This window comes from Cyprinodon tularosa, unplaced genomic scaffold (genome assembly GCF_016077235.1).
Source record: "Cyprinodon tularosa strain WSP-4 unplaced genomic scaffold, ASM1607723v1 ctg232, whole genome shotgun sequence".
Lineage (NCBI taxonomy): Eukaryota > Metazoa > Chordata > Actinopteri > Cyprinodontiformes > Cyprinodontidae > Cyprinodon > Cyprinodon tularosa.
The window spans coordinates 676,643-800,025 of NW_024038870.1; the positions used below are offsets into that span (position 1 = coordinate 676,643).

A 123,383-nucleotide genomic window follows, 5' to 3' on the forward strand; every position below is an offset into this window, starting at 1 on the left:
CAGGGATGTTATGAATGGCAGTTTGGGAAGAGTCGTGTATCGTCGCGTCTATCATGTAAACATGGCTTCATTCCCATCCAGACAGACATTTTTATGGAAAGCCAATAGAAGTTTGGGGCTTGCAGGGAACAGACACGTCATACGTTGAGCGCATTGCTAGAAGATGTGTGGTTAATACATCCTCTGTGCATTTAAGTAAGACCGAAGAAAAGGTGATGGTAGTCATGCCACTATGCATAGTAGTTGAGCTCTAGGAGACTGTGATCTCTGCAGACCCCTCATTCTGATTCTAATGTTTGCATGGAATGCACATTTTACCTTGCTGATTCTGATTCACATTTTACCAACTGATTCTGATTAAAACTAATTTTTGAAATAAATTATTTTGTGTATTTTTTTACATAACATTTGCCATTGCTAATGGCATACACAGTAATCTAGCGTACTTTAATTAAATAAATCAATTCAAGCTAAAATGTAAGAGTCTATAATTAGGCCATACTGAGCCTGATCTATTTGTACCATGTATTTGGGGGATATTTATTGCCACACTTTGGGCCACTTAATACCAATTTAGCATCAAATAAATGAGGCTGCCTACCTCAGCAATGTTGCTGACCTTATGTCCTTATGACCACAGTGTACCAATCTTCTGATGGCTACTTCCAGCAGGATAATGCGCCATGTTATAAAGTGAATCATCTCAGACTCATTTCTTGAAACTTTTCCACTTAAGTAATAGTGAATTGAGCATATTGACAGACAACATTTTATTTTTTATCTTAAATGCACTTTTTTTTTTTTTATAATCACTGCTCTAAATGTATTGCTCTGTCAGCTAAAGATCTGTTTTGGTCTCTATACTTTAATTAAATAAATCAATTCAAGCTAAAATGTAAGAGGCTATACTGAGCCTGATCTATTGCTCCCAATCGGTAGAGTTATTAGACAGCATGGGATTAATTTTCACTCTTATGCTAATGATACCCAGCTATATCTGTCTATAAATCCAGATGAAGCTAACCCATTACATAGATTACAGGCATGTCTTGAAGACATAACAACCTGGATGACTCTTAAAGGAGAATTCCGGTTTTTAACACTTTTAGCCCATTTTCTGTAGTGTCCAGGATGAAATCGAATGATCGACACCAAAATTTTGACAATTGGTCCTGTCTCTGCTTTTTGGCTAATGCAGAATCCCCCCCTGGCTGCTTCAGAATGGCTTCCATTGTGCATGTCCGATAATGTCCTTAAAACAACCTTAAACGTTCTTTTTTTTAAATATGCTACTCACCGGGTCGTCAGCGCTGTTCAATGACGTTCCAAAAAAAGTTTCGTAAAGAAAAAACGTTCCTGTAGTGTTTTATTTAGCATTTTGTAAATCCCATTGAGTTCTGTTGGAATAGTCAATATCCCTCCGCCACCGGAAACGGAAATGGGGCCTGTTTACACATAGTTGTAGTCTTTTCGCAAAGGCCCAAGTGTTTTTGCTTCACTCTGTGTACTCCGACGTCGAGGTGCTAACGTCTCTGTTAAAAACTTAAAAAAACTCTGAAAATGGAATACGAAAGGTGGATTCTTGAGGAGGACATATTGGACTTTGAGTTTGACGGTAGAGGATACCGTCGCCAACTAGTGGTCTGGAGTGTGCAACGCTTCAGATTCGAACGGGAAGCGGAAGTTTATAAGCGGTTGTGATGTATCGGAAAAAATAGTTCTGGGATTTACAAAATGCTAAATAAAACAAGACAGGAACGGTTTTTCTTCACAAAACTTTTTTTGGAACGTCATTGAACAGCGCTGACGACCCGGTGAGTAGCATATTTAAAAAAAAGAACGTTTAAGGTTGTTTTAAGGACATTATCGGATATGCACAATGGAAGCCATTCTGAAGCAGCCGGGGGGGGGATTCTGCATGAGCCAAATAGCAGAGACAGGACCAATTGTCAAAATTTTGGTGTCGATCATTCGATTTCATCCTGGACACTAAAGAAAATGGGCTAAAAGTGTTAAAAACCGGAATTCTCCTTTAACTGTTGGGATCCTCAGGCTTGCCCTCCAGAGGGCGCCGAGGATCCTCTTCTGCTCTGTGTTTTTCCCTTAGGGTTGGAGTTACTGTGGGATCTGGAGACTACCCTCTGTCTCCAGCAGAGTGCGCTGTGGGTCTTCTGGAGCTGGAACCTTCCTGCACACCTGTTGCTAATCCTCTCATCAGAAGACCTCTCCTTTATAAGCTCCTGCCTGACCTTGCTTCCACGCCGCAGTGTTGATCTTAGTTGGTTAGCTTCCTGAGCCTCTGTTACTGAAGAATCTATGTTATCTCTAGTGTGAGATCAGATTCTAACTCTTCCTTGTCTCTGCCTCACAGGAATCCTGTCTCTGGTGAAAGCTCTGGACGAGCTTAACCTCCTGTCTCTTCGTGAAGCTCTGCATGAGCTTTACCTCCAGTCTCCTAGTGAAGCTCTGGATGAGCTTAACCTCCTGTCTCCACGTGAAGCTCTGGATGAGTTTAACCTCCTGCCTCTTCGTGAAGCTCTGGAAGAGCTGTCTCTCTGGCAACCTGTCTCTGGCCTGCAGCTCTGGGAGAGTTGCATCACAGGAAACCAGTCCCAAGCCTGAAGCTCTAGGAAAGCTAACCTGCTAATGTGCCCTGGTGAGCCAACCCAAGATTCCTACATGGTTGAAACCTGAAGACAGGGCCGGCGATTGCTATAGGCGAGCTAGGCAATTGCCTAGGGCGACAAATGTGTTGGGGGCGCCCTCTATACTTAGCGTCGCCCTTAGGCTTACTTCCCATCAGGGCCGGCGATTGCTATAGGCGAGCTAGGCAATTGCCTAGGGCGACAAATGTGTTGGGGGCGCCCTCTATACTTAGCGTCGCCCTTAGGCTTACTTCCCATTAATCATAGAATTAGAAAAAAAAGCGAATTAAACCGGTTATGAAGCGTCCGTCAGTTTGACTTAAGCTTACGTATATATAAATAGCAAAATGTGAACAAATAAATATACCACCGTTTTTTTATTTATTTTTTCACATTTAAGAGAAAATCGGAAAAGATTCTGATCTCTTTTCAAGCGCCCTCCAACCCGGAAGTCGTGACGTCAATCACTGCAGCATGTCCACCAATATTTTGGAATGAAATTGTAAGCAAACAGATATTAAAAGTAAAACAAGTGAATTCTGACACTTAACTTTGCTCGCGACTCGAGGATGGCTGAACGGAAAAGACTCCCCTCTCCTCCTCCAGCTGCTGCCGCAGTCGGCCCGTCTTAATCATCCACTCAGAGTACCACTGGTAAGCGCACACAGACTTTGTAGCTTGTCCGGTCAGTTAAAAATATTAATTGTGAAATCCGTCTTGTAATCGGAAGCATACAAGCTAGTTAGCTTGAAAAGTAAATAAAGTTTCAGACGTGCTGCGTGATGATGTGTTCAGATTGGCTCAGTAAAATGACAATTAGGTTATCATGATGCGTTCAAGTGTAACGTAAAGAAAACGGGAAATTTTGTTTTTGGCGAAAAACATGAGTAATACAGTTGTATATGCTCTATATATAATTAAACTACTGATGCCAACATTTATTAAAAATTACATTTAATTTAAAATACAATTATTTATTTGTTAAATATTTTCCTAATCACTAAAAACATGATGAAAAGTGACAGTAGACAATACATTAACCAACAATTGTGAAAATATATTCTAGTTAGTTTTATGTCATTTCCAAGTGGCCTATTACTATGGAAGCCCGTTTCAGCCACTCTGTAAAAAAAAAAAATAAATAAATAAATATAATGAGATAGTATCTCATTATAATGAGATAGTATCTCAATATAATGAGATAGTATCTCATTATAATGAGATAGTAACTCAATATAATGAGATACTATCTCATTATAATGAGATAGTAACTCAATATAATGAGATAGTATCTCATTATATTGAGATAGTTTTTTTTTTATTTTTTAAGTTAAAATTGAGTATTTTTGGTCAATAGCTCCCAGGTCATGTGACCTATTGATGCAAAATCAGTGTGAAATTGTTCTACTAGTCTCTGTAGATGGTGCACACTCATTTGTTTTTCATTTTAACTCTTTTTTTATTTTTTAGCAATTTTTTAAGTTAAAATTGAGTATTTTTCGTCAATAGCTCCCAGATCATGTGACCTATTGACCCAAAATCAGTGTGTAATTGTTCTACTAGTCTCTGTAGATGGGGCACACTCATTTATTTTTCATTTTAACTCTTTTTTTTATTTTTTACCAATTTTTTAAGTTAAAATTGAGTATTTTTCGTCAATAGCTCCCAGGTCATGTGACCTATTGACCCAAAATCAGTGTGGAATTGTTCTACTAGTCTCTGTAGATGGGGCACACTTATTTGTTTTTCATTTTAACTCTTTTTATTTTTTAGCAATTTTTTAAGTAAAAATTGAGTATTTTTGGTCAATAGCTCCCAGGTCATGTGACCTATTGACGCAAAATCACTTGGAAATTGTTCTACTAGTCTCTGTAGATGGGGCACACTCACTTGATTTTCATTTTAACTCTTTTTTTATTTTTTACCAATTTTTAAGTTAAAATTGAGTATTTTTCTTCATTAGCTCCCAGGTCATGTGACCTATTGACCCAAAATCAGTGTGAAATTGTTCTACTAGTCTCTGTAGATGGGGCACACTTATTTGTTTTTCATGTTAACTCTTTTTTTTTTTTTAGCAATTTTTTAAGTTAAAATTGAGTATTTTTGGTCAATAGCTCCCAGGTCATGTGACCTATTGACACAAAATCACTTGGAAATTGTTCTACTAGTCTCTGTAGATGGGGCACACTCATTTGTTTTGCATTTTAACTCTTTTTTTATTTTTTACCACATATGGACACCCTTATGCTTGAACATGGTGTTCGTTATGGACAATCCATGACGAGCACAGAGGTCCAACAACAGAACACCACTCGAGTTCAGATCGGGGCGACCATTCCTCCCAACCATGCCCCTCCAGGTCTCACTGTCATTGCCCACGTGAGCGTTGAAGTCTCCCAGCAGAACAAGGGAGTCCCCAGGAGGGGCACCCTCCAGTTCTCCCTCTAAGGACTCCAAGAAGGGTGGGTAATCTGAACTGTTGTTTGGCCCGTTAGCACAGACAACAGTCAGAACCAATCCCCCCACCCTTAGACGGAGCCCTCTCGTTCACCGGGATGAACCCCAACGTACAGGCCCGAGATGGGGGGCAACAAGTATGCCGACTCCTGCCCAGCGCCTCTCACTGTGGGCAACTCCAGAGTGGAAGTATGTCCAGCCCCTCTCAAGGAGACTGGTTCCAGAACCAGAACCATACGTCGAGGTGAGACAGACTATTTCTAGCCGGAACCTCTCAGCCTCACACACTAGCTCCGGTCCCTTCCCACCAGCGAGGTGACATTCCACATCCCAAGAGCCAGCTTCTGCAGCCGAAGATCGGACCACCAGGGTCCCCTCCCCCGGCCAGCACACATTGCATACGACCCTTATGGCCCCTGTCACGGGTGGTGGGCCCATGTAACGGGGGACCCAACAATTCACACTGATTTTGGGTCAATAGGTCACATGACCTGGGAGCTATTGACGAAAAATACTAAATTTTAACTAAATAAATTGGTAAAAAAAAAAAAAAAAGAGTTAAAATGAAAATCAAATGATTATGCCCCATCTACAGAGACTAGTAGAACAATTTCCAAGTGATTTTGCGTCAATAGGTCACATGACCTGGGAGCTATTGACCATAAATACTCAATTTTAACTTAAAAAATTGCTAAAAAAAGGACTTCCGGTGGCGCCATGGTGTGAAAAGCAGGAGAAAAGGCTGCTCTGAAGAACACGATTAAAACTAGCGTTAAAATAAGGTAAAAACTGTAGAACATAGAGAAAACTCACTCTTAAAGTGACATAGATCACCCATGGAAAATATGGTCAAGAAAGGAAAGAGTATGGAAGAGAAAGGCGGAAAAGAAAAGAGTGCCAGAACCGCGAAAGTACAGAGCCATGCAGGGGAGCACTCGGAGCCGCCGAAAGGGGACCGTGACTCGGCCATACTTATCGAGCTACGAGAGCTACGAAAAGAGCATGCGGAAGCGGTAGGAGATAATAAGCAAGCAATGGCTAGAGTGGAAGCGAGTATTGGGGAGCTCATGGTCAGAACAACATCCCTGGAGCAGAGAGTAGCTCACATGGAGGAAAGATTGGGAAATAATGAAGATAAGATTGCGCGGGAGGAACGGGTGGCGACATTCCTGCTCCGAGAGGTGAGCAAAATATCAGAGAAATGCAACGACCTTGAGTCGAGGATGAGGCGCAACAACATACGAATCCATGGCATCCCCGAAGGTGCAGAAAAAAATGACACCATAAGCTTCATAGCACAATTTATTAAATCCCAGATTAAAACTACAGACGGGGTGGACCTGCGTATAGAAAGAGCACACCGGTCACTGGTGAATAAGCCAAAGGATAGCACAGCGCCTCCGAGGGCGATCATTGTGCGCTTTTTGGATTATAGGGTGAAGGAACAGGTGATAAAAGAGGCCTGGAAACAGAAGATCTACTATGAAGGACAGACTGTTTATTTCAACCAAGATTACACAACAGAGGTCCAAAAGAAAAGGAAGCAGGTGAGAGACGTCATCAAACAGCTGAAGGAGAGGAACGTGAAGGCGCAGTCCCCCTATCCGGCCCAACTCAAAATATTTCTGGACACTGGAACAAAGATATTCAGCACAGTGGAAGAAGCGGCGCCTTTGCTGAAAGAAATGGGCATCAAGGTGAAGGAAGACAGGCTAGAGAGAATTAAGCATGTGATGGCGCAGACGGCAAAGGGGACCAGTCACAGGGGTAAGCAGTCGCGGCCCGAAATCACGGAGGCGGACCTGAGAGCACTCCTGGAGTGATGACGTCAGCCGAGGTGGCATCGTAATAAAGATTACCATATGTATGTATACATATATGTATGCCGTTAAAGAGAAACTAATTGCCATGACCTGCAAAAAAGGGAAAGGACAAGGAAAAAAAAAAAAAAGGAAAAGAGGACAAAAAAAAAAAATGATATTCGTTTTGTTCATAAAAAAAAAAAAAAATAAAATAAAATAAAAAAAAAACGCTAGTTGTGAAATAATTTGATAGATTACAAGAAAATCGTGTTCATTAAAGAGTAATATTGAGGAGTTTGAGTCTTTAGGGCTTTAGACAACTATTAAGAAGTTGTCAATGCACGCAGTGCTTGTTCATCAGAGAGAAGGTCACAGCTCTCTGATGTTAGGACTCTTGGAAGTTCATTGTTCATGTTCCAGACAATGTTATGGGGTTTATATCCCAATAAGTGTGTTTATATTTTGTTCTCGTTTCTTCTTCTCAGTTGAGTTTATGTTTTGTGCAATTTACTTTTCTTTTCAAAGAGGTGTCAGGTACAGCGCAGCTCCAGATATGATAGCAATATGAATGGGCTAAATATAGTATCTTACAATGTACATGGCCTAAACCATCCTATTAAACGTAAGAAGATTTTGACTCAACTAAAAAACCTGCAATGTTCCATAGCTTTATTACAGGAGACACATCTAACAGAGAGCGAACACAGAAAACTAAAAAGGGAGTGGGTCAGTCAAGCATATTATGCTTCATTTGGTAAAAGGAGGGGGGTAGCAATCTTAATCAAAAAAGGGATATTGTTTGAAGTTGAAAAGGAGGTAAAGGATAAAGAGGGAAGATATGTAATGATTGTAGGACGAATAGGAGATATGACAATATCAATATTAAATATATATTACCCAAATGAGGAGAAGGACACTTTCTTGAAAGAAATAGTCAAAATAATAACAAATGATGCAAAAGGAATGATACTGATGGGAGGAGATTTTAATACAGTACAAAATAATATTTTAGATAGATACCCTTCTGACTTGGGACCACAGACAATAAAGTCTAGAATGCTAAATAATGTTACCAAAGAACTTGGTCTTATTGATGTTTGGAGAAGTATCAATCCTAAGAAGAGAGACTACACATTCTACTCAAATCCACACAAAAGCTACTCTCGAATAGACTATTTATATATATCTCAACAACATATACATAAAGTATTAAAATGTAACATAGAAAATATAACTATAAGTGATCATGCACCTATTCTGCTAACTTTAAGTACAAGTGAAGAATCTTGCTTTAGATACTGGAGAATGAATGTATCGATCATCTCCAATGAAAATATCGTCAAAGAAATCAAAGAGTCAATTAAGGAATACTTTGAAATAAATGATAATGGGGAAGTTTCACCAACAATATTATGGGAGGGAGGAAAAGCAGTGATAAGAGGGAAAATTATAGAAATAACATCTAGAATGAAAAAAGCCAGAATGAAAGAACAAAATGAGGTGGAAAATAAGATCAAAGAATTGGAAAGGGAACACAAACTAGGGGATACAAATATAATGGGAGAACTTAAAAAGGCAAAGCATAAATTAGAAGAGATATTAACTGTCAAAGCAGAAGGTTCTCTACGCTTTACAAATCAAAGATACTACGAAATGGGTAATAGGGCGAGTCGTCTTTTGGCATTTCAACTTAGGAAAGCCCAAGTAAATAGGCACATCTCCAAAATAAAACACCCCTTGAATATGCAGATTAAAACACAACCGAAAGAAATAGCGGAAGCGTTCGCAGAATATTATAAAAACCTGTATGATGATTCGGACAGAAATAATCGGGAGGATGAAACCTCTGCTTTTCTCAAAAGAATTAATCTCCCAACCTTATCAGAAGAAGAATCGCTGGAAATGACGCGACCTATAACTCCACAGGAAATTCTGAAAGTTATTAAAACCCTCAAAAACAACAAATCCCCGGGGACAGACGGACTGCCAGGGGAGTTCTACAAAACATTTAGGGAAGAACTAACGCCAGTATTATGTAAGGTATTTAACTATGCACTAACGATGGGAGACCCCCCTAAAACATGGTCTGAAGCCATTATATCTGTGATATATAAAGAGGGTAAAGACTCAACCTTATGTGAGGGTTATAGACCTGTGAGTTTACTATGTAACGACTTAAAAATACTAACTAGTATATTGGCAGAAAGAATACAAAAATATATAAAAAAAATAATTAAACCAGATCAAACAGGATTTATCCCAGGCAGGCAGGGAGCAAACAACATTAGAAGGACACTAAATGTAATATCATGTGCAAAACTTAAACCACAATCTTCCCTCCTGATTAGTTTGGATGCCCAAAAGGCTTTTGACAGGGTAAACCTGAGTTTTCTATACCAGACATTACTAGGATTTGGGTTTTCAAAGCAACTTGTTGAATGGGTGAAAATAATTTATAAAAATCCAAAATCCCGAGTTCGAATTAATGGATATTGCTCAGAATTTTTTGATCTCAAGAGAGGAGTTAGACAGGGGGACTGTTTAAGTCCACTACTATTCGCGGTTAATATAGAACCATTAGCAGAAGCAATAAGACAGAATAAATAAATTCTTGGAATAAGAGATGAGGGAGGGGTAGAACATAAAATATCATTGTTTGCAGATGACTTACTAGTAATGTTAACAGAGCCACTAAGGTCAGTACCAGCTCTATTAGAAAGCCTTAAAGAATATGGGAATATTTCTGGATATATGACTAATGAAAGCAAATCGGTAGCAATGATGTTATCAGGTGAATGTCCAGCACAACTAAAAGAGAAAGTAAAGTTCAAATGGACCAATAAAGGATTTAGATACTTGGGTATAATCATTACACCCCAAACTACACAGCTATTTGAAACAAATTACGAGAAGCTAAGGAAGGAAATTATAAAAGACCTAGAAAGATGGGAGATTCTACCTCTCACCCTCGGGGGGAGAGTAGAGACAGTCAGAATGAATGTCTTACCGAGACTACTGTTTATATTCCAATCACTACCAATCTCCATCCCCAACTCGTTCTTTAAAGAAATGGATAAAAGAATATCAAAGTTTGTATGGCAAAATAAAAAAGCAAGAATTAAACTTAAAATACTCCAGTCCCCAAAGAGTAATGGAGGGCTAGGTTTACCTGAACTAAAGAACTATTATTGGGCTGCTCAATTGAGAGCCATAGCCCTGTGGTTAGCAAAGGATCAAGAGACAATATGGGTAAATATGGAGCAAAGGGCCTGCCCAAATCTGTCCCTAGATACACTGCCCTTCACAACAAAGCGGGTTCAAAAGAATCTCAAGATTCAAAATTACTGGATTAAGGAAACAATTAATATTTGGTCAAGAATAAAGAAAAAATTTAACTTTCCGGACTCTATATCAAGAATAGTAAAAATCACCAAGATTCCAGACTTTATCCCTGCTACTATGGACACAGGGTTTGAGAAATGGACGAAAGGGGGACTGGTATTTATAGAACAGCTTTTTAAAGGGTCAACAATGAAATCTTTTGAACAAATTCAACGGGAATTTAACTTACAAAAAAATGATTTTTACAGATATCTGCAGCTCAGACATTACCTTCAGAATCATAGTGAATGGCAGAAAATTTCAACAGACATGACCAAGACGGAAAAAATTCTATTATCAATAGCAAAAGGTGAATCAAAAAAAGCCATGATCTCAAAACTATACAAAAGCCTACAATATGAATCCAATATCAATAACAAGGGGATTAAGGAGAAATGGGAATTAGAGGCTAATATAATAATAGCAGATGAAGACTGGGAAGAAACATTCAGCTTTGGACACAAATTAACCAACAGCCCAACATGGAGGGAATTTGACTGGAAAGTCAAGATGCGTTACTTTAGGTCTCCAATTATTACATCTAAATATGGGGGGACATCTTGGCTATGCTGGAGAAACTGTGGAAAGGTGGGGGATTTTACTCATATATTTTGGGATTGTCCAAAGGTGGTAAAGTTTTGGAAAAATGTGCAAACAGATATAAAAAATATTTTAGACATTTATTTAGATCTGGATATATCTGTATATATTTTAGGAATAATTCCCATGGACTTGACCAATAAAGACAATAAATACTTGATCGGGGTCATGCTCCTGATTGCGAAGAAGTGTATAACATCTGCATGGTTAAGGCCACAACCTCCGAGTATCACAGAGTGGAGAGATAGAATCAGAAAAGTCTACATCATGGAAAAAACAACATCAAGACTACAATTTAAGCTGGAGACCTTTGAAACTAAGTGGAAACCTATAGCTAAATTCATATTGGGACCTTGACACCTCTTTGTTTTTGTTTTTTTTTTTTTTTTTTTTTTTTTTTGTGATTGTGTCTTGACTTTATCTTGTATTGTGTGCTTTTATTACTTTAATTTGTTTTCCCAATGTGCCTACTGTTGTACATTTCACCTTAATCATAGTGACTTATACATCCATGAATGTTATTAATGAATATGGGTTTCTCTTAATTGGGCTAGTGTTTATTTGAAGGAAATGCACCTCTATTTGTCATTCTTGGAGGTTCTTTTTGTTATTTTCTCCTTCAATAGCACCTGGATAACTGTTAACGGAGCTGGAATAGACAGCCTATATGTCTGATGTAAATGAAAGGTCTAAAATGATCTAAGAAGATATTAAGATGTGAATTGTGAGATGTGACATGGAAGGACATATGTATGTGTTGATATAAAAATTGTTATTGAAAATAAAAAGTTAAAAAAAAAAAAAAAAATTGCTAAAAAAATAAAAAAAGAGTTATAATGAAAAACAAATGAGTGTGCCCCATCTACAGAGACTAGTAGAACAATTTCACACTGATTTTGCATCAATAGGTCACATGACCTGGGAGCGATTGACCAAAAATACTCAATTTTAACTTAAAAAATTGGTAAAAAATAAAAAAAAACTATCTCATTATATTGAGATACTATCTCATTATATTGAGTTACTATCTCATTATAATGAGATACTATCTCATTATAATGAGATACTATCTCATTATAATGAGATACTATCTCATTATATTGAGTTACTATCTCATTATAATGAGATACTATCTCATTATAATGAGATACTATCTCATTATAATGAGATACTATCTCATTATAATGAGATACTATCTCATTATATTGAGTTACTATCTCATTATATTGAGATACTATCTCATTATATTGAGATACTATCTCATTATAATGAGATACTATCTCATTATATTGAGTTACTATCTCATTATATTGAGATACTATCTCATTATATTGAGATACTATCTCATTATATTGAGATACTATCTCATTATATTGAGTTACTATCTCATTATATTGAGATAGTTTTTTTTTTTTTTTTACAGAGTGGCGGAAACGGGCTTCCATATATTACATTAGCCATGTTTATTGAAGGCTAGAAACGTTTTTGTTATGCTCACTTGTTAAGCAATAGAAGCAATACCAGTTCTGTTAATAAAATTTTGTTGCATCGTCTTTCCACCAAATAACAGAAAAGTATCGATAGTGGTATCGATAAAGACTCGGATCGATAAGGAGTATCGATAAAGGTATCGATATCAATAAATATTAACGATCCCCATCCCTAATGTTGACATTTTTTTCTCAGAATTATGTGCTATACTATTAGCTTGAGAATGGGTAGAAGATACTAATATAAATAAAATATTTTGTAGTGATTATCTGCATTGAGTATTCAAAAGGGATGTACAAATAATCATCAAAATATATGAAGTTATGGCTGTTCATCATAGAATATGTGAACAAAAAAAAAACAACAACTTCAAACTTTTAATTTTGTAATGGTATTCATAAAAGCACTTTTGTTTTTAGAGGGTTAATCCTTTCTTTAATCACTAATCAATGTCAGAAATCAGGGTAAATATACCTGATATATTTTATTTAGAGGAAAATTTTGTTTATCTCATTTCTATTTATGTTCAAATGATTTAATTGAACTGGAAAAGAAAATTTAATTTAATGTTTATCAATTACTTTTTTATGTAGTCCTTGGTTGAAGAATTTCTTAAATTTATTATTTTTTATTGTTATTTGGTAATTTCTGAAATTGATTTATTTAATATTTGTTTAATGTGTGTTAAATTTGTTAATTGTCTGAAATAAATTCATTCAATGATTCAATCCAGTTTTTTAGTTATACTTTACCTAAGTGTCCTTACAGATGGTTAAAAGTGTTTTTGCACAGTCCTAACTTTAAGTGTGTAATAAATTATTTAAAATAAGAGGTACTGAAACCTATTCTGGTATTTGTCTATGCATCACTCCATGCTAAGTTACAGTTTTTTCTGAATGCTTAAACACAACCTTGATTCTTATAGCACAATTTCTAAAACTATTAATACTTATAGCAAATCCACTCACTGAGTTCACAAAACTATAAGAACAAACACTGCTTTGCACTCAATTTGCAATTTTGTAACACACATTTTGCACAACTGTAGGCACAATTCACCGCACAGCACTCTTTGTGGAACTGTAAACACAACTCAATGAAGCACTAAACAGATGCTGAAAACAGTATTCGTATTTCGCACGGCAAAAGTGAGCGGGGGGGGGGGGGGGGGGTGTGCAAAACTCAATCTCGCCTAGGGCAACCAAAGGGCTAGAACCGGCCCTGCCTGAAGACTTCTGTGTGGAGTTTCCCTAGAGGTTCCCATGTGGATTTTCCCCTGTTGTTCTCTGCAGTGAGCTGGAAGCTCAAAACTAGGACTGCCACGCTAAGCCTGAAGCTAGAGGCTTAGCCTCTCATGAACTCTGCTAATCAACAGTCTTCAGGCCCAGTACAATCGCCAGTGAACCTGCTCCCCAGTCTTTACCAGTTCCAGTCTCAGTATTCATGTGCTTGTGTTAAAATAAACTCTTTTGAACTTTTACCCAGTTCCCCGTGTGTGTTCTGCATTTTGGGCTTACTCCCAGAACCCATCATGACAGAACACTGCGGCCATACACAAAGCCCAGCAGATCATCTCCGTCGTTGGACTGAGAAACGGGACGCTCAGATTCCTTAACACACACAAACCCTCCGTGAGTTAAAATCCCAGTTTGACTTAAAGAAAACACACGTTTCAAGATCCCACAGGCTTCGTGGGAATCACAAGATGGCGCCAGTTCAACTTCCGGTTCCGGTTTCGTCACTTCCGGAGTTCCGTCCGTCACTTCCCAGTCAAGATGATAATCCTCCTTTCTGGTCAGAACTCAACCCGTCGTTTTCGTCACCCGGTCCTTCTCTACCTGAGAGATTTTCCGGCAGCCCAAGTAAGCTCAAGGGATTTCTTTTTCAGTGCCGATTATTTTTTGGTTTCTATGCTCCTAATTTTCTTAATAATAAGGATAGGATAGCCTTTGTGGTTTCTTTTCGGTCTGGTAAAGCCCTTGAATGGGCGGAGACCAGATTTCCGCCTGAAACTAGAGAAAACTGTTCTTTTGAGAATTTCATCCAGGAGTTTGAAAAGACCTTTAATCAGGTCGCTAAGTTCTCAGTTTCTGGCAACCTTCTGAATATGAAACAGGGTAACAGGTCCGTCGCCGAGTTTTCCTCCGAGTTCCAGGGTAGAGCAGCCGTTTCCGGGTGGAACGAGTCGGCGCTTAAGTCCGCTTATCTCATAGCTCTAAATAGTTCTATCAGAAACAAGCTTTCATTTTACATCGAGCCAGCTAACCTTGAGGGCCTCATAGAATTAGCCATTGGGTTAGACACAGCATCTCAAACCAGTTCCAGTTCCTCTCCGCGTCAGGTTAGCCTTAGTTCACATATTCTAGACGTTCATCTAGCCCCATCCGTTAAAGGACTCAGAATTGGTCCACCCATTACACTTCAAACAGTTAAAGTTCCCCGCCAGCCTGATCAGACACATGCACCCGTCACCGTTTTAACTAGACCTGTTCTCTTGCCTGATAATCGAGCTCCCCACATCCATGAGACTGATCTATGGAACTTTTTCTATGGAGATAGAGAGGATATCTTCCCGTTCGAGCCACCACATTCAGTTCCTCGCCAGCCAGATCCAGATCCTGAACCAGTTAATAGTCCGGTTAGTTTAAAACCTAATCCCATGCCTGACTATTTAGCCTCAGATCCTGTAATTCATTCTGGTATTCATATTTTTCAACCGGTTAATTTATCGCCAGATTCAATCAATAAACCGGTTAGCCTGGCTCCAAAAACCCCTCGGCGTAAGAAAAGGCGTCGCCTTAAGTCAGCTCTGTGCCATCTAGAGACCCCTGCGTCAGCTCTGTGCAGTCCAGAGACCCCTGAGCCTGCCCTGTGCCGTCCAGAGACCCCTGAGCTGAAACTAAGGAGGGCTTCAGAATGTGGAGTTGGTGAAGAAATTCCTCCAAGAGCCCTTCAACAGAGACCACAAACCGCCAAGAGCCCTCTACAGACGCCTCAAGCCACCTCAGAGACTGAACTTGAGCCTCCATGGGTGTTTCCTCCAGTTCCTGAGGTGGAACCACAGTCGTTGGTTTCTCCAGTTCCTGAGTTGGAGCCACAGTCGGTGGTCTCCCCTGTTCCAGATGTGGAGCCGCAGTCGGCGGGCTCCTCAGTTCCTGTCCAGGAGCCGCAGGTGGCGGTCTCCTGTGGTCCTGCTCCTGGGACGCGGTCGGTGTTCCTCCCTGTTCCTGATCGGGAGCCGCAATCGGCGGGCTCCCCTGTTCCTGATCGGGAGCCGCAATCGGCGGGCTCCCCTGTTCCTGATCGGGAGCCGCAATCGGCGGGCTCCCCTGTTCCTGACCGGGAGCCGCAATCGGCGGGCTCCCCTGTTCCTGACCGGGAGCCACAATCGGCGGGCTCCCCTGCTCCAGAGCCACAATCGGCGGGCTCCCCTGCTCCAGAGCCACAATGGGCGGGCTCCCCTGCTCCAGAGCCGCAATCGGCGGGCTCCCCTGCTCCAGAGCCGCAATCGGCGGGCTCCCCTGCTCCAGAGCCGCAATTGGCGGGCTCCCCAGTTCCTGACCCGGAGCCGCAATCGGTGGGCTCCCCTGCTCCTGAGCCGCAATCGGCGGGCTCCCCGGTTCCAGACCCTGTTCCAGAGCCGCAGTCGGCGGTTTCTTCAGAGCCTCCTCCAGAGCCGCAGTCGGCGGTCTCCTCAGAGCCTCCTCCAGAGCCGCCATCGGCGGTCACTACTGAGCCTGTTCCTGAGCTGCCGAAGAGGGGACGGGGTACCCCGTGGGGGTACCTGCTAAAGCTTGGGCATCATCCTCCTGAGAAGCTGCTTCGCCTCCGGCCCCGCGGCAGACCCCCGGAGCGTCATCTTCACCGCCGACCCCGTGGCAGACTCTCAGAGCGTCAGCTTCGCCTCCGATCCCGCAGTCGACCACCTAAGACTCTACTCCGTCACCGGATCCTAGGCCGGCCTCCAGAACCTCAGCCATGCCTCCTGCCCAGCAGTGGTCCTCCCAAGACGCTGCTTCGTCTCCAGCCCTGCGGACGGCCTCCTGAGCATCCGCCTCGCCTCCGTCTCAACGGTCGACCTCCTGAGCAATTACTACGCCTCGGCCGCCGGCCCCACGGTAGGCCACCTGAGACTGTGTCCTGCTGCCGGCCCCACGGCAGGCCACCTGAGACTGTGTCCTGCAGCCGGTCCCTCGGCCGGCCATCTGAGACTCTGCCCCGCTGCCTGTCCCACGGCAGGCCACCTGAGACTCTGTCCCGCTGCCGGTCCCTCGGCCGGCCACCAGAGACGTTGCCCAAGAAATTTTTTGGGTTTTCTTTTGTTTTCGTCCACCATAAGTGGATCGTTTTTTGTTCTGGACTCTGGTTTTGTTGTCTGCCCTCCTGGCCTGTTTCCCCCTTCTCCCACCCTGGGTGGGTTGTTTTTTGGACCTTTTTTTTCTGTTGGTTCTGGCCCTCCTCGCCCTAGTGCCCCCTCCGCCCGCCCTGGGTGGGTTGTTTTTTGTTTTCTGGAATCTGTTTTTTGCTCCTGGCCCTCCTTGCCTTGGTGCCCCCTCCGCCCACCCTGGGTGGGTTGTTTTTTGTTTATTTATTTATTTATTTTTTTTGGACTTTTTCAGAGAGCGTCTGGAATCCGCCCTTGAGGGGGGGGTACTGTTGGGATCCTCAGGCTTGCCCTCCAGAGGGCGCCGAGGATCCTCTTCTGCTCTGTGTTTTTCCCTTAGGGTTGGAGTTACTGTGGGATCTGGAGACTACCCTTTGTCTCCAGCAGAGTGCGCTGTGGGTCTTCTGGAGCTGGAACCTTCCTGCACACCTGTTGCTAATCCTCTCATCAGAAGACCTCTCCTTTATAAGCTCCTGCCTGACCTTGCTTCCACGCCGCAGTGTTGATCTTAGTTGGTTAGCTTCCTGAGCCTCTGTTACTAAAGAGTGTTTGTTATCTCTAGTGTGAGATCAGATTCTAACTCTTCCTTGTCTCTGCCTCACAGGAATCCTGTCTCTGGTGAAAGCTCTGGACGAGCTTAACCTCCTGTCTCTTCGTGAAGCTCTGCATGAGCTTAACCTCCAGTCTCCTCGTGAAGCTCTGGATGAGCTTAACCTCCTGTCTCCACGTGAAGCTCTGGATGAGCTTAACCTCCTGTCTCCACGTGAAGCTCTGGATGAGCTTAACCTCCTGCCTCTTCGTGAAGCTCTGGAAGAGCTGTCTCTCTGGCAACCTGTCTCTGGCCTGCAGCTCTGGGAGAGTTGCATCACAGGAAACCAGTCCCAAGCCTGAAGCTCTAGGAAAGCTAACCTGCTAATGTGCCCTGGTGAGCCAACCCAAGATTCCTACATGGTTGAAACCTGAAGACTTCTGTGTGGAGTTTCCCTAGAGGTTCCCATGTGGATTTTCCCCTGTTGTTCTCTGCAGTGAGCTGGAAGCTCAAAACTAGGACTGCCACGCTAAGCCTGAAGCTAGAGGCTTAGCCTCTCATGAACTCTGCTAATCAACAGTCTTCAGGCCCAGTACAATCGCCAGTGAACCTGCTTCCCCAGTCTGTACCAGTTCCAGTCTCAGTATTCATGTGCTTGTGTTAAAATAAACTCTTTTGAACTTTTACCCAGTTCCACGTGTGTGTTCTGCATTTTGGGCTTACTCCCAGAACCCATCATGACATTAACTTTCTCCTTCTGAATGCAGACAAAACAGAAGTTATAGTCTTTGGACCAGAGTCTTTGAAAAAAAAGCTGATTAGCCAGTCACTTCATTTGGATGGGATTAAACTGATTTCATAGCCTGGGTGCCAGTCCGAACTTAGTCCCGCCCACAAGGTTTGAGTTCGGGGAAGTTCGGTCTGGCTCTGCTCCATAGTAGCGCGAGTATTAAAGCCCACTGTCAGGCGATCCAATCAAATTGTCAGGGCGGGCTTTATACGATGATGGACAGATGATCAAGAGTAACGTTATCAACCACGTGACCAATGCGCGCTTGGGTGACAACAATAATGGCTGCCGCTGGAGAGTTTGGGTGAGTAGATTCTGCTATTAGGTCTATTCTAGAAGATATCGACAGCAAATTAATTTTAAAAGAGGAACAGAGAAACGCGATCAAGTCTCATCTTCTTATTCTAGGCGTGAAACTGCACGCTTTGATTTTTGTGGACAACAACTATGCCTCGCTTAAGATACGTCACGCACTCCGTTGCTCTTATTGGTTGTAGGTCTATCCAATTGAGTGCAAAGGCATTTTTTTTCCTGGTTCGTTCAAAACACGCCCCATAATCACAGCTCTATGGAGCAGTATCAGACTCATATTCTGACTAGAATTGAGTCGGACTACGTCAGGCTACTGATTTCAGATTATAAAGTAGAAAATCTTGGTGTTGTTTTTGATCAGGACCTGTCATTTAAAACCCAAATCAAAGAGGTTTCTAGAATTTCCTTCTTTCATCTGAGGAATATTGCAAAAATAAGAAACATCCTGTCCAGGATTGATGCTGAGAAACTAGTCAATGCATTTGTTACTTCAAGGCTGGACTATTGTAATTCTTTACTATCAGGAAGTCCACAAACTGTAGTTAAAAGCCTTCAGCTGATCCAAAATGCTCCAGCGGGAGTTCTGATGAAAATTAAAAAGAGATCATATCTCTCCTATCCTGGCTTTTCTTCATTGGCTTCCTGTTAAATCCAGAATAGAATTTAAGATCCTCCTTCTTACATATAACACCTTAAATGGCCAAGCTCCATCTTATATCAGAGATCTGATTGTTCCTTATGTTCCTAACAGAGCACTGTGCTCTCAATCTGCAGGTTTACTAGTGGTTCCTAGAATTTCTAGAAGTAGAATGGGAGGCAAATCTTTTAGTTATCAGGCTCCTCTCCTGTGGAACCAACTACCAGTTTTGGTCCGTGAGGCAGACACCCTGTCTACTTGTAAGACTAGGATTAAAACTTTCCTTTCTGATAAAGCTTATAGTTAGAGCGGCTCAGGTTATCCTGAGCTATCTCTATAGTTATGCTGCTATAGGGTTAGACTTCTGGAGGACATAGGGACCCCCATTTCATCATTCTGCTTCATTCTCTCTCTATTCTCCTACACTGTAGAATCTGTTAGTTCATCTCTAACGTTATGCTCTCTCTGCTTTTTCTCATAGTAGCTTTGCCTCGTCTCTTCCTGTTTGGCTGTGACGCCATCCTGGAGAGAAATATCAGCTGTGTTGCTTTCATCAACACCCTTGTTTATAGATGCTGGAGATCGGCCTGTTTTCCAGTGTAGTCCTGTTTCTCTGACCGTGACTGGCTGGATGTGCTCTCTTCATCCTCTGACAAGGGAGCTGGCTCGGAGCTCGTCTGCCTGGCTGTGTGTTTCCTGGATGGGGCCACCTTCTACAGTTGCTTTTTGTATCTCTACTTCTGTCTCCTTGAACCCCAGTCGGTCTCGGCAGATGGCCGCTCACACTGAGCCTGGTTGTGCTGGAGGTTTCTTCCTGTTAAAAGGGAGTTTTTCCCTCTCCACTGTTGCTACAAGCATGCTTAGTGTTAGCGATTGTATTTGAGTCAATGAGTCGATGCAATCAACTGATTTTCCTTAGATAGAAAACTTTGAATCAATTTGACTGTATGATCTGGTTGAACTGTAAAGTGCCTTGAGGTGACTTGTGTTGTGAATTGGGGCTATAGAAATAAACTGAATTGAATTGACCTAGATGACTTGGTCAGTCATAGAGCTATATCTTTTCTTCCTTAATTATCTAAAATTCTTGAGAAATAGTTGCTAAATAACATGTATACTCCCTGTGACTGAGGGGCTACAAGACAAATATTCCAATTTACGTTGCATTATGCTATTATTTAAACTATGTAACATTAAATTATGCACTAAAACATCAATAAAATTGAATTACTTGATAACTAATGTGTTCAGTGGTTTGCAGGCAAAGTTTAAAATCTTACCTTTCCCACTTTACTGATGTCCTTCCAAATTTCGAACTTTGAACCCCTTTTACTGAAAAAGCTGCCAATTCTTGTACATTTAGCACCTTCTGTTTCCAGAGCTTTCCTCTTTTTAATTCAGTCTTTCTCCACCCCACCCTTCTCTTTTATTCTCCATCTTTTAGACACTGTTGACAAACTTAATGCGTTGATGTGTTGCGTCAGGGTGTGCGGAGGAAATAGAAGTGCCAATGTAGGCAAAAGCAACCACGGAATTAAGGTAGCGGCACAAGAGATCAACTCATGGCTAAACACTGGCATAAAAAAAAAAAAAAAACACCGGCCTCTGCAGCCCAAAAATTTGACTGTCCCACCTTGAGTTTTCCAGGTCTTTCCAGTTAGCCACTTCGGCATGTCTCAGCCAAACATTTTTAAAAAGGAAAATAAATAACCATTTGTATACATTTTCAAACCTACAGTTTTGTACATTACCAATTTACATTACTTCTTAGTTGTTTGCCTCGTTTTAGTCTGATTCAGTCTTGCATTTTCTTAACCCTGTCCATACCTACTACCCTCAATTGAACTTTTTTTGTCCGTTTTTGTCTTTTTTTTTTTTTTTTTGCTGTAAAGGTTTTTCATTTTTCTAATTTTCCATGCACTCGGAAACCATACAGACAAGTATAGTCAGGGTTGCCCCAGTTGCTCTTCACCTGTAAGGTTATGTAACGGAAGGAACCAGCTACATAATCAGGGAGCTTGAAGATCTGTAGTTGGTCTCCATCTTCATCATAGAGGAAAGTTCCCAAAAGACTTTCCTCACTTTCTAGATCCTTCCTTCCATAGACGGAAAAATCTTTTGGAGCAAAGGAGATTGTGCCATGAATGGATATCCGTTTTGGAATGTGACTCAGGGAAACATGGCTGATCAAGACGTTGTTAGGAAGAGAAATTGAAGTTCGTCCCTTTGAACCTTCAAAGGGCCAGCACCTTCCTGGAAGGGGATGAGATCTTCCTTGAATAACAATATCTGGGGAAATAGCTGGCTGTTTTACCAAAAATCCAAAGAAAGAGAATGCATCTTTAGATTGATATGTGTCTGAAGTCATCAAATGTACAATTTTTGCCCCTAAAGACTTCAGAGCAAAGTTGAGCAACAAATCTGCTGGTGGTAGAAGGTAGCCAATATTTTTCTCCAATATTAACAGCTTTTCCTGTAACTCATTAAAACGATGTTCCTGATCCGGACATTCTGCAGTTAAAACTGTTTCTGTAGTTGTCAGTGTAACACGCAAATCTAAAAGTTGTGCATACCAGGCAGTAGCACAGCATGAACATCCAAAAAACAGGCAGAGGATAGAGGCTAGCAAACAAACTGGTTTAAGTATTATCTTTCTCTGGTAGCCAGTGCTGCTGTGGTCAAAGCATTCTTCGTACGGGTTGTACGAAGAATGCGGGTCATACGGCATTTCTGGGTCTAATGGACACTTATTTTTTATGCGTCTTCTTTTTGCCCTGACTCTGGTCTCTTTGTATGAAATAGTCGGTAACCCATCAGGTCCGTAGTATCAATTCAATAGAAGACGAAGGCTTCTTCTTCTGGTTGAGGTTATGATAGACATAATTTCCTCTAGTTCGTGGTCCTAAGGTTAAATAAAGTTAATCTCCTTTCAGTTTGTCTGTGCTCTTGGGCTAGAGTTAGAATTGTGAGATTCTAATGGAGAGCTGTCCCTTTATAGTTTCAAAGGTCTGTGATGTCACAGCACTGTCTGACATCAGTGTTCTGATCCGCCCACACACTTTAACTACTGGACTTTGTGAGTTTATTTAAAAAAAAAAAAAAATATCAATATGGGCAAAAGTTAACTAGGAGTCAGGTACTGCATAAGCACACTTTCCTGGAGTGTGCTTCTGTGGTTTAGTGCACCATTCATAACCTTCATGTTGACGCACATTTCTAAAATGATTTAAAAAAAGGATTCAATTTGAAATGTAAATGCTGAATCTGGTTCAAAAGTCAATCTCTCTTCAATTAGGCTCAATAAAAATTCTATTTCTTAATATTTTCTCAATATCAATACATATTTATAATTTAGAAATTTTTCATATTTTTGACTTAATTTAAGAAAAATCTTATCAATTCATCTGTAAAAATTAGAGCATTTTTTTTCTATTTGTTGTGAAAAAAAACTTTTAGCAGATGAAAACTGGGATCGTATCTTAATATCTATCTCCTTGTTGTTTTTGAATAATTAGTAAAACAGAATTTGTAAAGAAAAAGAATGAAATAGATCCAAAGGACCTATCAGTAACCATGTCTGTTCCAGTGCATAACATTATTAGAATTTCTTTTAAGTAATATGTCTACAGTACAGGGCCATAACAGGGGCCAGAACAAGATCTACAGGGGCACTGGCCCCCGTTTGCCCCTGTCTAGAACCGAACATGGTGAGGAGTGATGACACTGTGGCGAGATGCATTGTATGTGGAAGTCCCATGAAAAACAGAAAGCACAACTGATGTTCAAGGCTACAAGATTGAAAGTATTAAAAATAAAAGACCAATACTGTTCTGTTTTGTGTTTAAGAAATTACTGTTAGTTGATAAACAGTTGTTGAAAAGTTGCTTGCCTTAAGTGTGTATGTATGGGGCACGGTGCTGGTCCGTTGTCCCCAGGGTGTTTGTGTGTGTGTGTGTGTGTGTGTGTGTGTGTGTGTGTGTGTGTGTGTGTGTGTGTGTGTGTGTGTGTGTGTGTGTGTGTGTGTGTGTGTGTGTGTGTGTGTGTGTGTGTGTGTGTGTGTGTGTGGGTGTGCTTCGGGGTGGGGGGGTTGGTATGATAAGCATCTCCCTGAAATGAGTTTTTGGAACTTGGGATGTCTGATATATATATATATATATATATATATATATATATATATATATATATACACTATATTGCCAAAAGTATTTGCTCACCCATCCAAATTATTGGAATCAGGTGTTCCAATCACTTCCATGGCCACAGGTGTATAAATTCAAGCACCTAGGCATGCAGACTGTTTTTACAAACATTTGTGAAAGAATGGGTCGCTCTCAGGAGCTCAGTGAATTCCAGCGTGGAACTGTGATAGGATGCCACCTGTGCAACAAATCCAGTCGTGAAATTTCCTCGCTCCTAAATATTCCACAGTCAACTGTCAGCTGTATTATAAGAAAATGGAAGTGTTTGGGAACGACAGCAACTCAGCCACGAAGAGGTAGGCCACGTAAACTGACGGAGCGGGGTCAGCGGATGCTGACGCGCATAGTGCGAAGAGGTCGCCAACTTTCTGCAGAGTCAATCACTACAGACCTCCAAACTTCATGTGGCCTTCAGATTAGCTCAAGAACAGTGCGCAGAGAGCTTCATGGGATGGGTTTCCATGGTCGAGCAGCTGCATCCAAGCCATACATCACCAAGTGCAATGCAAAGCGTCGGATGCGGTGGTGTAAAGCACGCCGCCACTGGACTCTAGAGCAGTGGAGACGCATTCTCTGGAGTGACGAATCGCGCTTCTCCATCTGGCAATCTGATGGACGGGTCTGGGTTTGGCGGTTGCCAGGAGAACGGTACTTGTCTGACTGCATTGTGCCAAGTGTAAAGTTTGGTGGAGGGGGGATTATGGTGTGAGGTTGTTTTTCAGGAGCTGGGCTTGGCCCCTTAGTTCCAGTGAAAGGAACTCTGAATGCTTCAGCATACCAAGACATTTTGGACAATTCCATGCTCCCAACTTTGTGGGAACAGTTTGGAGCTGGCCCCTTCCTCTTCCAACATGACTGTGCACCAGTGCACAAAGCAAGGTCCATAAAGACATGGATGACAGAGTCTGGTGTGGATGAACTTGACTGGCCTGCACAGAGTCCTGACCTCAACCCGATAGAACACCTTTGGGATGAATTAGAGCGGAGACTGAGAGCCAGGCCTTCTCGTCCAACATCAGTGTGCGACCTCACAAATGCGCTTCTGGAAGAATGGTCAAAAATTCCCATAAACACACTCCTAAACCTTGTGGACAGCCTTCCCAGAAGAGTTGAAGCTGTTCTAGCTGCAAAGGGTGGACCGACGTCATATTGAACCCTATGGATTAGGAACGGGATGTCACTTAAGCTCATATGTGAGTCAAGGCAGGTGAGCAAATACTTTTGGCAATATAGTGTATATATATATATATATATATATATATATATATGTGTGTGTGTGTGTAGGAGTGTGACTTGGATCAGGAAGAATATTATTTTAGCGATTTACAAATGGAACTACAGAGAGGAGTGCTTTAAAAATTTAAAAACGGCCTGCCATTCATATACCATTCATATGCCTTCATATAAACTTACGCATTAACTCAAGCAGAAATCTTTTCCTTCACCACCTTCCTCTCCTTTGTAGTCGTAGCGCTGTTCCTCTGTCTTTTAAACACATTCTCCTTTTTTGCTTTTCTGCATTAAAATCTGTAGTTCCAGTGGAGTGAAATAGGCACTTCCTGTTGCCTTTTATCATGCTGACTCATGACATCGGTGCTTCACTCATAATGGCTTTTCATACTTGTTGCACAAGCACTTAACTCTGAGTGGACCTAGTTAAAATTGATTGAACTAATTGATAGCAACCATTGTGAAACCGAACACTCAGAGTTCCCGATTTTAGGCTAGATCAGTTAAGAGTAACGGATTTTAATCTGAAATTGTTAAACGTGCTTCTTGAAACAGAGCCTTGTCAACAAAAAATATTTGATTGTATATAATGGTACTTGCAGTTTTTAACCACAAACCTTAAAAACCCTTTATATTGACTTCCAACTTATAAACACCAGCGGGCAATCCCCCCACAGGCTGGCTGCTGCAGAGAGCTTTCAGCGGGGATTCCCAGCTCTGCCGCCTACCAGTATGCTAGAAGTCTGGCTCTCTGAACAAGAACTGCATACAGTATCTTAGAAGGATCATAATCCTGAGGAGCTGACTACACAGATGCTGTTTTGAGATGTACTTTCTTACTTAAGAACGTGTTAAATCTTTTCTTCCAAATCATCAAAAATAAATACAGCCAAGCTTCTGTCAAGCACAGCACAAAGCAGATAAACAACCAGAGTGCAAAGCATATAGAGCATTTAAGCATCAAAGATTCTTGACCAGCGTATGACCCAGCATCAAGCCTGGTTAAAAGCCCCAGAATGAAACAACAGGTTTTCTTCCTTTTATGGTATGCTCATGAATATTTAGATGAGCTGTGCGCTGAATGGTTGGTTTACAATGAGCGAAGCTGCTGAGCAAAGAGGCATCATAGCAATAAGCACTCACTCACTGAAACATCGAAATTGTTGATATGGTAGGGTGACCAGACGTCCTCCTTTTCCCGGATATGTCCTACTTTTCATACGTAAAAAAATGTCCTGGGGAAATTTCAAAATCATCCGGGATTTTGGTCGACTAATTTACTGCATGTAGTCGAAACACACCGGGCACTTGAGCCTGTGGGGGGCGGAGCAACAAAACCCGATCCGGTGACAGTAGCCTGCACGGTGGCCACGGTGGCTCCGTGCTTCCCACCTCTTGCCTTACCGGCCCCAAGCCCCCCTCCTCCAGCTGAGGACGGCTGGCTCAAAGCTCTCTGCTGTGGTCCGGTCCAGTCAGCGACCCAGCAGTCGACACTTCATACCACACCCACACGCCACCCCACCCCCGCCCCCCTAGCATTGCTATCAACAGCTTAGCGACAAAATAAAACTATCAGCTTGAGGTGATAGCCTTACAGTCGGTACAGCCCCTCGTTTCAGTAAAAGAAGTTTAGCAAATCCTGCTTTGAACTGTCCAAGATTTTGAAAGCTGTCTTCGGAAAAATGCTAAGAGCAAATGAACAGCTGAACATCAAACTTTGCAGGGATCCTCTCATAGACAAAATACAATCCATGTCTGTTGAATCTGAAAAATGTCCCCTATCTCCATGCAGCCTGGAACACTGCATTTAGGCCCATGGCCCTGGCTCATTTTCAGTACTGCTCTGTAATTCTTGTAGAAGTAAACCCAACTGTAGGCTAAACAGCTGAACTAGTGTCTTACATCTTCGCGACCTATGTTCATGTTCTTGGGCCAGTGAACTAGTGGGCTGGTCTGTATGTAAATTTCGTCGCATTTGGTTTGAAAGCCCCATCACAGATCAAATGAGAAGCTCAGTCATCTGGGAGAGGCTTGGAGTAGAGCCACTTCTCCTCCACATTAAGAGGAGTGAGCTGAGGGGGCTCGGATGTCTTTGTTGGATGCTCCAAGGATGTCTTAGTTGGTTGGTGTTCCAGGCACGTCCCTCCAGGGGATGACACAGGACACGCCTGGAGAACACCTCAGTCTTCCTCAGCAGGAAGATCCAGAACTCTGGGTGTCTCAGCTGAGACTGCTGCCCCCTCAAACCGGTCAGGATACAGGGAAGACGTAGAGTATGAATACAAGAAGTTACGCTGTATAATTCTTTTGTTGAATCTATTGTCACTATATACATGTATAGAATTCTTTGTTAGTACTTTCTGTTTATTTATTTTGAGGCTTGCAACGTTTTGATATTATCTGTGTTCCACAGCAGCTTAGCTTCTTTACTTTGCTTTTAAGTTAAACTTTCTCTCATGATAAAAACTCAAAAACAAAGTAACAGTTAAAATAGAATATCAGAGTAACCAGAAAATAAATACACACAGGTCCTTCTAAATGAATATTAATTCCATCCAAACAGTAATTTATTTTCCTACTTTTAATACATAACTATGCAAAGGAAATGTAAATAGCGGATGCCATTGAAGCCTTCCTAAAGATATCTACAAAAAATGCAGATTTTGTAGTAAATGAAACCAGAAAGTAGGACCTAGTATTCAGGTGAGATAGACAGTGGGAAAGTTTCAAAATTCTTACTAACAAAACACATAATGGAACAGTAGCGGGCTGCTGTGAATCTGCAGATATGCAGGCTGCGGGGGGAGGCGGGACACAACCCATCACAGGCATGTGACCACGTGGCAAGTCACTCCAGAGTGTCCCCGATGCAGCAAACCCAGTGAGCAGGCAGGAGTCCGAGCCAGGCCAGGGAACCAGTTCAGGGACAGTTATGAGATCCAGTAGTCCGTAGCCCAACCAGGGATTCCGATCTAAAAAGGAACAGCCACATCCAGGGTTCCAGGAATCCACAGAGAGCTCCATGAAACCAGCAGCAAGCCAAATGAGCAGACATTCTCATTTGGAGACAGGCAGGCTCAGTGGTTGAGAGGAACAGAGACAAGGCATGGTACCAGGAAAACTGTGAAACTTTAAACTGGCTCCAACCAAGAGCCAGGCCTATGCAACTTAAAACTCACAGCTTAGATCTGCTATCAGGGCAAATCATGACACAAACAGCTGAAACTCTCAATTAAAAAACCCAATACATATGACGGTGTGAAAGTGCAGGTGTTGCACTCAGCACACATGAAAGAATAATGTCTCTATAAAATATCAGGTCGTCTGTGCTTATACATCATGTCACGAAAAGGATTGTGGGATTCCTTATAGTTGCTTAGTGCCATCAAGCGGCCTTGATGGCAGGAACTTCAGACAGCAATTGTTATGGAACGCTGAGACACATCGACTTTGGCTAAAGTGTTCTTACCAGTTAGACCATTTGAAATGCCTCCCCAGCATCTTGACGTCCAGTGGGCATTTTCACTGTCAGTGAAGTTTTAGATGGTATTGTCATATACTGGATTTGGTCTACTGTGTTTCATCTAGTTTGAAGTTGGTACAGCCACCATCAAGGACATTTAAAGTAGACAGTTTAAAGGGCTGGTTATACTCCTGCAGCAGTGTGTTGCAGTGAGCTTGTTGCAGTGCAGGTATGACGCAGACATTTTTGATTTATGCTCAATATTCAAGCGTGGTCTGCGCTATGTTAATTCCATGCCACAACGCAAAAGAGGAAAATCACAAACTAGCTGTGGCTCTATATATGGCCAAGACGGCGAGGACGTGGTGGTAAGTTTGTCCGACAACGGAGGAACATGAGGGCAAAAAATCCACCTACAATTTGGGAGAGGCACAGCAGAGTCTCTGCGTTTACTGCGACACCTACGCAGATGACCTAGTTTCAAAGTATAAATCAGCCTTAAGCCTTCCTCTGCTTATAAGAGTAACAAAGAAGGAGATCAAGATTAAGATCACAATGAAAAATGCAAACATGGACCTGAGTGAAGATTCTAAAATCTAATTAAGTTGTAGTCATTCGATTTGAATGAGTGTTCATGCAGCAACATTTTATGTTTGTGCTGCTTTTGTTTGAAAGTTATTAAACAAAAGTCAAAAGATTGACAACTGTACTGTTGTAAAATTAGGCTGTCTTCTAGGTATTTTGGAATCTGAAGCTGACTACTGTCATGATTTTGTCACGGCTTGTCTGGAACCACATCTGCCCCCTCCCAAACTGTTTAAGGGTGATTCAGAGCATTGTCAGGCCTTCTTGACTCAGTGTGAAATTCACTTCAAACTTGTGCCCTCCATGTTTCCTTCTGATAGAGCTAAAGTGGCTTATTTAATCACTCTTTTAGCGGGCAAGGCTAAGTTGTGGGGAACATCAGGGTGACGAAACAATCCTCACCTATGTACTTAATACGATGACTGTTCTTGGGAACAAATCTGATTATTTTGCCCTGTTCTTCATAGTAGAGAAGCTTTGAGGGGTGTTTTTTCTTTGTTTGCCACACTTAACATACACGAGTAAAGGCCTAAGCGGTGATACGTATCCCTGTGTCATTTTGTCATCATTTTTCCCGTCTATAAGGGGTAACATAGACAGAGGTAAATAGAGAGAGCTTAGGGGAAATGAAAGGGCACTAGGGAGCAACATAGAATAACAAGTGGAAACAACATGATCTAAAGGAAACTAGAAAGAACTTACATTAGACTAGAGGAGAGAACAGACTAACGACTAAAACATAAGGAATGACCAAGGGGAAAAACACTACAAGATAAGATGAGAACTTGCCCTAAAGATAAATAACTAACAGAACCTAGACCAGGCAACAAACAAAACCAATTACCGGTATGTAGAAAAGTGTTTTCCAGGAAGAGCAAAACTAAGAGTACAAAAATGAATCAGGATAACACAGAACAAAACAAAGCATACTCGAGAATCCAAAAAAATTTAAAAATAAACAGAAAAAAAAGGTCCATAAATTAAATGTTGCAGTAACTCATAGGTTATTTGTTATCCAGTCGTTGTAGTTGTTGTATCAAAAAATGTATCACCTGCTTTCCACAAAAGTTTAATTTTTCTATAAATTCAATTTAATGACAAAAACTAAATATTTTCATTTTATGTACAATGTTTTTCATTAAATTAAATTCTCATCTGAGGATCTGTGATTAAAATAGATCTTAGGACAACACTAGATTCAAAAACTACAATGATGCTCTTCCTCATAATAGCAGAAAAGAACTGAAAATGTTTTACACACTAAAAGGAACAATAAAACCGAAATCTTCCATACACGTCGGTAATCCCCCATGATGACAACGATTTGTTGTTAGTTCCTCTTAATATGAGTATAAATATGAGAGCAGATCCTCGCTAAACAGCAGAAACAACAAACTGACCTAAGCTTACATAAAATAGCCTACCGCTGCCTAAAAGACAAACTTCAGGATGGCTCGTCTGGTTCTGTCTGCGATTGTGCTGATGATGGCTGTCATCGCTTTCACTGAAGGTAAGGTGAAGCTTAAAAATAAGAATACAGTAATTTAGATACACAAATTTGATGCATGGATTACCTTTTATCTAACATGTCAAAAACCTGTTTGGAAAATATCAAATGTCTTAACTGGTAATGATTAATGATAATTTTAAAAGGAAACTAAGAAAGGTAACTAAAGTCGACCATTATGTTGAACATGTTTCTGTTTGCAGGTCTGCGTGGAGTTGGACCAAGGAAGTGCTGCTTCCAGTTCAATGAAAACCCGATTTCAAAACATAGAGTGGTGGACTACACCAGAACCAGTCAGCGCTGCCCTAACCCTGCCTTTGTGTGAGTATTCACTGTTACAGAAGTGCACCAATGATACTTTATCTGGTCCTGGATCTCCTGACGGTCTCCTCTTCCTTTTTCATTTCCAGGCTGAAAACAGTCGCAGGCCGTCAGCTGTGTGTCAGACCTTCAGCACCCTGGGTGAAGGAGCTCATCCGCCAACTGGATGCCGAAGAAGGTTCTGGTTTAAACATCAACCTGTAAAAGTGATGATCTACTCACAAGCCAGCCTGCATGGTTATGTAGGTTGGATGTGATGCTACAGTTTCTTCCAGAAAATAGCAGCTCTCTTCTATATTTACCAAAAATTCTAATATTTTATGGCAGACTACTGGGATGAAATGAAGGGAATCAAATATTCTTCATGTAAATGAAGTATTTTTTTTTTTGTGGTTGTCATACAGAACAGCAGAAGTATTTTTGTAAAATACGACATTTAAAGTTCAACCATTAACTCTGTGAGCTTTACCTCTATTGTACTTTGAACTGACCTTAGCAAAGCAACTATTGTAAAAGACAAATGTCTTCCAAAACCACAGAGTAATCTTTATCATATAAGCTACGAATATTGCACTTGCTCATGTAACACCTTAATCCTGATTTTATTTAAAGTCTTATTATACTTCATTAGTGACAGCAGTATTGTAATCCTTTCAGTATTTTAATCCTTTAAGTATTGAAACTTATTTAGGAGTTTGTAATCATTTTCTGTATGCTTGAACCAATGGGATTTTTACAGAATAAAAATTACTTTTCAAACCAACTTTTGTGTGTGAAATTTTAAGTAATTTGATTTCAGTTCAGTTTATTAATACATTTAAACATATATCATCTTAAAATCAGTTGATTCAAATCATACATAAAGACAATAGCAACACAAGGTCTAACCAACGATAAGAAATCTAATTTGTATTCATATTACTTACATATTACATATTACAGACTGACAAACCTTGTTTTTTAATAGTAGTGTTTATTTTCTTAAATCAGCATACACAGATAAACCCACAGGAGACTAGTAAAAGTTAGTGTTTATTGCACAGAGGAGGGACAAGACAACACTGAAATCCTGGGGGAGGACCAGAGAGCCAAGAACCAGGAAACTGCGTGGAAAAGATGACAGGTACATTTGTTTTAATCTTGCAGTTTGCTAAGAATTGTTGTGCAACTTTACCCGAAGATTATCAATATATTGAATAACTAGAACTGGAAGTTATAGCTAATTAATAGGTAATTCAAATAAAGGGAAAACTAATTATTTTGAGTTGAATGATTATAACTAATTTGCTTCCTCACCAAGATTCTTAGTCTCTTATATAAAAGGATGGACTCCTGGACGGGATGCCTAAATCCAGTTGCCTTCACCAATTTAGTAATTTAGACTATGGCTATTAGCAGAGTTATTCATCACCAACTAAATAAATCTGTCTCTGTTCATTTGTTACTGAAAGAAGAGTGAATCTGTTCTGAGTAATAAATCGTTCACTGGGTAAAATAAACACAAAAGACAACAGGTTAAAGAGCAATAATATCTTTATTAGCTAATAATAACACAGTATTATTATATCTAATAACTACAAAGACACTAAACACTAATGAAAATAAAAACAAGTAAATAAACAAATGAAAGGGGGTTTAGGGGTCCGTTTAAGAGTCTCTGTTTTAAGTTTTAAGGCTTAATGCATTAAAAGTGTCCTTTAAAATAGTAGCAGATGAATCTGAAAAAAACCCTGATGCAGATATATTAAATGTAGTCCAAGCAGTGCAGTTTAATTCTGTTTTATAGTTAAAAATGAAAAATGACTCAGGAATGCATTAAACTGTGATGACGCTGAAAGATAATGAGTTAGCTTAGCTGGCTCCAGGAGGTCTGGTCTGGCCGGGTCCAGCTGATGCAAAGGAAAGGTTATAGAGCTCACAACATGGCCTCTACAATGTGGCTGGCATGAGGAAGTTGGGAGCTAACGATCCTAACCAGTCAATTTAGTAGTCCCTTCAGACCCACGTTGGTTGTTTCCTTCAGCTCAGTGACCATTAGCAATCAGTTCAGAACTATTACAACCATCAACAGTTGAAATCAGAAAGTTTATTTCAAATAAAATGCAAACACATGCACAACAATCTGTTTTACTAAGTTCGTCCAAGCAGAGCACTTATTAATCAGATGGAAAGAGGCAAGTATGGATGTTACTGTTTTGGCTTGGTGTGGCGAAAGGGACTTTCTGGCCCAGTTAGGTCAGCTCAAACCTCTTCTTCGCTCCAGTCCATTACTCCAGCAGCAGCTCTCAAACATATTTTGATTAATCCGATGCAAAATATAGAGGCAACTTTGCATGGGTTAATTTTACAACTCACAGTAGCCCGGGACATTTCCCTTTAGCTATGGCAGTTAGGTGGTTGCTTTGCCTCAAGTAGTGAAGGCTGAAGGCAGGCGACTCCCTTCATGCCACACTGCATGAAAAGTGGGATTTTCGTCAATATGCGGCACTGTAGATTGTCGTGGAACTTCAGGTTAGCGGCAGTTTACGACAATTTGCAGGCTTCGCCGAAAACTCCCGTAAATTGTCAGAAATTGACGTGGACTCTCTTAGGCAGTGTTCCCCCCATGCCTCCCCCCCATGGAATTCTAGGGGAGGCTTTAACATGTAAATGAACATGCTGTGAGCTATACAAATGCAAACCAGGGTTGCAGGGGGGGTTTTACCCCAAGTGACATCTTTCTGGGTAAGAAATTCTCTGATACAAAGAGATCAGGCTTAGTATAGCCTCTCACATTTTAGCTTGAATTGATTTATTTAATTAAAGTATAGAGACCAAAACAGATCTTTAGCTGACAGAGCAATACATTTAGAGCAGTAATTATAAAAAAAAAAATTGCATTTAAGATAAAAAATAAAATGTTGTCTGTCAATATGCTCAATTCACAATTACTTAAGTGGAAAAGTTTCAAGAAATGAGTCTGAGATGATTTACTTTATAACATGGCGCATTATCCTGTTGGAAGTAGCCATGAGAAGATTGGTACACTGTGGTCATAAGGTCCGGCCAGGTCAAGATCCGCAAATGCAATCGCACCAAACAGGAAAAAGAACATCGACAAATTCCGGTTCGTCAAATTAAAATATAGCAGCAACAGATCGGTGACTAGAAATTATAGCACAATTCTTATATATATATATAAAAAAAAAAAAAACTAACACCGTTTATTTAAATGATTGGATCCAAACTATTGGTTATTCACCAACGAGGAAGCAGATTTCTCATCTCCATCAAAATATTTATTTTATACCGAGGGACTTAAACTTTAATCAAATCCATTCAAAAGAAACTTCTTATTACAGGAATGAAAAGAGATGCTCAGTTTGGAAGTAGTGAACAAGTTCATTAAAAAAAAAGCAGTTTTGAATTATCCTTATCCCCGTTACAAAAATCTACAAAAATATATATATATATTTGGGCAGAAACTGAACATATGCTGGATGATGGTGGGATTTTTTTAATATGTCATATTAAATTAAGCGCTCACAGGGTTCATACAGGAATGAGTGACTCTAATTTAATGCTATTTTAATGCTATTTGAAATGATTTTAATGCCATCAACAAGAACCATGTAGCTGCAAGCAGAGTTCCATGACTCCTGTATGTATATAAACACATACACACACACACACATATATACGTATATATATATATCCTCTAGCTTTTTCTCCGCCTGGAGCGATATAATATATCTGACGAAATTGTTTTTATAAGCATTTTTTATTAAAGAATTATAAATACTTCGATAAACATATTTAAATAATTTTAGTGCCAATTAAGGCCTTGATTAAAAAAAAAAAAAGAATGATTTTTTAATTATTTTTATTGATCCGCGGACACCCTGGTTCATCTCGCGCATGCTCTGTACGATCTCCAAGAAACTCAGAGCGGAGAGGTCTGGATGTATGCTTTGCTTTGTGCAGCGGTCTGGAGCTTCTGGATTTCGGGGTAAAACTCCTCTTGGACGCGATGGCGACTCTGCATCGAACAAGACGAACTCAAAGAAGAGATGCTAGCGGTAAATATATGTTCGATTACTGCCTGCTAAGCTAAAAGCGGCCTAGCCTGAGCTACGGCTAATAGCAGCCTAGCCTAAAGCTACTGCTAATAGCGGCTAATAGTAGCCTTGCAAGAACAAGCTTTATTAAAGTGTATTTTTTGTGATTCACAGAAAGCAGTAGGCCGTCTTAACAACTCGGAGACTAATTGCAGGCGCTATGAACCGGAGCAAGGGTAAGATTTAAAGAATATGCTTTCATTCTGCTGTAAAAGGCGATGGATACGGATAGATACCGATCATAGCTTTACATTTTGTTTTCACAGACCTCCCATCTCGGCAAGTCCAGATTTGCACGATGTTGATAAAGACCACATTGTGTGTAAGTGACTTGTTTTAATGTTTTCTCCTTCCTTGTTACTGTGACTTGCGTTTGATTTTTTATTTATACCACTCTCATTTAATTGTTTTCCAGCTGCCTGTAAGACGTATTTTCAGACGGTACGCAGGAGCTTCAGATATACGCAGCCAGCCAACACGCTGCGTGCGGAGGCTATCTGCTCGGAGTCGGGCCAGAAGAAAGAGGGTAAGACTTTATTTGGTGACTATTTTTCAGGTGCATTAATAGATGTGTTGTGTCCATACGCAGTGCGCTGATTCATTTTTTTTTTTTTTTTTCAGCTGCTGAAAGCGAGGCAGAGTGTGCTAGCAGATGAGGAAGTGGAACTCTGGAAGTCCGCCTTCCTCGGCGGTGTCTCTGGATGGATTGTACGGTCGCCGCCATTTCGTAGGCCGGATCTCACTGAACTCTGTGTTAAGCTGCAGTCCCGGTTAGAAGCGATGCCGAAGTACAGGGCCACGCACAGTAGGCGTCTGCACATCGGACCTGCCTCGGAGGGAATGCTGCCCGTTACCTCCAACCCCGAGGAAGCAAACGGACCGTTCACGGAGTTGTAATTTTTAGAAACGCATGTGTTTGGATACGCGTTGTATATAGTTGTGTGTTTTAATAGAGCTCTTTCTTTGCATAAACAGCTTCCCGGCAAATCTCCATTTCCTGTATAAATTCATTCATGTCCTTGATGGTAGCATAATAATTGTGTAGTAGTGTAGGATAACATAAATACACACCATATGAATGAATAAATATATGAATGAATAAATATATGAATGAATAAATATATATATATATATATATATATATGAATAAATATATATATGTAAATATATATATATATGCCAACCAATCACGAGCAACTTTACTTGTTTAAAAAGAAGTGGTTCCGTCCAATACTCAGTAAGAAAATTAAAGCCTGGCGTGGCCACGTGTGGTTTTGCTGCCAATCACGAGCGATTTTACTTGTTTGAGAATAGTGGTTTCAGCCAATACTGAGTAGGTTATTCAAGCCAGACCTGGCCAGCCGCGCGGGTTTGCTGCATTCATATGCTAATTAGGGCCATTAGTACAGCTGATTGCTCTCCACATACGTCAGAGTCCGTTTTCGACAATTTGTGGCACGACAAACGCGGACAAGCACGGGTTGCAAATTGTCGGAAACTGACGAAAATCAGGCAGATCTGCGGGAGTTTACGGGGACGAAAATCTCACTTTTCATGCAGTGCCATCTGTGGCATCTTAGGCAGTGGCGGCATTGTCTCAGGAAGTGACAGGACCAGTATGGCCAGCGGCTTCCAACAGCTTTTGGTAAACAGCAACTGGGCACAGCTGTTTACCTTCAGAGGTCATAGGTATGTAAACCGGAGCTGGATAGCTCTCTTCTCCGCTTCAGCAGGTGGGTTCACGAAGAGAGTCGTTCCTGTTACATACCAGACATTTAATCTCAACAGAATTATTGAACTGCTGACTTTAATAGTGGATGAAACAAAGTCAAGGAGAGTTAAGCAGTAGATGGTTGATGGGTCTGAGGTTGGAAATTAGCAGCTTAATCTGTATGAGTTGGAATGTGGGAGTACCAATAAAAAGAGCCAATGCACAATGTTTTTTCTCCCACACTTTTTACATTTGATCACTGCTTCACTTTTAGAAATGGAAATGTCATGAAAGCTATACAAAATGAAATTTCGTTTTGTATACACTCTGTGTATACAAAATGACAATTAAAGTTGTCTAAGTCAATAAATCTAGGGAAAACTTTCTTCGATGTGGATTTCAAAAGGATTTCCCAGGGAAAGAGCCAAGCATTCTGATCTAGCTTGTACTGAGGTGCTGGGGTTCTCTTGTTTTCTGCATAACTGTGATTCTGATCACAAGGGCAGTGATGGTGTTGGTTTAATTCAATTCAGTTTAGTTAATTATCTCCAGTTCACAACACAGGTCATCTCATTAAGTTGCAAGACATGCTTCTCTTGGATGAGCTTGCAGCACCGATTTTTGCCTGCACTTTCTTGTTGTCTCTTCAGCCAACCCGAGTATGAATTCAATGACAGTAGAGGGTAAAAACTCCCTTTTAACAAAAGCTACAACCAGGCTCTGTGTGAGCGGCCTTCTGACAACGCCGACTGGGTTTAAAGGAGATAGAAGTAGACATACAAATATATATATATATATATATATATATATATATATATATATATATATATATATATATATACAGAGGTAACTGTTAACCAGCTCCACAGGCTAGTTAACAGTCCAGGAAATAATTAGCCAGGCACACAGGCTCCAAGCCAGTAGTCATGTCAAAGGATGAAAGAGAGCACACATATTTTGTCACAGAAAACAGGAACAAACTGAAATTCCATCATGTTTACAGTTACCTGAGCAGACCAGGTGAAGCTACTATGAAGTAGTGATTTTATGTTCAACTCCCATCCAGGTAGGATGTCACATTAATGTTGGGATTTTATATTCTATTATATTCCCAGCCAGGTGGGAATTTATATTTCTGAAACTTTAAGATGTCAATTGATGTCAATTGCCAACTGGTAAAATATATTATTTAATCTTCTATTATTTTGGCTGTTAGATATTGTTTATGAACCCACGCACTACTAACTGTGTGTTAGAACAATAAATGAAAGAGTGATTCGACCTCTAATCATGGTCAAACTGTTAATTCTCCACATACATGGAATAAATTCACCGCAACTTCTGTTCAAAATATAGGACATTATTACCAAAAATCATTCAGCTCCAGGTCAAACATATTTCAGTTTAACACTCTCAACTAAGACTAGTGAAACTCAAATAAACGAAACTAATCTCACCGGAGATGGACCCAAGCTTCATGGGCAAGGGAGAGGAAGAAAAGAGAAAGAGAATCGTGTGTGCTCTGCGATTTTGTCTGTCGTCACACAGAGAGGGATGGTTGATCAGACCTGTGGGAGTTCCTGTGACTTGCCTGTGACTGCTTTGGCTGAAAGGGGGGGGGGGGGGCACAGAGTTCCCCCAGCTGTTATTCACCAAAGCTGCGTCCTCTTCTCTTGTCATCATGTCAAGATGAAATATGAACACTGGTTCCCAATGTCCAAAAACCGTTATCATGGCCTATGGCACAACACTGACAAGGTAAATCAGAGAGAATATAAAAAGTCAAGAGTGGAACTGAAAATACTTCAAAATGGGAGAATAATGATACAATAAAGCTGAATGATTGAAAGTGGTCCTTATGTCATCCAGATGTATAAACATTCAGCAGTATAAATATAGAAAATAGCTCAGGATAACCTAACTATTTTGGTTGAGGTATGAGAAAGATAGATCCAAGGAAAAAAATTATCTGGCTGTTATTCCAGATATTCTTGCAGTTATGATGTACCTAGCTAACCTTGATGTCCTGTTCAGATGGAAACAGTGGTGACTGGTAACCTAAGTAGACTTGAGATGAAAAGAGACCAGTTGCAGAGGAGACATGAGAGTCTGCATACTCTATTCGTGGGAGGAACTGACGCCAGTCAATGGGATTGAGGAAGTGAGAAGACTGAAGCTGGATTCTAGATTCCGATTCGTACATTCTGTTTGAACATTGGACTGAAGATGGAAACCGGAAGAGAGACGTGACATTGACTGCTTTGCAGAACTGTTTGAAGACTTCCGAAAAAAAATAGTAGACCCTGATCAGATAAGATGTCTTGGGGAGTTAGTGGATATTTGTTCTTTCTGTAATCTAACTGAGACCTTCGTAATCATAACAAGGATGGAGGGGACTGTATTTCTTCCACACCAAAAAGAAGTCCACCACCAGCGCGAAGGAAGAGTGATGGATGATGCCTGCATTCATGGAATCATTTATGTCCTTCATGTTCTCACACTCCAGACAACATTGGTTAAACACATTGCTGGAAGGCAAATGGGCACCATGGTGGATATTAACATGGCATTCATGGACGATGGGGGATAGATAGATAGAGAGCCTTAGACTTACTGAACACCTGTTTAGAGTCAAGGTATTCAGCTGGTATGTTAATAAGATCAGTGGGTTTACTATTGCCCTGGGTGATGGGAACAAGACTGGGATGAACGGCAGACTGTAAACAGGCAGAGAGACAGTAATAGCCCTTTCCTGCTGGGCTAAAAACCTGTTAAAACCGCAAAGAAGCAGCTTTTAGTGGCAGTGGGAACAGCTCACTGATCCACATTGACCTGTGTCAAATAACTCAGCAAACGAACTGGGTTTAAATTGCCTTCAAACTGCTCAGCTCTAATTGGCTAAAGTAAGAACATCATTGGACATCGACCCACTGAATTACGTGATACACTTAATGGCATCCCCGTCATAAAATAATCTTAAAAATCATCCCCCTTCTTAAATGACCATCCCCCCATAGTACCCCCTGTAACATTTTACTACTGAATGTGTAAAATGTCTACTATATGCTAACAGTAATGGCAAAAATATTGCCCTTTCAACAATTAGCGGGCTGTGGGCTTACAAGTAGCCTGAGCAAAATAAATAAAATCAAGAAGTGGCTTACCATGACTATAAAAATTATCCCAGTGGGAAATTATTTTAGGACAGAGAAACAAAGACCAGGCTAATTAGCAGGGGTGAACAGAGGCAAGAACGGAGCTAGGGAAAAGGAGACTGGCCCAAGAGGAAAACCAGGAAATATCTAAGAATTCAAAAACAATGAAAAAAATTTAACATTAAAAAAATTTTTTTTCCCCCCCGGGGCCCGGGAAAAATTTTTTTAAAAAAAAATTTTTCCTTTTTTTAAAATTAACCCTTAAAAAAATTTTTAAAAGGGAAAAAAAAAAAAGGGGCCAAAAAAAAGGGGGGGGAAAAAAAACCGGGAAGGGAAAAAAATTTTTAAAAAATTTTAAAAAACCCCCAAAAAAAAAAAAAAAAAAACCCCCCAAAAAAAAACCCCGGGGGGTTTTTTTTAAAAAAAAAAAAAAATTTTAAAGGGAAAAATTAGGAAACCTTTTTTTTTTTTTTTTTTTTTTTTTTTTACCCCCCGGGAAAGGAAAAAGGGGTTTTTTAAAAATTTTAAAAAAACCAAAAAAAAAAAAAAATTTTTTTTAAAAAAAAAGGGTTTTTTGGGGCCCCCTTAAAAAAATTTTTTTTTTAAAAAATTTTTTTTTTTTTAAAAAAACCCCCCCCGGGGGTAAAAAAAAGGGGGGGGGGGGAAAAAAGGGGGGGGGCCCCCCCGGGGGGGTTTTTTCCCCCCCGGGGGGGGCCCCCCTTTCCCTTTTTTTTGGGGGGGGGGGGGGGTTTTTTCCCCCCTTTAAAATTTTTTTTTTAAAACCCAAAAAATTTTTAAAAAAAAAAGGGGGGCCCCCCCAAAAAAACCCAAAAAAATTTTTTTTTTTTGGGGTTTTTTGGGGGTTTCCCGGGTTAAAAAGGTTCCCAAAAAAAGGTTTTTAAATTAAAAAAAAAAAAACCCACGGGAAAAAAAAAAAAGGAAAAAAAAACCCCCCTTAAAAAAAAAAAACCCAAAAATTTTTTTTTTTCCCCCCCCCCCCCTTTTTTTTTTTTTAAATTTGGGCCTAATTTTTTTTTCCCAAAAAAAAAAAGGAAAAAAAATTGGGGCCCCCAAAATTTTTAAAAAACCCAAAGGGCAAAAAAAATTTTTTTAAAAAAATAAAAAAAAATTCCCCCTTTCCGATTTAAAAAATTTTTTTAAAAAAAATTTTTTAAAAAAAATTTTTTTAAAAAGCCCCAAAAAAAACCAAAATTTTGAAATTGGGGAAAAAGGGTTTCCCCCGGGGGGGGGCCCTTTTTCCCAAAAAAAAATTTTTTCCCCCCTTTTTCCCCCCAAACCCCCCCCTTTAAAAAGGAAAAGGAAAAAACCCCAAAAGGGGGCCCCCCGGGCCCCCCCCGGAAAAAAAAAAAATTTCCCCCAAAAAAAATTTTTTTTTTGGGTTTTCCCGGGGGGGGTTTTTTTTTTTAAAATTTTTTTGGGGGGGAAAAGGGGGGAAAAAAAAAATTTTTAAACCGGGGGGCCCGGGGGGGGGGAAAAAGGGGAAAAAAATTTTTTTGGGGGAAAAAAGGTTTTTAAAAAACTGGGAAAAGGGGCCACAAAAAACCCCTTTTTTTGGGGGTTTTTTAAAAAAAAAAAAAAACCCCCAAAAAAAAAACCTTTCCCCCCTGAGATAAAATAACCTGCGCTGGAAAAAAACAAACTTCAGATGGCTCGCTGGTTTTGTTTTGCGATTTTGCTGGGTATGGCTTTTCATCGCTTTCAAATGAAGGTAAGGTGAAGCTTTAAAAAAAAATTCATGTTACATTTTGATGAACAATTTCCTTTTATCTAATGCAAAACTAACTTAAAATATAGAAACAAAATTATTTTTTTATTTTCAAAATTTATTAAAAAAAAAACAAAATTACTTTTATCAACCCCAGAATTTAAAGCCGCATTTTTAAAACAAAAATGTGTTTACGAAATATAGAACATCCCTTTAAACCCTTAAATTTATTAAAAACCAAGGGAAAATTTTAACTTAAACCCAACGGGTTTTTTAAAAAGCTTTTTAAAAAGTCCTTGGCCCATTGTTTTTCTCCAATTTATTTCCTCCCAAAAAAAGGGCCTTTTTTGATGGTCAATTTCTTAAAAGGGTGATGGGGGGGGGGGGGTTTTTTAAATGTCATGTCTTCCCCTAGAATTTAAAATTTACACAAACAAAGTTTTTTTCCCTTTAAAAACCCACAAAGTTGTTTTTTTAATTTTTTAAAATAATGGAAAACAAATTTCCAAAAGCATTTCATCTACACAACAATGGGAAACCCTTTTCCCTTTTGAAAAAAACCCGCCAAATTTTTATTTCCCTATTCAGAATGGGAAGATCTGAGTCAGACGAACAAGGAAGAAACTGTACAAAACTCTTAAAATAGAAGAAAATGCATCAATGGGACCCTTTTTTTTTCACAGGGAAAAAAAAAAAAGGGGAAATAAAAGGGGTGGAAGATCGATAAACATGTTTCTTTTTTCTGTTTTCAAGGGCGCGAGGAGTTGGACCAAAGAATCTGCTTTCCCGTTCAATGACAAGAAGGTACCAAAAATTTTGGGGGGTGGGGTACAAAACCAAAAAACCCGTCACGCTGCCCCCCCCCCCTGCCTCTTTTAAATATTTTCGCTTTTCAGAAGTGAAAACCCGTGATACCTTTTTTAAACTGGGGCCGGAATTTTCCCGACACTAAACCTCTTCCTTTTTTTTTTTCCCGGCTAAAACAGTTTTCAGGCCGTCCCGCTGTGTGTCCCGAAACCCCAGCACCCCGGGTTTAAAAGGGGCTCATCAGCCAGCTGGAGGCCAAAAAGGTTTCTGGTTCAAACTCCAACCTGTAAACGTGCAAATAATCTACCCATAAGCCAGCCTGCATGATTATGTAGGTTGGATGTGATGCTACAGTTTCTTACAGAAAACTAATTTTCTTCATGTAAATGAAGCATTTTTATTGTGGTTGTCATATGGAACAACACGTATGTTTTTTTTAAATACAACACTTAAGTTCAACCATCAACTTTTTGTCTATTGTAGTTTGAACTGACCTTAGAAAGTAACTAATGTAAAAGACAAATGTCTTCCAAATCCACAAGTGTCATCTTTATCTTATAAGCTATGATTGTTGCACTTGCTCCTGTAATACCTTAACTGTTGTTTTCTGATTATATTTAAAGTCTTATTTTACCCAGAAGTATTTTAATCCATTCAGAAGTTTCTTGTCCATTTGTGTGTATGCTTGAACCAGTGTATTGCTTACAAAATAAAGCTCATTACTTCTAAAATTCCCATCAGTCTAATTTTCTTACCCTCGTGTTTTCTTATTGTTGGTGAACCTTTGATTGCAGATAATATAATTCACTTTTGTATCTCAACTCTCTTTCTGTCTTTTTGTCAGGGTCAATGACTCTAAACCAAAGAAATCTGGCCTATTTAGGTTCTATTAGCATCTTTAGTATCTGAAGCTGGAGAAGATTACACACACACACGCACACACACAAACATTTTTATATATATATATATATAAATATATATATATATATATATATATATATTCCGTTTTTGTATTATAAGAGAATAACACATTTTAGATCTGAATGAATGTAATATTTTTCTGTACAAAGTTGGCTGACAACAAAGTCGAAAAAAAATAATTAATGGAAAGTAAGTGTATTAACAAATGGAGGCCTGGATTTGGAGTCCTTAAAGCAGGGCAAAATGATGCTCAATATTGTATGTGGCCTCCACCTGCCTGTATGACCTCCATACAACGCCTGGGCATGCTACTCATGAGTTGGTGGATGGTCTAAGGAATCTCCTCACAGACATGGACTAAAGCATCCACCAACACCTGGATAGTCTGTGCTGCAAATTGATGTTGGTGGATGGATCGAGAGATGATGTCCATGATGTGCTCAATCGGATTCAGGTCTGAGGAAACCGGCGGACCAGTCCATAGCTTCAATGCCTTCATCCTGCAGAAATGTCTGACACCCTCCAGCCACATGAGATCTAGCATTGTCCTGCATTAGGAGGAACCCAGGGCCAACCACACCAGCATGTGGTCTCACAAGGGGTCTGAGGATCTCAACATTGTACCTAATGGCAGACATGCTACCTCTTGTGAGCACACAGAGGTCTCTGCAGCCCTTCAAAGAAATGCCACCCCTCACCATTACTGACCAACTTCCAAACCGGTCATGCTGAAGGATGTTGCAGGGAGCAGATCGCTCTCAACAGTGTCTTCAGCTTCTGTCACATCTCTAACATTTTTTCAATATAACGTTCTTGATCCCAGGCTGTCTTTTCTTCTCTTCATTTAAGGCACGCAGATGTCACAGTAAGCTAATGTTTGAACAAACTGTGAGGTCATCCAAACTCACCATATCTTTCCCCAATATGCAACAATTTGTACAATAGAACCATTTATAGAATACAACATTTTTGTATCTGAACATATCAGTAATCTGATTTCCGTTCACTTAATCTATAGTCATACATAATTCCCTCTGCGCAACATGTCATCTCAAATCAATTTAAAGGGCCTTTGATAATTATATCATACAGATAGTAACAATACATGTAAACTTGAGCAGTTATTATCAAATCTGTTTCTATCTACATAATAAGCTGGGGGGAAAAAACCCTGTGTAATATTCAATTGACTTATTTTCAACACTAGAGGGAGCAACTCCACCAGTTTATACTGGAATAGTTTAATAGTTTGATGTGTGCAGAATTTTTGCTGCAATTGGCACTACAAACAGCTCACTACCGAGACACCTGTACTTTCAAAGCATTGATATATATCTTACATTGCTTGGTATATTTTAAAATCTGTTAAATGTACCCAACCATAGAATATGACTTATTGTCCCACTGCAGGCAAATTCAGATGGAAAAACTATTAACAGTAGGAATCTAAACAACTCTGAGGTTTTAGGGAGCAGTATTTGTTATTGGCTGCTATTAACACTACTAGCGCTTGTGAAGAATGGAGGGCTTTGCTCTGGGAACTCCCCTGGAACGTCTGGAGATTGTTTTTTACAAAAGGATATTTCATAAAGCACGGAACGTCTTGGACAATCTTAGAGGATCCTCTTTAGAAGACTATTGAACAACAGTAGAGTATTGTCAGTCAAAGGCTTCTCTAGATCTGCAGCAGGAGTTCCTTCCTTCATACAACAATTAACATCAACAACTTGTTAAAAACCATTGGACTGGCAACAGCATTTAATTTACCCCCTTTTTCCACTTTTTTCCCCTTGTTTTTAAAATAAAATATTGTTTTAACTTGGTTGAGATGAATCAGAGCCAGTAATACTTGGTTGTCCCGCCCCGTCCACACGAAGACGAACCCTGGCCTAAACGCACAAATTTTTCACCAAACCAGCCTCTCATCCACACGAAGCCGGCGTTTCGGGGGTCTGTAAACGATCTTTTTTTTATTCAGCCTTCAGAGTGGGAAGATTTCGAAACGCCGTTTTCGCGTTTCCATCTTTACGCTCTAACCGCATATTTTATTTTACACGCATGCGTCATAGCGTCGCCTCTAAACACGCATGCGCCACACATCACAACAACAATGGCACCGTTGCTGCTAATGCTACTCACCCTGCTGTCGGGCTTACAACAGAATCTTCTTCTTCTGGAATATCTCCAGGAAGAACAGAGCAATATCGACGACATAGTTCACCACCTGAATTTGACTTAACCACGAAAATGGACCCGCAGGGCAACCATGTATAAATATTAGTACGCATGCCCAACATTTCGTGGCTTATTTTTGCTTTGGCACCACAGCGCCACTTACAGGCCTTGCATACATTTTGCAGCGTTTTCATGCATTCGTGTGGACGCTCACATTTATTTTACGTCTCCGTCTTTACGGCAAACGTTTTGGAAAATATCAGCGTTTCGTGTTCGTTTTGACTTCGTGTGGACGGGGCCTAAGTAAGCTGGTGCCTCTGAACAGAGGAGGACCACATGCTGATTGCTTCACACCATCAAACACTGATGCAATTCACAGCAATTCATACAAAAGAAAAGTCAACCAAGTTCTTAGTTCATATTTAAAACACTATATTACTGTTTAGCTGGCCCTAATATTAAATTTTTCACAGCAATCTTCAGCCTGATCATACACATAGATTCAAGTTAATTACACTATGTGCAGAATTATTAGTTAAATGAGTATTTCAACCACATCATCCTTTTCATACATGGTGTTCTACTCCAAGCTGTATAGGCTTGAAAGCCAACTACCAATTAAGTAAATCAGGTTGTGTGCATCTCTGCATTGAGAAGGGGTGTGGCCTAATGACATCAACACCCTATATAAGGTGTGCCTAATTATTAGGCAACTTCCTTTCTTTGGCAAAATGCACGGGCACGAGGCTGGATCAGTAAAGGGCAGCAAGTTCCTCATCGACTCAGTCGCCAGCAAGGTGGAGGTGGGGTACTGGTATGGGCTGGTATCAAAAAGATGAGCTTGTGGGACCTTTTCGGGTTAATGATGGAGTCAAGGTCAACTCCCAGACCTACTGCCAGTTTCTGGAAGACACCTTCTTCAAACAGTCGTACAAGAAGAAGTCGCCATCATTCAAGAAAAACCTGATATTCATGCAGGACAATGCTCCGCCACACATCAAAATGCACCACAGCGTGGCTGGCCAGGACAAGTCTAAAGGTCTCTGGGAGGCTGGTGTGGCTGCTGCACGCAATGTGGATCGCAAACAGATCAAGACACTGACAGAATCTATGGATGGAAGGCTTTTAAGTGTCATGGTGAAGAAAGTTTCTTTGTTTGCTTTTTTGATATTGAATGTTGCAAGTTTATTTCTGAATCTTTAGTTGTTATATTGGTTTACCTGGTGAAAATAAACAAGTGAGATGGGTATATATTTGTTTTTTATTATGTTGCCTAATAATTCTGCCCGGTAATATTTACCTGCACACACAGACATCCTCATAAAATGGCCAAATCTAAAAAAGAACACATCAACTTCCAAAAATATGAAACTTTGATATTAAGGAGTCTTTTGGGTTGATTCGGAACATGCTTGCTCTTTTAATTCACGTCAACTTCCAGAAAGAATGATTGATAAAAATATTTTCTTAAATAGTTTTCTTTTGAGTATCCAGTTTTACTTTACTCCTTGTTTTCAAGTTTAAATGGTTTAATGTTTATTTTTGTTATGTTCTCTGGTTAATTCTTAGTTACTGTTTCAGTTTTGTTTTCTTTTGAGTATCCGGTTTTGCTTTACTCCTTGTTTTCTAGTTTAAAGGGTTTCATTCTTATTTTGTTGTGTTTTTCTGATTATTTTTAGTTTTCTTGGTTTCTATTTGTTGCCCTCTGCTGCCATCTTTTGTTCTCCTTTTTCTGTAGCTCTTTTCCTCTATTGCTCTGTGCACTTCTGCTCCCAGTTTGCTCATTAGCCCTTTCTTTGTTTGTCTCCTATAAATACTCTTGCTGTTCAGTTCCTCTTTGCTGTGTCCTCGTCTAACCTCATCAGTCTTCCTTCAACTCGTCTCTCTGAGCCATCCTCCAGGTTGCAGTTCTTCCCCTGATGACTCCTAGGTTTTTGGTAATGTTTGACTTGTTTTCATGATTTTTTTATCTTTGAATTTTTGGACTCCTGGTTTCTCATTTGTTTTTCGACTTTGTTTTCATTTGGATTTCTGTATTCCTGTTGCCTGTGGTTTTGGACTTTGTTTCAGTACTCTTCATTAAATAAACTAAAAATTCACCTCTGCCTGCCTGCCTCTGCTTTTGCGTCAACTATCCTACACCAAATCCTGACAGGGGCCAAAAAGGTTTCTGGTTCAAACTCCAACCTGTAAACGTGCCAATAATCTACCCACAAGCCAGCCTGCATGATTATGTAGGTTGGATGTGATGCTACAGTTTCTTACAGAAAACTAATTTTCTTCATGTAAATGAAGCATTTTTATTTTGGTTGTCATATGGAACAACAGATATATTTTTTTTAAAGATACGATACTGAAAGTTCAACCATCAACTTTATTTCTATTGTAGTTTGAACTGACCTTAGAAAGTAACTAATGTAAAAGACAACTGTCTTCCAAATCCACAAGTGTCATCTTTATCCTATAAGCTATAACTGTTGCAATTGCTCCTGTAATACCTTAAATGTTTTTATTTGATTATATTTAAAGTCTTATTTTACCCAGAAGTATTTTAATCCATTCAGAAGTTTCTTGTCCATTTGTGTGTATGTTTGAACCAGTGTATTGCTTACAAAATAAAGCTCATTACTTCTAAAATTCCCATCAGTCTAATTTTCTTATCCTCACATTTTCTTATTGTTGGTGAACCTTTGATTGCAGATAATATAATTCACTTTTGCCTCTCAACTCTGTTTCCGTCTTTTTATCAGGGTCACCGACTCTAAACCAAAGAAATCTGGCCTATTTAGGTTCTATTAGCATCTTTAGCATTTGAAGCTGTACAAGATCATATACACACACACACACATTTATATATATATTATAATATTAGAAGAGAATGACGCATTTTAGATCTGAATGAATGACATATTATTCTATACAAAGTTAAATTTGCTAACAAAATGTAAAAAATTAATGGAAATTAAATGTATTAACAAATGGAGGCCTGGATTTGGAGTCCTTACAGCAGGGCAAAATGATGCTCAGTTTTGTATGTGGCCTCCACCTGCCTGTATGACCTCCTGGTCATGCTACTCATGAGTTGGTGGATGGTCTAAGGAATCTCCTCACAGACATGGACTAAAGCATCCACCAACACCTGGATAGTCTGTGCTGCAAATTGATGTTGGTGGATGGATCGAGACATGATGTCCCAGATGTGCTCAATCGGATTCAGGTCTGAGGAAACCGGCGGACCAGTCCATAGCTTCAATGCCTTCATCTTGCAGAAATGTCTGACACCCTCCAGCCACATGAGGTCTAGCACTGTCCTGCATTAGGAGGATCCCAGGGCCAACCACACCAGCATGTGGTCTCACAAGGGGTCTGAGGATCTCAACACTGTACCTAATGGCAGACATGCTACCTCTTGTGAGCACACAGAGGTCTCTGCAGCCCTTCAAAGAAATGCCACCCCACACATTTACTGACCAACTTCCAAACCGGTCATGCTGAAGGATGTTGCAGGCAGCAGATTGCTCTCCCTCTGTCACATCTGTAACATTTTCTCAATATAACCTGCCTTGATCTGTGAAGAGCATAGGGCACCAGTGGCCAATATGCAAATCCTGGCTTTTTCTGGCAAGTGCCAAGTGTCCTGCATGGTGTTAAACTTTGAGCACAACCTCAACTTGTGGACATCCTCATGGAATGGGTTTCTAACCGTTTATGAAGATACATGCACATTTGCTGCCTACTGGAGGTCATTTTGCATTACTTCAAAATGGGAGAATAATGATAGAATAAAGCGGAATGATGGAAAGTGGTGCTTATGTCCTCCGGCTGTCTAAACATTCTGCAGTATAAATATAGAAAATAGCTCAGGATGAATTAACCATTTTGGTTGAGGTATGAGAAAGATAGATCCAAGGAGAAACATTTTCTGACTGTTATTCCAGATATTCTTTCAGCGACAGATGTTATATTGTACCTAGCTAACCTTGATGTCCTGTTCAGAGGGAAAAAATGGTGACTGGTAACCTAAGTAGACTTGAGATGAAAAGAGACCAGTTGCAGAGGACACATGAGAATCTGCATACTCTATTCATGGGAGGAACTGACGCCAGTCAAGGGGATTGAGGAAGTGAGAAAACTGATGCTGGTTTCTAGATTCCAATTCGTACGTTCTGTTTGAACGTTGAACTGAAGATGGAAACCGGAAGAGAGACGTGACATTGACTGCTTTGTAGAAATGCTTCAAGACTTCAGAAAAAAATAGTAGACCCTGATCAGATAAGATGTCTTGGGGAGTTAGTGGATATTTGTTCTTTCTGTAATCTAACTGAGACCTTGGTAATCATAACAAGGATGGAGGGGACTGTATTTCTTCCACACCAAAAAGAAGTCCACCATCAGTGCAAAGGACAAGTGATGGATGATGCCTGATTCATTGAATCATTTATGTCCTTCATGTTCTCACACTACAGACAACATTGGTTAAACAGATTGCTGGAAGGCAAATGGGCACCATGGAGGATATTAACATGGCATTCATGGACGATGGGGGATAGACAGAGAGCCTGAGACTTACTGAACACCTGTTTAGAGTCAAGGTATTCAGCTGGTATGTTAATAAGATCAGTGGGTTTGCTATTGCCCTGGGTGATGGGAAGAAGACTGGGATGAACAGCAGACTGTAAACAGGCAGAGAGACAGTAATAGTCCTTTCCCGTTGGGCCAAAAACCCATTTGAAACCACGAACAATCAGCTTTTAGCGGCAGTGGAAACAGCTCACTGATTCACATTGACCTGTATCAAATAACTCAGCAAACAAACGGAGTTTAAATTGCCTTCAAACTGCTCAGCTCTAATTGGCTACAGTGTGAACATCATTGGACATCGACTCACTGAATTATGTGATACACTTAATGGCATCCCTGTCATAAAATAATCTTAAAAATCATCCCCCTTCTTAAATGACCATTCCCCCATACTATCCTCTGTAACATTTTACTACTGAATGTGTAAAATGTCTACTATATGCTAACAGTAATGGCAAAAATATTGCCATTTAAACAACTGGTGGGCTGTGGGCTTACAAGTAGCCTGAGCAAAATAAATAAAATCAAGAAGTGGACAAAAAAGGGCAAACAGGAAATATCTAAGAACTGAAATACAATCAAAAATACCTAGAACACAAGAATGAAAAAGACCACAAATGAAAACTCAGAGATAAAACTTGAACAAAACCAAAACCATGACAAAACCTCATGTTCTATGTCTGTCCCAATCTGAACAGTAATGTGCCAACCCCCACTTTTTTAGATACAGTACATGTGTCTCTGCTTGCTCTTTTAATTCACATCAACTTCCAGAAAGGATGATTGATAAAAATATTTTCTTAAATAAATTCTGTAATTTATTTCATAAAACTAAAGGGAGGCAAAATAATCTATTAATTTTATTCAGTTTGAAAATATAAGAGGTCGTCTAGCTCATTTTGTTTTCATCATGTGTCTTAATTTCTAAATAGAACCTGTCCAATCTGATACAGCAGCAACACCTCTGTGATTGACAGGCTCATATAGATGAGGACCGGAGTCAAAGCTTCGCAGTTGGAGGCCAGGTCATTCCACTTCTGCATCGCTTATATTCAAGTAAAACCTGACTCAGTCTGGGACCCCCGCCCCAACTCCATCCAACAAGACACTGAAGAACATGATCCACATGAGGCAGCAACCCCCTCCACCACCACCAGGAAACTAGAAACAAAAATATTACATCCACATTCACTGAAAATGAAGTCAAGGCAGACCTTTGCCCTGCTTCCATGCAGGGTGAGGGTCTACTACAATTAGGGTTTGCATACAGAGTAATCTGATGAGGTTGAGTGATGAAAATAGATCATAGGGCCAGAGCGGGGAGAGAGACCATAGTTTGGGTCAAAAAGGGGAAACCACATTATTCCTCTGTATTGCAGAAGTGAAAAGTTTACGTGTGAAAAGGAACAATAGAGCCAAAAGTTTCCACACACGTAGGTTATCCCCCTTGATGACATTGATTTAAGGCGTTTTCTTACATACATATAAAAGCAGATCATCTCCAAACAGCAGAAACAACAATCTGACCTCAGCTGAGATAAAATAACCTGCTGCTGGATAATAAACAAACTTCAGGATGGCTCGTCTGGTTCTGTCTGCGATTGTGCTGATGATGGCTGTCATCGCTTTCACTGAAGGTAAGGTGAAGCTTTAAAGAAACATTCATGTTGACATTTTGATGTATCAATTACCTTTTATCTAATGTAATCTAACTTAAAATATAGAATCAAATTTATTTTTTTATAGCAACTTTATTAAAATAAAACAAGACAACTTTATCACCGAGAATTAACGCCGCATTTTAAATCAAAAATGTGTTTACGAAATATAGAACATCTTAACCATTATTGATTAATAACCAGGAAATTATAACTTACCTCAACGCTTTATAACGCTTTTAAATAGTCCTTGGCCCATTGTTTTGCTCCAATCATTTCCTCCAATGGGCCGTTTTAAATGGTCAGTTTCTTAACTGCTGATAGGGTTGGTAGTGTCATGTCTTCATAGAATCACATTTTACACAAACAAAGTTTTATCCTTTGAAATCCCACATGTTCGTTTTACTAAAGTAATGGAAAACAAATTTCAATGCATTTCATCTACACTGTCATGTCTGGCTGAACCTTACGGACCCACATGCAGAATCTGGCTCGGACACAACTGAAGGGAGAAGAGTTTATTGTTTACTCAGCCAACACAGAATGGAGAATAACTGAGAGTCTCTTAGAATACACTGCCACAGGCTGTGCAGGTGGCTGGAGGTGCGCTGAGGGAGGAGACGTTGATCACGGAGCTGTCACAGAGGGGGTGAAGAGCGGGCAGTCAGACTGAGGCGATCGTCAGAGAGTTTTCACTGGAGCGGTGGAGAGCGGGCAGGCTGACAGAAACTAAGCTGCAGATAGGATCAGCACGCTGAGTTAGACGCAGAAGGGATCCGTCCAGGAGCGCTTCGATTAAAACCTGGGAATCCAGAGACACAAGAGGTGAGCTATCAGGAAGCTTTCAACAGGAATCAGAATAAACTTTCTCGAGGGGAATTTCACGAGGGCTAGATTGGTACCAGAATATGGGGACCATCAGGCGTGGAAGAGATGGCTGCAGCTCCTTAAATCCCTCTCAGGTGGATGGGTTGATTGGTCTCAGGTGCTCGGACAGCCAGCCACGCCCACCTGCAGTGCTCCAGAAGAAATAGAGAAACACTCCACTCAAGGGTTCTGACATACACATCAATGCACCTTTTCTTCTGAATCTGCATTTTGATTTCATATTCAGAGATGTAAGATCTAAGTCAGATGAACAAGGAAGAAACTGTACAATCTCTTAAAATAGAAGAAACTGCATCAGATGGTACCTATTTTATTTTCACAGGAAATTAAGAAAGGGAACTAAAGGAGTGGAAGATCTGATAAACATGTTTCTGTTTTCTGTTTGCAGGTCTGCGAGGAGTTGGACCAAAGAAGTGCTGCTTCCAGTTCAATGACAAGAAGGTTTCAATAAATAGGGTGGTGGGCTACACCAAAACCAGTCAGCGCTGCCCCAACCCTGCCTTCTTGTGAGTATTCACTGTTACAGAAGTGAACCAGTGATACTTTATCTGGTCCTGGATCTGCTGATGCTCTCCTCTTCCTTTTCCATTTCCAGGCTGAAAACAGTTGCAGGCCGTCAGCTGTGTGTCAGACCATCAGCACCCTGGGTGAAGGAGCTCATCAGCCAGCTGGAGGCCAAAAAGGTTTCTGGTTCAAACTCCAAACTGTAAACGTGCAAATAATCTACCCACAAGCCAGCCTGCATGATTATGTAGGTTGGATGTGATGCTACAGTTTCTTACAGAAAACTAATTTTCTTCATGTAAATGAAGCATTTTTATTGTGGTTGTCATACGGAACAACAGATATATTTTTTTTAAAATACAACACTTAAGTTGAACCATCAACTCTGTGAGCTTTACCTCTATTGTAGTTTGAACTGACCTTAGAAAGTAACTAATGTAAAAGACAAATGTCTTCCAAATCCACAAGTGTCATCTTTATCTTATAAGCTATGATTGTTGCACTTGCTCCTGTGATACTTTTACTGTTGCTATCTGATTATATTTAAAGTCTTATTTTACCCAGAAGTATTTTAATCCATTCAGAAGTTTCTTGTCCATTTTTGTGTATGCTTGAACCAGTGTGTTGCTTACAAAATAAAGCTCATTACTTCTAAAATTCCCATCAGTCTAATTTTCTTACCCTCGTGTTTTCTTATTGTTGGTGAACCTTTGATTGCAGATAATATAATTCACTTTTGCATCTCAACTCTGTTTCTGTCTTTTTATCAGGGTCAATGACTCTAAACCAAAGAAATCTGGCCTATTTAGGTTCTATTAGCATCTTTAACATTTCAAGCTGTACAAGATCATATACACACACACACATTTATATATATATTATAATATTAGAAGAGAATGACGCATTTTAGAGCTGACATATTATTCTATACAAAGTTAAATTTGCTAACAAAATGTAAAAAAATTATAATGGAAATTAAATGTATTAACAAATGGAGGCCTGGATTTGGAGTCCTTACAGCAGGGCAAAATGATGCCCAGTCTTTAGCATCTTTAGTATCTGAAGCTGGAGAAGATTACACACACACACGCACACACACACACACATTTATATATATATATATACACACTTATATTTATATATATATATATACACACTTATATTTATATATATATATATATATATATATTTATTTGCCGTTTTTGTATTATAAGAGAATAACACATTTTAGATCTGAATGAATGAGTTAAATCGGCTGACAACAAAGTCGAAAAAAAAATAATTAATGGAAAGTAAGTGTATTAACAAATGGAGGCCTGGATTTGGAGTCCTTAAAGCAGGGCGAAATGATGCTCAATATTGTATGTGGCCTCCACCTGCCTGTATGACCTCCTGGTCATGCTACTCATGAGTTGGTGGATGGTCTAAGGAATCTCCTCACAGACATGGACTAAAGCATCCACCAACACCTGGATAGTCTGTGCTGCAAATTGATGTTGGTGGATGGATCGAGACATGATGTCCCAGATGTGCTCAATCGGATTCAGGTCTGAGGAAACCGGCGGACCAGTCCATAGCTTCAATGCCTTCATCTTGCAGGAATGTCTGACACCCTCCAGCCACATGAGATCTAGCACTGTCCTGCATTAGGAGGAACCCAGGGCCAACCACACCAGCATGTGGTCTCACAAGGAGTCTGAGGATCTCTACATTGTACTTAATGGCAGACATGCTACCTCTTGTGAGCACACAGAGGTCTCTGCAGCCCTCCAAAGAAATGCCACCCCTCACCATTACTGACCAACTTCCAAATCGGTCATGCTGAAGGATGTTGCAGGCAGCAGATCGCTCTCAACAGTGTCTTCAGCTTCTGTCACATCTCTAACATTTTTTCAATATAACGTTCTTGATCCCAGGCTGTCTTTTCTTCTCTTCATTTAAGGCACACAGATGTCACAGTGGGCTAATGTTTGAACAAACTGTGAGGTCATCCAAACTCATCATATCTTTCACCAATATGCAATAATTTGTACAATAGAACCATTTATAGAATAGAACATTTTTGTATCTGAACATATCAGTAATCTGATTTCCGTTCACTTAATTTATATTCATACATAATTCCCTCTGCGCAACATGTCATCTCAAATCACTTTAAAGGGCCAATGATAGTTATATCATACAGATAGTAACAATACATGTGAAATTGAGCAATTATTATCAAATCTGTTTCTATCTACATAATAAGCTGGGGGGAAAAAAAAAACCCTGTGTAATATTCAACTGACTTATTTTCAACACTAGAGGGAGCAACTCCACCAGTTTATACTGGAATAGTTTAATAGGTTGATGTGTGCAGAATTTTTGCTGCAGTTGGTATTATGAACAGCTCACTACCGAGACACCCTGTACTTTCAAAGCATTGATATACATCCTATATTGCTTGGTATATTTTAAAATCTGTTAAATGTACCCAACCATAGAATATGACTTATTGTCCCACTGCAGGCAAATTCAGATGGAAAAACTATTAACAGTAGGAATCTAAACAACTCTGAGGTTTTAGGGAGCAGTATTTGTTATTGGCTGCTATTAACACTACTAGCGCTTGTGAACAATGAAGGGCTTTGCTCTGGGAACTCCTCTGGAACGTCTGGAGATTGTTTTTTACAAAAGGATATTGCATAAAGCACGGAACGTCTTGGACAATCTTAGAGGATCCTCTTTAGAAGACTATTGAACAACAGTAGAGTATTGTCAGTCAAAGGCTTCTCTAGATCTGCAGCAGGAGTTCCTTCCTTCCTACAACAATTAATATCTACAACTTGTTAAAAACCATTAGACTGGCAGCAGCATTTAATTTACCCCCTTTTTTCCACTTTTTTTTTTAAAGTAAAATATTGTTTTAACTTTGTTGAGATGAATCAGAGCCAGTAATACGGACTGTATGTTCCTAAGTAAGCTGGTGCCTCTGAACAGAGGAGGACCACATGCTGATTGCTTCACACCATCAAACACTGATGCAATTCACAGCAATTCATACAAAAGAAAAGTCAACCAAGTTCTTAATTCATATTTAAAACACTTTATTACTGTTTAGCTGGCCCTAATATTAATTGTTTCATAGTAATCTTCAGCCTGATCATACACATAGATTCAAGTCAATTACACTGTGTGCAGAATTATTAGGCAAATGAGTATTTTGACACTTCATCCTTTTCATACATGTTGTCCTACTCCAAGCTGTATAGGCTTGAAAGCCAACTACCATTAAGTAAATCAGGTGGTGTGCGTCTCTGTAATTAGAAGGGGTGTGGCCTGATGACATCAACACCCTATATAAGGTGTGCTTAATTATTAGGCAACTTCCTTTCTTTGGCAAAATGCACGGGCACGAGGCTGGATTAGTCTCAGATGCCAGCAAGGTGGAGGTGGGATACTGGTATGGGCTGGTATCATCAAAGATGAGCTAGTGGGACCTTTTCGGGTTGATGATGGAGTCAAGATCAACTCCCAGACCTACTGCCAGTTTCTGGAAGACACCTTCTTCAAACAGTCGTACAAGAAGAAGTCGCCATCATTCAAGAAAAACATGATATTCATGCAGGACAATGCTCCGTCACACGCATCAAAATACACCACAGCGTGACTGCTGCACGCAATGTGGATCGCAAACAGATTAAGACACTGACAGAATCTATGGATGGAAGGCTTTTGAGTGTCATGGTGAAGGTGATGGTGACGGATGTTTGTTTGTTTTTTTGTTTTTGACTGTTGCAAATGTTTATTTCTGAATTTTGAGTTGTTATATTGGTTTACCTGGTGAAAATAAACAAGTAAGATGGGTATATATTTGATCTTTATTACGTTACTCAATAATTCTGCACAGTAATATTTACCTGCACAAACAGACATCCTCATAAAATGGCCAAATCTAAAAAAGAACACAGAAAGAACTTCCAAAAATATGAAACTTTGATATGAAGGAGTTTTTTAGGGTGATTGAGAATGCAATTGTGGCCCAGTAATAAAAATCCTCAAAAATACAACTTGCCTAATAATTCTGCACACAGTGTACTGTACATACAATTCTGTTTGACAGTAGTTATCAAGTAATGTGTGATTAATGAATGTGTCCGTGTAAGAAACATGTGCAACAGCCCAGGAGCACTTTCTTTGTTGTATAAAATCATTAATGATCGTATTATTTGGGGTTTTCCTTGTGCCTCCATTAAAGACAGAAAAACATCTAAGAAAATAAATGAGCATAACAGTTAGTCTCAGCAAAAATATCAGCCAATACTGATGTCCAAGGCTGTTTAAAGAGTGAAATCACATCTTATGTTGAGTTACTCTGATTATGTCCAAGAGAGAGACAGATTTACACACCAAAACACGAAGCTAAGTGTATTATCAATGTATAGTGAACATTAAATTGTTGGTGGAAGTATCCCGGCTAATGCATCCCTAATTCACTGCAAAAATGTAACTTTTTGAGGTGAATTATTTAAATAATTAGATTTTTGATTATATATCAATATGCATCTGCATGAAAATTTATCCATGATATGCTTTCACATGGTAATGGTTTTATTGTTTTATAAGGATATCATTACTAAAAATGTTAGTATCTTGGACAAAAAAAATCTAACAACAAATATTAAGGTTTATAATTTAGTCTCCTGCAGTTCCAGTTTGTAAAGTGTTTAGGTACAGTAGCTTCCTGAATAGTAAAAGCTCACCTGGACTAAAAAGTATTTGGTTTACAATAAGATAAACCAAGTAGATTTTTAAATACAACAAATCAATTTATTAATGGAAGTACACATAACTTGGATGAATCTTGTACCTTATTAAAAACACTTTGCAAAACAATTTCCCATCTTTTCATGTCAGGGGATTTTTGACCGAAATTGAACATTGTGGAATCTAAATTCAGCTACACTATGAGGATGTTGTCTTTAGTGGTAGAAAAAACAAGTTCCATCCCTTTATTTGGAATTTCTTTATATTGTTAGAAAAATTATAGATTTAAAATTGTTAATTGTCCAGTATGAAACCTTATACATTTTGATTTATTGCTGAACATAAAGAGCTGCTTTGGGTCCCTGGAGGTGCAACAACTTTGACAGCAAAGAAGAACCATTATACATTTTTATACGACATAATTTTATAGCCTTGACATATTTTACATATAGCCAGTGGGGAGTGGTGGCCCTGCTCTCTGGGAGCCGCACAATGGCAGCCCACTGCTCCCCAAGAGGATGGGGTAAATGCAGAGACGAATTTCTCCAGCGTGAGATTATAAAGTTCAATTATACCCCTGTTCCTCTTTTTCTGTTAACTGACTTTGGAGAATGGCAAAATTGCCAACAATAAGATGCCGAAATTTTCTTAAACTTTTGTGTGTGTGTGTGTGTGTGTGTGTGTGTGTGTGTGTGTGTGTGTGTGTGTGTGTGTGTGTGTGTGTGTGTGTGTGCATAAATTTAGATTATTCTTTGAAAAAGCTCAATAAAAAAAATGTCGACATTATTTGAAATCCCAGGATTTGGAGCTTTAACATTGAACGCCTCACAATCAGGGGCCGATCCCATTTAAGTTTGACCAATCGGAAGAGGGATATAGGATCCTAACTGATACGTCAAGCTTGACAAAACACGCAGAGTTATGTTGATCAGCTATATTTTCAAAATAAATGTATATTCTAGCCTTTTCTTCCCAAGGAAGGCATTGTACCTCAGTGTTTAATCAACCTCTTGTTTTAATGTCTGTAGTTTAATATAAACAAAGAAGCTATGGTGCTGTTTCCCACTGATATCTGAACAGAAGATAAAGAGCGAGAGTTCATAATAGTGACATCAAGAAAGCTTAAAGTTAGTAAAGAAAAGTTAATAAGGTATAATAGAAACCTAGAATTGTCGCTAATTTATGTAATATTTATCAAAACAAAATATAATTGTCGTTATCAGTGAACTTCTTGCCAGCGTAGGCATGTATTCCTGCACGTTGCCTCATAACTAAAAGGTTTTTAGAAAGTCCGATTTCTGTAAAAGTCACCAACACGCCATGACTTCCTTGAAAACGATATTTTTGAGTCTTAGTGAGATTTTTTCCTGCTTGAATAAATGTTTTATTGAAAAACAAATGCATCACTGTTACAACGAACTAAGAACATTCTTATTCACATATCACGATGGAAAATGTATTTTATTTTGAAATTCTTAGCCGGAAGTTGTCTGGTGTAAACATTGTTAGCGCTCATCGGGAAGAAAATCAGCCGTTGGAGTGTTTTCTCTTCACTGTGAGCTCCTTCCGTTGTAGAATTAGTTAGCAGCCATATGTAATTTGGACCACTTCATTCATTCATTCATTTTTTTCCCACATAGGGCACGTTTTTTACTTAGCTTTGGTGCGTTAGCTTAGTTAGCAGCGTTTGCTACTGAGCTCCGTGACTCCCTCAGACGGTCCTCGGTGTATGCCTCGGTGAGTGTTCCTAGCAGGCTGGGTGGTGACAGCACAATGATCGAGCGGCCAGACACTGCAGTTCCGAGCATCGCTGTAAGTCTTTTTCTTCTACTTCCAACAGGCTGTTTTATGAGTATTTGAATTAAAATGTTCTTCTTTACGCCCCTCATTGATCTTCGTTTCTTTGTTTGTTTGCCAACACAAGCAGACTTTGATGAAGCCATTTGAAATATCACTTCGTTATTTTAGCCTCACTATATGTCATAATACAAATAGAAATATGACTAATTTTTTAAGTTGAAATCCTTGAAAGTCGTCGTTGTGTTAAATTCGCTGTGAAATGAGGCTCTTTTGTATCGGGAGGGACGTGGTCTGGTTTTAATTAAAGCTGGCTGCAGTGGGAAAAGATGTATTTCTGCTCAGAGAGTGAAAGTATGCGACTGATGCCTCAGTTCTTGGGACTAAAGCTTTTCTTTTCATATAGTCTAGCTGATTTTAAATAAGAGATAATAGAGATAACTACGGAAGGGGATTAGGGTCACTGAAAAAATTTAAAAAGTTAACTTATTTAAAAAATGTATTTCAGTATATTATGAGAAAGAAGTCAGAATTCTGCCTTTAGTCTCAGAATTTTGCCTGTGATTTCAGAATTCTTACTTTAATTTCAGAATTCTGGCTAACTTCTGACAGCTAACAAACATGTTAGCATCAAGCCATAGCCATGTCTGTTTTAGAGACTAACCTTGTACCTTTTTAATTATCTTCTGGCACGTACAAAGTCACCTAATTGCGTCATTTTCCACCAATGTGTCACTGGCCCTCCCAAACAACTCACATCTTTGACAGTGAAGCTGAGTGCTCCCACATATCTTCCTTCCTGGTGCCCACCTACATTAAGAGATCCAAAATTCCCAAAAAGAGATTAAAGCCAGAATTCTGACATAAAAGTTTGTTCAAATTCTGGCTTTAACCTCAGAATTCTGAGGTTAAAGCCAGAATTCTGAGGTTAAAGCCAGTATTCTGAGATAAAAGTCAGAATTCTGAGGTTAAAGCCAGAATTCTGAGGTTAAAGCCAGAATTCTGAGGTTAAAGCCAGAATTCTGAGGTTAAAGCCAGAATTCTGAGGTTAAAGCCAGAATTCTGAGGTTAAAGCCAGTATTCTGAGGTTAAAGCCAGTATTCTGAGGTTAAAGCCAGTATTCTGAGGTTAAAGCCAGTATTCTGAGGTTAAAGCCAGTATTCTGAGATAATTCTGACATAAAAGCCAGAATTCTGAGGTTAAAGCCAGAATTCTGAGGTTAAAGCCAGTATTCTGAGATAATTTTGACATAAAAGTCAGAATTCTGAGGTTAAAGCCAGTATTCTGAGGTTAAAGCCAGTATTCTGAGGTTAAAGCCAGTATTCTGAGATAATTCTGACATAAAAGCCAGAATTCAGAGGTCAAAGCCAGAATTCTGAGGTTAAAGCCAGAATTCTGAGATAAAAGTCAGAATTCTGAGGTTAAAGCCAGTATTCTGAGATAATTCTGACATAAAAGCCAGAATTCTGAGGTCAAAGCCAGAATTATGAGGTTAAAACCAGAATTCTGAGATAATTCTGACATAAAAGCCAGAATTCTGAGGTTAAAGCCAGAATTCTGAGGTTAAAGCCAGAATTCTGAGATAAAAGTCAGAATTCTGAGGTTAAAGCCAGTATTCTGAGGTTAAAGCCAGTATTCTGAGGTTAAAGCCAGAATTCTGAGGTTAAAGCCAGTATTCTGAGGTTAAAGCCAGAATTCTGAGGTTAAAGCCAGTATTCTGAGGTTAAAGCCAGTATTCTGAGGTTAAAGCCAGAATTCTGAGGTTAAAGCCAGAATTCTGAGGTTAAAGCCAGTATTCTGAGGTTAAAGCCAGTATTCTGAGGTTAAAGCCAGTATTCTGAGGTCAAAGCCAGTATTCTGAGGTTAAAGCCAGAATTCTGAGGTTAAAGCCAGAATTCTGAAGTTAAAGCCAGTATTCTGAGGTTAAAGCCAGTATTCTGAGGTTAAAGCCAGTATTCTGAGGTTAAAGCCAGTATTCTGAGATAATTCTGACATAAAAGCCAGAATTCTGAGGTCAAAGCCAGAATTATGAGGTTAAAGCCAGAATTCTGAGGTTAAAGCCAGTATTCTGAGATAATTCTGACATAAGAGCCAGAATTCTGAGGTCAAAGCCAGTATTCTGAGGTTAAAGCCAGTATTCTGAGGTTAAAGCCAGTATTCTGAGGTTAAAGCCAGAATTCTGAGGTTAAAGCCAGTATTCTGAGGTTAAAGCCAGTATTCTGAGGTTAAAGCCAGTATTCTGAGGTTAAAGCCAGTATTCTGAGATTAAAGCCAGTATTCTGAGGTTAAAGCCAGAATTCTGAGGTTAAAGCCAGTATTCTGAGGTTAAAGCCAGTATTCTGAGGTTAAAGCCAGTATTCTGAGATAATTCTGACATAAAAGCCAGAATTCAGAGGTCAAAGCCAGAATTCAGAGGTCAAAGCCAGAATTATGAGGTCAAAGCCAGAATTATGAGATAAAAGTCAGAATTCTGAGGTTAAAGCCAGTATTCTGAGGTTAAAGCCAGTATTCTGAGGTTAAAGCCAGTATTCTGAGGTTAAAGCCAGTATTCTGAGGTTAAAGCCAGAATTCTGAGATAATTCTGACATAAAAGCCAGAATTCAGAGGTCAAAGCCAGAATTCTGAGGTTAAAGCCAGGAATTCTGAGATAAAAGTCAGAATTCTGAGGTTAAAGCCAGTATTCTGAGGTTAAAGCCAGTATTCTGAGGTTAAAGCCAGTATTCTGAGATAATTCTGACATAAAAGCCAGAATTCTGAGGTTAAAGCCAGAATTCTGAGGTTAAAGCCAGAATTCTGAGGTTAAAGCCAGTATTCTGAGATAATTCTGACATAAAAGTCAGAATTCTGAGGTTAAAGCCAGTATTCTGAGGTTAAAGCCAGTATTCTGAGATAATTCTGACATAAAAGCCAGAATTCAGAGGTCAAAGCCAGAATTCTGAGGTTAAAGCCAGAATTCTGAGATAAAAGTCAGAATTCTGAGGTTAAAGCCAGTATTCTGAGATAATTCTGACATAAAAGCCAGAATTCTGAGGTTAAAGCCAGAATTCTGAGGTTAAAGCCAGAATTCTGAGGTTAAAGCCAGAATTCTGAGATAAAAGCCAGAATTCTGAGATAAAAGTCAGAATTCTGAGGTTAAAGCCAGTATTCTGAGGTTAAAGCCAGTATTCTGAGGTTAAAGCCAGAATTCTGAGGTTAAAGCCAGTATTCTGAGATAATTCTGACATAAAAGCCAGAATTCTGAGGTTAAAGCCAGTATTCTGAGGTTAAAGCCAGAATTCTGAGGTTAAAGCCAGTATTCTGAGGTTAAAGCCAGAATTCTGAGGTTAAAGCCAGAATTCTGAGGTTAAAGCCAGTATTCTGAGGTTAAAGCCAGTATTCTGAGGTTAAAGCCAGTATTCTGAGGTCAAAGCCAGTATTCTGAGGTTAAAGCCAGAATTCTGAGGTTAAAGCCAGAATTCTGAGGTTAAAGCCAGAATTCTGAGGTTAAAGCCAGTATTCTGAGGTTAAAGCCAGTATTCTGAGGTTAAAGCCAATATTCTGAGGTTAAAGCCAGTATTCTGAGGTTAAAGCCAGTATTCTGAGATAATTCTGACATAAAAGCCAGAATTCTGAGGTTAAAGCCAGAATTCTGAGGTTAAAGCCAGAATTCTGAGGTTAAAGCCAGTATTCTGAGATAATTCTGACATAAAAGCCAGAATTCTGAGGTCAAAGCCAGAATTCTGAGGTCAAAGCCAGAATTATGAGGTTAAAGCCAGAATTCTGAGGTTAAAGCCAGTATTCTGAGGTTAAAGCCAGTATTCTGAGGTTAAAGCCAGTATTCTGAGGTTAAAGCCAGAATTCTGAGGTCAAAGCCAGAATTCTGAGGTCAAAGCCAGAATTCAGAGGTCAAAGCCAGAATTCTGAGGTTAAAGCCAGAATTCTGAGGTTAAAGCCAGTATTCTGAGGTTAAAGCCAGTATTCTGAGGTTAAAGCCAGAATTCTGAGGTTAAAGCCAGTATTCTGAGGTTAAAGCCAGAATTCTGAGGTAAAGCCAGTATTCTGAGGTTAAAGCCAGTATTCTGAGGTTAAAGCCAGTATTCTGAGGTTAAAGCCAGTATTCTGAGGTTAAAGCCAGTATTCTGAGGTTAAAGCCAGTATTCTGAGGTTAAAGCCAGTATTCTGAGGTTAAAGCCAGTATTCTGAGGTTAAAGCCAGTATTCTGAGGTTAAAGCCAGTATTCTGAGGTTAAAGCCAGTATTCTGAGGTTAAAGCCAGTATTCTGAGATAATTCTGACATAAAAGCCAGAATTCTGAGGTTAAAGCCAGAATTCTGAGGTTAAAGCCAGTATTCTGAGATAATTCTGACATAAAAGCCAGAATTCAGAGGTCAAAGCCAGAATTATGAGGTCAAAGCCAGAATTATGAGGTCAAAGCCAGAATTATGAGGTCAAAGCCAGAATTATGAGGTCAAAGCCAGAATTATGAGATAAAAGTCAGAATTCTGAGGTTAAAGCCAGTATTCTGAGGTTAAAGCCAGTATTCTGAGGTTAAAGCCAGTATTCTGAGGTTAAAGCCAGTATTCTGAGGTTAAAGCCAGAATTCTGAGATAATTCTGACATAAAAGCCAGAATTCAGAGGTCAAAGCCAGAATTCTGAGGTTAAAGCCAGAATTCTGAGATAAAAGTCAGAATTCTGAGGTTAAAGCCAGTATTCTGAGGTTAAAGCCAGTATTCTGAGGTTAAAGCCAGTATTCTGAGATAATTCTGACATAAAAGCCAGAATTCTGAGGTTAAAGCCAGAATTCTGAGGTTAAAGCCAGAATTCTGAGATAAAAGCCAGAATTCTGAGATAAAAGCCAGAATTCTGAGGTTAAAGCCAGTATTCTGAGATAATTCTGACATAAAAGCCAGAATTCTGAGGTTAAAGCCAGAATTCTGAGGTTAAAGCCAGAATTCTGAGATAAAAGCCAGAATTCTGACATAAAAGCCAGAATTCTGAGGTTAAAGCCAGAATTCTGAGGTTAAAGCCAGAATTCTGAGATAAAAGCCAGAATTCTGAGATAAAAGTCAGAATTCTGAGGTTAAAGCCAGAATTCTGAGGTTAAAGCCAGTATTCTGAGGTTAAAGCCAGTATTCTGAGATAATTCTGACATAAAAGCCAGAATTCTGAGGTTAAAGCCAGAATTCTGAGGTTAAAGCCAGAATTCTGAGATAAAAGCCAGAATTCTGAGATAAAAGTCAGAATTCTGAGGTTAAAGCCAGTATTCTGAGTTATTCTGACATAAAAATCAGAATACTGAGGTTAAAGCCAGTATTCTGAGGTTAAAGCCAGTATTCTGAGTTATTCTGACATAAAAATCAGAATACTGAGGTTAAAGCCAGAATTCTGAGGTTAAAGCCAGTATTCTGAGGTTAAAGCCAGTATTCTGAGGTTAAAGCCAGTATTCTGAGGTTAAAGCCAGAATTCTGAGGTTAAAGCCAGAATTCTGAGTTATTCTGACATAAAAATCAGAATACTGAGGTTAAAGCCAGTATTCTGAGGTTAAAGCCAGTATTCTGAGGTTAAAGCCAGAATTCTGAGGTTAAAGCCAGTATTCTGAGGTTAAAGCCAGAATTCTGAGGTTAAAGCCAGTATTCTGAGGTTAAAGCCAGTATTCTGAGGTTAAAGCCAGTATTCTGAGGTTAAAGCCAGTATTCTGAGGTTAAAGCCAGTATTCTGAGGTTAAAGCCAGTATTCTGAGGTTAAAGCCAGTATTCTGAGGTTAAAGCCAGTATTCTGAGGTTAAAGCCAGTATTCTGAGGTTAAAGCCAGTATTCTGAGGTTAAAGCCAGTATTCTGAGGTTAAAGCCAGTATTCTGAGGTTAAAGCCAGTATTCTGAGGTTAAAGCCAGTATTCTGAGGTTAAAGCCAGTATTCTGAGGTTTAAGCCAGAATTCTGAGGTTAAAGCCAGTATTCTGAGGTTAAAGCCAGTATTCTGAGGTTAAAGCCAGTATTCTGAGGTTAAAGCCAGTATTCTGAGGTTAAAGCCAGTATTCTGAGATAATTCTGACATAAAAGCCAGAATTCTGAGGTTAAAGCCAGAATTCTGAGGTTAAAGCCAGTATTCTGAGATAATTCTGACATAAAAGCCAGAATTCAGAGGTCAAAGCCAGAATTATGAGGTCAAAGCCAGAATTATGAGGTCAAAGCCAGAATTCTGAGGTCAAAGCCAGAATTCTGAGGTTAAAGCCAGTATTCTGAGGTTAAAGCCAGTATTCTGAGGTTAAAGCCAGTATTCTGAGGTTAAAGCCAGTATTCTGAGGTTAAAGCCAGAATTCTGAGATAATTCTGACATAAAAGCCAGAATTCAGAGGTCAAAGCCAGAATTCTGAGGTTAAAGCCAGAATTCTGAGATAAAAGTCAGAATTCTGAGGTTAAAGCCAGTATTCTGAGATAATTCTGACATAAAAGCCAGAATTCTGAGGTTAAAGCCAGAATTCTGAGGTTAAAGCCAGAATTCTGAGATAAAAGCCAGAATTCTGAGATAAAAGTCAGAATTCTGAGGTTAAAGCCAGTATTCTGAGTTATTCTGACATAAAAATCAGAATACTGAGGTTAAAGCCAGTATTCTGGGATAATTCTGACATAAAAGTCAGAATTCTGAGGTTAAAGCCAGTATTCTGAGATAATTCTGACATAAAAGCCAGTATTCTGAGGTTAAAGCCAGTATTCTGAGGTTAAAGCCAGTATTCTGAGATAATTCTGACATAAAAGCCAGAATTCTGAGGTTAAAGCCAGAATTCTGAGGTTAAAGCCAGAATTCTGAGATAAAAGCCAGAATTCTGAGATAAAAGTCAGAATTCTGAGGTTAAAGCCAGTATTCTGAGTTATTCTGACATAAAAATCAGAATACTGAGGTTAAAGCCAGTATTCTGGGATAATTCTGACATAAAAGTCAGAATTCTGAGATAAAAGTCAGAATTCTGAGATAAAAGTCAGAATTCTGAGATAAAAGCCAGTATTCTGAGGTTAAAGCCAGAATTCTGAGGTTAAAGCCAGAATTCTGAGGTTAAAGCCAGAATTCTGATGTTAAAGCCAGTATTCTGAGATAATTCTGACTTAAAAGTCAGAATTCGTACAGACAAGATCACAATGCTACACCAGCGAACCAAAAAAATATGTCTGATAAACTGTCATCTGCTTTGTTGTCTAACCACAACTTTTTAGGGGGCGCACTAAGACTCCCATAAAGAAGTCTAGGCCACTTGGTTTACTTAATGATTGATCCAACTCTTGAGTTTTTGAGCAGTCAGAGCATCAATATTTGCCAAATGATGTCAAGTGATAGACCCAGAAATGAATTTAATATACAGTAAATTAAGCTAATACTTTGGTCAGAATACACGTAATGCTTCTTTAATCCATTGAAAAAGCTTTCTGTCTAAGGAAATCCAGCCGACGGCATCAAATAACAGACGTAATAATCAAATGAAGATTAAGAACAGATGCTTACATACATAAATGAGAATACATCTTCTGCTCATTCTATTCAAGAAGCAGTGGTTTATTATGTTTTTCATATATTGACCGTATTAAAATATCAAAACAGAAATCTGAATATGTATGTCAGAGATTGTGCAATGAAACGCTTAACACATTTTTACTTGAGGTCTGAAAACATTTCCGTTAGCTGACTTTAGAGATTGCTGGTACAGGTTTTTTGTCGAATAATAAATTGCAATTCTATCAGTTTTTTTCTACAGTTTAAAGTTAGGTATTATAAAAGCTCAATGGCGGTGGCAAAATTCGCCAAAGATTTCTCAGCGTCTACACTCGTTTGAGCTGTTTTTTTGCAAAAAAAGGGTTAATGTGCAAAACTTTTGACTCACATAACTGATCAGCTGTTCCCTTCTGTCGTCATCTTACCGGATGTTCCTGGTATGTGTGTAAACTTGGCTACAAGAAACTAGCTGACTTGTTAATGTAAGAAAAACTTGCCCAATAGCAACACAGTCATCAAAACTTACCTCCAATACTGATGTGAGGTCAGTGCTAGTTTCCAGCCTCTACTTCCTGTTTGCTTGACGACGTGATGTCTACGACAGTACGCTTTGTGTTTATTAATTAAATTTCTATCAAACTAAATGGAAACACCATTATTTGCATTTCCTTTCTGTCCAATTTAAAAAAGTTTCCTGAAAATGAGCATTTTTGTTGGATAGATTCAATTCAAAAATACTTTACTAATCCCAAAGGGAAATTCCATATAAAATAGGATGATTATATGAATCACAGAATAATAAGACATTTTAAACCTTTCAATAAAGCAAATAGAAAACCTTTATTTTTAATTTTTATAATTATTAAAAAAAGTAACATTGTACAGATGATGGAGGGAGCAGCAGGGTATGCGCTACACATGATCTCAAGGTATAGCTGCTGAATGCACTGAATAATTGACAGACGAATGCACAGATTGATCACTACCAATACCAGAGAAAACAAACCCTAATGTCATTCTGGACTGGTAATTAGTCCATCACCTAAAAAGAGACTCACAGGACAGACAACCATTCATACAAAAACTCCCAGAACTTTTTGGAATCTAGATTGACTAATTAACTAAACATGCAAATTTTTGTACTGTGGGAATTGTAGAAAGAAAAAAAACATAACATGAGCTGCATTCTTCCATGATACCCTTAGACCAAGAACGGAGTGTGAACCATTCGTTCACCTTGCGGCTTGTTTGTATTTCAGTTCCTTTTACTCTGTTTTTATCTTGTTTTCTCTCCTTTATACATCATCATTTTAAGGTCGGTTTATATCCTCTGAATGTTTCTGGTATCGGTTAATTATAAAACTCTTAACACAAGCTCCGATGTAGAAGCCATTCCTCTCTCCGTGTACGCCATTTACTCTTTAGGGCTTTTTACGCTGTCACTTGTGTTTAGAAATGAAGGATTACTCACTGCAATGCATGCTACACATTGTTGTCCTCCTCCATCTCTCTGCTTGTTAAGCCAAAGGTGACTGGCGGTGGCTTTCTTCAGCATAACAAGGTAGTGTTCATGCATGGAAAGATAGACACAGCTGTGGGTTAAGTGCTAAAAATACAGAAAGGGCACCAACATAGTCACTGTTTTCAGTGGCACTCGACCCTCCCTTTGCTCTGTTAAGTAAAGCAGTACATCATGAATTATTTATACAGAATATGGAAATCTTGAAACAGCTGATGGAGGCAGTGAGAAGGCCGGGGGATCAGCTGCTGCTCAATGAATGAGGAGGGTGAGGGGCTCGGCAGTATGATGTCAGCGAGCCAGGCAGCTACTATCACCACACTGGGGGATGGGGACGTGCTGACTGGTCTCTCTTTCTCACTCCCCATTACTTCCCTTTTTTGAGTCCCGTGCCTGCTGCTCATACCGTTTCCTCGCTTTCTTTCAGTTGTGTTGATTTAAAGCATGTTCCAGTTTCCCTGCTTCTTTTCTAGAATCGTAACCCATAAATTCTCACAACGAACATGTACCAACTGATCTGCTCTACATCCATCCACTCCTACATTCACAATCTTTTGAAGCTAAACGCTGTCAGTTGGAACCAATAGTGTGTAACTATACTAAATATAAAAAAAAAACCATGTTGATACTCGGAATGCAGCAGCAGGGGAACGGATGGATCCTCAGAGGTGCTGCTTTATGTAACACTCTCAAAGCATGTGAATGTGGGTGGATTAAACATGGAAACACTGGAAAGTGCCTCAGGCTTGTTTGGAGTAGTTACGCCTGCTTTTCAGTTGCATGCATCACAGTATTGATGAGGCGAATAGATTGTGGTTGGCTTTTGTTGGCAGCTTCTGTGTTGATCTTAGCGAGGTACCTTCAGTCTTAGGGTTTTTTACCCACACCGAAAGCTGTAGATATTTTTTGTTCCTGGTTTGGAGCGGTCATTAATGTCAAAATATTATGTTTCAACATTTGCATAGCTTTTTGCTTCCTTGTTCATGTGGGCCGTGTTCGCATGAAGGCATGGTTTTGGGAAATGCATTCAGCAAGATGCTGTTTTTTTATTGTTTTCTGGACTTTACTTTAATTAGGGGATATACCATCATTGTAATATAGGTTGTCTAATATGCAAATCTCAAAGGACTGTTTGAAGTGCATTAATTGCTGGGTAATGTATTCTAGATGTTGTCAACTTGTATTTTACGTCTTAATGTAATATTAACCTGTTGGACACATTCTTACAGCAACAGGTGCTCACATCAGACATAAGCATTACCCAAAATGATAATGAGTAATGCAAGAGATAAAAAGAGAGGAAAGAAGACAGCAGGGAGATAATTGCACCTGATGTGGACTCTGCAGCCTTTGCAAATATTATCCATATTGCAAGACTTGCAGAACTAATTTCAACCCAGTTTATTTAAGTCTGATTTTTGTCGCTGTAAGACATTTTATGTTATCTTAAAGGTATAATGGTGGATTTTCGCAAAGTTTTGAAACTTAAAAAAAAAAAATGGCACATGCATAAACCTGTACCCGCTCCTGAAAGGAAACGACTATTAAACCAGTACGAGAGCGTGCACGAGCCCATTTCTCCTCATGCACGCTCTGTTTAAAAGTTGCTGTTTGCATCGCACATACAAGCTTACTTTACAAGAAAAGATTTGCAAATTTTTGCTCTATGTCAGACTCGCCTCTGGTAAGTGAAAATGGGGACGAGCATGTAGGACGGCCTTATGTAAACATATCTTCCGAATGATTGACAATTATGACGACCACTTATTTTGATGATCAACCCGGAAAAAGAAAATCCTCCACTATAACTTTAACCAGTCTCCATGACAGCTAATGTCTGAAATCTCGTTGAAGCTTGAATATTTGCAAAATAATAAGGGCTTAGAACCGCGCTTTTTGTCTTTGACCCCCACGTACAGGTACATTTAAATGGTAAAAAGTCTTGCGTGGATTCACGCTCAAATTTATGCTTGACTGACACTTAAAGGAGTTACATTTGATCACTCATTGATGTTGATTTGTTAGCAGAGATAGACATTTCTGCAAAATGCACAGTTTAGAATCCATAAATGGTCAGTGACTGTAAAAACGCTGGGGGGTTGGAGTTATCCAGCAGTTACTTAGGAGAGCATACCCCAGAGCCCCTGCTGGATCTCATTGAGACCAACTGTATCAATAAAGGTGAAAATAAAAAGGAGGGGTTGAATCCTTTGGACCTTGTTTAAACCATGGTATACTTACAATGTGCATTTATAAAAACTACAAACTTATAGTGTACTTTAAGCCTCCCCCTTATCTTCTTTTGTAAGCACATTTTAGTCTTTACAGTAAAACCTTGTCCAACTTTCTTAAAATTGGCATTTAGTTTCCTAAACAATGTTGAAATATCAGTTAAAATTTCTCCACTATTACTCTGTAACTTTGTGGAAAATTTTGCCTGTCACACTGGACACACTTTGCATCACATTACAGTCATATGACCTTTGATGAATCCTAAAGACTCAAATCTACTGTTAGTTTATATTTGCACCTTTGTCAAAAGCATCTGAAATACATTTTAGTTGTTAAATGAATTATGTTCTCTCTGTTTATATGAGAGATAAAGAGAAGGTGGAGCTCAGGTTTAGTTCTTATGGTGCAATAAAACAGGTATGATTTAAAAAGGCCTGATGCTGTTGACCATTGGGCTGTAAATTATCAGCAGGTTTGTCACTTCTACACATTTCCCTCTATGCCATGCATGACAGAGCCTGACAGGCCAACAATCAATTGTGTTTGCCTCATGTGGCGTGCAGAACACTGCATGGTGATTGGAGGGGATTTGAAATGATAACAGGCTGAGAGATAGAGGCAGAGAGAGGAGATGACGAGTTACCTTTGTTGTGACAAGCTTCCATCCTCACAGCCTATCATACATGATGGACATGACTGAACACGTAGGACTTTTGCAGTTTATGATATCTTCATTTTGCTCTATAGATCTCTAATAGATCATTTGATTTTTTTCTTATCTCCTATCTCTGTTTTAGTTTTCTTGCATGAAATTACCGTAGTTGATATTTCCATTGTTTTCCAGTGAAAGGTTTCAGGTCTCAGCCCCCCCACCCCACTCCAACCAAGCCCCACTACTGCAACCCTTTTTTCCCTGACTTGTATTTATACCAGCTGCACTTAAGTTGAAAGGGCTCCTGTTGCTGTAGCACAGCAAAAATGCTAATTGCAGGTTTTAAAAAGAAGCAAGCTTTTTTTCGCCTTGTTTTATTGCTAGATCTTTTTATGTGTGTGTGTAAAAAAAATAAATCCTGAAAAGTAGATTTTCATGTTTACATGCATCTTTCTGTCTTTTATTTATCACTTCATTTTATTAGATTTGAACTTATTCATGCTTAACATTCTGTTGTCATTAGTGCCTCAGAACGTGCATTAACAGAAATCTATCTTCTATCTATCTATTCTTTCAGCAGCGGAACCTAGAGGGGTATGTGGGCTTCGCCAATCTCCCCAACCAGGTCTATCGGAAGTCTGTCAAGAGAGGGTTTGAGTTTACGTTAATGGTTGTTGGTAAGTTGGAAACATCTGCATTAAACCACAAGTTTGACATGAAAAAGTTTTTTGTTTTTGCTGAATGCAAAGAGCTGGAGGCACACATGCACAGCTGACCAAATGGTGTCAGTCATTAGGCAGATTGACAAAACTGGAAACATGTGTGGTATCCTGTGTACTCAGATGTTAAGGATGACAAGTTGACAATTTAAAGAGCAGTTTCTGCTGAAAGGTGATGTCCTTTGCGGCTTGGCTTTTATAAAATCCCCTAGACTGCAGCTTGGTCAGGGAAAATGTTAAAACCTTAAGATATTCTGTAGTTTACTGTTAACTTCTGGGTATTTATTGACACTTTTATGTGTTTAAACCATTGAAATGCGAGCTGCAGGGTTGAAACTCCCAATGATGTTAGTTGCCAAAGTCAAGCAGGGGCAGGAAGGTAAAGTCTAACATGAAGGAATTCAATGGACATGAAGCGGATCTGGCTGTGATATTTTTAACATATTGAATAGTGATCAATGCGAGTTCTAATTAATATTGATTTTACAAAACAAGATCTACAGAGCCGTTAAACATATCTAGTGTAAAATAGATTGGTACGGTAAAGAGTTTTATATTTAACATAAAGGTTGCTACATTCCTCCTTTACTTTAAAATAAAAGTTGGATTTTGGTCCATTTCTTTTGACTGAAAAGGTCTACAGTGATGGCTGGCAGTGCAGGTTGTAGCAATGTCTACTTGGTGCAGGAAGGTCCTCGATGCAATTCCCAGCAGAGGGTTCTTCAGTGCAGAGTTTGCATATTCTCCTTGGACATAAGTGGGTTTTCTCAGGGTATTCCAGCTTCCTCCCATAGTCCAGAAAAACATGACTGTTAGCTTGTTTAGCACGTCTAAGTTGGCCTCAGGTGTATTTGCGTGATTTCATGTCTTTTTGCCGATGGATGGATGGATGGATGGATGGATGGATGGATGGATGGATGGATGGATGGATGGATGGATGGAGTTTTGCAGTGACTTGGCTTTTGTTGTAAGGCTGAATTATTTTAATGCTTAAATTTGACCCCCACTACACTATAATTTCAGCAACTTTGACTGACATCTGGGCACCCTCACCCAGTTCTCTGTCCTGTGCATTTCTGCACAAATGCTGGTTAAACAGAAAGTTGTCCAAATTATACTGAAATTTAACCAATGCACAGACTTTAAAAGGAGCGTAACAGCCATTGACAACCTTATTTGCACATGTATGGGAGAAAAGCTCTGGGAAAGCTTCAAATTACAAGGTTATTTACTTATTTTTGTTCCCAATAAAGCAGCATTGCTGTGCTGGTGCATAGCTGCAGGTGGATTAGAGCAACGTCCCTTGGTCAGTCTGAGAAAAGTCCTAGAAAAAATGAGTGGGCTTAATTAGAAGCAAAGATTAACAAAGAAATTGATCGGTGTAGTATAGAATAACCCACCTCTGCTACACTCATAAAAAAGCTTGGTGAGAATCCTGCAAACTTAAGGTTTAGTTTTGCTGGAAATTTTTTAGACAATTAGACAGTGAACTTTGGGAACATGTTTTATTCACATCTAAATTTATCTTTACTGTGTCATTTATGACCCAAACTGGAGGAGGTGGATGACGTCATTTGTGTGATATTGAGTGTTTCAAAATACTGGAAAACCTCCATGAGCCTGGTTGACCAAGCTGTTTCAAATATACGCTCCTACTTAGATCACATATTTGTCAAAATATTTGTTACATAATTGTTTGAATGTAAATTGTTTTGTTCTTGTAAATAATTATGGAATGGACAATAGATTCATTGGTAAAGATAGATTAAAAATACTAATTATTTTGGACAAAATGTAGGTTAAAAACAGAACAAATGCAGCAAAAGCAGAAAGGGAACCTGACCAAAAGCTAAAAAACAATTTTTCTAAGAGTATCTTTGTTGTGCAAGAAGAGAAACTTTTTCTTAGATGTATTCCTCTAAAATGGGTTGATTTAAAAATCTTTGTGTTCTAATGATGCCCCAAAAATCCCAATTTTCATGTTATTTCCAGAAATGTCTTGTTCTCCTGAGAATAATTCCAGTAAGAGAGCTCTTGAGAGTCCAAGGCCAATTAGCTCCTTTTTGCAATCTAAACTGTCTGGTCATACCCTCCATGTAAAGTCTCTGTGTTGGAGGTGTGTTTATGGTCCAGCTGCTGCAGAGGCTCATCAGTGGCCCAAGATAATGTGTATTAATGCTGTTTTGGCTATAAGCTGACAGTCCTGTTGCTAGGGCATCTAGGTACCTTTGCCCCCAAAACTCATCGGGTCCATTACCTGTTTTTTTTTTTCTTCAACGTCAATACAGCAATTCACAAATTTGGTGACATTGCATAATGACGGAAAGCAGTCCATCACAGATGGGGTTTGAGTCTATTTTGTTGTTTTTGAGTTTTTACAGCACTAGTGGCTCGTTTTTATGGACATTAGGCTGACAGGAAAGGGGGTATGAGAGAGGGGAGAGACATGCAGGAAAGGACCGCAAGTTGGATTCGACCCCGCCGCCCGCTTCGAGGACTAAGGCCTCCATACATGGGTCGTGTGCGCTGAACACTGCGCCACCAATGCAGGTCCTTCAGTCTAGTTTTCATAGAGCTCTATGAAGAAAGACCTGATTGAGCTAAACAGGAAGTCATACAGGATCACCTGATTCAAAACAGGTGAATTCTTGCTTTGTATGTCTTCAGATGCATGAACAGATCCTAAATTGATCCGGTGTGAATGTCTGAACAGCACAGCTTGCAGCAGATGACTGAGCAGAAGCAGATGATAATCAATGTAAATAAGGGTTTAGTTTTTTTGCATCCTGTAGGACTATGTGATATGGGTAAAAAAAAAGTGCTACTACATTAACCCTTATACCACCTGATATCATTAATAATGTATTAGTTATTTCTTTACCTTTAATATGGACCAGGGGAAACGGCTGGAATTGAAGTTAAAACTGTAACTCTATTTTAATATAGCCTCTAAAAATGAGAGGTGGAGATCCTAGATCCTTTACTCTGCCTACATCCCCCAGAATGCTCAGCAGCTCTTAATCAGAGTTCAGTAAAATTCTAAATCATTCATCAAACATATTTTTATTGATATCATTCAGTTGTTTATCCCCATTTATCTTGTTATTGACCTCCTGCTCAGCAAATACTTTGAGAAATGTCCAAAGTGTCTCTGAAAATGCAGCTGTTGTTTGTATGTCCAATAAGGGTCTGAGGTCAAAGGTTAAACACTCTAATTAAAAGCAGAGATGCCAAGTCCTCTCATCCTACTCAGTCCTTTGTATACCTTATTATAGAGAGGGGAGAAAGAAATGTCCTCCTTGGATGGGGAAGCTGATGGTGTTGTGATTTAAGGAGCTGAAGCTGCAGGACGAGGCAGGCTGTGAATGTTGGTCCTGGCACTTGCTGCACTTCTTCCCAAACTGTAAAAACTTTGCTTGTTTCAGAGACCTGCTTTCAGTGAGTAAAGAACAGGGGCAAGCTGTTATTTTCATTTTTATTTTTTTATAACAGATATTTTTTAACCAATAAATCAAATTCTATTCTTTTATTTTATTAGTATTTTGATCAGTCTGTCAAAAATGTAAAATCTTTGTTTTAGAGTCTATTTTAATGTAACCTTTAAAAATGAGAAATCTGTACATTTCTAAATGTATGAAACACTAATACATGCATGTTTATGTGCAGGAGATGTCAGCCCTATATCTACTTTGATAGCTTGTGATAGCCATTTATCACAAGCTAGATAGCCATTTATTTTAAATGATTTTATTTCAAAACCTAAAGCATAACTACAAGGGTAATTTCTTACTTTCTGTGCTACCAGAGAGCAGTTTTGGTTTTCTGTCAGCCCATCCCTCCCTAACTAGGATTCCACCAGAAACTTCTTGTCTGTTGGGTTTTTCCTCTTTCCCTCCCCTCTGTTCTGCTCTTCTTCCCCTCACTCTTTTGGGGAAAAAGCTGCTTCCTGCCCCCCTTTGTTCATCTGGCACTTTGAAAAGAAACTCTTGGAAAGATTAGTGGGATCCAGCGCCAGCATAGAGATCTGAACAGAGCTGAGAGTCAGATCAGAGCTCGGAGGAGAGGGGAAGTGATGCCTGTTTCACGCTGCTTATGATGTGTAATGAGACCCATACTTAATAGCTCTGTCAGCAACCTGGGATAGCACAGAAGATGCTGTGTAGGAGCCTGACCACTGCAAGCAGAGCTAGCATGGGGATTTCATAAGTCCTTGCAAGATGGCCTAAAGATAAAGATATAAAGAATAAAAGCTATTTTTGTCAGTTTATTATTGTATATTATTTTGAGCTGAACACAGAGTTGAAATGATTAGATAAGATGTCAAATGGAAAAAAATAAAATACATTTTGAGCTATTTTAAATGTGTTTGCATATCATTAGTGTATTTAGGATCCAACTGAAACATTTAGCAGCAATTAGCAAAGCAAATGAGTGGCCTCTGGCTGCCTTTCAAAGTTCAGTATCTGTTTTCCTGCTAGATTAGTTTATCTGTCGGGCTGATCCTTGTTTGATTTGAAAACGGTTCGCCTCTTGGTCATGCTGTCTTCCTGCTTGTTGTTGTTTTCCTATAATCTGGCGAGCATTGTGTGCTCATAGTAAATGTGTGTCTCTGCATGTCCAGATAAGACGGTCTGACTAGCTTAGGATTGACCGTTTTGCCTACTGACCTTGCAGAACGAAGTGAATGAAAGAAGGATTTGGTGTAGTTAATCTGCTGGCTTAACCACATGCGCTGATAGTCACAAAGCAAATACACACCCTGTTACTTCATCCTGGTTCTGTGACTGTTCATGTGGCTACTTAATCATCCTTATGCTCGTCTGAATATCTCATCTCGAACGCTTAGCTATGTATGCTCAGCAATTTCTTAAGTCTGATTTTGTAGATATCTCATTAGCAAATCGTATGGCTGCCTTAGAGCTCACAGCATTTAGTAAATACATATTAGAATGTAATAGTATTATTCACTTAATTCTACAATCCATGGAGGGTAACGATTGCCAAAATGCAATAAATAAATACATAACTTATTAATTAATTATTTAAATTCGTCATTGGTTTATTGAAACTGGCAATTGAGAATTTATTTGATAAATATGCGATTATCTATAGGGACCTTTATAAAAATATTTGGTCTAGTACAGGAAGTAAATATAATTATTTATTGGCTGAATAAATAATTTCATGTTCCTGCTCTAAACCATACCATAAATTAATTTAACTTAATTAACCGTCACACATCCATCAAAGTCAGGGAGGCGGGCCTCCAGAGGAACCTGGACTTCTGATTTGCTGCTTTTTCCTGAGCGATATATTACTCTAAAGTCTGCATTTTAGATGGAAAGGTTGTTTTTCTTAAACAAGTTGATTCTGTTTACAGCACATTGGGTGAGCAGCTACAGCCTTTGTATATTCAGTTTGGTTTAAAAAAAGTTTACGAGCCTGCTTTAGTGAGTCTTTGGCAACACCATTACCCAACCAAAATTTAATGGCCAGCATGTAGACAGGACCAATGTTAACATCAGCCCAGGTTTTCATATCAATGCATCATTATGCACTGCTTATTATTTTGAGGGCCGAGGGCTGATCGTAACGATCAGTGTCTTCCAACCGGCGATCACGTGAAATCTTACGTCAAACTGCCGTGTCATGCACATTGACATTGTCTCATTAGGTATCAAAACTATGCAAAAATATATAGGCAGCGGAGACTTACTTTTTTATCAAAGGATGAAACAGGAATGCTCTTAAGAGGTTTGTAGGTTGCTTTTAAAAAAGCAATATTAATTTAGCTCTAGAAAGACTGTTTCATCATCCTTCCTCCAGCGTAGACACCAACTAACAGTCTCCGTCGCTCCCCGCTCCCCGCAGGCTAAGCCCCATGTCATTCTTCCACTCCCGACGGTTAGCCTCTAGAGGTTAGCCTCTCTGCTCATTCTCCCTGGCTGGCTTCTCCAAAGGGCTGCTGTCCTACTCCCAGCCAGCAGTAGCCTCTGCCCTGCATTCAATGTTCTGTTTCCCCAGCAGAATTATTCAGTCCTTCTCCTGTCTACTCTTCCCTCTGTTGTCCAGATGATTCGTCCCCCTGTTTAGGGCATTCTGACCAAAACAAACAAATAAATGGTCTTCATAATAATCGGCCGGTCACCTCTCGTGGCCGATCACGTGAATACCATACGATTTCCTAACACTACCGATTGACCAGTGCGAGTCTAATCCCTACTAAGTTTGATATTTGAATTTAGTTATTTATTTTTTTAATAATTAATAAACAGAATTTATCTCAACTAATGTGTTTGACTGTGAATGAGCTTTCTATATTACTTACCAAATTTTAATGCAGTGGTAAAGTTGAATGAAAAGGGTGTTGGCTGATTAATTTGCAGGGAAAAAATGACTTCATGCTTAAGAGGCTGAGATGAGGGATCATGTCTGCATGTCCATGCATTGTTAGTATGTTGTAAGAATAATTATGCTGCTGTTTACTAAAACTGTTTCCTATTTTTAGCAGAAGTAATTCTGAAAGAACTAATAGCTGTCCGAGGTTGGTGGCTTTTGACGATCTGTGGTTGGTTGTATTTCCTCATTTATATGGGGTCAGAGTTTAACCCAATGGAAGAACACAAACTGAAACATAAACCACCTGACAGGGACTTAGGGTAACCAGCAATCACTTTTGATACAGTTTATGAATAATTTTTTTTAAGGAACTTTTTCTAAAATTATAACAGTAGTTTATGTTTAGTGAAAAAATACAGTATGTCGAGATTTAACAGGTTGTCTTTGGTTTATGGGCTTATGGGTCTGTCTGAAAGGGGTCTTTGCATCAGATATTTAGATACAGCTGGTAACATTAAAAAAGTCTGTCTTTGCTCTTATGAGGTAAAGTGATGGTTTATATATCTAAAGAAAATATGAACTAAAACAACAAAAATGTATAGGCTATGCGCAGATATTATTGGTTCAGTTATATAAAAAAAAGACATCTCTGTAAGGTTGTTAGAAAGGAACGGAAAGGGGTGTCGTTCTAGGATATACTCTAGCTGTTTAAGTTGACTTATAAATTAGAAAATATTCATACTAATAAACTGATTAATATCTAAAGGCCTACTGCTTCACAAGAGATCATTCATCAACGTATGACATCAACATATCCTACCTAACAAAGCCTGTATGACTATCAGGAGCTACTTACGTCGAGCCTGTCTGCTATATGAATCCAACAGATACACCATGAATACTTTCTCTGCTCTATCTCCCAAAAGAAAGGGATAAACTTTAAGATTTTGCTTCTGATTGTCAGAAAGACTCCTGTGCAGCATTTCAAGCAGATTGAAGCAGCCTTCCATTGCCTCAACTGTCTGCTTTACACAATCCAAGGAGGAACTTGTTTTTTTTTTAACAAGCTCATGATGATGATGTGACATCTTTCTAACATGTTTAAAGGAATAGTACACCCAAAACATGATTAGCCTTCATTTTCTACTCACCCCCATGCTGAACAACACCCTGGAGTTCTTTTTTGATATCTCAAATGCATCTGGAGATCTGGGAGGCTTCTTGCTGTCTGCTGACATTCAAATAATGGAGGTCTATGGTGCCCGAGACAGAGGTCCATAAAAGTCCACAAAAAACGTTTCAATATTCCTCCATACTGCTCATCCAATGTATTCCAAGTGTCCTGAGTGGGTAGCATCCAGAATTTACTCGAAACGAAGTCATTTAGAATGTTTTTAGAGCATAAACAGTAGTGTATAGGATTTCCTGAAAGCGCGCACATGCGCGATCACGACGCTACGGAAGCCGGCAGACCAAACCAGATGAAAGTGCGCATTCAGCGTCTGCTCTTCCAATAATGCAAGCGTAGAAGAAGAAATGTGCCGTTTACCTGTGCAAAGAAAGAAACAACGAAAGAAAAATGTCTGAGGACTTCAGTGTTGAGGAAGAGCATGAGTTCTTTGCCGAGCTGAATGCGCCGGTTTGGTCTGCCGGCTTCCGTAGTGTCGTGATCGCGCATGTGCGCGCTTTCAGGAAATCCTATACACTACTGTTTATGCTCTAAAAACATTCTAAATTACTTCGTTTCGAGTAAATTCTGGCTATGCTACCCACTCAGGAAACTTGGAATACATTGGACGAGCAGTATGGAGGAATATTGAAACGTTTTTTGTGGACTTTTATGGACCTTTCTGTCTCGGACACCATAGACCTCCATTATTTGAATGTCAGCAGACAGCAAGAAGCCTCCCAGATCTCCAGATGCATTTGAGATATCAAAAAAGTACTCCAGAGTGTTGTTCAGCATGGGGGTGAGTAGAAAATGAAGGCTAATCATGTTTTGGGTGTACTATTCCTTTAAGAAGATTTAGAGCGATGCTTGTAGTATAAGAAGCAAAATAATATTAATACCTCAATAAGCCGGTAATATTTATCAATATAAACGACAGCAGCAATATAAGTTCTTTTTAAAGGGATCTCTTAACAAAATACTTTTTGAGAAAATATTTATTTTCGATGTAAAAACAATACAGTAAAAATACTTTTTCGTTTTTCATGAATTTAGATAAAATACTGCCAAAATGACATTAACATTGTAGGTACCTGCTTGGGGGGTCAGATCTGCACATGCCAGTGCTGTTGTACAATGTGATTGGCTGAACATTGCCACATGACATAAAACATTGTCGTTGCAGAGACAACAACAATGCAGTGTCCGTTTACTGGGTAAATGATGTTTGCATTGTCCGTTAGGGCAAGCTCCATCCAGCAAAACTCCCTGCGGCTGCTGCTAGGTGATGCTAACACAGATGGAGAGCTATGCTATGAAGAGCTTAGGTTTCTAACTGAGGCTGCTTATGTTTAGCATTAGGATCAAAACATTTTCTGAATATATTAGAACAATGTATTACAACTGAAATATATAATAGCTAATTTACTAAACAGTAAGTCACAAGCTGATCATATTTGTTCCTTTTAACAAATATCTCATGTGTAACGACTCATGAAAACTTTGAGTCAGCGGAACAGTGTGGCATCATCAAAAATGACAAAACACAATACCATGAAAAACAACTCTGCTAATGTTAGCCTTCCTGTACACTGTTAGCTCCAGTCCAGTCCATACTTAACAACATCATCAATCTAGCATGCATTGCTCAGTAAAAAAAAAAAGAGTCTTCCAAGGATTAGAAATGTAACTTTCCAATTTACACTACCCTTCTGAAACTGATCCGTGCCAAATTTGGACCCAGCTTGGTTCTTTGACCACTTATCACGCTAGCAAGGTTCCTCACCTCCTATACAGCTCTCAAGGTGGGAATTAAAACGGCAGCACATTCTGAAACTTATGTTTGTTTATATTAGTGATATTTCGTCATTTGCGTAATGTCAGGTGAGTAAAGCATCCTTGTCGGATCTCTGCATCATCCCAGGTTGCACCACGCTCTTTTAATGCCATTTATTGTTAATAGGCTGAGAAGCAGGTCATGTTGTGAACAGGTGAAGTGATCTGTGAACAGCAAAGCTAAACAAGCCGAAAAACCCCGCAAAATGAGTCATCTGACTGTAAATAGGAGATGACATGGTCTGCTAATGCGCTCTTTGTTATCAGAGAACCTAGCCCCAATAGCTTGTGCCGAGCCCTACTGTTAAACTGGTACTAGATTTTGCATGGTTTGGTTGTGTCTGGCACGGTCCAGTTCTGATGTGTTTATTTACACTCGACAGTTATCTCAGTTACCGTGCTAAAACTGGGTTTCAAAAAGCTAGTATAAATGGGGTATTAGGGTATATGATCTTAAAGTAATTGAGTTTTTTTCAGTATCACAAATGTACATTTTTAAGTTAGAAGAAAAAACCAACATGTTTAGGCCAAAATGTTCAACTAGTGGATACTTTTAAAAATGCAATCAAATAATGATTTTATTTTATTTGGTGTCCTGAAACTGGGTTTTATTTCCCTCGAAATAGTCATACCGTGAGAATTTTCTACATACCCATGCTTATTAACTGAGATGGCTGAATGGAAGATAGTAACCGTTGTTAGTAACATCTGGGTTTTCTTGCTGTGACAAGTCAGAGCATCAGGTGTCGAGTTCCAGTGAATGACAAATGATTGGGAAAACAAAAAGAGCTGAAATCTAAATACTTGGCAGTCTACTGTGTTTCTCACCTGAAGTTCTTGAAACCTGATTCCAATGTTTTGTTGAAACAATTTTACATGATATGGCTCCTCAATGTTTGAGACCTAAATGGAAGAAAGGTGGAACATAACAGTTGATTTTGAATCTGAGTTGGTTTTCTCTTACACATAAGTTCATTTTCATATTGAGTTTATGCAAACTCAGAACAAAGAGCAGCGAAATTCTCTGGACCAGAGTTTGTGGATTTACTGGGACCTGATTACTTGAGGCCTACAAAGCAGACATTGTGACATTGTTAAACTGTTACTTTTGTTTTGCCTATACTGGCTTGTTTTTTGTATAATGAGAAACTCTAGACCTGACTTTCGGGTTCATACCCAGGTCAGCTTCTCAGTAATAGTTCATCAGCATCATTCATCCAGTGGTGTCATATCTACAGGATGAATAAATGTTAAACATTCTCAGCTCAAATATCTTTTCAACCTTTTGAATGAAACAACAAAATCAGTTTTTCAGCTGTCTGATCTTTCCAGTTCCTTGGTTGGTTTTGTTTGCCATCAACCACCAGTAGAGAACTACATCATCCTGTTTACAACCTTCTTCTCTAAGACTCCTCACTGCCTCTGGACTCGGCACCCTTTGTGGACTAATATGTCAGAGTGCATCTCTGTACATGTGTGTGTTTGGTAAAACGAGGTTGTGCATCTCTGCATGTCCACACACGCTTTGTTAAATGACTTCAGGCAAATCTGTATTTTTGTTTCCCTCGCTGTTCTTCTTTCTTCTGCTCCCGTTCGCTCTCAGCCTCTATTTTGAGACGCACATGTCTGTTCTGACCCAGCACGTGCCAATTCTGTCAGAGTTGGTCCCAGGCTCATTGGATTGCATCAGAACATTCGCCCTCTAATTTTAAAAGGAAGAATAAAGTCAGAGACAAGTGCCAGCCAGCCTCCCAGATGGAGGGAGAATGGGTCCACACAGAGATTTGTTTTTGGTTGTGGCTCTTCCGTAGGATCTGTCAGACATGCAGATTTTTATCTTTTCCCTAAAAGATAACCTTTGCCCTTTGTTTCACTTGGTTCCCTTTAACCATTTAATGGACAATTATCCTCTCCAGCAGGCTATTGTTCACAAAATATTTTTCCTCCCATCAATCTGCCTGTGACTGATGTTCTTCTGTTTTTTGTTTTTTTCTTCAGGCTTCTGTGTTCCCCAGAAACCCCCATTTCACAGTATATGGTTCAGTCTTCACACATGTCTGTTAGAGGTGTGTATGTTTGTGTTGAGTGTTAGTCTGAAGTCCCGTCAGGATGTGATGGGGGGCAGCTGCTGCTTCTGGCCTGGCTGATAGCGGCAGGGACAAAATGAGAGAAAAAATAGGAATGCCAGGAATCTCACGGGAATCCCGCTGTGACTGTTTCTTGGTTTGTTTTTCTGCTGCTCTCGGTCCAGCTGGTTTTATTCAAATGCATACAGTATATGTATTATTTAGGATCTGGGCAGCAGCAATAAGTGTCTTCTTTTCTTTCATATTTATTGCAATGGGAAAGAAAACAGAAGTCTTATAAAGAAGGCACATAATGAACCTAAGTATAACACTGATGCTCCTAAGATCAAAGCTTGGCCAAAATAACTAACATATTAATCACCGATAGCGATATAACCAGATGCCAAGGCAAATGTAAAAATACATTTTTAAATTTACTTACTAGTAACTCACTCTGGTTACATACAAAGTTATTTTGTATGCTATTGTAAATGTACAGAAAGGGCTTTATCTACTGGGAAACTGAGTGTAAGAAAAGTCCTTCTTTAATATTTACAATAGCAGCAGAGGCATGAAGCTGTACATGCGCTACAGTGCTAAACAAAGAAGTAGCCTACCTCCACCAAGCCAGTTACCATCTACCAGCGCAGTGTGAAAACAAATGCAAGTTCAAGATCAAATGTAAAAAAAACACAAAAGAATACTTGATTCTAAGAGGGTTAAGATTGGAATAGTGCTTGGAATACCGGAAGCTAAAGCAGCCAAGGCATTCAGATGTGTCAGCAAAGTTGATAGTTGTATGAGACTCTATAGTTGAGGAACATAAAAAAATATTCTTTATTGATCTTGATTGATCGAGTAGTTCTCCCCTTAATGCTGTGTTCATGTTTGTATTTGTCTGGAAAAGAAATGTTCCCTAAATGTTCTGATAGGAGTCTCTGTGGAGGATTTACTAGAACCTTGAATTGCTGTAGAACGACTGATCTAATAATGATTTCCACACAGAGGTGTTGTGTTACTGTGAGACACTGCAGGACAGTAGGTCTCTATTAAGTAGCTATCTATATCTTCACAATCTGTTTTTTTAATGGTTCAGTGGTACTGCCAGCAGATGCTGCCACGTCCACTTCTGTCTGCTCATCATACCCAGTGCTGGAATCATCATACCCTGGTGCTCTTTAGGCTCCAACAGAACTACGTTGAATATCATAATGATTTGTATTATATAAATAAATACTTAGTTATTGTCTTTCCCATTTTTTGTGATCAAATACATCCCCAAATGCATCAAGATGCATCAACATGCATCAACAGAGACTTGTTGAAGCACTACATTAGTATCTAATCAGTGGTTTGTGACACTTAAAATACAGTCTGAAGCTGTGAAAAGGGCCAGCTTGATGGTAGCTTTCTAAAGTGTTTAGCTGCCTGTCAGCTGGCTGAACGAGAGCTGCTGCCGCATTACCTGCACCTAAAAGACAAACTCCTCTGTATAAAAATAACTCCTAAATACGGAGGCAGAAAAGTCCAGGATGGTTCCACTCATGACACTTATTAACAATTAATAGCAAGCTATTATTCAGTTGTTAAACCCTGTGTTGTCATCAGTAATGCACCAAAAATTCAGCCACCGAAAATCGGCTGATGGACATTTAACACCGAAACAAAACGGCCGAAACTCTCAATGGGGCAAGTGAAGGGAAAGGAGTTTAAACGCTGCACATCTATCTGAGTGCATTGGCAGAAAATGTCATAGAGATCCAAACATCCCCACCACCATATAGGACAAGAATACGAGATGAAAAAGGAAACTGACACCGAACAGTCCTTCTGTGCCGGACCTGTTTGAAAACACGTTTCCCAGTGATTCTAAAGGGAATAAGAAGAAAAATTTATATTTTGATACTTTTTAATTGATTTATTGAAATTCCTTGAGGTTTAAGAAAATAATGACATTTGAGTTAAAATGTATGGTTAGAACATATTGTAGCCAAAAATGCTATTGTTTTAATATCTGACATAATTTCTTTCAGCGTTTCGGTATTCGGCCTTGGTTTTCTATATTTTCTTTTTCGATTTCGTTCTTTTTGGTGCAGCCCTAGCTGTCATTATACAGAGTAGAATGGACAAAAAATATTCAGAAAAAATAATCTATTACAAAACTTTAACTTAAAGTAGAGTTTGTTCTTTAAACATGTTAACTCTGAGTAAATTCTAATAAAAAGTAATGTTATGGAGACTCATTGTTTGGATGCATTCTATCTTACAGCAGTAATAATGAGTGTTTCTTCTTGTTTTTAAATGAAATAAATTATTCATACCTGAATACTTTAGATTGTATTTTTACTGAACATTACAAATTGTATGCTGACCACCTACTTATAAATAATCCACATGACTGATCAGCAACAAACTTGATGGCTGAGTTTCCTCTGAATGTGACAACAGTCGATACCAATCTCCCTGAACTGCAATAAAGCCGAAAAAGCACAGTGTGACGTTATAATTCATATTTCTAACAGCACTAAATCTAAAAAGGCACATAGATGTGAGCTGGAAGTAGATGAAGTCACTCAGAGGCGGGATATTAACAGCAGGAGTGAGCTGGAAGGGTGAGCCATCCGTCTCTGGGATTCAGGTCATTAGTCTGTTTACTCAGAGCTGGCAGTCCATTTCCACTTGTCAAGTTGAACCAATATTTAATTAAAGCTGAACAAGAGGGCTGCTAATAGGGACAGACCTGCCCCCAGGCAGTTAAACTCCCACTGTGACCCTCTGCTTTTATCACTCTGTAAGCCTCTGAAACATAAAGGGATGCTACCGTATAGAAGCACATTTCACAGTCAGGCTCTGATCCCGCTAAATAACTTTAGCTCAGTCAGATTGGATGGACAACATCTGTAAACCAAAATGTTCATATTTTAATTCTCGGTTGGATTTAGGCCTGGTCTCATTTTTCGCGTATTTTCTGTATTTCCACATGGTTTCTGACATGCTATAAAAAAACTTTCATATTGCCGGCCATTTTTTAACAAAAGGCCACATTTGCAACATGCCCAACCTATAGTTTTCTGAAGAGATACAGATAGCTGTAGGGAGATGTTCAGGGGCTCGGAATATAACGTATTGAGCCAGGGTTAAACTTCTTCATAGCTTTATCCCTGGGAGTGAGCTGTGCTTCCCCCCAGGGGAAGCTGGTGTCTGGGGAGAGGGAAGCTTGGGTATCTACTGAAACTGCTCCCTCTGCGAGCCAATCCCACAGAAGCAAAGAACTGCAGTACGATAACAAAGGGGGGAGATTACTCACCGTGAAATACACCACATTTGCTTCCACTCCACTATAATGCTCTAATATAGTTTCTCCGTCACTTAAATCCCATTGAAATACTTGGTTTGTAACCTTAGTAAACATTTCAAGGTGCATAATTAGTTCTGCATAGAAAAATCCACTCACCTCATTATGAGGTTTCACTTTTTTCTTTTACCTGCAAGATGATTCACATCCTATGGAAACATGTTGATTAACGTGTTGTTTGGACAATTAATTTAATTAAAGATCCACATTTATGGATGCAGTCAAAACAGATGTAAAGACTTAATTTCCTGCTGTTTTTTTTTAGTCAAGATGGCATCAAGAGTCACATCATCCTGTTAAGAGAGTCAACCAGAAAAGCCAATGTGCACATAAACACAACCTCCAGTATCAGCCGGTTTTGGCGGGTATCGCTTACCCAGCCTTAAGGAGGAGGGCTTCATATGTCTGTTGACATTTTTACACGCTTGGCCTCTAACTCCAAATAGTTGGCCATGGATGAGTCGGTCATCTCCTGTTGGGAGCAGAGTGTGGTCATCATTCAGATGGTGACAGAACACCGTCCATAGCTGTGCAAACACACTCAGGCCACCAGCTGAGAGTTAAATCGAGGGGAAAAACATAAGCTTACCAAGTCTGATTAAACATCCAGATGTGCAACAGTCGGCATAAAGGAGGCCTGTTCAAATGAAGGGCGTGTTGAAGAGGAGAGAAAGGAGTGTGCCCATAAACTGGCTGACTTGTTTTTCTTACAGCTAACTGCTGAACTGAACAGCCAGAGCTTTGGCTACAGCACTTCGGACTATGAAGTTTCAAGAAAAGTGCTGATCAGTCAGGAGCCATTGAAGTAACATCTGATTATTATTTGAGAGAGGAAAACTCCTTGCTTTGTTCGTTCATCCTGCACACAAGTTGGCAGCACCGCTCTCCTTTTTATGGCTGCTGAAAGCAGCTTGGTGCATTTGATTGAATCCAAGTATGTCTGCAGAAGGAATGTTCTCATTTGGCATCCTGTCTGAAAGTTGGAGGTCAATAAAAAGTTTCCTAGATGGTTATTCGTAATGCCGTTTGATCCAAGTGAATTGTTTAAACATCAAAACGCAATCACTATTCATTCCTAGTTCATTTATTTTTATTTTTGATTTATCTGCAAATAAGACAGTAAAAATAAAGCTACTGCAACAGACACATTAATGGAAAAGAGGGCTGGATTGATTCTAATTCATTTATAACAACGTGTGAAAAATGTTGACGTATAAATGTTGAGCTGTATTTAATCATTCAAAAGGGTTTAAAAGGAATCTGGCTTGCTGAAAATCCTCCTGCTACTCTCTTGATTTTACAGTCTTTGTCTTTAGGAATTGACGCTTTTGTTTTGTCATTCGGCCAACATAGATTCGAGGCACTAAGAATCACCCTATTCACTAGAAAACCTTTCAATTGGGTTTGGAAAAACAAAAAAAACAGTCAGCACAGATGACATGAAGCTCTTTTATTTAATACAGATTTAAGCAAAGTAAACATTTCTGCATAAAACTTCAAGAAGGAATTCTACAGCAGGATAATATATAATTTATTGACTATATAAATTCATTTTAAAGATCTGTCAGCACAGATTGAGTTCCTGGTTTATAGAAACATAGAAATTGTTGCCCCACTAACAGGATCCAAATGGTCTCACAGTCTGAGCCAATGTGCTACCTAACCATGGGAAGGATAGTGAACATCTCCTTAAAGACGATAAACATAAACAATGTTGTCGAAGATTCTGCTGGTTTATGTTAATAGAAAGTTGAGTTTGACGAGATATTTTGTTTTTATATGTCTTTAGGTTTTATTACACTCCTAGAGACTCGTTCAAGTATTTTTCTGGCTCAGACTCCCCTCTTCTTCAGTCTCATTTTTAGCCTCTCTTTATGATACATGAGCCAGATGCTCAGCCACCACTGACAACTGGACTGAGATAGAAACCATATGGGATATGTAAGCTTGGATTAACTGCACTGAGTCAGAAATGTTTAGGTTATGTTTCTGTAGCTTCCATGTGGCTGTCATCAGAGAGGGAGCAGGGAGTGAAAAGTTTGTACAGAGAGAACAGAAACATTTAGATTTATTCATAAAGGAGGCATTCAGGGAGACGGACACAGGAAGAGAGGATGAGCCGTTATGCTGCAGTGAAGAGTCACCCCGAGGCGAGGTAGAGAGGAAATGTTTTATTTCCTCTCTCTGGGAGCTTTTAGAGCTGGCAGATGAGCCCATGACCTTTTTCCTTCACAAACAATGATTCCGTTTTTATTTTCCCTGTTGCAACCTAATTCCCTTTAGGACACAGGATGTGTCTGCAGTGCATACACCATACGCATTTTAACACCTATAACAGACGTAGCGGTCAGCCCCATCATGGTAAATCAAACCAGATCCCTACTGAATCCTTTCTTTGTGTTTTTTTTCCTCAGGTGAGTCTGGTCTCGGTAAATCCACTCTCATCAACTCTCTGTTCCTGACTGACCTGTACTCCAAGGATTACCCTGGACCGTCGCAGCGCATAAAGAAGACTGTACAGGTGAGCTCCATCTGCTCTTCTAGCTGTAATTCATTTTCACTGCTGATTAAAAATCTCCTGATAAGTTGGTTGGACCAATACTTTGCAGAAGTCATTAGTTACTTAAATCCTATGACCTCATCCTGCCAACGTCACAGTTATTCCAAATTTTGACACATCCCAATAGTTTGAGCAGATTACAAACATAATCTCTTGTTACTTTTTGTGGTCTTGCTTGGATATATACTATTATCTGCTTATATTTGTTGATAACTTCTCAGTCTAAAGAAGCAAATTCACCTCTAAGGTTATTTTAACAGATTTTATTTTAGATATTAAGATTTGTTTCAAAATAATTTTTTTATAAAACAGTTTAAGGTCAAATTCCTTGTTACTCCTATTCATATAAACATTTTTTTTAGAGTAGATATTTTAAACTTTCTTGGTCTTATGACTAGAGGGATGACCGGTAAAGATTTTTTAAGGCCGATGCCAATTATTTTGACATCATTCTAAGTGAACCTAATGCTGACTCTTTTTGGCCGATTCTTGAAGTCAATATTGCTTTTTTCTTCCTCCAATCAAATCCATTTTTGATGGATGACAAAACCTAAGTTTGAATGTTTAAACAGCAGCTGACCTGAACATGAAGTTGAGGGCAGAGTCCTCTCGTCTCTGCTGTTGTCGGGTTCATGAAAGGATCCTGAACACATCCAGTGCGAGAATGAAGGAGGAGTGACAGAACATATTTCCTATGTTTTTGTAGTTCTTTATCGAAAGGCCGTTGTCCAAATTTGACTAACTCATCCATGTGAATGTCCGCTGCGTACCAGCACCCGAAAGACTAAAGGCTGTCTGGAAACGGCACAGAATTCTGGAGTTCTTTTTCTACCCACAACAGTGTTGACCCATGAATCTTAGTGTTGACCCATGAATGGTACCGCAACAGGGGGTAGGAGCTACAGTTTACGGTATTCAAATTTAGCATGTTTATGATGAGGAGCTGGATATGTAAATGGTTGGAAATTATATCTAAACAGGCTTTTTACTTTCTGAACCGGGACACTCACCTCTGAGGCCTATTCATGAAAAAATAGGATTAATTTTCAGTAACTCCACAAAACGGAGCTAAATGGATCCAGACATGAATTAGAAAAATAGACCAACATAGGGAGTGCTACAACTAACGACTATTTTTGCTAATAAATTAGATTTTTGATTAATCGATTAATAAAATGATAGCAAAACGTTCCTCAATAAACAGTTTTTACAGAATCTAAACCTTCTAAAACTAAAATGTTATTCTTGAGTTCTGTATACAGCATATTGACAGACAAAAACATTTTTTTTATCTGAAATGCATTATATATTTTTTTTATTTTGCTATAATTGCTGCTTTAAGTGGATTCTTCTGTCAGCTGAAGACATGTCTTAGAGTCTCTATACTCCAGTTGATGATTCATTGATTAATCACCATTAACCCAATTAATTGTGCCTGAAAGTCTGCCCTGGACTAAAAACTCGTAATATATTTGAGTTTATCGAGGGCTTTGATACCCTAAATTTTTAAAAAGCTGGGTTGCAATGAGTCATACATGAAAATAATTAAGGTTATGGCTCACTGAAAGAAGTAAAAACAAAGCAACAACTACTTGGACTAAGTCCAGCTATGGATTTTTCATCTGTTTATCTGTAGCATTCATGCAGTTTAAAGTGAACAAAAGCCAAGGTTGAAAATAACAAAGTAACATAATATTCCTACCAGGTAACCAGATTTGCTCTTTTAACTACATGTTACTACAGCGTAGCCTTTGAGCATATTGGAAACGGTAACAGCTTTTGATCCAGCCAAGTTGGGCTCCTACAGAGTTTCGCAGAAAAGTGAGGATGGGCGTCACAATTCAGAGGCCACATAATTTATACGAATCTTGGAAAATGTTGCAGCATGACCCGATTATATTTCCTTATCTTGTCCTTTATCATGTATATATGCTTTGACTTCACATAATAAGATTCCCTCACCTCAGCATGCTGGATGCTTTAAGTCTCATTTACATGTAGAAATCACACCTATCATTATGTACGATCACATCACTGTGACTCTTGTCTCTGTGTCTCACCGGTATTATGAGTTTTTTTTCTTAGTTTTAGTCTTTTTTTCATATTGTTTCTTTAGGGTGACTACCTCTTTCCTTAATTTTACCTATAATGCACATAGTGGTACACTTAGCTACATCAAAAGGGCACTATAAGGTCCGTTTGATTGCAGCTGACACAGCAAGGCAGTCTCACGTATTTTCTGATTAATGCAAATAAAATTAATTATTTTACTAATTGGTATTGGGTAAATTTACAAAGATTATGACGCAACTGCCGGTGCTAAGTGTAAAGTGTTCCCCATAGTACCACACTGTATATCTGAAACAATTCACATTGATCATTAACCAGGATACAATAGATTAATCATTATAGTGTCAAGGTTAGGAAAATGTGCTAAGAAACACAGGAATTAAGTTTGGACAAAACATGCCTCATATAATAAAGCAGCAGCAGGACAAGAAACAGCATGACAACTGCTTAGAAGTTCAGATAAATATTATACCAACTCCATTTCCTGCCAAAAGTAACAGATAAAGCTGTGAGGCACGGATCTCTGTATCCATCCAAGCTTTCTGACATTATTCTGCTCCATATATTTATGAGGCATAGACCAAAACCACATTTCATGTGGTCTCTTAAAAGCTTTAAAAATCATATAAAATTGGACTTGGCAAGAAACCCCGGGCCTAGCTTGTGGTTGAGGCTGCAGTATTTTGATGGACAACAATCTGGGTCTCTGGTTAAGTGTGGGGATAAGAAATAAACCAACTAAAGTCAAAGGAATGCACCAGCAGTTCCAAGTCAGACATTTGAGCTGCCAAGTTTTGCAGATGTTTATCAGTGCAACATTATATGTGAAGAGGCGTAACTAATTACTAAATTTGACGGATCTGTCAATAATTAAGACTTTTACACTCTTTAATTTAGTCATCCTCTAGTTTATCTTTTATGTTTAGCCGTTTTTCTGCCTTTTTGAATATAATCAGTGATATGAAAATGATAAGTTACAAGATATCTGCAAATGTGTCTTCACTATGCAGCCCTTATTCATGACAGGGACTTAAGAAATGTTTTGAGTAGTTTTTGCCGGCAGCAACTAGATGATGCATTGTTGGTTCAGGTTCAGAGTACGAGGGGGTTTGAGACAACAAAGACATTTCTGACAGCTTTGATTTCAGCAACTCTGTTTTTTTTTAAAACAGAAGAAATATGATGAGGCTCAAAAGATCCGGCCTAAAGGAGTCTCCTAATGTTACTGAGCTAAAGCTTTCAGTTTTTTCTCCAGCAAGGACTAAACCGTCACAAAAGGGGGGGATGTTTTTGAAAAGCTACAGATGAAAGTGATTATTAAACTGACATAAAGTTGATTAATAATTAAAAGTTTTCTAAGTAAAACCAGCTGATTGCATCGACTCAAAGGCAATCCCTCACACTAAGCATGCTTGTAGCGACAGTGGAGAGGAAAAACTGCCTTTTAAAAGGAAGAAACCTCCAGCAGAACCAGGCTCAGTGTGAGCAGCCATCTGCTGAGGCCGACTGGGGTTCAAGGAGACAGAAGCAGAGATATAAAAGGCAACTGTATACAGCTCCAATAAACACAAAGCCAGGCACACAAGCTCCAAGCCAGCTCCCATGTCAGATGATGAAGAGAGCACAGCCAGCCAGAGAAACAGGAATACACTGGAAAAACAGGCCAAAATCCAACATCTATAGACATATATACCTCTGTTTTTAGTATAATCCAGCAATTAGTGCTGGAAGAGTGCTTTTAGACAGGGGTTCTGGTTCTGGTTTCTCAAACAGGAATGTTAAAATATATCTCCATTAAGTCCATTAACTCACAAAATCCTTCCCCTAATGTGCTAATCGCTAGCAAGTCATTTTCTATCATGTTACACATGGACATGACCTGGGGAGTTATGAGGAACTTTATTATATTTTTGCACAATTGCTGTATAAATCACCTTTATCATTTTTTTTAGCTTGCAAAGTGCTCAAGCTCAGGATGGAAGACTGTATAGACATTGCAGATTTATGACAACAGTTTGGGTGAAGTAGAATTGAGGAACCATGTGGGAAACGGTTATATGGCTCAGCTGTGTCCTTTTATGGTTATGACAAACTAAAGAGGAGGCAGGCTGCTGCTGAGGAGAGGACAAGGAGAGAAGGAAAAGAAAGTTGGTTTAAAAGAAAGAATTAGATATTTTTTGGGAAACTGTCAGGAGGTAAGCAAGAATAATAAAGTCAACAGGGAATTAGAGGAATTTGGAGCAAGGGAAGGAAGAGGTAACACTGGGGGAGGGAAGATCAGAGAAAGTCATTCTAGTGTCTGTCAGAGGATGTTGGGAATGACAGCTTTGTAAGATGTGATAAAGTGTTTAAAAGGAATGTGGGGCATGTGGTGGGAGACTCTATGTATCCCCCTGAGGTCTTAGTGGGTCATTTCTTACGGTGGAAACGTTCTCATGAAACATAACACCACTCTACCTGTCCTTAATAACGCCCATCTTTTAAAGCTGAAAAATCACACTGTTGTTGCAGGATTAATGAGTCATTTGGCTCAATCTTTAAGCCAGTAATTATAAAACATGTTTGTAAAACAATTTTTTAAAAATAACTTTTTTTTTTTTTACAATTTAACCCCCGCATTGTGTTGTATTTGGACACAAACACAAGTATCACCCACCCGAACACACACAGGCCCCACAGTTTTTCCTTTAATGAGAGGATGCTATTCAGTTTGCTGCTCCGCTGGTTGGAAGGACCTCTGTGTGGGTAGGTGAGCGAGAAAACTCGGCTGCACTGTGTAATTGTTCAGTTTGTTTTATCTGTTTAAATCCAAATGACACAGCCTGCTTTATTATCATTCTTCAAAGGTTCCATTTAATATAATCCAATTGAGATCAAAATGTGGACATTTGCTCTTAAAATTATGTTGCATTTTAGGGTAGGACCAAAACATAAACCTTACACTAACCCTGCAGTAGTGCTGCAATAAACAGCCACTAATAAATTTGTGATTAATTGAAGATATCTATTTTCACTTGGAATGAGAGTCAAATTCTAAAATTCAGATTTGCTGAACTTTCGCTCTCATTTATTAAATGTGTGTACAGCAAAGATGCCATTATGAAAACATGATCATAAATTAGCTATGTTCCATGCCAGGTCTCAGGGTTAGTTGATTTTAGTTCTGGTGTCTTTGTATTTAACTGTATTTTTTATATTCATGTACAACAAAGAATGAGATTGAAGACAAATTGCATAATTGTGAGATTCTGCTATTGCAGTGTTAAGTTTAAATGAAAAAGAGTAAAAATAGATGATGTTAAACTTGTTTGACAGAATTTTGGAACCTATTTTAAAATGTGAAATGATTTCAGACGACGGTAATTTGAGCTCAGGATTTTTCAGGAGCATGACTGATGCTCTTAAAACACTGTTAGTGTTAGGATGTGGACATTGTGATTAAATGTTGAGTGTTTGTTTTTTGGGGAGGGATAAAATCGTGCACATTAAGCACAGAATCTCTCTCCGTCTGGCTTTGTACCAATGTATCCATTGTGGCCACAATGACTTCAGTTTTTTTTTTTTTTTTTGCATGTCCGTTTGCACCTGACCTTTACAAGCACTAAAAAAGATGCAAAAACTGCAGTTGAGTTTCTGATTTTGAAAACCGCTTTGCATGTGGTAAAGGTTTGCATCTCTATATTCGCCATCCACTGATGATGCTTGCACACAAAAAGGTATCGCACGCGCTGTATGTTGATTTGAAAACATAAATCTCTTTGCTTCTCTCAAAGATCTGCTTTACGCACATAGACCCAATTTGCACAAGTTTTAAGAGTAAAGTGTAAGTATTCCATTGTAACACTGGACGGTTATACTCTTCATTTGGGAAGCACTGATGGTTGAACCAATTAAAAGTCATTTCTACAGCAGCAATTTCGAAAAAGAAAGAAATTCTGATAACCATTGCTTTCTTGAATTGGCAATATGTTGGAATTAGTCAAGCAGTAGATCCTAAATATCTGAACCAATCAAAACTGACCCCTTTTTTCTGTTTTAGTCTTTTAAACAGTTGATTGTGTGTAGACATTTCTAAAGTGGTTGTCAATGTGAGGATTAAACAGAGTTATTTATTGTTTGGACTCTGGGAATTTTATGTGGGACATTAGAGGTGAATGCATTTGAACACTGCAGTGAAGCAAACTTCAAGGTTTTGAAGGGGAGACCATTTGGGCTCTTGTCATGTGCTGTTCTCCACAATATTGTGCTGGAGAGATGGGTTAAATTTGGTTTTCTCCACTCTGATATGAGCCAGTTTAGAAGTGCAGCACATCATCCAACTCTGGTAAAAGAGTTGATTTGGTAGGCATGATATAAAACTATATGATATAAAACATGCCATTTAGTTTGCCAGTAATTATGTGTGATGTTTTTATCCATCCATTCATCCATTTTCTGTCATGCTTATCCTTGCTGGGGTTGTGGGGGGGTGCTGGCACCTATCTCCAGCTGTCTACGGGCGTCTACAAGTCCATCGCAGGGCTACACAGAGACAAACAACCATTCCCGCACACCTTAGGAGAATTTAGTGAAGCCAATTAACCTAACAGTCATGTTTTTGGACTATGGGAGGAAGCCGGAGTCCCCGGAGAGAACCCATGCATGCTCAGGGAGAACATGCAAACTCCATGCAGAAAGACCCCAGGCCTGGAATCAAACCTTGAATCTTCTTGCTGCCAGGCAACAGTGCCACCCACTGCACCACTGAGCAGCACGTGATGTTTTCAATAGAATTAAATATATATTTTATAATTATTTTGAATACTTAAGATCTGTTTAACATCAGGTCCATTGCGTGCTTTGGATTGGGCCAATGTTCACACAGATTCATTCTCCTGCCTTACAATCATTACTCCACCCAATGCCACCGCCAGGTGTTGATGAAGGAGACGAAGTGTGCTCTACCAATATCTTATCATTTGATTGTAACATTTCTCTATCCTAACCCTCTGAAGCATGGGATCTTTGTTACAATCAAGTCAGTGCACGAGAACAGTGCTGCATTCATTGTCTGATACTGAGGGACCTTAACCTCCTCCTCGCCATGCACGCTATGACCAGTGTGGGTTTATACGCTCTCCTCCAAGTAGGAGTTGGTGTTCGCAGGCGTGTTGGAAAAGGCCTCTGTGGTCTGAGGCTGACCGGCTCAGAGTATTTATATTACAGAAAAATCTACCATGTTTTGTCGCTGACGGATCCGATTTCTTTTTAAATGATGCTTTAGGGCCTAAGGGGGAATTTTTGAGGTTTTCTTCCGATCTGTTTTCCCTTACGGAAACAGTGGAAATAGCAGATTTGGTTTCGAGATGGCTGACCTTTCACGCACAAACACTTTTAGCACAAACTTGCATCTGAGCACACATGATGGGAGCTCAGATATGTCAGATGGCTTGGTGGGTGATGTATACGCTCAGTCATAAAGTCTGACAGATTATCTCAGGGATTGTGGAAACCTAAGAATGTTTGTGTTCGAGTTAAAGGGCCGTAGTTCGAGTTTAAAGGCTGATCTGAAAATAACCAGATGGGCCTGTGAAAGTATGCAGTGGAGAAGAAAGCAGCAGTGTGACTGAAAAGCAGCTTTTCTATTTTAAACTAAATGCTACTTGAAAAAATGTGTTTTTTGACAGTAGTATAGTTAATCTTTTTTTTTTTTTTTTTGTTATTGCAGACTAGTCATGATTATAACCCTGTTCTTATTAGTGAAATTAAATAGGATTTTAAGATTAGACCGGTCTTTTTCCTCTAAAAATGCTCTGAATATACCCGGCCAATTGCTAGAAAGGAACGCATTCTAGAGGTCCGGTGATTCTCAAACTAATGCTTTTTTAATATTCCCCCACTTACAATATAAAAATGACACATTGTCACATTTATCATCACATTAGGATGTATTGCTTTTCTTTTCTTTTTTGACATCATGTTTGTCAGACAGCAGCACTAATTCCTCTCTGGCACGTCCTAAAGATTTTGTGGGGGCTAAAGTTTGGACACTTGGCTGAACAATCTGTGTGAGCATAATTTAGGGTTAAATAATATGTTTCCAGCTGAAATAACTTTTGCAGTAATTATCTAATGGCACACTTGTACCTCTTGTTTTCATCATGTAGTTCAGGTCAGTGTGTAGGTCCACTTGATGATTACTGTAGCTCCGAAGAAGAGACTCCACAGCATCCAGATCACTTGCTAGAATGGGCTTTATTTTCTATATTTCCAACTGAATAGACATGAGTCTGATAGAAAGTAAACGTGACGGTCAGTCAGGCTTCTGTCTTTCTAAACTGGCTGTGAACTGAACGGGGGGTTTCCAAACCATACTGTTTGGAACATGTTCTTATTTGCTCTTTGGACAAATGTTTCTCGTCTCTTCTTGCTCACATTACCAGCTGTGCATGTCCACAATGTCTGCTATGAAGCTCAAGTCCAAACAGAAAAAACCCCAAACAAAACTATCTGCATATGCTGCTAACTGGTATTAATGGGTAGACAATGTTTATCGTCATTAACAGATTTAGCATTGATTTCAAACCCTTAAATCTTTGTATTCAGATCCGTTGGTTAAAAAAAAAAAAAAAAGTGTTTTTCCCTCCCCTATTAATCGTATTTTATTTCTGTATGGATTCATCCATTTCAAAATGTTTATTTTTTCTAACAATGCATTCCTTGGGCTTCCATAGATCATAGTAACATCAGTTCATCACTTTTTCCTCTTGTATGTCTACTCCTAACTCACAATCTAGCTCACTGTGTGACACAAGGAGCTGCAAACATTTAGGGACTGATCTTCAAAAAGTTTGCGTCTTAAAACGGGTGTTCAAATGGGTTTGAACGTGCAGATAAAACCTTCAAAGAAGGTGCAAAGTGATTAGTGTTTGCATTTCAGCAAACAGTCATTTTTTGTATTTGTGCCTTCAGTATAATTCATCAAACTCACAGGTGAAGGATGTGCAAATGTAAACATTTATGACGTGCAAAGCAGCTTTTCCAAATCCAAAGCTCGACTGCAGCTGAAGTTTTTCTGTCTTTAGTGCTTCTGAAACTCGGGTGCAAACTGACGCACAAAAATATCTGCTTTCATTGAGGCCTCAGAGGAGGCATTGGTGCAGAGCCAGTGGATGGAGATTCTGTCAGCATGTTTTGACCTTAAGAATAATAGAATTATTATTATATTTTTTTTTATAGTCTACAGAGGCTGGTACAGATTAATGCAGCTCGACGGCAGACTCCCTTTACATACCGTAATTAAACGACAACAAAAAAAAGACTGCATTTAGTTATTGTGGAATGTGTTTCTTGTGCTCTGTAGAGACCACAGAAAGTGTGGGATCACTGCAGGTTTCAATAATGCAAGTTGCACATTTATGTTTTATATGTTTGCACCTCTTTTCTGCTTTTCTGCTAACTTTTTGTCAGTACCTCCAACTACATGGCTTAAAACCTGATCTTTCTTTAACAACCACCCTCACCTGCCTTTAGAACATGCAGTCTTCTCATTTTAATGAGCAGAGGCAAACTGGTTTGAACATCTTAACATCTTTAGATCACCAACAGCATTCCCACTTTTTGCACATACTAAAAAAAAATAGCATGTGCAATTTGGCACCTCTTTTTTGACATTTTTGAAACCCTTTGAGGACCTTGGTGTTTTTTATTTTCATTGTTCGTTGTGTTTTACAATTATGTTTAACAGCTTGAACCCTTTAAATTAAATTAATTTAATCAATCAGTCCGATTTAGGATGAAAATAAAATCTGAGATGTAATCACCCAGCTTTACCAAAATACCTTTTTTGTTCAGTATTACTGAACTAGCAAATAAATTTGCATGCCATCTGGGTAGAGATGAGACTGATTTATCGAATGTAGTATATTAGCATTTTACTATCAGCCCTACTGTTCATTCATTGGCCAATTCATCAGTGCATTCAGCAGCAATGCCTTCAGATCCCTCAAACTGCTACTCAGTTTTTTTTCTTTTGATAAAGGTTCATTTTTTTAAATGTGACCTGTGTAACATTTTTATTATTGCATGAATCTTTTCATATAAATAGAGGAAGAAAAAGCAACATTAGCTTCAAGAATCGACTCAGTCTAGCCAGTCCTCGATAAATTTATCTCTACATGTGGATTTATATGCTTTAAGAAAAAGCATTTGAATTGGTTAAAAGATGTCTCTCTCTGTACATTACTTAGCACCTGTGGTCATCCATTATTTGACTCATTTTTATTTTGTAAACTGTACTATGGTGACTTAAGAGGATGGATTTTTTATTATTAGTGCAGATTATCAGTTCATACATATTTTGTTTGTGTGTTATAGGTGGAACAATCCAAAGTTTTGATCAAGGAAGGGGGTGTCCAGCTGACACTGACCATTGTGGACACGCCAGGTTTTGGAGATGCAGTGGACAACAGCAATTGGTACAAAATACCACCAATCACATGTTCTTCATTTTCCTGTATTCCTCTCTGATCCATGTCCTCCATCTCACCAGCTGGCAGCCAGTAATAAACTATATCGACAGCAAGTTTGAGGACTTCCTTAACGCAGAGTCGAGGGTGAACCGTAGATCCATGCCGGATAACCGAGTTCACTGCTGCCTGTATTTCATCGCGCCTTCTGGCCATGGGTAAGTACAGCATGTAATAGGAGCTGGGGAGAGGCTTTTATGAGGAGAAAATGATTTAAAGATGGCAGCCATGCACAGAAGGAGAGACGCAATATATTCATCTCCATGTGTTGAAGATGAGGAGACAGTCAGCCAGAGTTTGACCCACAAAGGTTACATAACCCACTTTTGCACATGCTCAGTAAAGATCTGCTCACAAACACAGAAGCAGCCAATCAGAAGGGAGAGCCTAAGATGTTCACACATGCAGACAAACACCTTCTTCTGTCATCTTGCAGCATATTAGAGAGTGTATGTGTGCAGCAGTGGATTTGTACAACTCTGAAATAGATTTAAATTATCCCTGGAGAGAGAGAATACATCAGTGGAATTTAATCTGCAGTCGGGTGTTCAGCTCGGATTGATATATAAATATCAGAAACGTTTTCTCCAGACCTAACTGTTCTATTCAGCGATGCAGAACAAGGAGACCCCCTTACAGTTAAATATAATCACTCAGTTAGTGCAGGGCTTTAAAAATGTGATTATGATCCTCCTCTTTAAAAAACTAGACATGCACAATAATGTTCAGTCATGCTAAGCTTCCTTCACTCCCTAGATATATGTTCATGTGTTGTAATATCTGACAAACTTTATAACGTTCAGCTGGCTTTTACTGAAACTTTACAGACATTTGCTGTTTCCCCTTTTTTAATTCTGTCCAATAAGCAGCCAAGGCACTCTTTGGAGCCACTCCATACACAACTCACAGAAAGCTGTAAAATTTGAAAAGGTATAAATCTTGAGTTAAAGGAACGCTGCAGGCAAATGTTCCCAGACGCAAACTTCCTCCAGTGGGTTTGTGTCCCAAGCACTTCCATCAGCAGTCTTCTTTTTTCTGTTTTATTGATGGTTTCTTAAATCATTGCCAGTGTTTATGAGATAATTTAGGAGTTCTAAAACAGACATTTCTGGACAGTCGATATCTTGTCTACCCGAAGTCTGAGTGCAGACATACTGACTCCGGTTTTATCCGGAGCTGCTTTCACTCAATCACTGCTGGAGCAGTGGAACACAAACTTCACCCAAATGTGCTTCTTCTGTGCAGATATCACGTCTATTTCTCTATTTTTATTATTCTGCATTCCTGCTCCAACAAACTAAAGCATGCTTTCAGAGGTGTATGCAAACACAAACATCATGCATTGTTTAGTTTCACAAATAGAAATGACTGCACCCATACAGGCTCCACTGTTTACTGCGTATTTAATCATGTGGTTGTTTGCTGTAATGAAGCTCATATTTGCCTTCCTACACAGCTCAGAGTTCATTGTGTCAGAAACTTATTTGACATTCAGTAGTCAAGACCCTGCAGGGGACACACCACTTTCTTGTTCTTCTCGTTTGATTTGATCTAATTTGCTGTTCTTTGTGTCCCTCTGCTGGTGACCCACTAGACTGCAACTCCATTGCAAATTGATGCACTGAAGGTGAAGGCTTGGGTTCATTCATCTGAATTTAATTTTTTCTGTGAGTCATAATGCCTGACAGCACTGCTGACCTTCTGTAAAGTTAACTCAGATATGCAGCAGCCAAGAATTTAATTAACCCAGAATAGTTAGACCTAAACTACAGAGATGCTGACTATAGGGCTGACTAATTTTGAGTTTGAGCTGTTAGTTTCTTTTACTAAAAATATTTCAGTATTCAAGTGTTACATTCATTCTTTTATTTTAGTTATTTTCTTTTACTGATCTGGACTTGCAGTTATCAGTCATCTTATTTTGTTTATAGTAAAGACCGCTTTAACTGTTCCACTGTGATACATGCAGCTAACCAAAGAAGAAATGGAAAATCATGCTAATAAAAATTTGTCTACAATTTGATGCTACCAAGATCTTATTCATTGTTCATTATTTAACTGAATCAATATCTTTAGTGGAAACTACCAGCAAACATGGATAAATCTGACTGGAAATGAGTGCCTGACCTACAGAATCTATGACTGAGGTTAAGAACAGACAGATAACAAAGTTTTCTCTCTAATTTCAAAGGGACGGTATTGAAGCAGAACACCAGCATAAGTTACTCCAAAAACTGGAGCTGATTACAAAAATTAATTATTAAAATATTGTTGTGTGTCTTTCTATTAATTTATAGTAATATCGTACTTACCATAGACAAGTATGAATCAGCCTTGCATTAGAAATGCTGCTTGGTGACTTTTCTGCATGTGAAAGTCTTCAGACATACATCTGTTCATCAGGCTACAGAGCAGCAAAGTAAGCCAGACTTTCTAGAGCAGTATTGTTCAGAATGAGTCACAGACTTTCTTTGGCGTGTGCAGCACAGTTCCTCCTGCTGTGATCCGAGGCAGAGCCGGGTCCTTTTCAGTGTCATCACAGTGGCACATGTTCAGTACCAATTGCAATGATTTCAATCTAAGAAGAGTAAACAGAATCCTGATTAATTTCCAATAAATATTATCATCACACTTTTCTACATTAATGACATAGCTTTGTTTTCCTAATATGATTTAACCATTTGGCATAGCGTTATGCTTGATTCAAAATGTGAATTCGACCATAGTGACGGGATATTAGGAGTCTTATGAATCTGCAGTGTTCCCCATGGGTTGAGAATTTACATGTGGTGTTGGGCAGACCAGCTCACTGTCTGGGCGCAACATAACTGGATATGGACCCCTCAGTTCGTTATGACTGCTTTCTTTCATGGTTCCAACAAGTTAATCAGAGCTATTTATTTCATTGGAAATGTTTTTCTAATGTAAAGTCTTGATTGATCAATTAATGTAATAATTAAATCAGGGAAATGATCTCAAGTTAAATAAAAATGTCACTCTTAAATGTATAACATTTATGGCACTTTTGGCTTTCCATAGTTCTGCAATTGCATTGGTTTCTATTTATCTACTCTTGTTTAGATTTGCAGGATTATTTTATTTTTCTTTGCTGTATGAACCAGTATTTCCTCTGACGCTGCTGGCTTTCATTGCACATTTCAAGTCCACACTGACTAACCTGTATATGAAATAATCTCCACCTGATTTTAATACCTTCCTTCCTTTTTCTCTCTTTCTTCAGTTTAAAACCTCTGGATATTGAATTCATGAAGAGGCTCCATGACAAAGTCAACGTCATTCCTCTCATCGCAAAAGCCGACACACTGACCCCTGAGGAGTGTCAGCTCTTTAAAAAACAGGTTTGTCTTTCTGTTTCTGCTACACTGGCCATAAACGGTGTACGTTTCCAAAAAACAATAGTTTTAAAGACTGTTTTTATCATACTGTCGTGAAACAGGGAGTGTCTTTGAGCAAAAGAACACAAACAATTAATAAAATAATTTTTTTCCTCTTTATTTTCCTTATAAAACTTGTAATATTGATTGAACAGGTGATAAAATTGCTTACCTGTGTTAAATCGAATCATTAGTGCTTTATGCCATTAAAAGGTTACCTATATAACCCCTTAGTTTCACCACATGTGGAACAGCTCTTTCCACGAAATCTCAATAATTTTTTCCCCTCATACTTGTAAATGTTTAAATCCTTGTTTAATAGGGCTACATTTACGCTTCCCCCTGTATTTCAGGTCTTTGGGCCGTATCTCTAATTCAGATTTTCTTTCACACCCTGACAGATAATGAAAGAGATACAGGAGCACAAGATAAAAATTTATGAGTTCCCCGACACTGAGGACGACGAGGACAACAAGCTCATCCGCAAGATCAAGGTAAACAACAGAAAATGGCTTTTATTTTACATCAAGGCTTTGAAGAATTTGATCTGTGTCCAAACCTCATATTCTGCTTTTGATCCCTCCCTATAAGCTGCTCCCTAAGGAAACTTTAACCATTACTACTGTCAGTTGTAATGGTTAAAGTTACTACTGTTCATTTACCTAAAGGAAGTTCAGTCTTACTTCTGGGTTGGGAGCTGTGTTCCTTATTGGACCATTTTCTGTGTTCAGTCTTAACATATACAGACCTTGCTGAAAAATAAGAACTTATTAGTTCGACCATATGTTCCACTCTATAATAACTCCCAAGTTAGTCAAGACTATGATGAATAACACGCATATTTAAAAGTCAAATTTAGCTTCCTTCGTTGCCAAAGATAAAGACTCCCTTTTCACATTTGTAGATCCCACAGTCTCCTTCATATAAAGTAGTGGTCGGCAACACTCAGCTCTTTAGCGCCCTCTTTGTGGCTCCCTGGAGCTTTTTCAAATATTTATGATAATAGATTTTTTTTTTTTTTTTATTTTAATATGGTGTGCAGGAGGTCAAACAAATCTTCATTATATTTTTCAATGCCGTAAACATTTTTATAATAAATAAATTTAAACAATAAATGTAAACATTTCTTTCAACGAAAATTGGCGTCATAGCCATATAGATCAGTGGCCATAGCCTGCGACACACGTTTCAAAGCGGCGGGTGTGTCTCGGGACATGGATCCCAAAGGGGGAAAAAAGTAATGACCTGATGACAACAGAGGATTCAAAGAAGAATGGACTGAATTATCTGCGTTTATTATCAGTGTGGAAGGGTTGCTGCATTTTTGCTTTGTAATGAGAGTTTATCAAAAAATTTAGTAATTTGGAAAGTCATTTTCAGGGAAGGCAAGCTAAATATGCAGCCAATCACCAAGTTGGGAGGGAGAGAAAAAGTGCGATTGCAGAACTTCTGGATAAATTAGGGGAGCGCAAAGATAACTTTTAGAAGTGGATTATATCTCCAAACTCCACTGCTGCTAGTTTTGTTGCAAGCATGGAAAACCGTTCACAGATCGAACAGGTAGCGCTCTTATGCAGGTATGTGAACTTTCCTCCATATTTCCCCCCCCAAATCCTCAAAATAAAAATGACGTCAAAGAACGCTGGTGACAGAGGATGGGTTAGAGAGCACTGCTCTGATGGATGTCAGTTCCTGCTTGGTTGCTCATGACTCAACAACTCCTCCCAACAGAAACACATCTACCATAGAAAGATTCCTTTATCGGGTTTCTATCATTTCATTAATGCAACAAAAACCTAAACCGTGCAGTGAAGCGGTGCGCAGTGAATTCCACGCAGTAAGAGTGTTCACTGCTCCTTCCTCACGTCATGCTACTATGTAAAATTTGCTCCAGGACAAACAGTTAATCATGAATGCTTATTATATATTTAAGCCACGTACTCCTTTTTTATAGTGTATGGAGGACCAACTCTGCCATATTTAAAAATAAATACAGAAATAAATAAATGCTGAATAAATAAATAAGCATGCAATTAATTGCCAACAAAAATACAATAAACAAATAAATGTAAGTAGAAATTAAATTATACAGTGAGACATAAATGTATATAACTCTTTTAATTAGCTTCTTTATTTATTTGCCTTTATAATACTTACCTTATTTATTTTTTTGTCCTTTATAATCTTCAACTTTATTTTTTATTACTTATATTTTTAAGTATTTATTTATGTGCATGTTATAATATTTTTGTCTGTTTTATTCTTCCTTTGTATTTTTTTACCTTAGTTATTTCTTCGCCGCTGTTTATTTCTGTCTGCCCTTTTTACATTTCTGCCTGTCATATTTACATTTCAGCATGGATTTGTGTCTCATTATGCAAATGAGGAGGGGGTTTGTCCTAGAGAGTCAACTTCTGCTCATTGGTTGGCGGTCCATCTTCTTAACCCACAGAGCTCAGAGTACTAAGTGTAATCTAAGTTCTCTTTTCTGTTGCTGTTGTTCAATAAAAGTATGTTTTAAGATTATTTGAGGCGAGAATATTATACTTTTAAGCATCACCATATGGCCCATTCACAGATTTAATTCGTAATTTAAAAGAAAATGTGAAGAACTTGAGAGGAACGCGGCACCAGCGGAGCTCCAAGGGTAATGGCAGCCAGGTCTAACCGCAGCCCGTCTGCAGCGGCCCTCTCTCGGAATAGCCGTGTGTGAAGAACCGCTGGCTATGATGGCGATTTTTTGTTGTATTTGGCAAAGTTTGGCAAAGTCCCTACTCGCGTTCTAATGACTTCCGACTCGACATCAGACTCTCCTCCTGTAGATTCGACCGATGTAGTAAAATGCTAACCAACACGCTTCACACATGTAAAAAAATACAAAGGAAGAATAAAACAGACAAAAATATTATAACATGTACATAAATAAATACTTAAAAATATAAGTAATTAAAAATAAAGTTGAAGACTATAACGGACAAAAAAAATAAATAAGGTAAATATTACAAAGGCAAATAAATAAAGAAGCTAATTAAAAGAGTTATATACATTTATGTCTCACTGTAAAATGTAATTTCTACTTACATTTATTTGTTTATTGTATTTTTGTTGGCAATTAATTGTATGCTTATTTATTTATTGAACATTTATTTATTTCTGTATTTATTTTTAAATATGGCAGAGTTGGTCCTCCATAATAGTGGGCTAATACGCTTAGAGCTCATCTTGCCATACGAGGCTTATAGAAGACTTTTACATTTTTCGGCTCCAGACAGATTTTTTTGTTTTTTTTTGGCCCAATATGGCTCTTTGAGCAGTTTGGGTTGCCAACCCCTGATGGTCTGATATAAAGAATAAATTAATTAGTCTTATTTTTTTTTTCTTTATCATTAAATCTTCTTCACATTAACCCAAACTGTTGCACTAGCAGCAGCAGCTCTGCAGCGAGAGACACTCTGCCCCTCCCCACCAGCAGCAATCGCTGGACCAAAACAATGAGCCCAGATAGTTTTAGGTGCATTCACACCGAATGCAGTGTGTGCGGCAAGAGCTGAGGACTTGCATTATATCCCTATGCAAACCAGGCTGGAGCGGTTAAGGGGTCAGCAGTGAATTCCATGTGGGGAGAACACACTGCAAATCTATCAACCGATGCAGATACAAGGAAAAACAAACAGCTAATATCAGCCAGCTGGTGTGTTGGCCTGTCTTCTCTGATTATAGGTTTCATTTGTTCCAACATGCAGCTCCTTTCTTAAATACATCAAAAATATTTCCAAAAAATAAATGTTAACTTTTCCAGCCCTTCACCAAAATGTGAACAAAACTGTTCCTCTTTGGAAGCAAACTATATAAACGGTGTGACTTAGTAGAATATATGGCATTTATCTTTCATTGTCCTAAAGGTTATATTTGTTAGAGCAGCATGAGACTCCAGTTTTTTGGGCCTTTGATATGTTTCTAACGTTGCACACGTTTATTTGATTCCTTTGAATTTGGGCTTCTTTGCTGAAGCTGCAGCAAATATAAAAAAATCATTTAATTAACAGCAATCAGAGACATTGCTGACATGTAGCAGGCTGACTGGGTTGATAGAGACGCATGTGGGGGTGTGTCTGCCATCTTGCTTATTTTTACTTAAAGGGAAAATTTGTTTCTGGGACTTTCCTCCATTTATAGATAATATTGAAATGTTATTAATATTCTTGAAGTGTTTTTGTTTCATCTCTTCTTTTTTTGTTTCTTCTTTTTAGGAAAAGATGCCACTGGCTGTAGTTGGCAGCAATGTGGTTGTTGAGGTGAACGGCAAAAAGGTCAGAGGTCGTCAGTACCCATGGGGCGTGGCAGAAGGTAGGTTGACTCGGGTCCACCTCTGGAAGAGAAATAAATAGGTTTGAACTTTGAGAAGAACGTAGAGGACTAGAACACAGGCTTCAGTAATTCAAACGTTCAAGAAACCAAAGAACAGTTTTAACGTTTCATCAGATTTGTTATGTGGATCCGTATAAACTCTCACTGCACTTTATCAGACAGGAAATTTGCCAAAAATAGGCTGAAACATGTTGCTGTTTAAAGTTGGACGTGTTTGGAAAGTTGTTTGGATGAATGACGTATGATGGAACATCATGCATGATTCCCCCATCTGTCCACTCAGTGTGTTCTGTACCGGGTAATATATCAACTTGTCAAAAATCTAGATCAGCTTAGCTTTTATTTGGAAACTCTATAATTGATTGAGGAATTGTTAAAAATATCAGAAGCTAATGGCAGTAGATTAAACGCATTTAATTACACCCAAGATAGATTTTTAAAACTGGACTTTATAAATACCTTTCTTTATTACTCTAGAGTTGGATAAACAAATTCTAGCTACACTCTCACTGGAATTTTATTTTATATCTATCACCACTTAATGGTGATGCATCAAACACATAATAGAAGCAAGCATTATCAGCTTTTTGTTTAAGAACTGAATTTGATTTTAAGCCTTCCAGGCTCTAAATGACTGATAAAAAGACCATCAGGATTGAGGCTATTCCCGTCCAGATAAAATAACCAGATTGGGAACAAATGCTTTGATCATAGACAGTAAAACCTCTGGACTGAATTTGTTTCCATCTTAATTCTATATTCTTGGTTTTTTTCATGAATATTTTATGTAGCATAAACTATCTGATAATCCACTGTTTAGGTGAGAAGTGTTAAATTTTGACTAGTGAGGGCATAGATCAGTTAGATCAGTTTCCTATCCTACTTCCCTCCTGCACCAGTGTACCCACTTGTTTTGGTAGAGTTGATCCTGAAAGGGATTCTGGAAAAGGAGAACAGACCTGGAGTCCTCTGGTATTTCACGCATCCTCACAGTCCACCTCTGTAAAGTGTTCTCTTTTCTTTTTTTATGCCGTTTTGGGAAGGGGTCTGTATATCCTCAATGAAATAAAGTGAGAAGCCTTTTGTTGCTTTGTGGTTGACCATGTATCAGTCTGTCACTGTCTCATTCTTTCTTTTCTCTCTTTTTTCCCATTTTTGTTCTTTGTCTACTCTATGTCTTACAGAGGGCATTTTTGGTAAACAAACCATCATTCACTTTATTTCAACCCCCCACACCTCTTGCCTCCATGTAAACTCCCACCTCCCTCTCTTCAGAATCTTCCCCTCCCTCCTTTCCCTCCACTTTCATTTGCTTTGCTCTCACCTCATTAGGCTGATGGTCAAACCAATGCTCTGATCAGACTTGGGCTATAGACTGAAAATCTCCATAACACTAAAGCAGATGAATTATGCATTAACAGTTCAATCCGTAGACACATTTATTGCCATAATGAAAAGCAACACATGCGTCTCACAGACAGAATGTGACGGTTAACAAGTTAACCGGAAGAAATTTTCAGCATAACCTTCCAATGTATGACCTGGTATCTGCCACAACCAGGTAGGGAGAGGAGAAAATGGACACAAGGCCAGGTCAGCTCTTTATGGGAAACCAAATCCAGAGCAATCATTCATGGTTCTGTCCATCATTCAGTGAAGAACTTTCTAGAGAGAAAACGGTTAAAGGCAGCAGTAGAAGCAGATAAAAATAACGGCCCAGGATTACTATCTGTCGGTCAATACATATGCTGTGTCTGAACGTCTGTCCTAACCCCTTAATCCCTAAGTCAATATATAGAGCAGGGACTATATAGTGGACTTTATAGTGACCTTTCGGACAGATGATCACTACCTTTCGCTCCTCGTTGCTGACGTGACTCTGCCTACCGGCACAGCACCCGGCCATCTTTGTTCCGTCTCTCCGTCAAAATAAATCCCATGATGCTCTTGCAAAGCATTTGGGGACATATCCGCTGCCGCCTACAGCTGTCTCTACCCGGCACCGGCAACAAATAACAAAGATGACGCAGTCACTGTGCGCGGAGGCCAGACATGGGCAATGTGGAGTCAACAAGTCATCTCCATGTCATGTATTTGTTCTACCCAGCCACTGAAGCAGGTGAGTTCAATCTTCACCGTGAATTAACCTGTGCAGATTGGACTCACCTGGTTAATTGGCTGGGTAGAACAAATACATGACATGGAGATGACTTGTTGACTCCACATTGCCCATGTCTGGCGGAGGCAGAGTCTACGTAAAGGGAAAAGTAGTCCGTTGTTTAGTAGTCAGTTAACTGACTCCCCCCGCTCTATATAGTGATTAAGGGATGTAGGGGTTAGGGTAGATATTTGGGCACCTATATAATATGGCGTTATAACTATATAGTGCTCTATGTAGGGGTTAGGGCTGACATTCAGTGATCAAAATTAATATGGCGGCTCTCGGCAGCCCTGGCCAGTAATACAAGCATTTAGGCTTAGTCCACTTTCTGCAAAATAATATATAAAGCTATTGGCCACGATAACTGTATTGATGCATGAAGATATGGTACCAAGATGAAGTTAGGACATAGGAGTTTTGCTCCAACTCCTGGCTACATACCAGCAGATTTCCACCACCCGGTGGATAATAGTGGGACCCATAGAGAGAAAAGTGTAACCCCGTCACATAACAACTGGTACAAGTTTAACATTCAAAGCTCTAGGAGAGGAGAAAACATCCATTTATCATAGTCAATTTATTAAGCCTTACAGATATCTTTGCAATAAACGTAAACGGAATAAATATTTATTTATAATGTTTTCATTAATTAAGGGTTTTTATGGCCCATACATTTTGTTGAGAAGAGCCAAGTATGTACCAGGGTTCATATGACGCTAACGTGACATGAAGCTTTTCTCAGAGATTCACTGAATGTTTTCTTTATGTCTGCAGGGGTTTTTGTTGTTCTGTTGTATTTTTTGTTCTGCTTTAATTACCATGACCTGATGCTAAAGCAGAGACATGATGAAATTAGTCAGAACCAGATAATATACTGGCATCTAGTTTTTTTTACCTGAACCAATGTTTTTAAGACAATTTAGGTTTCAATCAGAATGTTTTTGTGGTTTCAGTTTTGTAAACAGCAGACACTTTTAGTCGAGGCAGGTCTGAAGTTTCTGATGTGAGGAGGTTATAAGACCTCATGAGGACATTCTTTAGTCATCTGTTTACTCATAATTTTTGGTTTAATAAAAATAAAATTGACAATGATAATAACCAACGTTAAAGAAGAAGAAAACCATATCAAAGTCCACCTTAAATCTGCCCGGAGATTAAGTTTATTCCCAGGTCTGATGCTGTTAATAATCATGGAGAGAGCTAGAGGCTGTTTGGTGCTGAAACCCCATCTGCAACCAAAAAAAAACTCACCCTAATGCTGTGGTTTCCTTATTTGCTGCTAAGGCTTTGAACACATCACCATCAGTGTTAAATCTAAGCCCCAGGGCACCCTGCAGCTCAGCTCAGTCGCCACTAGCTGAGCTGAAAGGTGCGGAGCGGGGATGGTATGAAGGCCTTGCTGCATCTCTGGATCACAGACAGCAAACCAACATGCTCTAACACATTGCTTATAGTGTCATAAATAGTTATGGGTAGTTAGTGTTTACTAGCGGAGCATGTAGCAGCTTATTTGATGAATTTGGGTAACATGGCTTGTGATTAATTTTCACTCATTAGCATACAGAGTTTGACTGTTAGAGCTTCATCTTGATAGAAAAACATCCTTTTGTTCTGCATGTATTAAATAAAAGGCTGTGTGCTCTTTTTTATTGGACCAATTCTATTTCATCTTCAAGCCATTAAGGAGCACAGTCGGTAAATAAAAGCGGTGAAAATGTTTCTGCACTGTATTCTGATTGGTTACCTTTAAAAAATAGAATCCAAAAGCGGAGCGGCACCATCAGTAATCAGATGTTATCTGACATTTATTAATAAGTTCTTTAGACTCTGTTAAAACCTTTTTTGTTTTCTTTTGACCCTTAACTTTTACTTAGATACTCTACCTGTTCCTTTACTGAGGCTTGCACTCCCTCCTGGTCATGCATAGAACCCCCCCAATAACCGCCACACTCCCTTCTACAAAGACCTGTGTTCCTTATCAGTCAGTTTGGTCACATGCAGGTTTTGGTGTTTGATTCGGGCTGAATCTGGGCCAAATGCTGGCCAGTTCTGGGCCAAGTGTGAGCCGTACGGATCCCAGCAGCTCCAGACCCAGATTTAAACCCTGGCTGGGCGCACACAGTAACTTAAAAACCGTACCCCTCCCCTTCGTCAGAGCTCCCTCCTCTAGAAGAGACAGGAGGTCAGTGGCTGCTTTGGAAGGCCAAGGGCAAGGACAGCTTAAGTTTCATCAATGGTAAGGTGTCCTCCTTCTTCCCTCTGCTGGTCATGATGTGCTGCTGAGTTGGTGGGAGGCAGAAAGGAGCAACGTACTGAATGAAGAGGAGGCTTGGAGATCCACCATGTTCAACCTGAGCAGTAGTTTATCTGGAGTCCTTTTCCAGAATCCCAAAGTCTGACCTTTTTACCCTGTCTGCTTTGTCTCAGTGTAAACATATAACCATTCCACTGAGCCACAAAGTGGGAACAGTCATGTTGTCTTACCCTCAGTACCTCCGTCTGTGTGGCGTTCTGTGAGTCCAGTAGAGTAACACTGTGATCGGATAGGACTTTTTTTTTTTCTACCCATTTAAAAGTATAACTCACTAAAACAGATAAATCTCTTTGTTGTTATTAAAAGTCATTTATTTCATGTGTTCAAACTGGTCTCAAAGTTGCTTCTGCATGATGTTTTGATGTGCTTTTCTTCCTACATCTTAAAGAAAAGTTTATATTCTCTAAAACATTTTTAATGTTTTGATGAAAATGTCTCCCAGAAGCTACATTTCCATTGAGAGGAATTCCTTCCAGGTGGCAATGGATTTGCAAAGGCAGTTGGATTCACTGTTTTGTTTACATCCAGCTGCTCATACAGATTATTTCTTTCACTTAGAGCTGTAGGATTCAGGAAAATATTTCAAATAAAATAAATCTGGGTTTGTTGTTAACAGGACAGCAGGAAAACAGCCGTTCGTCTGAAACGCTTAGCTGTTTCATTCATTCATTATTTTAGAAATAAATCTTTGACCGTGTTGGACACACATTGTGACTGCTGGTTTGGAGAGTTTAAATTATTGCAGATTAACCATTATCTTTTTGATTAGCAAGGAGCAGGGCTGAAAGGGTTTGATTGTACAGGGTTTGTCTCCAGTTTGTCCTGTAGGTGTCAGCAGAGCGCATGCAAAGGCCCTGAGGGGCTCATTGACTTTCTAAACACTTTTGTCTCGGGCCATTAAGGATCTCTAAGACTTCCGTGTAACACTTCTGTTTAAGTTGGAAAAAAAAAAACTCATTAAAGCATTTGAGAAAATCCACCATCTAAAATAAAATGGCAATCTCAGCAGGTGTGCTTGTTGTGGGAGAAACTCCTACATATTCCTGAAATTTAAATCTCTAAAAGAACTCATCCTATCTGATCATAGTCTTTCTCTGTTGTTTTCTCTAGATACAGTACTAACACTATTAAATTTTGTTACCATGGGAACGGATCTTGTTGAAAATGGACCCCCTTCCTTTAGACCTCCTGAATGACTGAACTGTCTGTTTAATACTGACTTGCATTTTAAAGTTTTTAGTGTGAAGATCTTTGAATCCATGTTATCTCAGCACTAAATCAAATACTGAACAGTTGGTAAGTTTTTAGTGTAGAAAGGAAACAAGCCACAGATATCTGAAAATCCACCGCAGAGATAATCTGAGGATGAATTTGATAAGACATGGTACTGTTGAATTGTGTGTCTGACTGCTGCTGCTTCCTTCTCTCTGCTTGCTATGTTTCAGTGGAGAACGGGGAGCATTGCGACTTCACTGTGCTGCGCAACATGCTGATCCGGTGAGAAACAGGGTTTTACTGCAAACCTGCTTCTCTCATTTTCACAGGGATGTGCCCCAATGATGTCCATCTGATAGTGGCTTCAAGCTTTCTGTCCCTAAAACTGTTTTAATTCTGCATTTGGAAAGAAAGTTTGGAAAAAGGTGCTACAGATTTGAAAAGTCCATTCCACAAATTGAAATAAAGATAATATTCACAGAATAATCAGAGCATAGTTTTATTATAGTTATTGATGCATTTAAAGACAAAATTTAAAATTTTGGCTTTTTCTACGTAAAACAGGGATGTTAAATTTCAGTTTTAGTTTATTTGTCATACGAAACAAAGGCTGTTTGGCAGGACTGGGTATCAATTTTAATTTCAACGATCGACTGCATAATTATCCAACATATCAATAGTTTTAGATTATTATTTAGCAGCAAATGAACAGAGTAATAGCAGTTTTTGGCAGCTATAGAGAGCTATATGGAGAAAGGATTCAAAATGGGAATAATTTTTTATTATAATTTTTTTCTTTACTCTGTCCTATTTTATTAAAAAAATCATGACGTAAGATAAAAGGACTTTAAAATTTGAAATAAGTTATTTGTTTTATAAAATTTCTGTAGATAGTAAAAAAATAAAACATTTATTAATTACTAAATATCGTTTTTTATTAAAGGGTCAACTGGGCTGCTTTAATCCAAACCTTAGAGCTTTTTTGTTGTTTTGCAGCATTCAGATAGGGTTTTTCAGAATGGGAAAATACAAACAAAACAGATAAATAAATAGCACTAAAATGTAAATAGTTTAATATTTGTTTTTTTATTTAAACACATTTTATTAAAAAAATTGTTTTCATGTTGTGTATGTGATTTTAAATTTGTCTTCTATTAGATTTTATGTTTATCATGTCATATCTTTGATTTTTGTTTGTTTTTTGTTTTTTTGGTAAATATGGACCTCGGTCTGTCCATAATGTTTTGCGGTTAACCCCTTTGCGGTTAATATTGTCATTGATGGGGGGCTTTGTGGTTGGAAACTAACACATGAGAGAAGATAAACTTACTTGCGCATACATATCGCAATAATAGAGGTTTTTAGGTAAGGAAAGCAAATGATCATTTTGTATTCATGCGATCATCCTGAAACGGCTCAGGCGTCTGTGGGTACAGTGTTTGTTTTGCAAAAGAAAGTTGCGGGTTTGATTTCAGTTTCCTTCTATAAACTGATCATTAGTCCCTGGGCAAGCTGCTAAACCCAGGTTACCTGCTGTATGTTGCTTTGACCTGGCTCAGTGACGACTTTTAACCGATTTAAACATGGTGTTCTGTATTCTGATGGATTTGGGAGATGTTTATTTCTGTGTTTTTCCTTTTTTTTTTTCTCTCCTTCCAAAGGACACACATGCAGGATCTGAAGGACGTCACCAACAACGTCCACTATGAGAATTATCGCAGTAAAAAACTGGCCGCTGTCACCTGTAACGGGGTGGACACCACCAAGACCAAAGGGCAGCTCACAAAGTAAGTCCTCAGCTCTAGGGATTACTATTTCTTTTTAAATAGTAGTATTCTATTCATATATAAAAATACTGTAATGCCTCAGTACGGGGGGAGAAAATGAAGTTAATATTTTCCAACTGTACAGCGCTGGGCTTCATGAGAGTCAGAGATCCGGTTCAGTTTCAGCTGATAGAAAACTCCACCTAGCAATCTCTGTGAACTTCTCTTATCTCCTTTATATCTGTGAACCGCAGGAGTCCTCTGGCTCAGATGGAGGAGGAGCGCAGGGAGCACGTGATGAAGATGAAGAAGATGGAGGCGGAGATGGAGCAGGTCTTTGAAATGAAGGTTAAGGAGAAGAAGCAGAAGCTGAAGGATTCCGAGGCTGAGGTTGGTGATAATGATGGTTTACCTCAGTGCTGACTTATCTTCAACCGTCCTGAATGGTGTAGATGTAGAAAAGATTATGATTGAAATATCAAAACTGACTTTATTAGATAACTTGTGAGCTATTTAGAGGATGCATGAAAATGAGGTCAAAGATGAGTCTAGGTATATAATTCAGGGACCTCAGAAAATTAATTGGCTAACTAATTATCTTCCCTTACAGTTAAAGGTATAGAGGATGATCTTTTATTTCTGGATGGATTCATAAAATAAGTGGTCCTCCTAATTGTCAATCATCCTGGTGATATGTGTACGTAAGGCCATCCTATGTGCTTGTCCTGCTATCTTTTTGTGCGCATTTACACTTTCAGGTGTGTATCTGTGGTGAGCTGCGGTTTCAGACAGTCATTGAAGCTCACCTTTCTCACCACGGTTCTTTGAAAAGGGCTGAGGGTTGTAAAAGTGTCTACCAAGTGTATAAAAAGAATAGAAAAGCATCAGAAGTGACAGATATATCCTAGAATGTTTTGCGCGGAGAGCTCTCCTCACAAAGCATTATGGGATTTGCTGTCACAGTGGCCCCACTGTCGCCATAGGCTGTTGCTATCCAACAGCGGAGACTAAGATGTAGCAGGCACCACGCGGTGGAGGTGGAGTTACGTTACCAATGGAGCAAAAAGCATTGATCTGTCCAAATGATCACTTAACTTGCAGTAGAAAACCAGTATTAACTTGAGTCCGAAAGTGATTCGATTCTGTGCTGATTTTTTTTAATCCACAGCTGGAGAGGCGCCACGAACAGATGAAGAGGAACCTGGAGGCGCAGTACAAAGAGCTGGAAGAGAAGAGGCGAGTGTTCGAGGATGAGAAGGCCAACTGGGAGGCTCAGCAGAGAATCCTGGAGCAGCAGAAATTGGATGCCTCCAAGTCAGTACCAGTTTGCTTTGCCTTCATCACCTGTTTAGCTGTTAATAGTGACGGAACAACATTATGAGACTGAGGAGGAAATGGGAGGAATTTAAATGTTGATTGACTTTTATATCAACTATACTTTTGTATCAAATTCACAGCAATAATCAGAAAGCTTCCTGAGCTTTAGTGAACTCCAAGGGCCCAACACAATTTTTTATCTCTGTTGGAATCAAACTTCTTTTTACACCATTTTACACTTGATCTTGAACGATCTTGAAGGTAAGGGAGAGTTCCACTCTCCCTTACCTTCATTGCTTTGGCTTGTTGACCAATGGTATGGTACAGTGAAGTAATCACAGTCACATGTTATGATAAATATACACACAAAGGATGTATTTACTGACAAACTGAGCAAAAACAAAGCTTAAAATATAAAAGAAAAAAAATCTATGTCAGCAGGCGCAGTAATTTGTCATTAAAACGTCCAGTTACTGGTGTATATATAAATAAAAATGTCAACATGTACGTTTCATTATTTTGGTTTAGTTTGGAAAATAGTTAATGTATTTTATTGTTTCTCCTTTCTCTGACAGGACGATGGAGAAGAACAAGAAGAAAGGGAAAATCTTTTAAAGCCAGAGAAAACCTCCCGGTTCAGTTTCAAACTCCTCTTCCTGTCCATGTCCTCTGAAGTCTTTGTGTCATGTGGGCCTCAGACCGATCATTCAGTCAGATGTCAAATTCAACCTCCCCCGTATCACACGACGCAGAAACGGACTCGCCTCTGCAGCGCCTCTGCTTCTCATGAGGAATGCATGTTTGTGCTTTTCTATTTGCTGTATTTCTTGACAAAGAGGGACCTTCCTCAGAGTTACCACGTGGCAGGGACCATGCATATCCATTTGTAAACATGCAGTTTTTCAGGTCCGCAGATAGCGGTTTGTTTTACTGTTAGGAAACTAGAACCCCTCAGACATTGAGTGTTTGCAGTGTTTCTTTGCAGCAAGGTCAGTCTGCTGACGCTGATTCTGCTCAGGAGCTGCTTGATCCGACTGCAGACAGACTAGTTAGTGAACCCGTTCAGCGGCAGATCTCCGTCTGCCTCAGGAAAGGGTAAGAAAACAGGATTCTGTGGCAATATTCAGGTTTTAAAACACTCGTTAACAAGGTTTTTCCAAAATAACTTTTCTTCCCTTGTCTCTAGTTAAAAATATCTTCTAAGATTAACGGCTGTAAACAAATGAAGTAAAAGCTTCTCAGTCTGAAGCATGTTTGCATTCTGTCCAGCTGAAAAGGTGTTCTGCTAACCAGTTAAAATCAAAATGTTTTTTTTTCTTTATAATAGTATGAAAAATAATCCCTTCTGATTTCACGTCTGTTCTGAAACATTAGAATTATTTCTGTTTTTTCTAGGATATAAAGTGAAGCCTCACTGGTGTGACATCACAGTGAACAAAGGTGTTTTATATTGATGGGTTTTTTATCATCCACCTAAACCCTCTATCATGATTATTCCCAATAGTTTATGCAAAATTACACAAAGGAGGATTTGTTTAATCTGTAAATTGATAGAATTCCAATCAAAATAAAGTTTTTCATATTTGTTTTACAAATAAACTCACCTTTATGCTGATAAATAACAGAACAAATTTATAGGGTTTAATTCACTATTTCTTTCCTGGGAGCTGTAATGTTTTATTTTCATATGATGGATATAAAATACTGGTTGTACTCTACCTTAATCCCTTCTTTGGTTGAATAAATCCCTTCTTCCTCCTGATAAATAGCAGGGCAAACCCACAGCACATAAAGTATTAACTGTATTTACCTGCTTCTGATATGTACAAACAAGAAGCTGTTCAGTTTTTCTTTTTTTTTTTCCACATTATTTCAGAGCAGAACCACATTCATCTATACATCTGTCCCCTTAAATAAAGCTCCTCACAACTGCTCCCCCTTTTTTGTTTACATCTAATCTGAAATCATAAGAATCTGTAACGACTGACCCAAATGCTTAAGTTTAGCTGTATTTTTTGTAATATTTTCTTTTTTTATATATATCTATATAAATACAATGTTTCTTCTTTGTTTATCATGTTTTCTGTCTCTTAACTGTACATGGTTAATATTAAAGTTATGCTTTAACAATAACTGCCTGTGATTTTCTTTTTTTAATCGTTTTAGGTACTCAAAACTTGGTCATTTACAACTTTTCATGCTGTTGGAATTGAATAAAATTATTTTTGGTGATTGGGAAAAAAACAAATGTTCATCTTAAAGGTAAATTGATATGGTGGTGAAGGTTCTCAGTCATCCAGGCCATAGTCATTCAAAAAAAAGTTTTAAAAAATCAACTGGACTTTTTTTCCAAGTTTGAAGACATTTCACTTCCCATCCAGGAAGCTTTTTCTATTCAAAATGGCCGAAATTGCTCTGAGTTCTTTGTTAGCCTGCAATTCCTAAAAATTTGATAGTGATATGTTATAATTTTAACAACTAGCTACACCAAAATAAGTCATTACTGAGTTGTCACATTTTTGTGAAATTAAACTTTATTGATGAAAATAAGCACAGTAAGCTGTATAATATTTTGACGTAAGCAAAGAAAGGCAAATATGTGTATATTTACAGTGGGATTCCAAAGTCTGTAAACAAATAGTTTAGGGTTTATTTTGATATTGACCAACTTCAAAAAAGTCATTTTAAAAAGTTCAAACATTAATTAAGGCTTTTAAATTAAAGATTGTATCATTTATGTCATTAGTTTTTCTAAAACGCTGTTGAAACTAAATCGGTGTTTAGTAAAGGTTAAAGTCCAACATGAATAAAGTAGAAAACCCTCCTATTTAGTGGCCAAATCAGAAAAAAATATCGGAAACATTGGTTTGCATTTATGACAGGGTTGTTCAGGTTTCCATGGAGATGATCAGAGCGTTTTGGACCCTGCTGCGGGAAGTGATGAGCTTCATGCTGTTCAGACTGCAGGTGAAGAGGATGGCGCTGCTTGCTCATTATCGCTCTTGGAGACTTTTGGAGTTTTCATGAAAGCTCTGATGGCCCATTTCTGAGTCAGACCCACACAGTAGTCCCCTTGAGGAGTGTTAATCCTGCAGAAATAAAAATTGGTTGTTAATACAACATTACAGGAGACTCAGAATTGCTTTCTATAAACTTTCTAAGTATCAGTGAGAGATGGACGTACACAAATCCTCGTTTTGAGCAGCTCTGATGAGTTTTGCTGATGGACAAAATGTGGGCGTCTGGGATCCTGCCTGTGAAGAATTTAAAGCAGCACCTCCCGGGCTTCAAGTCATTCGGTCCATGAACTGAAAAAAGAATAAAGCTCCAATGATTAACATGAAACAACCTGATGCTTTCATTCCTATTAAATATGCCCTCAGTAAAACCCTTCCTCAGAACCAAAACCTCATGGATCGAGCTCAGGGGAAATATTTTCAGGAAACCTCATAAACCTTTGAACTTTTGATTGGACAATTTCTGGTATACCAGTTGCAAGTTTTATACTCTGTAAAAAGTGTATTTGAAGAGAAAGCAGTTGTGAATCTCTACACATATATTGATCAGTTTGTAAGAACTGCTCTAAATCTCGGCTGAATGGAGCCGACCAGCTTCTGGCTCCTCTGAGCAGGTATTCCATCTCCTGGTTTGGTTTGAGTTTCATCACTTTCCAGGCATTTTATATTTCATATAAGGTGACATAACCTCTGGAAGCCCTTGGATGGATACAAACTGATCCACGATGCCTGGTATGTGATAAATGCATACTCAAACCATGAGGCCAGAGCTAAGCTTATTGGTCTGTGGTTGGAATTAGTGATATACCTATAAATTATTTGAGATAATATTAACGTTTGTTTCTTGTGTCAGAGCAACCACTACTTGCACAGGTTCACTTGTGCATCTAAATGGCCTATACTTATAAAGCACTTTTTTTAAGTCAGGACACTGGACCAAAGTGCTTCACACTACATATACCCATTCACTGATGGTGGCAAACTACATTGTAGCAACAGCTGCCCTGGGGCTCACTGACAGAAGTAAGGCTGGCGTGCACTAGATCCACCAGGCCCTCTGACCACCATCAGTGGGTTGCTTCACCATCAATGCGGGTGAAGCCATAGCCAGGGCTTGAACCATCAACCTTTCAATTTCAGGGCAAACTCCTACATCCAACGCCATCGTTGTCCTGTCGCGATGCCATGAGTGTAAGTGAAGGGTGTCCATTACCACTCCTGCCATTTTCTATTCATTGTTAATGTTTACTTTGTTTTATTAATAGACGTTTTATTTTGTTTAAATTTAGACTCCTGTAACATTTGACATCGTTGTGTCATTTTTATTATGTAAACGGAAGAAGAAAATGCAATTTTAGCCTAAAGAAAAGGCCCCCGAAAACTGACAGCACATATCGGTTAGAGTGAGGTCAAAATTGTCAGTATAGATAGATAGATAGATAGATAGATAGATAGATAGATAGATAGATAGATAGATAGATAGATAGATAGATAGATAGATAGATAGATAGATAGATAGATAGATAGATAGATAGCATTTTATTGTCACTGAACAGAATTCAACGAAATTTCCATTGCAGCTCCCGTGCAAAAGGTAAAATAAAAAACAGTATAAATAAGCAAACACACAATAATAATAATAACAATATATACAACTAAATTAGCTAAAGGCACTCAGTCATGCCAAATACAGATATATCTGCTTTAGAAAACTTTTTATTGGTTGATCTCTGGTTTGATTCCAGAATTGCTGCATAAATATCTAAAAATATAATCAGGCCACAAAGCGTTGAGTCATTTTGCTGTAACTCAGTGATCTTGGTGGCAAGTTCTTACCTCTAAGTCTATATAATAGCTTCTTCTAATTCTTAAGCCACTCAAAGGAAACTTCAGACCCTCACTGATCAACCTGGTGGCCAATTCTTGTTGCTTTAGCTGCTGATCAATCCATCCTGATGAGATTTCCTTTTTTCCACATGGTTCTGTCTTTTGTTTTAAAGCCTTTTAAATCATCTCAGATCATTTTATCTAACAGCTTCTGCACTTCTTTATCCATTTAGCTTCTCCGACCAACTTTCAATCAATGATCTTCTGAACACTACCTGTATCGACCCGTTTTTTAGAGAAATGCGCTTTAACCAACATGTGTAACATTTTGTACCTCCCTGCCTAAATAAGCAGAAAACATTGAGATCATTCAACGTGACCTCAAACAGGCTCAAAAACATCCCAATATGGCTTCCTCCAAAGGGATGTAAAAAATGCACGGTTGTTATTGGCAGTAATTAATGGCAGGTATTAGCACCAAGGGGACAAATATTTCTTTTTGAAAGGTTAGATCATTTTTCAATAACAATCATGTCAATTTCTGATTTTGTTATTATCTTTTACATGAAAATTGACCTCCCAAAAATGGAGAAACAGAATAAATCTGTAAGTCTTTGTTAGTTTTCCTCTCTGTAACATTTGAGTGCAGAAATCAAGCAGACTTACGCATGGCGGTGCAGCAGTAAATGCCAAACAGCAGCAGGAGCCCCACGGTGAGGCCGACAGTCTTCATGTTTACTTCTCAGACGTGACGAGACGTTTGAACTGATCTATCCACAAAACCTCGACCTATATTTGCCTGAATGTGCTCAAATCTGCATATTCATGAGCAAAAGGGAATGTTTTTGGAATCCACCGACCCCTGCTTGGTTTATAAAATTCAACCTTTGCTTTAAATTCAGCCTCCAGTAGAGTGGGGGGATTTGGTGATGGTGACCATTTCCTGCCAATAGTGGTTTAACTCTTCTCTCCATCTGATGCATCACTTTCTTTGGATGTAAATATTTCTCTACAATGAAATATTTTTACTGTTTTAATCCTTGTTTAATTTTTTCACAATGGTTTCCTAACTTTTTTTCATAGGGAAGGACTCCACTTAGTTTAACTCAATGTAAAAACATTTAAAATGGCAATATTTTAAAGTTGTTGAAACCTACAGTCTTTATTGTCGTTTATTGATTACAGCACAACTTTTCAACCTTTTTTAAACCTTGAAGCACCCTGATTCTTTCCTTTTTCAGACATGATGTGGTACCTTTGCTGCTCTGTCTGGATTTATCATCCTATTGATATCTATGATCCGTACTTCAGCTGTAAGGCAAATTATCTCATATACGACATTAGAAAGCTTAGATATTTAGCTTAACGTTTGCATTGAGGTGTTTGTCCACATTTGATTTGTTTGGTTGTCCTAAAAACACAGAGCTGTGATTTAACGCCACCCATTTGTTTATGTCTATTTTAAACAATATTGTTCCAGAGCTTGTTGAACTGGAGTAATGCTGCCTTTTTAATTTAGAAAAATAATCCTTTTTATCCTGAAAACTATAGAGTGTCAATTTGGATTTTATTTATTTTGTGTTAGCAGTGTTAGAATTGCCACCTGACATTTACTATCAATACATGTTTAGTTATATATATCATTTGATCCACCTTGCATACACAATATCTTTGAGAAGAAATTCACCACCTTGGTTTATGCACAGCACTGCTGTAGTAAACACTAAAGACGGAAATTATAATAGTGAGTCAAAGTTTCTTGAAAAAAGTTTATTTTCTCTTTATTTGGGCAGGACAATAAGCCATTGAGATAAGATGATTTTATAATAAAAAAAATTGTCATGATTCTGCCCTTTCTTGACTTTTTAGTTCTTTTTAAGTTTTAGTTTGGGGTTCTCAGTTATGCTTTATTTTATGTTATGTGTTTGTCAAGATTTATATAAATTTTTATTGTTTTGTTTCACTCTCCCTTATTTATTTCAGTTATCTCTTTTCAGCAATTTTTGGGTTTAGTTATTTCTTGGTCTGGTTTTAGTTGCAGTCATTTGTTTTATTTCCTTTAGCTTCATTTAAGTTCTTTCCTAGTTACAATTAAATTCTGTTTTCCCTGGTTATTCTTTGTTTCCCCCTAGTGTCCTTTTCCTTTCCGCTTAGCTCCTTTTTAGTTGCTTTCATCCACACCTGCTCCCTATAAGCTGATTGCCCCATATATTGTTTCTTTTTCCTACACATACACGCCCTGGGCTGTTATTCTTTGCTGGATTCTCTTCATTTTCTTTGTATGTTGCTTCCAAATGTCTCCCCGTTTTGGTTTCTATGTTCCTTGCCTGTTGAGTCTGCATTTATGGTTCTGTTGCCACCAACTTCATCATTAAACCTACAAGAAATCATCTCTGCTTCCGTCTCTCATTTTGGTCCTCT

The 123,383-nt window shown here is 38.9% G+C and overlaps 3 protein-coding genes and 2 long non-coding RNA genes across 8 annotated transcripts; 4 read left to right on the forward strand and 1 right to left on the reverse strand.

The window, feature by feature from the left end:
- Positions 1-29,894: 29,894 nt before the first annotated feature.
- Positions 29,895-31,086, forward strand: LOC119784744 (monocyte chemotactic protein 1B-like). The gene is made up of 3 exons (XM_038286950.1): positions 29,895-30,015; positions 30,216-30,333; positions 30,423-31,086. Exons 1-3 carry the CDS (start codon positions 29,955-29,957, stop codon positions 30,535-30,537), a joined length of 294 nt encoding a protein of 97 aa, XP_038142878.1. The 5' UTR covers positions 29,895-29,954; the 3' UTR covers positions 30,538-31,086.
- A 10,973-nt stretch (positions 31,087-42,059) lies between these two features.
- Positions 42,060-47,566, forward strand: LOC119784748. Its single transcript, XR_005280973.1, has 2 exons — positions 42,060-42,092; positions 47,092-47,566. It is a non-coding gene; the product is annotated as an uncharacterized LOC119784748 (long non-coding RNA).
- A 3,419-nt stretch (positions 47,567-50,985) lies between these two features.
- LOC119784737 (monocyte chemotactic protein 1B-like) lies at positions 50,986-53,193 on the forward strand. The gene is made up of 3 exons (XM_038286943.1): positions 50,986-51,143; positions 52,441-52,558; positions 52,648-53,193. Exons 1-3 carry the CDS (start codon positions 51,083-51,085, stop codon positions 52,760-52,762), a joined length of 294 nt encoding a protein of 97 aa, XP_038142871.1. The 5' UTR covers positions 50,986-51,082; the 3' UTR covers positions 52,763-53,193.
- Positions 51,668-52,215, reverse strand: LOC119784738. The gene is made up of 2 exons (XR_005280971.1): positions 52,067-52,215; positions 51,668-51,966 (listed from the first exon to the last, which is right to left on the reverse strand). It is a non-coding gene; the product is annotated as an uncharacterized LOC119784738 (long non-coding RNA).
- A 5,614-nt stretch (positions 53,194-58,807) lies between the features above and the next one.
- LOC119784712 (septin-7-like) lies at positions 58,808-118,251 on the forward strand. 4 transcript variants are annotated; one of them, XM_038286910.1, is made up of 14 exons: positions 58,808-59,114; positions 71,543-71,639; positions 88,860-88,966; positions 99,431-99,531; positions 99,606-99,740; positions 102,824-102,941; positions 103,379-103,471; positions 107,228-107,324; positions 108,530-108,541; positions 113,266-113,317; positions 114,697-114,822; positions 115,056-115,191; positions 115,970-116,115; positions 116,694-118,251. In XM_038286910.1, exons 1-14 carry the CDS (start codon positions 59,076-59,078, stop codon positions 116,731-116,733), a joined length of 1,299 nt encoding a protein of 432 aa, XP_038142838.1. In that variant the 5' UTR covers positions 58,808-59,075; the 3' UTR covers positions 116,734-118,251. The 4 variants fall into 4 exon arrangements, with proteins under 4 accessions (XP_038142838.1, XP_038142837.1, XP_038142839.1 ...); XM_038286909.1 differs by having other exon boundaries at positions 58,809-59,114; positions 71,540-71,639; XM_038286912.1 differs by lacking the exon at positions 58,808-59,114 and adding an exon at positions 70,982-71,014.
- Positions 118,252-123,383: the final 5,132 nt, after the last annotated feature.

Coding starts and splice junctions, on each gene's coding strand:
- LOC119784744 (XM_038286950.1), top strand. CDS start 29,955: ATGGCTCGTCTGGTTCTGTCTGCGATTGTGCTGATGATGGCTGTCATC. Junction 30,016..30,215: donor TGTCATCGCTTTCACTGAAG/GTAAGGTGAAGC, acceptor TTCTGTTTGCAG/GTCTGCGTGGAGTTGGACCA. Junction 30,334..30,422: donor TGCCCTAACCCTGCCTTTGT/GTGAGTATTCAC, acceptor TTTCATTTCCAG/GCTGAAAACAGTCGCAGGCC.
- LOC119784737 (XM_038286943.1), top strand. CDS start 51,083: ATGGCTCGTCTGGTTCTGTCTGCGATTGTGCTGATGATGGCTGTCATC. Junction 51,144..52,440: donor TGTCATCGCTTTCACTGAAG/GTAAGGTGAAGC, acceptor TTCTGTTTGCAG/GTCTGCGAGGAGTTGGACCA. Junction 52,559..52,647: donor TGCCCCAACCCTGCCTTCTT/GTGAGTATTCAC, acceptor TTCCATTTCCAG/GCTGAAAACAGTTGCAGGCC.
- LOC119784712 (XM_038286909.1), top strand. CDS start 59,076: ATGATCGAGCGGCCAGACACTGCAGTTCCGAGCATCGCT. Junction 103,472..107,227: donor AGCTCATCCGCAAGATCAAG/GTAAACAACAGA, acceptor TCTTCTTTTTAG/GAAAAGATGCCACTGGCTGT. Junction 115,192..115,969: donor TGAAGGATTCCGAGGCTGAG/GTTGGTGATAAT, acceptor TTTAATCCACAG/CTGGAGAGGCGCCACGAACA.